Here is a 144,179-nt window from a genome sequence, read left to right on the forward strand (position 1 = left end):
ATGCCAGTCTTTCTCGTTGTTGGTTTCCTTCGAAGCACTGGCACGATGCGGCTTGGATCACTCATCACCAGAATCCTCATCGACCATAAAATTGACCTCGAAGGTGAGGAGATGACTCGAGGAACTGAGATCACAGCTGCCTCGCTGAGAGCTTTAAAGTTTGGACAGCCTTTGAAGAAAGGTAAAGCTGCTGCTGCTGCTGGCCAAGCTGAGGGAACTACTGAGCCAAAGAAAGGGCGAAGGACTAAGGCCCCAGCTTCCCGCAAAAGGAAAACTGCTGAGACTCCTTCCAAAAATGTTGAGTCTCCATCAAAAAGGCAGAAGTCAGCTGAGAAACGAAGCAGGCAAGGTGAGCCTGGAACTGAGGAAATTGATGAGCAACCTCAGAAGAAGCAGAAACCTTCTACACTGACTCCCCTCAACGCTATACCTACTGACTTCGTTGTACCGGGTGACTCTCACTTCACTCAGTGTCAAGGTACAATCGCTGAGTCCGAAGAACATGAGGTTCAACTAGATGATCACTTCATCTCTCAAGTTGAGGAAGAACTTGATGGTGACAGTACCGAGGAAGAAGAAGAAGAAGCCAGCGGTCAGGATGACGCTGAGGACTCTGAGGAAACGGCCAGTGAGAATGAGGTTGAGCATGCCGATACTGAGTTGGCTGCTGGAGTTGAGCAAGTACTCGACCAACACACTGTTGATCCAGTTGAAGAGCAAGCTGACCAGCCTCATACTGAGCAACAAGAATCTTCCCTTTCTCACTCAAGAGAACCTGATCATACTGTCACTCCACCTCGTGGAAGGCGAAAGTTGGTTAAGGCCAGTGAGAAGCCTGTAAGTGAAGATTTTGTGCCACCACCAACTCTTCCTGACTTTGTCCTCTCAAAGACAACTAAGGACCCTTCTACCGTCAAACTCAAGTTTTTCAAACGCCAATCCACTTCCACTACATCGGCGCCATTAGAAAAGTAAGCCTCTGTTTCTTCTCAACAGGAACATGCCGACCCCAATGCTTCTGCAACATCAACCAGTCAGGTTGAGCCGACTACTGTTCATGCTATTTCCTCTAGCATGGTGCTGACTCCACACACTTCTGCCATCAGCACAAACAGTATTCGCATTACAACTTCTCCAACTTAACTCTCTACCGATCAATCAACTATCCCACAAACACAAGTGCAGATTGGTTCATCACTTCCAGTCACTGACCTGGTAACTCCTTTCACTCCTCTTCCTTCCGGTCACACTGATGTCCCTGAAGGATCACAAAGCTATCTGAATGCCACTGAGTCCGGTAAAAAGATCATTGACTCGGTGCAAGCATTAATCAGAGACCTTCAACACTCCACTCCTCCTGCTGCCGGCTCTTCAATTCTTGAGACCACCCAGCTTTCCCAAGTCACTCAGCTTCTCAATGAAGTTAAGGGACTCAAGGATCTGCTGAACGTCGTCATATCCTTCCAAGCACAGCAAGCTAAGCAGGATTCAATTGCCAAGCTGGCTGAGATCCAGCTGACAACCGTGCAACACTTGAACTCTCTCCACCAACAAGTCCAGAACTTGTCAGCTGCGCATCCTGACTATGCCACTTCATCTGAAATCACGATGCTCTTTGCTCAGCTTCATACTGAGCAACTTAAGACCAATGAGCAAATGGTTTCGTACAGTCAGTGCTCGGTAGAGCAAATAGGTGAGGCTATACGGTTGTTTAATCTGAATAAGCAAGAGATGGATACTGACGCAATGAAGCAGAATGAGATGCTGACTCTTGCACAACAAACTTTCAACCACATTCGTCATAACAACATTCAACGTCAGTATTACGACACAGCTCTTTTAAAGACTTTTCACCAAATCTTTGTTGGCCTTACTGAAGCTCTCATCTGACAAGGCAAAGCTCAAGCGTTTAGCGTCAATATGCTCAGTGCAACTGACCTCAACATACCCGCAGAGGTATCAACTGATGGAGTTGCCATCTTTGACGGCGTCAATGAAAGCGCTGACAAACTTAAGGAGCTGTCTAAAGAACTGACTCGAGCTGTCTTAACTGATGCCTTCAAACTTCCTCCTCCTGATGCTGACAAAACGGGGGAGAAAGATAAAACAGCTAGAGCTCAGCATGAGCGAAGTCAGTCTCAACACAAGAAAAAGAAATAAATAGGCTAGCTCAGTATAGACTAAGTCAGATGTAATCTTTATGCCTTATCTATAAGTTTTTGCTATGTAAACACTGACTTCCATCTATATATCATATCTGCATTCTTTATTCCTATTCCCGAGTTATGATATATGTTACTGTGTACTGAGTCATTACGTATCTTCAAATTAAATCAGCTTTTATACTTATAAACTTTATTGACTAAATCAAATGCTGATAACATGTTTGACATTGTCCTATGTGCTTATAAAACATTGTCTGTTAAGAATCCATTGAACAATAAATTACTCAGCGCACTCTATATGATCAAACCTTCTGCTTAATACTGAGTAAATAGAATATGTTGAATTAGCTGACCTATCTGAAAACTGACCTTAGACTTACTCGATTAAACCTTAAATGTTTAGAGTAAAACTAAGTCAGTAGCTCAACCCTTACGGGGGAGTTTGCCAAGTTATAAAAGGTCAACTATCATGGGGGAGCTCATACTGAGTTCCTCGCTGAATAGTTTTGCCAACATCAAAATGGGGGAGTTTGTTGAAACACCTTTCCACATAAATTTTGATTTGACAAAATTGTTTAAGTATAATTAAAATACATATTCTAAACACACTAAGTTTAAATGCTTTGATTTATTCTACTAATGTGTTTGTTCAATGTTGAGTTAAATTGTTTATAAGACACAAGAATTAGAAGGCCCAAGCCCAATACGGAAGTCAAGGCCCAAGTCAAACAACTCAGTACAACTCGGCCCGCGTTTGTTGAAACGCTGTCGCTTTGGACAAAACGCAACTCAGCAAAGAGAAGGATCTAGAAGACCTTCGGGAACAACTTCAAGATGAAGCTGCTGAGTAGTCTCGATAAAGCGTACAAGACAGCAGCTGGCATATGAAAACTTCCAGACAAAGTATTTCTACTTTGGGTAAAGTTCAGACGACACAGTATGCTGTCCAGTTGACTTTACCATAAAAGGAGAGACAGTCTGCTGAGCTGACCGAGGACAGAAGATACACAATTCTGATTGGCCGAGAGCTCTGAGCAAGTCAGGATGACAACGACATGTAGCCGTTTCCCTCCAACGGTTATTTCAAAATTCGAAATGACCGATGCCCAGACGTCTCTATAAATAGTGCCATCACAAGCTTCATTCTACACAGAACTTGATCAAGCCATTATGCTGACCAAATTTCTACACAAGTTCTGCAAGCAAAGAAGCAAAGCAAATCTTACACTACAATTCTCATATCTGTGTAAAAGTGTAGAGTGATTGTTTCAATCGTCTAAAGTGTCTTAGCAAATCTTTGTATAGGACAAAACACTTATCATTTCTAGAGATAGAAAGGAGAGACTGAGTACTCGGTTTTAGTACTCAGCGAGAGATTAGGATTGAGTAGAGGTATAGAGGAAGGTACTCTTGTCATACTCAGTTGCTAATATTGTAAAAGGTTTGAGGCTCTACCTTTAAAGAGCTCAGTAGAGGATTCGAAATCTCGGAACGTGTTCCGGGGACAAGACGTAGGCTTAGAAGAAGCCGAACTTGGATAAATCTGCTGAGTGAAGTATTTCTTACCTTTAACTCCTTATATATATTGCTTGCTTAAAATAACCAAAAACTGACCAAGTTAAGAGGTCAAGTTGAGTTGTGCGCGTTGAACGTTTGAGCTCAAGAATAGACTCTAAGTGCTATCTCCTGACTCAAGCTAAGAAACTGACCTAGTCACCAGTTGACTAAGCCAGTATCTTACTGTTTACTCAGCGCCGCTGTTAAAACCTTTTTCCTTAGAAAAAGAAGTCTGCCCTAATTGCAAAAAGTTTAAATAGTTCCTAACCCCCTCCCCCCCCCCCTTGGAACTATACTTGCAACCTTACAAGGGACCAACAGTCTTAACAAAATTATATATATATATATATATATACTAGTATTATTCACGCGCGTTGTACAGATCGATTAAATTTTTGAACAAAAATTCAACATTTTAAACTTTTTTACTTATATATTATTTGCATATATTGATAATAATTTTTTATTTTAAAATAATTTAAATTTATTAAAAATGATTATTTTAAAAAATGATAATAATAAATTTAATGTATGTGTAGTAATTGTATTGAAAATGATATTCTTTATTAATTAGATTATAAAATAAAGTAATGTAGTTAATATTTTATTTTATTAGAAACAGAGCATAATAATTCGAACAACATTTCACTTCATAGGTGATAAACTTTATAAATCCTTGCATTAAAAAATAATAGTGTGGGTGAGTTTTTATTATAAATAATATAATTGTTTACTTACTTTTTTATAAAGTAGTTTACAATAGTTTAAATGAACCTATATTGTATAAATTTTTTTCCTTTTTGGTATGACAACTCATTTAATTGAAAATTAAAATCTGTTTTCAAATTGATGTGATTAATATCCCAAAAGATAGTTGTATTTGTTTTATAGTTTTTTTTTCATTTAGATCTCCCTATAGAATTCACCAATACTCTTTATATATATAAGTTAATCACATTTTTGTCAAACTATCTAAAATATTTACTGTATTATTAATGTAGTTGCAAAAAAACCAACAAAAATGTACACAACTACTTCAATTTATCGACAAACTGGTTTGGAATGTACGATGTGACAATTAAATAATAATCAAACCAATATTTTCAAGTTTTTGATAGAGCAGGTCTAAAATTGATCTTATTCGGAAACGTTAAAGTTAAATTTACATCATTTTATATATTAAAGTTAAATATGCACTTCACTTGAAACGTTAGGTTAAATTTGATTCTTATCCCTATTTAAAAAAAACACCAATAAAATGATTAGAGAGTTATTCAATATGTCAGAAGAAAGAGTTAAGATTGGCAAGAAAGAGTGTGAAGATATTAATCATCCCTAAATCTTAAAGTGTAATTTTATTGCAGATACAAAATTTTAATTCTGTAAAAATAATATCTGAGTCTTCATCTTGTGACTTTCCCAACATAGTTACTTTCCAAGAAATCTTCCTTTTAGCTGGGGAGACGATAGGGTCGATTGGAGACGAAAGTTTCAAGTTTCCGTCTACTCCATTTGCTTTCTTCTTGCTCCTATTCAATTGGTCGGACGTTGACTCATTTGGTGCCAGTAGTTGATCGAATTCAGGGGTATCTGATATGAGACTGGATAGCTTTATCTTTTTCTTCTACTAATGTCATGTTGCTTTAAGCTTTCTCCTTTGTATTTCACAATTTCCATTTAATTCTTTACAAAAACATCAACTTCCATTTAATTTTAGGTAAGTTACATATTAGTTATGATTAGACTAATTATTTACAACTAAGTATTTAAAAACTAAATGTGGTTTTAGCATCTTTCAAAAAAAAAAAAAGTGATTTTAACATCCGATCAAATTGTGAAACTAAACCTAAAAAGATAACTGTAATAAATTTGATAATTTTTTGTTCAAATTTGTAAAATATTTGGCAAATTTACATATAACTTCACTTTTAAGAATTTATTTACAATTATATCAAGTAATGATTTTAAATTATGTCAAACTAGTAAAATCAGTACTTTTAATATATTTTAAAGATTAGAATTTATAAATCTGAAGTCTAAAATATATTTTCCAACGTTTATGATTTATGAATTAGGGTCTATAATTTTTAAATTATGGTATAAAATCATAATATATTGAAAATAATGACATATTAATAATTAAAGTCACATTCTACCAACGTTCCTTGCTCCGTCCATCAAGACTGGTTGAAATGTCTACAACAGTGTTCGCAGATGTCCGTCATGATTACCCACATATACAGAGAAGGTAATCGGATTGCTGATGCTTTAGCCCGCTTCGGCGTCTCCTCCTCCGGCATTACTTGGTGGCAATCGGCTCCGCACTTCTGCCACTCACTGCTTTTTGATGATATTTGTAATGTTTGTCACTTTAGATTTCGCTGATTTATTTGTTTTTTCCTTTTTATTGTTATTTTATTTTGTTACTTTGTTTTTCCGTTTCCCCCCTGTGTTACATTATTTTATTTTTAATAATATTGGTTTTCAGTGCGTGCTCTTAGGATGCCAACCTAGTTGGGATTTCAGAATCATTACTACTGTATTGTTCCAGCTTCTATAAAAAAAAAGTTTAGTGATAATTTAGTTGTAATTTTGTACTTGATTATGATATGGGCTTATGATATTCATGTGTTTGACCCATTCAAATAAGGGAAAATTACGCAGAAATTCATCTTTCAAAAACTATTTACAATTATATCAAATCATAATTTTAGATTATATCAAACTAGGAAAATTAACACTTTTAATATATTTTAAAAGGATTATAATTTATAAATTAGAAACCTAGAATATATTTTCTAGGGTCTGTAATTTATAAATTGAAGTAGAATTTTTAAATTATAGTGTAAAATCATAATATATAAAAAATAATGATATATTAAGAATTAAGTTTGCTAACTTAATGTATTTGAGATGGCCCAAATAAAGCAAGCGTCGCTGATCAATGTCTAAAATGGGCTTTCTTCGAGATGGCCCAATCTGTCTCTCAGTTCAACTCTTTACTTCAACCACCAATGCCGCGGTTTGATCGATGCCTCGCTCTGACCATCGAAATGATTTCCAGGTACGATTGATTTTACTTTCTGGAGCTTTTTCTTTTCTGTTCGATTGTCTATTCTGATTTCTGTTGGATTTTTAGCTTCAAATCTCATTAAATTCCCCCAAACGAAGATGTCTCCCTGGATATGCAGAATACCCTTTTTAAAGAGCTCTCATTTTCTCCATAAATTTCCAATCTTTGCACATATATCTCTCGTTTCCTTCTCCACTTCAACACCCAAAATCTTAATATTCGATTACCTAGTTAATCAGCACAACTTCTCCCCAGAATGCGCTTCAAATGTTTCGTCGTCATCATCTACTAAATACATCACCAAACCCCAAAATACTGATTCCGTTCTAAATTTCCTTAAGGAAACTGGCTTTTCTGAGAATCGCATAGAGGCCATTGTCCAAAAAGTACCCTGGATTCTTTCTGCTAACCTTGAGAGAACTATTAAGCCTAAAATCAAGGTTTTTCAGGACTTGAGATTTCACTCCACTGAGTTTACTGATATTATATCTGCTTCTCCATCGTTATTGCGCTTGAGTGCTGATAGGCTTCGGCTGTCTATTTTAGGGTTAAAGAATGTGTTGGGACCTAAAGCTGATATTCGTAGGCTGTTTAAGAAACCTGGGGGTAGGTGGCTTCTCCATCATGATTTAGATAGGACACTTGTTCCTAACATAGAGTACTTGAAGAGTTGTGAGATTTGCACCTTGCAGATTGCTACCTATCTTGGACGGGTTCCATCGCTTTTTCTCGCCCTTCAAGACAAGTTAAAAGGTTTTGTTCAAAGAGTTGATGAGATGGGCGTTGAAAGGGAATCAAAGATGTTTATTGAAGCTGTTAGGGTAATGAGTTCTATGACTAGAGAGAATTGGGAGCTGAAGTTGAAACTCTTTAGGGATTTGGGGTTTTCAGAGCAGAATATTTTGGTTGCTTTCAGGACAGCACCTCGAGCATTTGGTGTATCAGAAAGGAAGATTAAGGAGGTAGCAGAGCTGTTGCTTAGTTTTGAGGACTTAGGCATCCTTGAAATTGTTAGAAACCCACTGTTGCTTACTTACTGTGTTGAGAAGAGGTTGAAGCCCCGATTACAAGTGATTAAGGCTCTTCAGAGTAAAGATTTGCTTAAGAAAAAACCTATTTTGATTTCAGTTTGTGTGATGACTGATGCAAATTTTACAAACAAGTATGTGATTCCTTATTCGGATGAACTAGGAGATTTGTGTGTGGCTGGTCAGCAGAAACACGGAAAATGTAACGGAAGCAGATATATTTCTAAGAAAAAATAGCTAAGGAATGGTAATGGAAACGGAAACAGAAATGGACACGAAACGTGGAATCACTAATGAAAAAGAGTTTCCGTGCAGCATAAGGGCACAGTCAACAGATTCTGATGAAAAATTCTTGAAGTAAGCATGAACTGGAATTGGGCATTTATTGCTAGTACTTAAGTAGATTGTTTTTAATGAATTGTAGTAATTTGAAATTATTAAATTTTAGTTTCCATTTCTGAGGAGAACTTGTTTTTGTGAGGATATCATAACACAAACACCCAAAAGAAAAAAGGGAATTGTAATCACAATTAAGCACAATAGTACGTTAGTAATTGCTAATATGGGTAGAAGACAAGTAAGGATTGTCTCCAAAATATATTAAGCAAAGATGCCTAGAAAAGCAAAGCTCTACCCAATGTCAAAAAGTGTCTATGAGGAGTGTAAGGACAATTTCATTGACTAATAATCCCGAACTCCAGGAGAGGCTTGACATTGCTTGTAACAATCCGATCTGGAGTTAGAAAGTCTTAGCAAGGAATGATCCTAAGAGATGACGATGGAACAAGATTAAAATGAATCTTACATCGGAAATGGAGAGAGAGTGATTAGAATTTATTAGTAATGTGGATTTCTAACACATGTAGATACAAAGTGTTGGATTTAGACTAAGTCGGACAATATTTGCTTTATTTGAAAGCCAAAACCAGTCTTAACCATTTTAATAGTAGTTATAAAGCTCCAATGGTTCGGAACTTATGTGCAAGTTTTAGTAATTTGAAAAACTTATTTGCAATTTCCAGTTCCGATTGTTATTTCAGAAATTTCCAAATATAATGTTATTTTCCACTTAGGAGGTCATATTATCATTGAGCACAAAACAAATCTATCTATAGCAAACACACCATCAACTACCGATTACAAGAGAGGTGTTGAATAAGAGCAGTGATAGTCAGGAGGAGGATGTGTTTTCTGTTAGAGTGATGAATTCTATGAGTTTAGAGAATTGGGAGCTGAATTTAAACCTCTTTCGGGATTCTGGCTTTCCAGAGCAGAATATTTTGAATGCTTTTAGGAAATCAGCTCAAGCATTTGATATGTCAGAAAGTAAGATTAAGGAGGTAACACAGCTGTTGCTTAGTGTTGAGGACTTGGACATCTGTGAAATCGTTAGCAACCCAGTGTTGCTTACTTGCAGTGTGAAGAGGAGGTTATAGCCACGACTACAAGTGTTAAAGGTCCTTGCGAGTAAAAGTTTGCTCAAGAAAAGACCTGGTTTGGCTGCATTTTGTCTGATGAGTGATGCAAAGTTCATGAACAAGTATATGATTCCTTATTCAGATGAAGGAGATGTCAGGGTTCATAGCCATTGGATTCTGTATTACAAATAGAAATTCTTGATGTTTGAATGAATTTGGTTTTTCATACTTGATATATGAATTCTTGGCAGGAAGTGCTTTGTTTTTTTGTTTTTTTGAGGAAACAAAACTTATATTAAGAAGAATGAACAAGATCAGAACATCGACAGATCTCACAAGGTGAAGTGCTGAATCCCAAATAGTCGGACTAGGCCAATTAAATGCAGCCTTACCTAAAACATCTGCTACACTATTGGCTTGCCTCTTTACATGGGTGACTCGACTAATCTCACACTTCCTAGCTAAACGACGGCAGCAAGCAAGGATGGAACCAAATTCCGAGATATCATCCCTGTAGAATAAAACTCATCAACTATTGTCTTTGCGTCCAACTCAAGCCAGGCACCCCTCTAACCACAGGGATTGACCCATTCCAGCGCGTTTTTTAAGCCAACTGTCTCAGCAAGGCACGCCGACCAACACCCTACCACCGTTTTGGAAACACACTGCTCAACTCTACCTTCATGGTTCAGTAAGAAATGCATTGTTCATGACATAGACACAATTATAAATGATTTACGCAAGTTAAAAGATCGACATCTCTGTTTTGATACATTATGAATAATATAGTGCATTTTGATCTCTTCAAATTGGGTCCAACTTCTACTTCGTTTGTCAGCATTTTTACATTTAAAACAACACATAAAATTCCTTCATAAGCCAAAGATATAGGGTCCAACTTCAAGTGTCTTAAACACACACACACATGCATATGTCCAGGCTTCATAAGAAAGCTTCCACAAATAATTTAGTAGTTGGTTGTAATCCATTCAATCTTGTGGTTCACAAACTACATGTCTAGCTTTCATTTCATTTATTGATTATCAAACATAACCAAACATACCCACCTCTATCACATGCTTTTGTTTCCCACAAATGATTCAGCAGCTTCTTATATAAACTGAGCCTAATGCCTTCGCCTTCAACACCATTACAAGTTTCCAACATTAGCATTCAGCACTCCAAAACTCTACAATCTCCTTCACTTGTCCTCTTAAAAACAATTCCATCCCATTCAGCTGTAGAAAAGCAAGATGATCATGATCAGTGCCAAGAAGCTCCTCAAATTAGCAAGGAAATGGCAGAAGCTTGCTGCACACAACAGAAAAAGAATTACATTACCACGAACTGCTGGAATAGCAGAAACTACCAGCTGTAGCACGTCAACAAAAGTAGACAAGGGTCATTTTGTTGTGTATTCTGCAGATCAAAAACGTTTTGTGCTTCCTTTACAATATCTTAACAATGAAATTATGAGAGAGTTATTTAACATGGCAGAAGATGAGTTCGGATTGTGTAGCGATGGACCTCTCACATTACCATGTGAAGCAGAGCTTATGGAATATGCAATTACATTTATAAAACAAAAGGTTAATAGAGATGTACAAAAAGCACTGTTGACTTCCATAGCTAGCAGTTGCTCCTCTTTACATCTGCAACATCAATCAACACTGCAGCAATTACCAATTTGTAGCTTCTGATAATTACAATTAGATCTGTAATACAAAAATATACAATTGTACATTAATATACTTCATCAAGAATCTTAAAAACTTTTTGCCAATATCTACTTATAATCTCTCTATCATACTCACCATATTTGTCAAATTTAGTATCTCTAATCACACAAATATTCTCTATGTTACTTCAGTTTATATCATTAACCTCTCCTCCCATGATATTGAGTCTTCCAAAGGCAATAGATAATATTGGGTCGTCTGCAAAAGCTGAAAAAGGTTGCTTTGTTGTGTACTCTTTAGATCAGAAACGTTTTATGCTTCCTTTGAAATATCTTAACAATGAAATAATCATATCCTCTTCTCACATGGGCTGCTTTCACTATAGGTTACCCGAATTCTCGCATTGTTTTTGCCTTTTCATCTTCAACATTAAATGGCAAGCCATCAATTACCAATTTGTAGCATTTAGACAATTATAATTAAATTTAAGAACATTCAATTGTACATGTAAATTCAGTTGCCGGTCTCTCTAACTTTGTTTATTCTCTTTTGTTCTAGTTCTGTTTATATTTGGTCTCTGTAAGTCCATACTAGCAAAACTGAATATATACCCGACATGAAAATTATACCTAAGATAGTTTCAACTTTCATTTTATAAAAAATCATAGCACTTAACCATGTGTTTTGTCTTCTATAATTTCTGGAAATTCAAAGGTAACTTTGGGGCAAAACATTCATAAATGTCTTGTTATCCATACTTTGATACATGTAGGATCCAGCTTTAACTAATTAATGTCTCTCTCATCTTAAACAAAAGTTGAACAACTCTGCCAGCTTTGAGTGGTATAGAATGCCTCTTCACCAAATCGTACATAACAAAGCATCTACATATCACATGGTTTTGCTTTCAAACATAACACCTCCCTTATCTACATATCACATGGTTTTGCTTCCCATTTAGCCCTACCTGGTTGCAGCTCCACTGTCAATATATACCAACCATCGCAACATTATAACTCACTTCAACAATCTCAATCTTCCTATTCTCTCAGCTTTTCTCTTCAAACAATTTCACTTTAGACTCCAAAATAACAAGATGATCAGTACCAAGAAACTCATCAAATTTGCAAGAAAATGGCACAAGTTGGTTGTAATCAAGAGGAAAAGAATCGAATCGCCACATACAATTGGAACAACAGATACAAGCAGCTGCAGCACATCTGAGAAAGCTGAGAAGGGTTGTTTTGTAGTGTACTCTGCAGATCAAAAGCGGTTTCTTCTTCCTTTAGAATATCTTAACAGTGAAATCATCAAAGAGCTATTCAATATGGCAGAAGACGAGTTCGGGTTGCCTGCCAATGGCCCTCTCACGTTACCATGTCATTCTCAACTTATGGAATATGCAATTGATTTGATCAAACGGCGAGTCACAGGAGATGTAGAAAAATCATTACTAACTTGTATAGCTAGTTGCAGTAACAATTACCATCTCCAGCATCAAATAACCAGACACCAATCACCAATTTGTAGCTTCTGAACAGTTAAATAATAGAAAAGTGTACATTTATACATGTTATGAGAGAGTCTCAGAAAAGTTTTATTCTATCCTGCTTACTTATCTTTCAAATGGAGTATTTTTCTAATTATGAAGATTTCCATCTCCAAGCACATAAGATTGAACTTTATGATTTCTCTTCATTTATCAACTTAGCTTCTTTTTACCTCCAACTATAATAATAACATAGACCTATAAAATTAAATCAAAATGAAAAACAATGTATCTAATTACAGGCACATGATTAAAAGTATCTAATTCCAGGCACTGTTACATATACTAGAATGAGAAAGCAATATATATATAGAGATCAACTACTTTGCCTTGAAATCAACTACTTTTAATCCGTTTTACAATTTCTCTTCTTAAGGTTACCTAATAATATATAGGGTAAAGTTGAAATAAAACCCATGTGGTTTCACTAATTTTCAGATAAAGGACTGTGATTTACTTTTTGTCAAAACGAGGATTGAGGTTTTTAACTTTAACAAAATAAGGACTTTTTCGATTGATACTATTAAAATCACCTTTGACGACTTCAAAAATGACATATTTTAAGAACGAAGCAACTTTAATTCTTCAACTTTTTTATTTTGAGATTGTTTAGATGATGTTTGGTAAAGAGAGAGAAAGTTAGTGTTTAGAGAGAGAAAGTTACAAGAAAGATAATTTTCGAAAATCGAAAATGTATTTCCATAGAAAATATGGCATTGAACAACTTTAATTCTTGAAAATTTTCATTTTAAGGTCGTTAAAGATGGTTTTAATAGCATTAATCCAAGTTTGAAACCTCAATCCTTGTTTTGACAAAAAGTAAACCACAGTCCTTTATCTGAAAATTAGTGAAACCACAGGGGTTTTATTTAAACTTTACCCTAATATATATATAAAAAATTTGATCATCTCTTCTGATCATTTGACCTCATTTGACATCTTTCACAGTTCATAATTTTGTTTGGCATTCAATTGATTTATTGCATGCTCTAAGATTGAACAATTTAGAGATTAGCATGAGGTCTTACTCACTAAAAGTATTTTCCGCCAAAAATAATCTGCAATTAATTAAAAATGCACAAGTTTGATTCTTAAAATTAAAGATTTGGATTCAGAAAACATTTTTCTGGATTGTTTTTTCCTTTTTATCTTCTTCTCAGTTGTATCATGTGTTGAAGATTATGATTACTCAATAGTGTAAAGAAGTAGATGTTGGATCTATCCTTGTGATTACTGAATATTCCAATAAACAAGAAATCATTTTCAGAGACATGTGATGTGCATAAATATGTTTGGCAGTTCTTGGACATTATTAAGTCCAATATGCTATTTGTTTAGATATGTTGGTTTCAAATAAATTCATCCACAGATTTGTGTCTCATTGTACTAAATTATATGCATTTATTTAGTGGTCCACAAATATACTATTTGTTCTGAAACTAACTGGCAAAGACAAGCCAACTTACCGAATTTGATCTCAAATCCATTTCTCATGATAAGGACTTTTTTCTGCAGACTTTGTGTATATATAACCGAGTCTCTTCCTTTGCCTTCCACTCATCAAATCCACTTTCGATAACCAAAAAAAGAGTTTTATCTTTTCTCTACCAAGAATATGAATATCAGTGCCAAGAAGCTCATCAAATTGGCAAGAAAATGGCAGAAACTGGCTGCTCTCAAGCGGAGAAGAATCACGTTGCCACATTTAATTGGCACTACGGATAATAGGAGTTGCAGTACATCTGCAAAAGCTGAGAAGGGCTACTTTGCAGTATACTCTGCTGATCAAAAACGTTTTCTACTTCCTTTGGAGTATCTTAACAATGAAATTATCATAGAGCTCTTCAACATGGCTGAAGATGAGTTCGGATTGCCTGGCAATGGACCTCTTACTCTACCATGTGAGGCCGAGATTATGGAATATGCAATTTCTTTGATCAAACAGAAAGTTAATAGAAATGTAGAAAGAGCATTGTTAACTTCCATACCAAATAGTAGTTGTTCTTTGCCTTTTCATCAACAACATCAGTTACCGATTTGTAGCTTTTAAAAATATTTATAGTTAGATTAAAGAAGAATACATAGAAATGTAAATCCAATTGATTTATTTATTTAATTCATCACAACTTTGGCTTCTTTCCTAATTCTGCGTGTATTTGGTTTATACTGGAAGCACAAATTTGTATGCAATAACTTTAATGAAGACAACATGGAAATTACGCCTAAGATAGTTTCAACTTTCATTTTATAAAAAATCATAGCACTTAACATGGCCTGTTTGGGAATTAGCTGTTAGCTGTTAACGATTACATTAGCTGTTAGCTGATTAGACTAGCTGCAGACCTGTTTGGTAAAAATTAGCTGATTGATAATAGTGATTTGTGCAAAAAGACGAATAAGGGCGTTAATTTTGGCGCAGGAGAAGAGGGAGTCTATCTATTAGGGTTAAAGAAGTCCATTAATTTTAATATTCCAAAACGCTAATTGAAAAAGCTCATTTTAAGAGCTTTTTCTAAATTAGCGTTTTCATCCCAAACCTCTCTCCACCAAACACTCCAATCAGCGGTTTCAGTGGTCAAACCTCTAAAATTGGTCAAAACCGCTCTTTTTATTCCAAAACGCTCTTTACCAAACAGGGCCCATGTGTTTTTGTCTTCTATAATTTGCTGGAAATTCAAAGATAACTTGGCACAAAAAGTTCATAGATGTCTTGTTATCCAAACTTTGATACATTTAGGATCCAATTGGACTAAAAGCTCAAGTTGGTAGTTAAAGATACACTTCATATTAATATCTAAAAATAATAATAAAGTAGAGGTCCAAGCAACGAATTGCATTATCAGGTTCAAGCAACGAATTTATGTGGAAGCCACTACTGACCTGAGATAGAGGTTGCTAGTATCTACTTGTCATAACTATTTCATTGGAGGGCACTCTAGGGTCAAAAGCACTATAATTGGACTGCATCAAAGCTTCTATTGGCCAAAAATGCATGCAGATGTCACCAAGTGGGTCTCAACTTGTGATGCTTGCCTCAGATGCAAGGCAGATATTTCAGTCTATCCTGGGTTACTACAACCTTTTTTCATACCTAAGGGAGCTTGACAAGAAATTGCAATGGACTTTATTGAGAAGTTGCCTAAATCAAAAGGGTTTGACACAATTTTGATCGTGGTTGATAGATTCACTAAAACTGACCATTCCATTCCCCTCTCACACCCTTTTAATGAAAATTATGTAGCTAAGGTTTTCTTGGATCATGCGTTTAACTTGAATGGTATGCCTAACTCTATTGTTTCTGACAGAGACGGAAAAAAAAAAAAAATTGAGGAACTTTCTGGAAAGTGTTGATGAAATTATTGGGAGTTCGTTGAAGCTTAGTAGTGCTTACCATCCACAAACAGATAGTCAGAAAGGCTTAATCAATGCCTTGAAAATTACTTAAAGAGAGTGTGTTTTATCACTCCTAAGAAGTGGGCAGAATGGGTAAGTCTAGTGGAATATTGGTACAACATTAGTTACCATATCTCCATCAAAATGAGCCTTTTTTAGGCATTGTATGGGAGCATTCCTTCCCTGCCTATGGTGCCTCCTATTTCAACCACAGTAGCAGCTGTTGAATAATTCCTACAGGAGAGGGAACAATTGAGCTATATCCTAAGGAATGTTTGGCCTCATCTCAAAATAGAATTATGCAGGTGGCCGACAAACGCACTGAACGAGAGTTCAAGGTAGATATTATGGCCCATTCTTTGTCTTGGAAAGGATAAGTAAGGTGGCTTATAACTCAAATTACCCATGAATGCAAGATAAGTCCAGTTTTCCATATCTTGCTCCTTAAGAAATAGTTGAATCCTTCCATTTCTATTTTTACCACACTTACTCCTATTACGGATGATGAATGCGTAGTCCTACCTACAAATTCATTAAACTCGAACTGAAATGATTGGTGGAGTTCCAACCAAGCAACTCTTAATCTTATGGAATGGATTCATCGTAGTAGACGCCACTTAGGAGGATGAGGCTACTGTCAGCAAACAGTTTCCTTTCTTTATCATTCTTAGGAACAATAATGTGCTAAAGGAAGGGCTATTGTTTCGTATAGCAGAAGGCAGAAAGTAAAAAGTAACTAAGTTCCAATTGCTTTTATGAATTGTTTTTAGGGTAAATTTCAAATAAAACCCTTGTGGTTTTACTAATTTTCAGATAAAGGATTGTAGTTTATTTTTTATCAAAACGATGATTGAGGTTTTCAACTTTAGCAAAATAAGGACTTTTTCGATTGATGCTATTAAAATCACCATTGACGACTTCAAAAAATGACATATTTTAATAATTACTAATATTCTAAGCAGCTTTAATTCTTCAACTTTTTTTATTTTGAGATTATTTATATGATGTTTGGTAAAGAGAGATAAAGTTAATGTTTAGAGAGAGAAAGTTCCAAAAAAGATGATTTTCGAAAATAAAAAATGTAGTTCTATAGAAAATATGACATTGAACGACTTTAATTCTTGAAAATTTTCATTTTCAGGTGGTTAAAGATGGTTTTAATAACATTAATCCAAGTGTGAAACCTCAATCCTCGTTTTGACAAAAAAAAGTAAACCACAGTCCTTTATCTGAAAATTAGTAAAACCACAAGAGTTTTATTTGAAATTTACCCTTATTTTTATGCTTCATTAATTATTTAATATTGCTTACCTACTGTTGTTAATTTTGTTAGTAGTTATTTCTCTCAGAATTACCCGGTAGCCTATTTTGGACTGTTAGATTAAGTTACACCAGCTATAATATGACAGCTGGCTTTTGTGTAACCGTTTCACTTGACCTCAGCTGTATCAAATGCTATTTAAGGTTATGTAGCTAGTAATCTATCGATGAAGAATATTATCAATTTTAAGAATAGATAACAGGATTCAGATAGCCTCATTAGGATCGGGTAGTGTCTAGTACTCACAAAATACATACCGTTTCCATCCCAAAAAAAAAATTGGGTTGCGTTTAGGTTTATGTTTTTTATCCTTCAAAAAAATTTGTTTACTAACTTAATGACCGGGTTACAAGTCTTGATTATCACTAAATTTTGAGAATAGCTGTATGAGGATCAGAAATTTGGATGCACAACCATAATAGAAAATTTAACCCAAGACAAGAAAACATAAGTGGGTCACTTGTTATAGTCTGGTATGCATTGAATGTTCTAACTTTGTTGAGGATAACATGGTTTTGTTCTGCTATATACAAATACAAAATATATAGATATTGAAATATCACAATCCATATTCAAAATATGCACCCACCTTCATCAAACACAAATCCCCACTTCTTTTTCAACCACACATCTCCTCACATGCCTTTGCTTCCATCTCCATCCTTAATATATATATAGTCATTTGCTATTCCCTTTTCATTCCACACTCATCTTCACTACTACTACTACTTCTCCAATCTTTCTCTCTTAATTTGATTCTTCTACTCCTAATCTTTCACAAGATGATGAGTGCTAAAAAGCTTCTCAAATTAGCAAAAAAATGGCAGAAGTTGGCTGCTATTAGGCGAAAAAGACTTACTACGCCACCAACTGTTGAAACTACACATACAAGCAACTGCAGCACATCTACAAAAGCTGAAAAAGGTTGCTTCGTTGTGTACTCAGCGGATCAGAAGCGTTTTCTGCTTCCTTTGGAATATCTTAACAATGAAATCATCATACACCTATTCCATTTGGCAGAGGAAGAGTTTGGATTGCCAAGCAATGCCCCTCTCACATTACCATGCCATTCGGAGCTTCTGGAATTTGCAATTGCATTGATCAAACAACGAGTCACAACAGATGTAGAAAGATCTCTATTGACTTGTATAGATAGTTGCAGTAGCAGTTCATTTTCTTACCATCTCCATCATACTGTAACTAGCAATCAATTACCAATTTACAGCTTCTAAAGCTTATAAACATGACTAGATTTGTAGATAACACTTGAATATTATATGATATACAAAAATTTACATTGTGACTCAAATAATTTTCATGATCTTGCAATTGAAATATTACTTCCATGATTTTTCACGAAGAAAGATGTGTTGTTCTGATAAAATTATATAAAGAAGTAGATACTGGATCTACCCTTATGGTTACTCAATATTCCAATACTCATTTTCAGAGGCATGTGATGATCTGAATAAAGAAGTTTGTCAGTTTTTGGACATATTAGGTCCATTATGATGCTATTTCTTTGCAACAAATTTGAAACCTGCACCAATAAATGCATCGATAGGTAAATAATACTATATATTATATGCATTTATTTTGTGGTCCACAACCACAAATATATATTTCGGTTGGCTTCATCCATATATTTATTATGATATCTAATTATATAATTGGAAAAGATAAGCCAACTTACCCACAACATTGAATTGATCTCATATCCACTACTCACATGGGCTGCTTGATATTCTCTTTTGTTCTAGTTCTGTTTGTATTTGGTCCATAAGTCCAAACTAGCTAAAGGACAACAGGTGCAACCTGAACATACATGAAAAAGTAATTATGCCTAAGATACTTTCAACTTTCATTGAATTTCATATCTGCAACTAAATTGAATTTCAGCATCATAGCATTGAACTGTTGTCTTCTATAATTTTTTCCAAATTCATAGATAGCTTGGGACAAATTCCAAATATTTTTAAATAAAATCTGACCTGATACATCTTTTTTTAAGAAATTTTGGTACAAAACATTTCTAAGAATACACAAATGTCTTGTAGGATCCTGCTTTAGGTACTGTCTCTTTCATCTTAAACAAAACTTGAACAACTTTGCCAGCTTTCACCCATAATTCTGCTACATAACTAGTTGGCATGAAGATATAGATGTATCCCAATTAACCTTTGCCCCACATTTATAAGTATTTAAAAGGGATAAGGTACAAAAATACCCCCTAATCACCATCAAAAAAAGCTTGCTCTACAGTTTCCATCTCAGATTTTACCCCTGATTATTGATAATACATATGATTAACATCTTTCACAGTTCATAATTTTGTTTGGCATTCAATGAAGCCCACATCTTGATCCTAATTGATTTATTGTAGGCCCTACGATTGAACATACTCATATGATGATGTCTAAAGAACAATTTAGAGACTAACAAGTGAAGGGACCCTATCAAAATAAATTATGGGATCGATAACGTCTTACTAAAAGGATTTGCTGTCAAAAATAGACATAAAGCAATTATCACTTCTTTTACTGTTGTTTTTGGAACAGCATAATTTGCAATTATTTCCCAATGCACAAGTTTTATTCTTTATTTTAAAGATTTGGATATTCAGATAACATTTTTCTGTATTCTTTTTATTTTCTTCTATATTAGTGCAGTTGTTTAAAGAAGGAGATATTGGATCTATCCTTGTGATTACTGTAGATGTCAAACAAGATATTATTTTCAGAGGCATGTGATCTGCATAAATATGTTTGGACACTATTAGATATGTTGGTTTCAAATAAATGCATTCACAGATTTGTGTACTAAATTATATGCATTTTATTAGTGGTCCACAACAAGTAAGCCACAAATATACTATTATTTCTCACCAATTATATAATTGGCAAAGACAAAGCCAACTTACCCAATTGTCCAACAGCCTTGATTTCATATCCGCTTCTCACATGGCCTGCTTCCCATTTATCCCTGCATTTTGGGATCTCCGTGATAAGGACTTTTCCTGCAGAAATTGTGGATGTATATATATATAACCAAGTCTCTTCCTTTGCCTTCCACTCATCACAAATCCGCTGAAAAAAAAGTTAATCTTTTCTCTACCAAGAATATGAATATCAGTGCCAAGAAGCTCATCAAATTGGCAAGAAAATGGCAGAAACTGGCTGCTCTCAAACGGAGAAGAATCACGTTGCCACATATCATTGACACTACAGATACTAGGAGTTGCAGTACATCTGCAAAAGCTGAGAAGGGCTACTTTGCAGTATACTCTGCTGATCAAAAACGTTTTCTACTTCCTTTGGAGTATCTTAACAATGAAATTATCAGAGAGCTCTTCAACATGGCTGAAGACGAGTTCGGATTGCCAGGCAGTGGCCCTCTTACACTACCATGTGAGGCCGAGATTATGGAATATGCAATTGGTTTGATCAAAAAGCAAGTTAATAGAGATGTAGAGAGAGCATTATTAACTTCCATAGCAAATAGTTGCTGTTCTTTTCCTTTTCATCTACAACATAAGTTACCCATCTGTAGCTTTTAAAGAGTATTTATAGTTAGATTTAAGAAAAACACATACAAATGTAAATTCAATTGAATTATTTATTAATTCATTACAATTTTGAAACTTGGTCTTGCTTCTCTTTTTGAAATTTGGTATTCCTTTCCTGAGAAATTCTATAATGACAAACAATTGGTTCATGAACATTTTCATGAATATCTCTCCGAGCGGTTGGCATAAAAAATAAAAAGAAATAAAAAAAAAACATGTCCCTGTCCCTAATAAGGATTAATCTAAATTGTTCCTAGATAACAGTGTAGTGGCAAATTATGCTTATATTGAACATCACTGGCAAATTATAGATATATACATTTTTCTGCTGCTATTAGCACAATGGTTTATCTAGTCAGAAACAAAAGCACAGGTTTGTTTTGGATATTTTTGTAGCTTCTGTAAATACAGTGGTCTAGAATGAACGCATTTGATAAAATGTTGAAGAATTTATCATAAAGTTAGTGTAAATCAAAGCTTATACCAATTCCCCATGTATTTCGTATTGCTGATCTACCAAGGAATCTATTCAGAAATTATCATTCTCTATACTAAAAAGAATTTGAAATTTAAAAGGCAAAAAGCATCTAGAGACATCATTCTCATTTTAGTGGATTGAATCTGGATCTGATCTTTTATTTTGTTATCACAATAAGCTCTGATTTTAGTGGATTGAATCTCTGATCTGATCTTTTATTTTGTTATCATACTAACCTATAATTTTAGTGGATTGAATCTATGATCTTTTATTTTCTTATCACACTAAGCTCATGCTTCCCAAATTAGTTAGCTGGAAATATTTTCCATAGCCATGTTATATATACAAAGGTTTTCACACTATTAAACACGCAAATTGCAAATGCAGTTGAAATGAATAATGTTCTGTTTACTGAATTTTATATTTAAAGATGACTTTCCCGTCATCAGGGGCTTAATATGACTAAAGGTAAAAGATCAAGGGTTTAGGGGCTTGATGCTGAAATGAACAATCAGATTCTCAAACCACCAAGATCAGAATGATCAAAGCCTCAGTAATGTTTTTTACCAATATAATACAGTTTTATCTGCTTCTATTTTCAACCCATTTAGAATTATTTTTAATTACTATATGAATCAAATCTACTAGACTACTATTATTTGGGGACATTTTTCATTCATTTATATGCATCTGTGTGAGTTGCGTCCATTTATGTGATTTACATTATCACATAAATGGCTAGTCATCCAAACTTGCACAACTCTACAACCTTTCACTGAAATATCCAATTTAGATAAGTTTCAAAACAAAAAATCAAAATTATGACAGCTTATCCATGCATATTTTCGTCTTGTCTGGGTCAATATGGCTTGTTTCCTTATGATTTCATCAGGTCATGAGCAAACACTTTTTTTCAATTTGCTGCTCTATCACTTCACACTTGGATAAAATATATGACATAACATGACTTGATTTTCAAACATACACCAACATCCATACCTCATAAACAGGCCCTTGTATCTACCAATCACATGCTTTTGCTTCTTAATAAAACCTGCTTTCTCACTATAAAATCAACTCATTTCCTTTGCTTTCTACCCATCACAAAGATTTGCATTCCTCCAATCTTGAAGTCCTTCAATTTTTCTTTCAGAACCTTTCCCTGTGATTTGTAAGAGTAGCAAGATGATCAGTCTTCTCAAATTGGCAAGAAAACGACACAAGTTTGCTGCGATCAGGAGAAAACAGATCACACCAGAGCAAGTTATTGAAAGGGTAGAACAAGAAGCAGTTTTTGGAGAATCGGCAACGGCTGCAAAGGGCCACTTTGTTGTGTATTCCACAGACCAAAAACGATTTTCGCTTCCTCTGGAATATCTTAACAATGAAATAATCAGAGAACTATTTAACATGGCAGAGGAAGAGTTCGGATTACCAAGCAATGGACCTCTCATGTTGCCCTGTGATGCAGAACTTTTGGAGTACGTAATTTCTTTGATCAAAGAGAAGGTTTATGGAGATATACAAAAAGCACAAGCTATGTCGATAGTAAGTTGTTTGCCGTCTTTGTATCTCGGACATCAAGAAAGAAGCCATCAACTACCAATTTGCAGCTTCTAAAGAGTCATAATAGGAATTGTAATGAATGCATGCAAGTGTACATACTACATAGGTACAATTTATCAGAAAGTCTCAAATTTATTTCATTATTTGTCAACATGAAATATAATATCCATAATCGATACATATGCACTAAACACATTTCCCAACAAGCTCAATGGGCTATAGAAGTGTGGGATCAACACTATAATCATTAAAAATATCAAACTCAAATCATAATTAAAAAATGATACGCACTTGATAGTAATATATTTGAATAACAAATGTAAACTATACAACTTTGCAAAAAAAATAAAAAAAATAGAAAGATCCTGCCTCAAGAAGATCAAACAGAAAAATTAACCAGACAACAAATCAAGCATACAAACATGAGATTCACACAGTTGACGAAGTTCACTTGCCATGATCTGAGCAACAGTTCTTACACAAATGGCATCAAGCTCTTTCTGCCAAAAGCAACTGCTCAAGTTCCTCCCTTCTCCGTTCCAATTCCTGCAATTTCAAAATCCAATGTTACTGGGTAGATGAAAATTGAGTAAACAATACACATTTATCAAAATGATTATTACGAAAATTCTGAGGAACGATCAAGGCATGGATAAGTATTTGAAAGAGAAATTTTTTATTTACAAGCTGTTAGTCTATGACAAAGCAAAACATGTGGTCCCCATTTAAGGTATCACATACAACAAAAGTATCTTCGACCAACAATTTGGATTCTGAAGAAGCTTAGTCCTTCTACACTTAAACAGGATCAAGTTAAATCATATGATTCATCTTCATCGTTGTCATATGTTGGCATAACTTCCAATCTACAAGGTTAGTATACAAGGACCAGCTCTCCATGAACAGACAACATGCATAACAAGTGGAAGTTTCAAAGATATCTAAGAATTCATACTAGTTATCTGATTCTCAAAGAAAAGTCCATATAATGCTTGAACTAAATATATGGTGTCTGGAATTTAGCACATAACTACATAAACTGGAGTAACAATGATCATATACAAGCTTAGGAGTGCAATTCAGGAAGAAAAAAAAAAAAAAAAACAACAACAACAAATAGAATTCATCAACTTCCCTAAATCAAACTACTTATCTTACCTCCAGATCATTGACTGCTTGCTCCCTTGTAATAGCTGACTTCTGACGAGCTCGTTTAAGAAAGCCAATACATAGAACTCCCTAGAAATTGAAATTTTCATACAGTTTTTAGTTTACGGATTCCTCAAAGGAAATAAAGATCAAATTCTAGAAAAAGGAAGCTTAACAAACATTGAAACGTAAACTTCGATTGGCAATTTCTTCAAACTCAATCAAAATCAAGTGAAAGTTAAATGTAAAGGAAACAAATTCTTTATGTCGTCTTACCAAAACAACATAGAGAAAACCACAAGCAAGGAGCAAATAACTTGCTATGTTTTGTAGAAGAATAAGAACCTTCTGGCTTGCTGAATAGTCAGGGAAAGCTCTCGTCATGACAGCAACACTGAACAGAGCAACCGTTATTTTAAACTCCAAATAAGAATCTGTCTCCATTGTGTCTATGAGTGAGTCTGTTTGAGTGTGTGTAAGTAAACAAAAATAACAGGAAGGTCTTAGTAAAACATAGGACATACAAAATCTGCAGCATACCCCTACCAGCCCAGTACTCCAACACCTGCACAATGCAGAATAATTTTTAAGAATGGATAAAGGGATCAAAGTCTCTAAGCAACTTCAATCTAACATTATATGTCCTAGATCTGAACTTGACTGCGGTTTTGTGCTGATACAACGATTAGGTGAAGACATTTTAAAGTTAAATTTCCAAGTCTTACTCTTTTTTTTTCACTAATTTCACTTGCAATTAGCATCATGAAAAGGTGAGATCCAAGACAGGAAGTCCACAATATAGAATAACAGTGCCTAATATCGCACTAAACCAATTCTACACTATATTTTCTTAAAGGAACACTAGACTTTGTACCATGTGTACAAAATGAAGTACTCAAAAGCACATGTAAAATATCACTATCTTTTTCTAAAATGATCAGATGTTTTGCTAACTGAACACTAATTAAGTATATTTCCAAAGAAAGAAGCCGCTAAACTCATCATCATCCAAAATATTAAAGTTCATTTCCTTAATCTAGTTTAAAGTGGTGGTATTTGGTTTTATGTGTATTATTAGGCAAGCAAGCAGCATTGTCTTTCAGACCCGCATGATGACACTTGGAAAACAAAATTTAAGCTGGTAAGAACTGACTTTATTTTGTTTTATTTGTTACACAAGAACTGACTTTATTGATCTTAAGAATGAAATGTCCCTGTGCAAGAGAACAATTCTCAGTTTAAATTTCCTAACATTTCAACATAATTTCATTGTCTGGTAAAGCAAATGCACTCAACCAGACACAACTGTCCGCAATAAGAACCTTGATAACAAAGTAAAGTCAAGGCTCAACGACAGAAGAAAAAAAAAAGAGCATGATTACTACTAGACTATAAAAGAGCAAGGCTCACAGAGAGAGAAAAAAGGAAGCATGATTACTACTAGACTATAAAAGAGGGTAATGCAGGCTCAAGGATGTTCGCACATCATGTCTATATTATGATCTCAAACATTCAGTTCCAAACAGAAACGCACTGGAAATCAATTTGGATTTTCAGGGAATACAGTTTAATTTTTTGGATTACAGTAAGAAAACTGCTGTGAAATGCAAAATCATCGGCAATCTCCAAATTAAAACCTAAGAAAGGAGCACGAACCTTCCAAAACTTAGTGATAAATCCCCACTCCGTCTCCGCAACAACCACAATACACGCAGCCACCACAGCATAACACCGGAATATCCCATTGAATATCTGACAGGAAACAACCAATTAACCGTGGATAACTCTCCCACCGACATTAAAAATTCATATGCAAATTGCATACAACAATGGAATCAAGAGATGAAAACGTACATCGGATCCGTTTCTGAAGGAACGAACGGCAGACATAACGTTAACAGCAACGCAGAGGATGGCAACAAGAGCCGTCAAAAAGCTGAAGCATCTGCAAGCAATCAAAAAAGGGTCCGTTCTAGTTCTCAATCTGGAACTGGAGGCTAAACGAGGAACGCTGTCTCCTCCTGCTACTCCACCTCCTTCGACTTCCCTGTTTGTGGCCATTTCTTAGAAAGAGAGAAATGAAGGCAAGTAAGACAAAATTCAGCTTCAAAATAATTAAAAAGTAGAGGGAGTCAAGTAGCACAAAGAGAAGAAAGGGATTTCCTTTTTCCTTTTATTGTAGAAAATTTTAGTTTGTGGAGTTCTTGTGGAAAAGGTTTTCGGATTCTTTTCTTTCACCTACTGTTCAATGCAGAAGGCAGTTTGGTAGGGATGAATGACACTTGTCTTTTTTGATTTTATTTGCTTTTTATGAAGTCTTTTTTTATGTATTAATGGAGTCGTTTTTGTTTTTACTAGCTTTAATTTTCTAAATAATTTATCAATGCATGTATATAGATTTTTTTTTTGTTTGTTTTTGTTACTATATAGATTATTTTTTTTAGTAGGGAAAAGAAAGTAAAGACAAAATAAACATCACAATAAATTAACCCGTGATTAACCTAGGAAAGCAAACCCCACAATATCTTCAGAAAGCAAAGATAACAGGAAATCAGGAGGAGAATAGAAAATAGAGACGCCCAAAGCCCTCTCATGGCCCTCAGCAGTAAGTCGATCTGCCACCCGATTCCGCTCTCTGAAAACATGATAAAAGTTGATAGAATCGAAAGAGGAGCAAATCCTTCTAATTGCTTTAACTAAATTTTCCTAAACACATAGCGCTTTTATCAGAAATCATCTTGTTTGCTTCGAGATTGTCTGACTCCACTAGCAACCTCCTAATCCCCAGATCTTCTGCCACCCTAAGCCCAGAAAAGATACCCCAGAGCTCAGCAATAAAAGAGGAATCCAAACCCAGATTCTGAGCAAAACCTTACAACCAAACACCTCTTGCATCTCTCAATACACCGCCGGCAGCAATTCTTCCGTCCTCTTTACGCGACCCATCGGTGTTCAACTTTACCATCCATTCATCTTTATTATAATTATTTATTAGTATACTATAATAATTATAATAATTATCGTAATTTTTATTATTATTATTTTAATAATAATTTCTGAATTATTATAAAAAAATTATTATTTTTTGACACTATTTTTAACATAATATATAAAAATAAAAAATACAATGTAATAAAATAAATAAACTTATAACAATAAAACAATAATAAAATACTCATATTTTAAATAAATAAACAGACATCAGTTTCATCTAAGCGTTGGGAGTAATTTAGGATGGAAAAATCCCTAGGTATGAAAGCACATCGAAGAACATTTCAGGGAGAAATTAAGAGAATTTGTTGAAAATATGGATGAGGAAGATGGAGAAATTTTTTCTCGGGTGGCTATGGGAGCTTTACATTCACTATCCTTAAGGGTAGGATTCATTCAGTTCGTTAATCCTCGCTAGAGTGGTCGAAGAAGAAATTTCTTCTATTCTATGAGTCATATTCTTTGTTTTGGAAGATGAAGGTTTTGATTTGGGAGACATAGGAGTAAAAGAGAAGTATAAAAATAACTTACTTGAATCTCTGGAAACTCAAAAGAGCAGAAAACGCATGTTGTAAAACAAGAACTTGAAAATATGAGAATCGGTGAAATGACATCTCACCAAACCCACACCTTTTATGAGTGGTGTAAAAGAAACATTTTTGTAGTCCCGAACCCCAATTGGTAACATGCCATATTTTCACTGCAGGAAGACATTGAAGTTGTGAAATGTCATGCTACTTTGGGAATAGGAAAATGTGTGCTTTAACCTTAAAATGCTAGATTAGGCTTCTAGGGCCTTTTGATAACATAAGTGAATATTTGAGATTCGATCTTGAGCATACCTAGATCATGTCCTCACGTTGTCCGGATATCTCAATCGTGCTTCTAGAAGCTTCTATCTCCAACAGGTCGGTTTAGAGAGTCCTTCCTTGGATGGGAATCTGAATCGTGCTTCTAGTGCAAAACATATAAGGAAGGTTGAAAATCTTGGTTCAACTTTCTAATCAAACCCAAATTTCTGTTTTCTCCTAATTAGACTAGGAGTACTACTCAATCCAACATATAGGGTCCAACTCTCTTCACAAAAGGCACAAGATATTTTTTCATTGAGGATCCAACCAAGTGTTTTCTTGCCTTGTATGAGTTCACACTAAGCTCAAAACTAAGTCTCGTCAATTGTCCTTACATCAATTTAGTTTATAACTTTTGGATCCTTTCAGACTTACATTTGAATCTCTAAAGGATAAAAATTCATACATTGTCATCAACATTCAACCCTCGTGGCTAAACATGTCCTTATGTCATATGTATTCACATACATGTAGCCATCAATGTGTAGGAACTCATACATGTATTGACATGTCCATGTAGCGCCTACATGCATACACATTCATACATGTCCATACATTTATCTTAAACATATATATATATATATATATATATACACATGTGGCCATCAATGTTGGTTATCCTTAAATGCATGAATCATGCCATTTTAACCCATAAACAAACACAAAATCATACCATATATGCACGTATATGCACAATCATATCTACACAGTCATATAAGTTTTATCTTCCAAAGCATTCAAACCTAATACATCACCAACTCCTTCAAGTTGTTCAAAAACTACAACTAACCCTTGAACTTCAAACGTTACAATTATCCACCTCAACTTGCTTATTTACAACAAATAACTCCTCAAATGCCACATCACATCGTGTGATTAGCAATGTGTGATACGTTTTGAAATTCCAATCACGCGATGCCACACGACATTTAAGGGGTTATATGTTCCAAATAAGCAAGTTGAGTGGGTTAGTTGTAATACTTTGAAGCTCATGGTCAGTTATAACTTTTGAACAACTTAGGGAGGCTAAGGATGTATTAGGCCCATTCATACATATCTTTACATGTCCATACATTTATCTCATATGTTTACATATGTGTGGCTATAAATGTGTATGATTTTCAAGCTTGCTAAATAAAAAATAAGAGATGACTTAAAAGTATCGCCGAAGTAGTACGGACCCTCTATGGTTATCTCGTGGTTTGGTAAAAAAAAATAGTATTGAAAAAAATTTCACAGATTAAAAATATTAATTATATGTCCTATTTTATTATTTTTTAATAAACATCAATAAAATGAATAAATAATATATATATATATATATAATTATTTAATATATTTAAAATTAATTAAAATGTGTAAATTACTACTTAATAATTTAATTTAATTAATTGATATTAAATATTAATTACTTAAAAATTATATTCAATTTATTTGAAAATAAATAGATAATTATTTCTTTTATCTTGAAATAAATATTATTGGATCTCTTAACTAAGTTAAATATTATAAATATAATTATTAATATAAAACACTGTAATCAAAACAACAATAATACAATAATGAAATAAATTACATAATAATAAAACATCCTATAATAATATTTTAACAACAATGTTACACTAAATATATAATTATATGTATTTGAAATCATGTATGCATTTGTAATAAGTCTAATAACTACTATTAGATTTAGTTGAAGAGATTTGATACCATTAAAAGAAAGAAGAAAGAAATGATTAATGTTGTATTTTTAAGACTTTCTCGCTTTTGACGAGTGCAGCCGCCGGCACCGGAGAATGGACGCTGTCATAGACATGAGCGCACAGCTCATACTGGAAGATGAAACCACTACAAGCCTAGTTCTCCAACCAGAAGATACCGCAGTTCAATCCAGGCAAAAATCCTGGAGCTTGATAGGATCATTCCTCACTAACAGACTCGTGAAGATTTCATTCATGAAGACGACCCTGGCCGATATCTAGAGCCCCTCCAAAGGAATCTATATCGAGGACCTTGGACCGAATCTGTTTAGGTTTGAATTTTACCACCCATGGGAACGCGATAGGGTGGCCCAAAGGGGACCCTGGACTTTTGATCAACAACTGTTACTCATCAAACGATTGGAGGATGACCAAGACCCTAAGGAGGCTCGTCTATCTCATGCAGACTTATGGATTCAGGTCTATGATCTCCCTACTGGTTTCATGTCAGAAAGGGTTGCCATTAGCATTGGAAACTTTGTAGGAATTTTTATAGAGGCCGACCCAAATAATTTTACTGGTTCAGCGCGCACCTATATGTGGATTCGTGTGTCCGTCAATGTGTTTCAACCAATCAGAAGGAAGATGCAGATTAGTCTGCCAAGTGGTACGATATTTTGGGTGCATTTTAAATACGAGCGACTCCCCACTTTTTGTTTCGTCTATGGCCACATTGGACATGCAGACAAGTTTTGTTCGGCTCTCCTAGCCGTTGAGGATCCAGCGAATATCGAACGCGCCTATAGCCCGTGGTTGCGTGCCCCTACTCGAAAGAACTCAAGCATGCCCCAGTCGAAGTTTTTGCTGCAACACCCACTTCAGGCTCAACCCCAGCCGGCAGAGAATATCATGCACCAGAATAGCCTAGGAGGATCAGATATAAGAAGAACAGCCAGTAAAATCCCGAAGCTAGCGACTACGATTCCTCCAAGATTCAAGGCTCTGAACCGTGAGGATATAGTGGGAGCAGATAAAGAAAATATTGCCAGAAGTGAGGAGGAGGTGTGTGACCTACTCGACCCAAAATGGAAAAGAACAGCAGCTGCAGCTGCAGGAAACCGGACAGACATCACCAGTTATATGGAATGTGATGCAGGTACCCCGAGTTCACCCCAGGATGGAAGTAACAAATTATCTGAATCGAGCACTAGTCTCCAAGCTCGCGGTAACGGATGAGTATCCTATCTTGGAACTGCCGGGGGACCGGGAATGCTCGGACAGTTCATCAGTTTGCAGAGCTTGTAACTAGCTTTAATCCTGATTTCATTTTTTTTAATGGAAGTTAAATGTAGTAGACTCAAAGTTGAAGCAATAAAAAAGAAACTCTCTTTCTCTGGTTTATTTTTCTTAGACCCTGTTAATCAGGGAGGTGGACTTACTTTACTCTGGAAAATGGCTAATACAGCTCAATTACTTGGTTTCTCTCCTAATTTTATTGATTTCAAAGTCTCTATTCTTGGTTTGCCGGAGTATCGATTAACCGGTTTTTATGGTTGTCCGGAGAGGTCTAGACGGACTGTTTCCTGGCAATTGCTAAAGGGTTTAAGAGAGAGCTATTCTGCTCTATGGGCTCTCATAGGGGATTTTAATGACCTTCTCGTTGATTCAAAAAAAAGAGGAGGCAACAGGCATCCTAGGAATATGATCAATGGTTTTAGGGAAGCAATTACAGTTTGCAGGCTCACTAAGATTAAAATGTTGGGCTATCCTTTCACATGGGAAAGAGGGAGAGGTTCGACGCACAGTATAGAGGAAAAGCTTGACAGAGCTTTAGTGAATGACAGCGGGTAAACTACACCAATGGTATCTAAACTTTACATAGTTTACACTTTGGTACCTAGATTATATTTTGTCCCAAAAATATACTTGAAGTAAAGATGACCGGACAATTTAGTATATTTTTACCGGTTATGACCGGTCAACGCGAGTTTCATGAGTTAATTACATTAATGGTACCCGAACTTTACCATAATTCACACTTCGGTACCTAGATTTTATTTTATCCTAAAAACATAACACAAGTAAAGGTGACTGAAAGGTTTAGTTCATTTGATCGGTTAATGACCGGATAACATGAACTAAACATTGGGACTCACCATACACTCAATTACCATAAAATTATAATATTGTCATTTATAAGCTAAATGACAGTATTATAATTTTATGTTAATCGAGTGTATGATTGGTCTCAATTTTTAATTTAAAATTATCAAACTTGGGTTGATCAATCACTGATGAGTCATCTTTACTTGAAGTGTATTTTTTGGATAAAATAAAATCTAGGTACCAAAGTGTGAATTAGGGTAAAGTTCAGGTACCATCAGTGTAATTTACTCGTCAAAATCACATTGACCGGCCATTAACCGGTAAAATATACTTAATTGTTCGGTCATCGTTACTTCGGGTATATTTTTGAGACAAAATATAATCTAGGTATCAAAGTGTGAATTAGGGTAAAGTTCAGGTACCATTGATGTAATTTACTCAATGACAGCTGGTTGGAGAAGTTCAGTCAGGCTATCATGCGGAACAAAGACACACATAGCAGCGACCATACAGCCCTCTTTCTGGCTCCGTTAACTCTGAACAACACTCACTCCAAACAATTCCGCTTTGAAAACTCATGGCTCACCGAAAGTGACTGTGAGACACAAGTTACGGCTGCCTGGCAGGAATTCAGCGAGGGTGATCTTCTTCAGCAACATAAATAGTGCGAAAAACTCCTGGAAGTCTGGGGCAGCAACGTGTGTGACCGTTATCGAGGACAAATCCGAACGTGCAGGTCCGAGATCAGAAGATTAAAAACACAGACAGACCAGTCATCAGTTGTCCTTGTTCAGTAAGCAAGAGTTCGACTAGATAAGCTATTATTCCAACAAGAAGTTTATTGACAGCAACGTAGCAAAAAGATATGGTTAAAAGCGGGTGACTTAAACTCAAAAATTTTCCATTCAGCAGCTAATAGTAGGAGGAAGAAAAACATCATAAATAGGCTACGAAACGACACGGGATCATGGGTGGATTGGCAATCTAGTTTAGACAAGCTCATTTTTTTATCACTTCATAGGCTTATTTACTTCTGTAGGTTGTGATCTGGGTCCCATTTTACAAAATGTGCATGCTCAAATCACCCTGGAACAGAACGCATAGCTTTTTCTCCCCTACTTTGAGGAAGAAGTCAGAAAGGCAGTTTTTTCCATGCACCCTAATAAAAGCCCAGGACCTGGCGGCTTTAATCCCTGCTTATATCAACACTATTGGGGTCTGGTGGGACCTGATGTTGTCAAATCATATATTCAATGGTTAAATGCAGATGAGTTCCCGGAGCAGATACATGATACGACTATTGTTCTAATTCCAAAGAAAGCGCATCCAGAAAAAGTCACGGAACTTAGACCCATTGCTCTCTGTAACGTGATTTATAAAATCCTTGCTAAAGTTATTGCAAACAGACTGAAGAAGGTGCTCCACTTGATTATATCCCAGACTTAGAGTGCTTTTATCCCTGTCCGCCTAATATCTGACAACATAATGTTAGCTTTCGAAGTAAACCACTATCTGAACAGAAAGACTCAGGGACGGGTTGGTATTGCAGCTCTTAAATTGGGCATGGCCAAAGCCTGTGACATGGTGGAATGGGATTTCCTGCATCACATTATGAGAAAAATGGGCTTTGCAGATCAGTGGGTATCGCTCGTTATGCAGTGCGTTACGAAGGGAAAATACCAAATTATCAATGGCAAGAACTCAATGGGGCCAATTTTACCACAGATGGGCCTCAGACAAGGAGACTCAATTTCGCCATATCTCTTTCTCATCTGCGCTGAAGGTTTATCAGCTTCCCTAACATCACTTGAAAGGCGTGGCCTAATTCATGGTTGCCGTATTGCCAGAACTACACCATCCATCTCTCACCTCTTTTTTGCAGACGATAGCTATCTCTTTTTTAAAGCAACCAGTGAGGAAGCTCAGAAGATTCAGTAGTGCCTGCAACAATATGAGGCGGCTTCGGGCCAACAGGTAAATTACACAAAGTCTTCTCTATCCTTTAGTAAAAATTGCAATTCTGGGGTTAAAGACATGCTAAGCTTGCTCTTTGGGATCTCCCTTGCAACATCTCAGGATAAGTATCTAGGCCTACCTTCCCTGATTGGGAGGTGCAGGACTCATATTTTCCAATATATTGCTGATAGAGTCCGTGGTAGGATTACAAGCTGGAAGGCCAAGTTTCTCTCTAGGGCCGGAAAGGAAGTTCTAATTAAATCCATCATCCAAGCCTTGCCCTCTTATGCCATGAGCTTGTTTCTCCTTCCTAAAAGGCTCTGTACGGACCTTGAATGAATGATGAACTCATTCTGGTGGGGCTCGATAGGTTCTGAGGGTAAAGGGTTGCACTGGAAAGATTGGGAGAAATTGTGTGAACCGAAAGTTAATGGAGGTATGGGTTTCAGGAATTTACACATGTTCAATCTAGCTCTCCTAGCTAAACAAGGCTAGCGACTACTCACAACTCCATCTTCACTAGTAGCCCGTGTGTATAAAGCAAGGTACTATCCTAATTCTTCCTTTCTTGATGCGGGTTTAGGCCCGAACCCGAGCTTCATATGGAGGACCATTCTTGCCTCAAAGCCGACAATTAATTCCAGTATGCGAAAAGTGGTTGGGGCTAGTGAGACCATAAACACTTGGGAAGACCCCTAGCTTCCTGATACAGAAAATCCCTATGTTGAAAGTAGTCGTTTAGCAAGCTTGATGAGTGATATGGTTGATAGCCTCCGTCAACACAATAACGAATGGGATATGAACTTGATATATGGTTTGTTTACTAACAGAGACGGAACACCCCTCTCAGCCGCAAACGGGTACATGACTCGTGGGAGTGGTTTAGAGACCCGGAGGGCCATTTCAGCGTAAAAGGGGCTTATAACTACATTATATCGGTTCAGGGGGGGAAAGGAAAACAGCCAATCCGCTAGTATGTTGGAAGTCGGTCTGGTCCATGAAAGTTCCGCCGAGGGTCAGAAATTTCCTGTGGAGAACCCTTACTTGCTGCCTCCCTACACTAGAAGCCTTACAGAAAAGACACGTACTTGTATCTGTTAGTTTCCCATTGTGCAGCTCCGCAGAAGAAGACGCCTTTCATGCCTTGGTAGCGTGCAGGTCAGCTCGTGTGTTCTGGAATTGTACCCCGCTTTCTGATCTTAGTGCCCGCTGCGCCAATTTTGCCGATTTCTAGAAGCTGGTACACGACAATTTCAGGGAGCAAAGCGAACTTATAGTAGTGTGTTGTTGGTTCCTCTGGTTAAATAGGAACAACAAGGTTTGGAATAATTCAGTGACAGCCTCGGCTATACTATTTACCTCTGCGGCTTCGTATCTGACCCGATGGGTAGAGGCTCAAGAAAAACGGACACCGTCAAGCACAAAGGACAACAAAGAAGATGCTGGTCTCCGCCTCCAGCTGGTATGCAGAAAGTGAATGTGGATGGGGCGATTTTCGTTGCAGAAGATCTTGCAAGTTTTGGCTTCCTGGGTCGGAACAGCTCTGGTGAATTTCTGGTAGCAGGTAATGGGCTTCTGCACTGCCGTTTGGATCCTTTTCTGGTAAAAACATTGTCATTCCGCGAAGCTCTTAACTGGCTAAAAACGTCGGGTTGGAAGGATGTAATTATGGAGTCGGACTCACAGTTACTAGTGTATGCTCTGAAGCGAGAAACTAGTGGTCGTTCGATCCTCGACATAATCATTGACGATTGTAAATCCTTATTACAGGATATGACAAATGTCTCAATTCGTTTTGTTCCTAGGTCAGCTAACTCCGCAGTCCACTCTATTGCTCGGGCGGTGAGTTCTAGTACTGATCGAGGGGTCTGACTGTTTGAGCCTCCTTCTTTTATCTGTAATGTTTTAGCTACCATTTAATGAAGAAGTTAATCCTTTTGTCAAAAAAAAAAAAAAATGTATTTTTGTTTTGTAAATTTTTGAAGGTTATAATATTTTTTCATAATTAGTTTTTATATTGTTTTTTATTGAAACATTAATTAATTTAATATTTTGGATATTTTTTTAAATAAATGATATTTTTATTAAAATAATTATAAAATGAAATGTATTTAGAAGTGAAATTGAAAGTTAGTGATGTGATTAGTTTACATGATGGAGATGCTTTTATAAATAAGAATTCATGCAACAAAAACAAGAATCCAGCTAATTTAAAATTCTAAATTACTGCTTTTATCATACACAAAATATTAAAAAAAATGATTAGATGGAAATGGAAGGGATCCTCCAATTGTAGTCAATCCAAATACAATATTCAATTGAGAAAACCATCTTTTCTCTTTCCATCATCAGAGGACACACCAGCATCAAAATGGAGAGAAATGGAAGTGATGCAACAGATAATCACACTATCGAAGATAACACCACCGCTCAAGACGGTTCCATTTGTGGGTATGACTCCCTTCACCATCTCCTCAGTTCTAATCTCAAGCCCCATCTTTTCACGGTAATTCCTTTTCCTCTCTCTGTCAGATTCAATTTCTCTATCTTTTGGGGTTTACTAGAAACTCTAAGCATATCTATATAGTTCTGCAATTTCTATCTTCTTGTTTCTCTGATCAATTTGAAGCAGTAGAGGGTTATGGGTATTTGATTTTCAATTTCTCGATTTTGGATCATCATATGATATGACTAACAATTTTCCAGGAAGTCAGCCGGTTGCTTCTGGGTCTGAATTGCGGGAAAGCTCTTGAACCTTTACCTTTACCAGATTCTGCAAAATCTCTCTCTTCAGATCATGATTTTGATCTACAGGTAGCAGCCTGTTCTATTTATAAGTTCATTCACCACTACAATCTATTTGAAGAACTGAGTTGGCTGTTTATATATTATGCTATAATTATTCTTCAAAGTTTATGTATTTTTGAAACCTAGATGGTATGTTTATTGGCTCTGAAAGATGGTGTTCAAGCTGATTATGATCATGGTATGAAGGATTTGAGGTTACTTTCTGGAATCTTGCTATGATGTCTATAAAAATGATTCGAGGATAAATGAAAACAAGACCTTGAAAGTTGAAAGAGCTCTAACATGATTGCTTTGAAAATAAATGGGTGATTAGATGTTCACAGTGTGGATAATTTGTTACGAGATATTAAGATCTCCTTACTTTAAAGAACCTTATTCCCGAGTAACGTTGAATTGTTCTATATTCATTCAAATGCTCCGAAATTGGCCTTCTACTGATATTCTTAGAGTGAATAATTTTTTCATTGATTGTGCATCTGCTTTAATGTCGGATGGTCTCAACATAGATTGGTAAATGCCTTGGGAATATTGAATAGTTTGTCGACAGAATCAAGCCCTTGAAAGTTGGGACTTCTTTTAATGTTGAAGCCTTGTGACACGAGACTTCACATTTTTATATTGGTCGTGTCGTGTCTATGAATACTTTTGTAGGTTAATTTGTTAAATATATACAATTAAGCATCTGTTTATAATCTATGATAGGATACTTCAGTTATTTGTGCTATCACACTTATTGTTCTCAAGTATTCATCTTTATATCTTTCAGGCCTTCAGTTTTGGTGCTGATGGAGAGTTAATGAGACAACCTCGAGTAGTTCGAGTGGGTCTTATTCAGAACTCTACAGCTCTTCCAACAACTGCCCCTTTTTCAGACCAAAAGACGGCCATCTATCAGAAATTGAAGCCAATAATTGATGCTGCAGGTTCTTCAGGAGTGAACATATTATGCCTGCAAGTAAGTTGTGGCATGAGAGTTAAGTTTCATTCATTTATTAATATTTTCATTGTCCTCTTAAGAGTCTGGAGTGATGATAAATGTAATTATGTTACAGGAAGCCTGGATGATGCCATTTGCCTTTTGTACTCGGGAGAAGAGGTGGTGTGAATTTGCGGAGCCTATAGATGGAGAATCGACACAGTTTCTTCAGGAATATGCACGCAAATATAACATGGTCATTATAAGTCCAATTCTTGAAAGAGATGTTAATCATGGAGAGACAATCTGGAACACTGCTGTTATAATTGGAAATCATGGGAACATAATTGGTAAACATAGGAAGGTAATTGCAAGTTTGAAACCTCTGTCATATATTTTGCTTGTAAGATAGTTTCTTGAACATGTTACTGACATTCCATTCGGCAGAACCATATACCTAGGGTTGGCGACTTCAATGAAAGTACATACTACATGGAAGGAAATACAGGACATCCAGTTTTCGAAACAGCTTATGGAAAGATTGCTGTAAATATATGCTATGGGAGGCACCACCCATTGAATTGGTTAGCTTTTGGCCTTAATGGTGCAGAGATTGTTTTCAACCCTTCTGCAACTGTCGGTGAACTTAGTGAACCAATGTGGTCTGTAGAGGTTAGTTTACTTCTATGTGATCGATATTTTCTTACACTTTTTATTAGCTTACATGATGGAATGTACTTCCAATAATATCAATGGTTTTCATATAGATGACGTTGATGCTCAAATAGATTGAGTTAACATTATGTATGCTAGTTTTGAGCTGTTTGAATGGTTGCTTTGGATAAGTGGGTGCATAAAATGAATTGTTTTTACAGGCTCGTAATGCTGCAATAGCCAATAGTTACTTTGTTGGATCTATGAATCGTGTTGGCACCGAGACATTCCCAAATCCATTCACTTCGGGTGATGGGAAGCCACAACATACAGATTTTGGGCATTTCTATGGGTCTAGTCATTTTTCAGCACCAGATGCGTCTTGCACGCCCTCTATTTCTCGTCACAGGGATGGATTATTGATCTCAGACATAGACCTGAACCTGTGTAGACAGGTGAAAGACAAATGGGGATTTCGGATGACTGCTCGCTACGAGTTGTATGCTGATCTGCTGGCCAATTACTTGAAGCCAGACTTTGTGCCTCAAGTCATATCTGATCCCTTGTTACACAAGAAGTCCTTGTAAGTCCAAGAATCAAGGTACCATACAAACTTGTAGATTAATAAATGTAATCTGTGTTCATTTCTGTAAATGTTTAAAGTTTGAACACTATTATCTGCAATTGTTTGAATATTATTGTCCTTCAGTTACAAATAAGAAAGGGATGATCCATAAAATCATATGTTGAAATGATCCAGCAAATGCCTTATTAGCAGTGGTTTTGATTTTCATTCTGCGCCACCTGTTTTCTGCTCTTAGTAATTTTCAACAATGGGTCATCTTAATTTTTTTTTTTTTAAGTTACATAAAATATTTATTTTCAAATGTACAAAGAGTTACACAATTTAAGTGATCTTTTAAAATATTGTCAAATGTTACAAAAGGAGGGGATTGTCATGAAAATGGTAATGGGCCTAAGGAGTTGAGGGTGTATACCCGTAGAAAGAAACAGCAGCAAGAAGCAGCAGTAGGTGATACCTAGCACCTAACTGACAAGTTAGTACTCTAGGGGTAGGGGTATCCAGATGAAAGGTTGTTACACCTAGGGGTATGAGCTGTCATGAGAATTCTTCTATATAGAGTAGAGGTTGTTACACTTAGGCGTATGAGCTGTCATGAGAATTCTTCTATATAGAGTAGTTTGTTTGGGATGAAGGGTAGATAATTTTGTATATAAAAATCTGTTTGTTGCAGGGGTTTTTTTGAGAGAGGGAAGGATTCCTTTCTAGTTTGTTCTTTCTACTGTTTCATTCTTGGATCAATAATACCATTCCTCATTTTCTCAATCTCTTAGTTATTCCTAGTTATTTACTTTTCTGAATTCCGTTCCTATCACTCTCCTTCAAAATTTATCTCATTCAAAAAAGAAATAGCCAACAAAGTTAATTAAGTTATTTAGGTTATTTAACTGTAGTTTATTAAGTATTACTGTTTTTAGTTTAAGTTTTACTTTTGGTTAATCTATTCTTAATGTTACCATTATACTCAACCATATTATAAGTCTTTGTTACTTAATGATTTAATACAAATCTTCTTCAACTTCTTTCTTCAATCATTGATTCTAATATGGTATCAGAACAATTCATTTTTCTTTTCCGGATATGGTATCAGAGCAATTCATTTTTCTTTTCCGCACAATTTCCTTTTAATTGAACCTTTCTTCTTAGTTTTCTTTTGTTGTTTTTCAAATCTGCTATTCAAGTAATCTTTGCAATCTTTCTCTTCAATTGGTGACAATGTGTTATATCATAGATGTAATCAGAGAGAATGACAACAATGTGAATCAGAATGTTAATCTGATTGATGCAGATATAAATCAAGGAGTAAATCGTATAAATCAACGCATATGAGGTAAGAGAATGATAATTTATTTGATGTAACTCAGAACCCTTTTAATCCATTCTTTATTCCTCTATGTGAAAATCAAAGTCCACTCTTAGTTACCCCACCACTTAATAGTCAAAATTACTTGTCTTGAAATTCATTCAATTAGTTTTCCTATGTAATATAATATCACTACTTTTTTTTTGGTAGAAATATAATATCACTACTTCTAGTATAGTTGTTGTGATTATTTTATCAGTTATACTGAGAAAAGAAGGAATATATTATACTGATATTTTCTCTCCAGTTGTAAAAGATGAATACAATTAGGATTCTCTTAACAGTTGCAGTTAGTCAACAATGGGATTTGTATCAATTAGACATTAACAATGCAGTCTTGCATGGTCAATTGAATGAAGAAGTCTACATGCCAAAGTTTGCAATTTTTTTTTGATTAAAATTCTTGTAACTTCATTAGATTAAAACACAACAAGTACAACAAGAAAACAACAGTAAGAATAGGATCTACAAAGAGACTAAAACGGCTACAGAGAGCAAAAAAAAGGCCATAAAGGCATAATAAAACACAAAACAATAACAAAACATATATTTATCGTAAATCGAAATCTGCAGAAAAGTAGATGCAACCAGTCTTCAGCATTTAGGCCATTCCGAACATTCGGATCTGAGTCCTTTCTTTTGATGCAACCACGTAGATATATTGATCCACGTATAAGATAAACCGTTTCCGCACTTGCTAAATTCGAAAATGATATAAATGAAAGAATAACAGAGAGCAGATACAATTCAAATGGATGAAGAGATCCAATAAAATATATGGAAACTGACTAAAAAGAAAAAAACAATAAAGTAAAACGTATAAAATCTAACCCGATGTGGTAGGAAGAAGGAAGACAAACTTCCTTCCTTCTTCCTACTCAAAGTAGATCTTCAAAAGAGGACAATTTGAAACTCAACAAAGATGAAATTTGGACAGAAAATGAGAAAAGAATGGTGGACAAAGTTTGCAATTTACTAAGCCTCTTTATGGATTGACACAAGCTAGCATGCAATGGAATGCAAAGCTTACTTCTTCCTTACTGGCATATGGTTATAAACAATCTTATTTTGATCACTTTGTTTATTAAGAAGGAAAATTCAAATATTATATGTCTATTAGTCTATGTGGACGATGTGATTCTCACTGGAAATGACCTATCAGAAATTGAAGAAGTGAAGAAATATTTGGATGATAACATCAAGATAAAAAAAAAACTTAGGTAGTTTAAAAAAAATTCTAGGCATTGTAAATCTACTTCTTAATCAAAGAAGATATGCGTTCAAAGAAAATATGTGTTAGAGTTATTATCTGATGCAAGATTGTCAACATTCATTTTTAGCATTTAAGCCATAAAATATTCTCATGGATGTTTTAATAAGACTCTCCAAAACCAATGGTATTCTATTGAATGATAAAACTGCATACAGAAGGTTAGTTGGAGGGTTAATTTATCTAACCATAATCAGACCATATTATGTATTTAGTCAACCAATTAAGTCGGTTTTAGAGTCTCCCACTCATGTTCATTATCAAGTCGCACTGAAAGTTCTAAAGTATACCAAGAGTAATTTTGGTCAAGAATTATTTTTTAATGCTAATTCCAAACTGCACATTCTATGTTTTAATGATTCAGATTGAACGGGTTGTTTTGATGCAAGAAGTTCATAAGAATTTATTAACTTCCCCTCTCATGACTTTCTCGTAGGGGGAATCTGTCACATGTTAATTATGCTATTTTTTTTTTTGAAGATGCTTTGATTTCTTAGAAAAGTAAAAACAATTTGTAGTTTCTTGTAGTTCAATGGAAGCATAGGATATAGTATTAGCTGTTACAACATGTGAAATACAATGACTGGTATATATATATTTTTTAACTTCAATTGGATATTCGCCTTTTACATCTTCAATTCTATACTGTATTAATAAATATGTCATTGCATAACTCAGCTTTTCATGAACTGTTCAAACATATTGAAATTGATTGTCATTTCTTATGGGAGAAAGTTCAAGCTGGTCTTGTGCATTTAATGGCAGTTAGAATTCGACAACAATTGGCAAGTATCCTGACCAAACCTCTTCCGGCCAAGGTTTTGTATAATGATGAACCATTTTGGCTTATTAAACTTACATCGTCTAACTTGAAGGGATAATAGAGTTAGTTAAGGTTATTTAACCGTGAAATCTTCCTTAATTTCTTTCTTCAATCATTAATTCTGATAATAGTCTCTTTTTATTTTCGAGAAGGAAAGATAAAACTTTTCTTTTTTCTTCCTTTTATGGTGTTTTTTATGGTTACTTTGTTTTTTACAAAGTACCATTACTTGGTGTGTTTTCACCATTGGATAATGGATAGATGTGTTTTCACCATTGGATGATGGAGCATAAAATTAATCCAATGGTGAAAACACACAAAGTAAGACTTACTTTGTAAAAAACAAAGCAAACATAGCATTTTTTTATAATGAAAGATTAGGACGCAATTAAGAGGTTAGACATCCCAACTAGGTTGGCACCCCTAACGCACTTAACCAACCCTGAATATTATTAATAAAAAAGAAAATTACAAAAGGGGGAGAAAATTAAAGGAAACAAATATGAGCAACATTACAAAGGTCATCGAAAACATGAAATTGGCAAAAATAAGGCGCAGAGTGCCACTAGTGGAGCGCTGACGCAAATTTACCAAAACAGGCAAGACGATCCGCAGCTTGATTACCTTCCCTGAAGATATGAGTGATTTTGCAGTTCATAGACGAACAACGTGATAAGCAGCTTAACCATTCTTGCTTAACCCTCCATAGAACCGCACTACATTTTTCACTGAGCAACTTAACCGCATATGCCGAGTCAGATTCAATCCACAAATTGTGCCAGCCTCTTTCCCAGGCAGCTTCAATACCAAAGACGATCGCCATCAGCTCAACCGTATGAGCATAAGAATCGGCCATAGGAAAGGCGAAACAGCCCATTACAAAACCTCTTCCGTTTCTGAAAATCTCCCCAGCGCCAGCGATGCCAGGAGCACCCTCAGCATCCTCGTCGGTGTTAACCTTAATCCAGCCTGTCGGGGGCAGACACCAGCGCACCGCAATGAAGTCTGGTTCCGGAGGTGGCCTGACTCGAGACGTTGAAGAGGAGGTCCATTTAGGCTCATGGAAGAGGAAGAAGAGACGGTTCAGAAGAACTTGGATTGAAGGGAGTTCATTTTCAAACACAGCCAAGTTCCTGATATGCCAAATATACCAAACCGTAGTAACCGTCGCCAAGTTCCACAAGCGGCGTTTCTTCGATCGGAAGCCAACCGCTCTAATAACGCTAAATAAAGCCTCAAAAGTAGTCACAAAGCAGAGAGTAACCGCAAAGTTATTAAAGACCATCGCCCAAAGACGTCTCGCAATCCAACACGTAACAAAAAGATGATCCAAAGTCTCGATATTGCAATTACACAAGGCACATCTCGAAGCAAGAGAGAAGCCGCGTACCTGAAGATTAACCTGTACCGAAATTTTCCCATGAATTACCAGCCAACAGGCAAACGAACGTCGAGGAGGGACAAATGCATTCTAGATAAAGAGATTCCAGGGAACCGCCGGCGAAACAGAGCGGAGCGAGATGTACAGGGATTTTGTCATAAGTTCTCCCGACATGGAATGTTTCCAAATGCAGGTGTCGGTTCCATCCCGATTACCTTGAACCCGAAGAATACGAGTCTGGACTTGTTCGGGAAGCCGATCCAAGTTATTCCACGAGTTATCCAACCTGTAATTTCGCACCGGCTCAAAAAGTGTGCGCTGATTTTTAGGCGGAATGCCGATCTGATCAGCGACAGACGGGGATATCCACGAGTCGGTCCAGAAATTTAGCTGGGAGTTGTCTCCGAACCAACACACAATGTCCTTTCTAACTTGTTTATATACCCTCCTCATGGAAGACCAGACCGACGAGTTTGAGATGTATGGATTTGGTAAGCCCGAATGCGTGTGAAAGCGAGTAATCAGAAGCTTAGGGATGAAGCCGTCGCCCTTTAAAAGTTCCCAACTGAACTTCCCAAGAAGTGCTGAATTAAACATACCCATGTTTTTAATTCCCAGTCCACCACACTCTAAAGGTTGACAACAGATACGCCAGGCAACAGTGCAAAGTTTTCCCTGATCCCTATTTCCCATCCAAAGAAAATTTCAGAGGGCTTTATCAATTTTTGTGATAAGCGAGACAGGCCATCTGTAAACCATGAATGAGTGGATCAAAGCTCCCGTTACAGCAGATTTAATTAGAGTGAGTGTGCCCGCTAGAGAAAGCGATTGCCCTTTCTAGAGATTGAATTTAGCAATAAAGCGATCCATTATAGGTTGCAAAAACCTTGCCTTTGGGGCCCCCTGAAAAAGCGGAACACCAAGGTAATTGAAAGGTAAGCTCGCACGCCGAATTCCCAATATGCGGACAAGTCTGTTTTGGCGCTGAATGTTGATCCGATTCCCAAAAAACACCTCAGATTTTTCCCAACTAACCGTCTGACCCGAAATTGCTGTATAGAAATCAAAAAGATCCTTGATGCACTTCATGTTCTTTAGGGTAGCCCTGGCAAACAACAACATATCATCTACATAGAGGAGGTGCGAAGGAAAAGAAGTTTGCCTGTTATATGTCATAGTCTGAAACTGATTATTCCTGACCAGCTTAGCCAGCCACCGGCTAAAAAAGTCTTCAGCAATGCCAAAAAGAACCGGGGAAAGAGGATCGCCCTGTCGCACACCACAAGAACAGCCAAAAAACCCCTTAATTCGGCCTCCCAGAGCAATAGAGATTCTAGCTGATCGAAGAACTTCCAAAATCCAGTCTCTAAATTGCAATGAGAAACCAAATGCTTCCAGAATAGCCAAGAGGAAGTTCCAATCAAGTGTATCAAAAGCCTTTCTAATATCAATCTTCAAGGCCATGTTACCACCATAACAGTTTTTATTCAACATGTTAATACCTTCAGAAGCCGCAACAATACAATGATGAATACTTCGACCAGAAATGAATCTGAATTGATTGTCAGACACAATACGAGAAGCAATAGGGGCCAGCCTGTCTGCGAGAATTTTCGAGATAATTTTATAATTGAAATTACCCATAGCAATTGGCCTAAACTGTTGAATTTCTATAGCATCAACAGATTTGGGAAGCAGAGTCATAATACTGGAATTCATCCCCGGCAACATGTAGCCCGAAGCAAAAAAACTCTGAACCATCTTACAAAGATCCGTGCTAATTATGTCCCAATACTGTTGATAGAATACTCCCCTGAAGCCGTCAGGTCCCGGAGAGCTATCTCGGTTCAGATCAAAGACTGCAGACCTAATCTCACCAACCGAAGGCTGCCGAGTTAAAAGCTCATTATCCATCGATGTGATGCAAATCGGAATTACCTCAGTGATTGGGGCATGGTCGACTAGAGGCCTGCTGCTTGTGAACAGACTTGAATAATAATCCACGACATGATGTGCGATCACATTCTCATCATTGACCAGGACACCATCAATAAGAAGGGTATCAAGAGAGGAATGAGTTTTCCTACCCTTAGCTGCGCGATGGAAATAGCTCAAGTTACGATCCCCCACTTCAAGCCATTTTTCTCTACTTTTATCCCGAAGGAGAAGCTCTTGTCTAAATAACTGAAGATCTAAATCTTGTTTTGCTTCCACTTCCTGCACACGGTTTACCTCATTGAGACCCTGAGAAGAAATAACTTGTTGTATACTCGAGAGGCGCGAATTTGCAGCTGTTATATTATTCTCAACTCTGCCAAAGATTTCTCTGTTCAGACCCGGAGCTTAGCCCTTAAAGATTTCAGTTTGTAGCAGAAAAGTTGTGCTGGTGGTAAAGAGACATGAGTACCTTGCCAGTGCGCAAAAACCAAATCCCTCAGCGAGATATGGGTAGTCCACATGGAAAAGAACTGAAACCGGGAATGCCTTACTATACCATTTTTGCAAACTAATAACAAAGGACTATGATCTGATTGGTAGCGGGAGAGAGCCGTACAGCTGATAGTACTCCAGGAATCAACAAAATTCTCAGACACAAGAGCCCTATCAAGTCTACTTTCAACATGTTCAGTTCCAAACCGACCGTTTGACCAAGTGTACTGCAAGCCTGCATTAGCCACTTCGATAAACTCATTGTTGTTAATAAAATCACGGAACTCTCTGTAGCTAATATCAGACGGAATGCGTCCGGTTTTTTCGTGAGCCCCTGTAATCGCATTGAAATCTCCAATAACCATTTTTTTCTGCTATCATCAATAGCACTGACATAATCCCAAAGCAGACGTCGTCGACTAAAATAATTGCTGCCATATACAAAAGTAAATTGGGAAAAACCCATTGCAGTACCATATCTAATCGTAATGTGCTGATCATGATTCAAAATGATGTTGCAAAGATTGATATTACCGATTTTGCAGAAAAGCCAAATAGAATTACAAGGATTGCTTTCAACAAACTGTAAGCCAATCGAATTCCAGAAAAACGTAGGAATTTTATCCAAAGTAACCATGGGTTCAAAAATACATACCAAATCCGGATGATTTACTTGACAAATGAGCTTCAATGCCCGTTGAGTCCCAGGGTTATTAATTCCCCTACAATTCCAATACAACACAATCATGTGTAATTGATAATCGGCATGTTCCGCCCCTTAGAGCGAGAATATGTATTAGTACCCGACATCTTGGCCTTATCCTTCTTTCTAGTTCTTATCCAGTCAGTATCTACATCTGGAATGTAAATATCATTATTCTGAGGTTGTTCTGAAGAACTCGTCAAGTTACCTTCAGCAACTCGCTCAGTTGTATGAGGGGTATCGATCTCTACTGCTGGGAGGTCTTCCTCATCACTGCAGTCTCCCCAACGTTTGGAACCCTCCTCACTTCCCTGAATTTCCAGATTGGCGGCGGGATGAAGAATTATTTGTAAAGTGTCTTCTGCTACTTTGTTTTTTTTCGCATCATCCACGGTAGAAGAAGCGTGAGCTTCATTTGGTTCCGAATGAACATCCAGATTTTCATGTGTAGTAGGTGCCGCTCCACTCTTACTTGACTTCATATGCCTCTGCATTTGAGGTTTTACTTCTCTGTTGTTGCGCCTACATTGAGCCGTGGTATGCCCAATGGACGAGCAAGTGCCACAAAGAGCCGGGAGCTTTTCATACTCTAAATAAACCCACAACTTCTGATTATCCGTATCCACTCTAAGCTTCGACTGAATATCCCTTGACAAATCAACATCTATCAACACCCTGGCGTAATGGCCAAACTCTCCATTAACAGTATTATGATCGAAACGAATAGGCACCCCTACCACACGTGCAATACTCGCAATGATCCTAGTGTCCCAAAATTCCCAAGGCAAGTTGAAGAAACGTACCCAAACTTGCGCAGAGGTGGACTTGTGTGAGTCCGGATTGAATCCCGGTGTCCAAGGTGAAAACCGAATGATTCCAGGCTTGAGTGAAATGGGACCGAGCCCCCAAATAGTCTGTAGGGCATCCCTATCTGGCATAATAATCTGGTAGAAACCCTTACCCAACGATATAAGCTTCCAATCCATATTTCTCTTCCAAAGCCGATTCAGACGCTGCTTCAATTCGGCATGTTTCTAGGGGCGATCTCCCTTATTCAGAGATATCCTCCCATTGACTGAGTGCTGAAACGCTTTAACTCGTTCCTCATAAATGGCTTGTGGGACTTTAATGGCCTTGAAACCCCCTTCCTCTGAAACTAAAGGCTGCGACGGCGCTGGAATCGCCGTTGTGGTGACTGATTTCTCTACAATTGACGCAAAGGAAGGTGCGGGAGTTGAGGGATCCTTACTGATTGTAGTTTTTAGTTTGCTGTAAGACCTACGATCAAATAAATGGGCGATTGCGAAGGCATTTGATTCGGTTGCAGCGGTGGAAGCAGAAACCATGGTGAATCTGATGAGAACGGCGACAAAAAAAGACGACAGAGCTAGGTCGTCGGCGGTCGGCGGCGCGCGGTATTACAGATTTTTTGAATGATATATAAAAAAAGTGGAGTGGGTTAAATAACAACTAAAAAAAAAGTAGAAAATAATTGGGTTAACCGATTTTTCTCTACCATATTTTAATTTCACTTTTTATTTCTTACTAACTAAATATATAACAAAATTCTACAACTTTCCCTAAAAAGAAAAAGAAAAAGAAAGGAAACATATTCTAGTTAAGAATCTATTTTATTTTGATATATTTTAATTTCTCTTTTTCTTGTCCTGTATCATTGGGTTTTGTAAGGCACAACTTTCGAGAGAGAGAATTGAATATTTTAATTTTCTTTTATTTATTTTCAGCTAATTTTAATGATGTATATAATTTTTTTTTTGTTTGGTAAAATACTATCACGATTTTTTTATGAAATAAATACCAGTTATATGATAATCATGTTATCCAATAATCTCCTTGGAAAGGGTGTTAAAAAGAAAAATAAGTACTAAATTAGTAATATGATTAAGAACAATTTCGATCGGTATTACAGAAAGATTTAAGAATAAACTTTTCTTCATCCAATTTTAAGAACAATTCTACATATGCAAATTTAATTGGTGACAATGAGAGTTGTATATTTTAGCCAAAAGGTTCTTCTTATAGCAATTTGAGACCTAATTAATTATATATAAAAAATAATTTAGCCAAAAGCATCATGAGTTTTTTTTTATCATTTAGAAATTACTTATATTTTTAAAATTAAATAATGTATTTATAATTTTTTTTATAATCACATCATACAAAAATTATTTAATTTTCTTTAATAACGTTTAGGGCTCGTTTGGTTCGCGGAATAGAGGAGGAATAGAATAGCCTATTCCTAAAGAATAGCTATTTCCACCTTTGGTTGATTTTTTTTATGGAATAGCTATTCCATGGAATCCATATTCCTTGATTTCATGGAATAGCTATTCTTCAATTTAGGTCAGGAATGGCCTATTCCTAATATTATATTTTTATAATTTAAAAAATTATCCTCCATTAAATCCACAATCTTCTCTCTAATCATTTTCCCAAATCTTATAAATTTTGGTCAATCCATAATTTATATCATATAAAACGTGAAAAATGGAAAATGACGAAAACGTTAAAAAATGTAAAAATACAAAAAATATGAAACACGAAAAATGTGAAAATGTTACAAACACGAGAATATGCAAAAAAATAAAAAACGCGAAAAACATGAAAACGTGAACAAATGCGAAAAACACGAAGACGCAAAAAAAAAAAGCAAACACACGAAAAACACAAAATAGGAATAGCGCGAAAAAGTGACAAAACACGAAATATTAAAAAACGTGAAAAATAAAAACAAGAAAATGCGAAAAAATAAAAAAAAAATGCTAAAATACAAAAACGTGACAATATGTGAAAAACATGAAAATGCGAAAAACACAAACAAAACACGAAAACATTAAAAACACAAAAATATGAAAAATACGAAAAACATGGAAAAACGTGAATAACACGAAAAAGTACCAAAATACGAAAAATACAAAAACGCGAAAAAAAACAAAAAGGAGAAAAACCGAAAAACTAAAACGTGAAAAATCGAAAAAATGCAAAATAAAACACAATAACATGACAAAACGTGAAAAATACGAAAACGTGAACAAACGGAAAAAACAAGAAAACTTGGGAAACACGAAAAAACATAAAAAAAAAAAGTTATAAACGCATTTTTCGTGTTTTTAACACTTTTTCATATTTTCGTGTTTTTCGATTTTTTCACGTTTTTTTCACATTTTCGTGTTTTCCACTTTTTTCATGTTTTGTGTTTTTTACGGTTTGCACATTTTTTGTGTTTTTTCATATTTTGCGTGTGTGTTTTTTTTTTTTGTTAACACGTTTATATGTTTTCGCGTTTTCACCCTTTTCCACTTTTATCTCATTTTTTTCTTTTGTTTTTGTGTTTTTAATGTTTTTTTTACGCTTTTATATTTTATTTTTTTACCTCTCTTTTTTCGTGTTTTTACAATTTTTCCGTTTTCATGTTCTTATTGTTTTTTCGTTTTTAATGTATTTTTCGTGTTTTTTTCGTCTTTCGTGTTTCCCATTTTTCTATTTTTTATATATTTTTAAAAATAATATATATTAAATATTTGAACAATTTATAGTAAAAAATTAAAATTTTAAAAGAAATAAGAAATTATATTTGAGGATAATATTGTCTTTTTAATAAAAAAATTATCTATTCCATTCTACATTATTCCACCAACCAAACATAGGAATAGTAATTCCTAAGAATTTATATTCCATTCTTTGCTATTCTATTCCTTTGGAATAACCATTCTATTCCATTCCATTCTATTCCGCGAACCAAACGGCACCTTAATTGATTGAGTATTATATTAAAATTGACTTTTTTTTTTCTTTTTTGTAGTTATCAATGACTTAATGGCCATGTTTAACGCTTAGCTATTAACGGATTAACCCTTAGCTTATTATTTTTTTTAGTTAGCGGATTTAATAATCTAGTTGTGTTAACTTTTTTAGTAAAATTTAATTAATTGTTAATAGTTGTCTGTATAAAATAACAAATAAAGACATGATAAAATCTTTATTTGAAGTTAAATATTAGTAATTAGGAGTAAAACTGTCATTCAAAAGAGACGGTGCAATAAATTAATTAAAAAAACTCTTAATTTTTTAAAATTAGTTTTTTGACCTAATAAACTCTTGGTGTGGATTTTCTTCTTTTTGCTTCACTATCTACTGCCCCTCTCTCATTTCAGTGGGTATTTTTTTCTATCTTTTTCTCCTACCCCGATCTACTCTTCCCCCCGATTTTTTCTTAGTTTCATCGACAACGACCCTTTGGATCTTCTTCTTCTCGATCTAATGGGAAGGTTCAGGATGACAGGGGGTTGCTGCAACACGAGCTACAAGCAACTCGAGGCCTCTTCAATTTCGGGAGGAGCATCACCGTCTCTAGCTGCATCCGGCGAATTCTTGGAAGGTAGTAGATCGTGGGAAGGGAAAACATAAAAGTACTCTCTTCAATGGTTTTATCGTCTTTATCACCATGTTTGCTGTTATTGTTTAGGTTTCAGTACCTCCATGCAACCATACGTGGTTCGTACGAGATTTTCGGGTCTGTTCCTGGATCTTCTTTTTTCAGCCGACTAATGAAGGTCATGAGGTTCAGAAAGCTTCCTACCAGCTCAAGGATCGGGTTTCAAATGTGATTTGTCTCCTCACAGATTTTATAATGGGTGTTCTTGACCTTAGTGTTAAATCTGTTGTTGGAATTTTGTTTGTGGTATTTAGATCCTTGTTAGCTTTGATTCAATACTTTATTGTATCTGATTTACTTCTATTAGCGAACCGGGTTGTCCTTTCTGTTGTTCGGACATCAGCTTTCAGTCTAACGGTTTATTGTTTGTTGATGATTTGATTACTTAATGAATTGCTTTTTTGTGTAAAAAAAGGGCCTATATGAAGGGTCTTGGTTCAGCTATTTTTGTTTGCTGTTTTTGATATGTAATATATGTTACTTGATTTTTTTAGCTAAAATGTTTGGTTTGGAATTTTATCAAACGTTTTTTTTTTATCATATGTTTAGAATTAAAAGGCAAAAACATAATTTTGGAAAATAGAAAAAACCAAAACTTTAACAAAATTAAATGAAAGATATAAAACTTAATTCATTAAAATAAAAAATGACAAGGTTTTAAGATTTTTTTACTTTTATTATTTGGAATAAGATGTAAAAATAGCTTCAAAGATAACGGTTAAACTAATTTTACTCTCTAACACCATAAATATGGAAATGATATCCATAATGTTTGCAAATTGTCCAATTGTACTCATAACTACCATTATATTCTACACAATCATTCATCTTATCATTAATAACATCATCAACAACATATTAAAAACACATTCATTCATCTTATCATTAATAACATCATCAACAACATATTAAAAACACATGTATACACGTAAAAAGAATTTATATCACGTGTGCAAACATGCCATTGATTTGGTGTGAATCATGAAATAATTTCTTCTTGAACTTTTGAATTTCTTATTTCACTTGTGCATATATATTTTTAATATGCTATTGATGAGTGATAACAATATCATACACGTGGATTAGATAACAAGATTCATGATTATATAAAGTGTTCCATTAATAATAACTAAAAATCCTAAATAGTGTCCTGTGAGTCTTGAAACGAAATATCACCAGAAACTATACAAAAACAACTATCAAATTTTAAGGTTGACAATTTCTATTCTTCAAAAATAAAATACTTTTCTTAATACCAAATTATTTTATTTTTATTTTGAAATACTTTTTTTTTTTTTTTTGATAAACATTTTGAAATACTTTATCCTAAAAGCTGCCGATTATTTTAAAACCAAACAGTTGTTTTGTCATAAAACCTCTGGTCGAGTCCCACAGGCCACAGCCACAGCCACAATCTATACACTTACAGATCCTCTCCTCTTCTTCTTCTCTTTCATTTCCCTTCGTATTTATATCCATATCCATTAATCAATCTCTGAGCTTTCTCTCTTTTTATGGCTTCAATTTCACCGCCAACTCCTCCCTACAAGCTTTCCTTCACCTCCCACCACAGGTTTCTTCCAAAACTACCATCTTTCCCTTCTTCTTCCTCTCCTATACTTCCCTCTCAATCCTTTTCCTGTAACCCTCTTGATTATACCTCTTCTGCTTTTTCTTCTACCGCTACCACTTCTCCATGCCGCTGCAGTAGTTCCTCCTCCTCGTCTCCTTCTTCTTCATCTGATAATTCTCCTGCTCAGTGGCGATGGGATTCTGCTCTCCAAGGTATTATTGATACCGCGATTAAACGGATTGAGTCGTATATCAGTCCGCGCAAGAACGAGGTGGAAGATGGAGGTGCTGTTATTGCGGAGAGGGAGGAGATGGGAGCTAGGGCTGAAGAAGAGTGGGATTGGGACCGATGGAGAATGCATTTTGAAGAAGTTGAAGAGCAGGAGCGAATCGTCTCCGTTTTGAAGGTATTTCTTTACAATCATCTTTCAATCGTACATAAGCTGTTTAAAGTATCAAATATTTAGATTTAGGCTTGGGGAAAAAAGTGTCAAAATCACAAATTGTTGGAAATTGGTGAACCTATAGGGATTTTGTGGGAGAGGGCAAACTTTGATCTCACCGTATTGTTTTGAGCATTATACTTACAGATGCCTTTAGTGAGTTTATAATTGATTTTCATCTCAATTGCAAAAATACATCCTAATATCTTCTTATTTTTTGTTTCATAGCTCAAAATCATTTGATTATTTACTTCCAACTCATCAATTGCACTGTCATTTTGAGGTCACAATCATATTGCAGTATATTATGAAGCTGAAAGAATTGTCCACCTAAGACACTTCACATATTTTGTTGTTTCCCATCTAAACTTTTGAATTGTGTACAAAACGAGTTACTTAGCCTGCCCACTTAGATTGAAATATGGGAGACTTGAATCCTGGCGAATTAAAAGTTAGTATATTTCTCAACTCTTCAACGTTTAGAAGCTGTCACTGACTCACTGCTTTTATTCATCACATCACAAGCAACTTAAGGGACAAGAAGGAAAACTTATAGGGGCCTTGTAATTTATAGAATTTCGTACCAGTAAATTGTTACTTGCATGCTGACTTTTCTATTTCTGCAGTCACAAATAGGCCATGCTGTAAATAGAGAGGATTATGATGATGCAGCTAGGCTCAAGGTGGCAATGGCAGCAGCAGCTACAAATGATGCTGTGGGTAGAGTCATGTCTCAGCTGAATGTATGTAATTTGACCTATTGCTCTGGTTTCCTCTGCTTGGGAGAGTGGAGGGATTTTGATGTCTCATCGTCTTCTAACTCTTTAATTTTTGGTGCTTCAGAGAGCAATAGCAGAAGAGCGCTACAGGGATGCAGCTTTCTTGCGAGATAATGCTGGTGCTGGATTGGTGGGTAAAGGCTGAACTTTGCTCTGTTCACCAATGAATATGCACATTCCAACTTGTGTTTACGGCACATACTTAGATATACACACATACACACACATGCATTCTACTGATTGGTCAGAGATCCCAGAAGCAACTTTGAGGTGCTTGCTTACACCTAGAATGGATGTTTATTGTCTACAACTGAGTGCTTTTATCATCTTTCGTAAAATTTCTACATAAGACTTTTTTTTTTTTTTTTTTTTGTGTGTGGATGATACTATTGAGGATGCTATAAACTCTTATTATGATGTGTCCAATTTATTTATTCTTTGCATATGGTGCCAACTGCAATCTGTTAGATTTTTTGGATGCATCTATATGTGATGATTTATCTAGATTTTATTGAAGAAACAGAAGATTATCGCATTGCTTTTTTAGTCTCCTGCTTTTAGATGCACTGCAGCTGTAAGTTTAGTATAATAAGGTTAACTTCTGTATTCTTTGTTGTTGTAGTAGTAATGTTCTTTTACGGCTGGTACTAAATAACTTTTTTGAGTCTTATTAATCGAGGATCATTGTTGTGTATTTCAAGCTATATCAGAATTTTGTTGTCTGCATAAGCTAACTTTGTGATTCCCTGGTATCCAGGTGGGATGGTGGTCTGGAATATCAGAAGATATTCATGACACTTATGGTCTGATTATACGTATTACTGCTGAGCATGGAAGATATGTTGCAAGGAGTTATAGCCCTCGGTAAGTGTTCACACACCATTAAAGATTTTCAATTTCATTTCTCATTCATAGGCACTATACACAAGGCTTAGCAATCATTTATTCATTCTTTTTATTGCTTTTCTAGCTTCCTCTTTTGTTCAAGGGTTTTCTGTTTGCCATAAACTTACTAGTTAATGTGTAATCTTTGTTGGTCTTTGCATCTTGTAAGTTTTAGTCTTGCCATTATAAGGGATATACAACTGCAGAGAAACGGTTAATAAAGATCGATGTACAGGTTTCTTTTTATTTATTTATTTATTTGTTATTACAATATATATTTGGAGTTGTCTACTGATCAACCTTTGTTATCTTATAGACATGTACTTATCTTAATAATTAGTTTTGAGGGAGTGTTACCTTGTCAACCTCTAGCTGGTAACTACATGGATTCAGGTTTAGACCGTTCAGCAAACAATGATTGGCATGTACCAACGTAGGCATGGTGGAGCGGTTTTTTGTTTCCTCTCTTACCTCTTGTTCTACACATTTCCTCACACAACATTATGTAGGCATTTCCAATTATTTTATGGTCAAGTGATTGTCTAATTGTTACAAGTAACGTAATAATGATAGATGAACTAGTATTTGTGGTGAAGCTCTTAGCCTAGTGGTTGAGAGATTACCTATGCCTTGGGAGGTCATGGGTTCGAATCACATCCGGGTCTGGTGGGGATTTTTCTTTCTTCTTTAATGTAAGCGCATTGCGCAATTTTTTAAGATAGATGAACTAGTATTTATAGTTGTGTACAATCCTTAGAAACTTAAAGTTTCAGTGTCGACAATTGCAAGTCTTATTTCCACCTTGCAGTCGAAACAGCTATATGCCATGGATGAATTTCTTCAGCTTTTTTATGTGCATAATTTATGGCTGTCCAAGTAGTCTGGCCTAGATTACTGTCTTCATTAATTCACAACATTTTTCTTGGTACAGCTGTACAGTTTTAATTCAAATATATGGATATTCAACTGCGGAATAAATCGTTTGATGCATGCATTTGTTTGAAATGTTGCTTGTGAAGCCATTTTGCAATTGCTTGCTATTTCATGTGCTGGCTGCCTGCTGCAAATTTCCCTTTCTGTAATATATTAAGGCAGAATACTCAATTAGCATTTCTTTTCAGACAGCTTGCTACAGCAGCAGTTGGTGCCCCTTTGTTCGAGATATTCCTGATGAAGAATGAAAGTGGTGAATACAAGCAGCAGGTGCCATTTTCAAACTCTCTTTCATTTGTTGCCCAGTTCGTTAAATAAATTAGAACTTGTGAATGTGAGGCGCCAAACAGGTACTTAGTGCTAGCTTGCATACAAGATGGAACTCTTCAAGACTAGGCAATAGGCATCATTATTAATCATAAGTTACTCTCTTGAATAACTCAAGTGCATTTTCCAATGAGTCTTTTGATAGGTCTTAGTAAGGATACCACAAAATGTTTTTGTCACTTAAGAGATTGTTGTTTTAGCTAAATCTAGCATTCACATCTTTTTCATGTGACCTTATATGCCTTTCTGCCAAGAAATCTGATCTGCTTATGTGTCAATTGTATTTTGTCCCTTCTGAGTACCAATTGTTGATTTGAAATAGCCAGTTCTTACTTCTTTCATGAAACTGTCTGCTACCATGCTTTGCACTTCTCATTCAATTTTTATTAGTAGCTTAGTTCTCTGAATTCATGGAATTGTAGGCTGTGTACTTGAAAAGAAAAGGACTTCACCAAGATCCTTCAGCAGTGTCTGTTAAAGCACCAGGTGCCACCAGCCGTTTGACTCCACCAGGCCCAACTGAAGAAAAAGGTGATCTATTTGTTGTGAGCACTGAGGACACTGAGGATGGTGATGATACAGATGATGGTTCTGATCTCACAGAGGGGTTACCCGGTTTCAAGAATATCTTACGTGATATGATTCCCGGTTTGAAGGTCAAGGTTTTGAAAGTGACAGCACCTGCAAAAGCAGACAGGGATTTTATATCTAAGGTGATAGAACAGATAATGGATGAAGAAGATGAAGAGAAAGATATTGAATTAGAAAGTATAGAAGTAGAAGATGAATTTAGGGGTGAAAGTGATCAAGCAAGAGATGAGATTGAAATGGATGCTTCTAATGGAATCATGGAGAGTGAAGAGCCAAGTGAAATTTCAGTTAAACTGGTTGTAGGAGGTCTTGCTCAGAAATTCTCTGGTGTGCCTACAAAAGAGTTACTCAGAGTGCCTGCTAAGCTAGAAAAAAAGGGACGCAGATCATTTTCATTTTCTATTCAGAAAGATGTCAACCAACAAACTTCTAGTGCCAAGGATGCAGCCTCAGTCAACAGAAAGGCTAAGTTTCGAGGTCAACGTAGTGCAGACAGCATTATGTTGGATCTTGCTAAAGTCATTGGAAAGGAGAAGATACCTTTGAAGGTTTGTTCAAACTTTTACTGGTTACATGTTTGTGCATACTTAGGTAGAGAATTTTCTTTTCTGTTTCTTGCACTGATGAATACTTCTGTCATTTTCTTTCTTTTCTTTCTATTTAAAAAAAAACCTGTGCAGGTGCTGAAAGATGTTGGTGATTTGATAAATTTTACCCTTAGTCAAGCTCAAAACCAGCAACCAATATCTGGATCAACAACTTTCCATCGGATAGAATTATCAGCTTCCCCAGACCCTTTGAATGGTGATTTTTATTAATGAAGCTCCCAAATGTTTAAATATATGAGCATAAGTGCAAACATCATGGTAACTTTTTCAATGTGATTCTGAAACAATAACCTCACGTATGTAAATCATAAGAAATGTGACATCTATACCCTCATTATGTCTAATGTCTGTTGAAAAATCTAATTGGAGCTACAACTACTATAAATACTTTATACTTGCATGCTTAAGTATAGAAAAAGTAATTGATCAAGGTTGAAATCAAGTAGGCTCACCACTACTGATGTTTTAATAAAAGAACTTTTGAACTTTTGTCATTACTGTGAGATGCTATTTATTCATGCTTGTGGTACTCTGTTATTGACATGTTTCAGAACCTTTTACATTTATATTTGATTCCCTAATATCCTTTTATGAGTTCAACATATGTTGAAAGTGTTAGTACTGTATGATTCAGGACTATATATTGGAGCACATGGGTTGTACACATCTGAAGTCATACAATTACGACGTAAATTTGGTGAGTGGCAAGATGATCGTGGAACCAATGAAGCTTCTAATCTGGAGTTCTATGAATATGTGGAAGCTGTAAAATTAACCGGTGATCCATACGTACCTGCCGGACAGGTAATTTCATGTATTTAACATTCTGCTTTGTGAAAGCTAGATAACATTCTTCCTTCTGTTAACTTTTTCAGCTGTGTTTGCTTCGTAATTTTAGCTTATGTTTTCACGTGTGAAGTTTACAAGGTGCCAGTATATGCAAAATTGGACAGTCCACTCTGGTGCTCGAATTTTTTATTTATTTTTAATTATAGTCCGAATTGCTTGATAATCACACAAGTAGCTGTTATTCTTGTTATGTTTTAGCACATGTTGTTTCTACATAGCCCTGAGCAAACATAGTTTACATAATCCAGAATCTGCTCATGGTTCTGAGTTCATATATATGCCTTTTTTTTTGGTATATATATATATATATAGGGAGAGTTTTTTATTTGCTGCTTTCTACAGGTTGCATTTCGTGCAAAGGTTGGGAAGAGATATCAGCTTCCTCATAAAGGCATCATTCCTGAAGAATTTGGAGTGGTATGTCGTTAGCTTTTGATATGAAATTCAGAGTTGGCTGGCCCTTTTCTCTCTTTCTCGTTTGTTTTTCCTTTACTGAAGGGCTTCTTATGATCGGATATTTCTGACTAGATTGCTCGGTATAAAGGACAAGGGAGGCTTGCGGAGCCTGGTTATAAAAATCCTCGATGGGTTGATGGTGAACTTGTTGTTCTTGATGGAAAGGTTTTGAGCTGATTCTTTATTCTGCTTAGTTGTTTCCTTCATATATGTTGTGCAGTTCTTTTTGAAACTATTCCTCCATTTGTATCTTTACATGGAAGGGTAGTGATAGCATGGCATTGTTTTTTGTGCAGTACATCAAAGGCGGCCCTGTTGTCGGGTTTGTATATTGGGCTCCGGAATATCACTTCTTGGTGTTCTTCAATCGTCTGAGGCTTCAGTAGTGGATACCGTGTACATAACGTTCAAGCTTGTTTGTTCTCTCTTGCTTTGATGAGGTGTGCATTTTCTTAGACGATTTAGGTCAAGTACTTGAAGTTGTAAATTGTAGTGAACTTAATAATCAGTTGTGGCCTATTATTTTTAGACAAGAGGATAATCTTTTCAAATTGCTTTTACCTTTTCCCACATTCATGCTATTGCCAGTATCGCTATATGCTTTGATCTAGAAAGGAGTTCATTGTTATGTTTGGATGCCTGCTGATTCTTGGACTATTTGTGTGCACGTTAGGTTTAATTTGAAACCAATTGACCATATATTTCACATTTTGACGCATCTGAATACTGCAAGTATAAACAAGACTTCAAATGTAATTTAGTTAGTACTCCTTAAGATAACATCATTTGGAGAACATCTATGCTGGAATTTTCTAATGTCTATTTGTTGGGACAGTGCTAATTTCGTTTTTTTTTTTAAATCTTGGAGAGCGAGAGCATGATTCTGACCAGACAATAAAATATTGTGTAATTGAATTCATGTTTTTTTTTGGTGAGAGATGGAAAATGTGTTGACGACCCATAAGATCGCACTTAAAAGTTTCAAGGTAAATTAAATTCATTGGCTTCCCCTTCTTCTTTTGTAGGTCGTGGTGTGAAATGTGTTTGATAATTAAAGTTCTTTCTTGTCGTATCTTCCTATTCATTATGCATTTCTCATCTTAAGTTAAATTGCCATTTGATTAAACAGAAGGGTGCACTTTTTTTTGGATACCTGCGCATGTATGGTGGCATGTGAAACATTCCTGAATAAAATCAAAATTTAATTTTTTAAGTGACGGGTAAGATCCGGTTACTAGATAACAACGCTTCATTGATAAATTTCCTAATAAGGTTTTCTGTGGTTTTTCTGTTGCAGTATTGGATGGAAATGGTACTCCTTCTCAGTAGAGAAGGTGTTGGTTTCTAGTCGCAATGTCCAATCTACACCCAACTAACTGTCGCATGTGTAAGCATACTAATGTAATGGAACTAACCCAGAAGCTTGGTGATGCTGTAGATGTTCAATCTTCTGCTGCATGATTTTTGAGCAAACTCTTTAGTAGTTTACCCCCCGCCCTTTCCCCCCCCCCCCCCCCCCCCCCCCCCCCTATTTTCTTACTGTTATATTCATTTATCAATACAACAAAAGACTATTAGCTTCAAGTAGAATTGTTTTCTAGAATTCTGAACTGTTTGACAATGTATGTGGCTGGGTACCTGCAATCTGTATGTAGAAACTAGTTTAGGCAAGACTTCCGGAAGGGCTTATCGTTGAGGTTACAATAGTCTTTGATGAGCTTGCTTACCATCAAATTATGTATGAATCATCTTTATTTATTCATTCTGATAAATGAATAATGATACTTTGATGAGCTTGCTTACCATCAAATTATGTATGAATCATCTTTATTTATGATAAATGAATAATGCTACTTTTATCGAAACAATTTTTTAGGTTTATTTTATTTGTTTGGATAAGTCATTCCTGATTGCTTTACTCATTCCGTTTGTGCATTCTAGAGCCACAGAGTATATTGTGATTGCTAGTATTTGCAAATTTGCTAATTGAATTATGGCTTGTCTTTAGAACGGGATGCAAGTTCTGAGTATATCTAAAAAATGTGCACCGTGCATACGAGTCGTTGGTCAGCATATTATTGGGTAGTATAGTGTGGTTTAGCATGGGATGAAGGTAAAACTATATATCAGGAGGTTTTATTGCTTTTGGCTCAAGAAATATTTCTTGTTTGATTCAGAATCCTACATCATTGAATTAAATATGTAAGGGAGGTTTGAAAGCAACATATGGCGATTCAAAGGAAAGAAAAGATACAGATTTTAAACATACGCTGCCAATTTGAAACATTATTGCCATTTTTTATAATCTGATGCAGAGAAAAGCACACATGGTATGTTATGATATTACAGCAAGGACTTGAAAGTCTAAACTATTGGTAAACAAAACTGGAGTATTCATGGCTTCTTTAATCCGCCCACCGACACGTGGTTTGCTATTATAGCTCCTCTTCCTTTTGCCATATAAAGGCCAACATGATGCATAAACTCCTGCAAACAAAATGATGCATAGGTTGGTAAGTCTACACCAGAACTAAAGCTAAATATTTGAGAGACTGCAAGTGGAATCATAAAGAGGAATATTGAATTACCTGAGGATGAGCTAAAGCAACTTTGGTGTTTCTAGCAACCTGAAGAGGCACATCAAAGGTGGCGCAGCCACCTGAGTACACCACTACATCCTTCAGAGGGGTTAGAAACCCGCGGTTTCTGGCTGATAATGTTGAACAAACAAAATCCAGCACACAAATGTCTGTGCATACCCCTACGACCAGTATCTGCACCATAACAGATAATATTCACAAAATAATCAGTTGTTTTTCTGATTTGTTTTATCATCATGCTCTGACTAGTGTTTGAACCACTGAAGTTTTTAGATGATTTGGCTCCATAGACGACTTTTCAGATGTTAGCAACATGTACTTACAGCTTTGATTTGATTGTTCTTCACCCAGTCTACAAAAACATTGGAGCCATCATCCTCAATTGAACCTATGTATCCGTCAAAGCAGTCTTTGCGTCTGATTGTTACATTTGGTTCGTTCTCTAACCACTGTAAAGCTACAATCCATGGAATAAGCAACTGATTAAGCAATGAACAAAGAGAGAGAGAGAGAGAGAGAGAGAGAGATGAGTACCAGGAACTAAGTTGGATTCATCAGTTCCAGAAATACAGTGAGGTGGGTAAGGGTCCTCAGGCTTGTTAGGGTGATGGGAATCAAGAAATGCAATAACTGGCCATTTCTTTTCACAGAAAACCCTGCCCAGTCTTGCTGCTTCATTGATCATTCCTGATATCTGTCTGTTGGGCTCTCTTGGTGCCTGAAAACCAACCATACAAATGAAATTACTTTAGACGACTAAGCTTGCGGAGCCAGTCCTAAGAGGTTGGGGGGCAAATTTACCAGTTGGGCAAACTATTTTTGGTCCTGCATATCAAAACAGTGTCGTTTTGGCTAAAAAACTGAAGGTACCCAGCCCTTTTGGGTCGGACACCTTCAATATTTTTTTTTATCGACAACACCGCCCTTATCAAATCTCTCTACTATTGCTCTATATAAACCCAATGATAGAACTTATATTAATCACTAACATCTTTTCACACGCAAAAATTAATAGAAATCGAACCTTCAACCGTTTGGTCCTAGAGACTTTGATACCATGATATAAAACCGATTTAACCATCATCTCAAGCTGATAATTAAGGTCCAGTAAAAATCTTATATTAATCACAGATTCAACTATACCCTTGATATTTTCAAGGCCGTGTTTTTTCTTATTGTTTTTCCCTAGCTTAATCTTGTACTTTTCAAGAGAATACCAATGAAATTTATCCAATTTGAACAGTAATTCCTGAGAAATTCATTAGCCTTGGTTCAATGATTATGAAGAATTTGGCTTAAGTTAATAGGAAATCTTGGAAATATTTGGAGCACATATCTTTATTAGGAAGGAAGAAAGAAAGAGTAATCAAAGCATGAAAAAAGAATACCAGATTTCCAGAACCAACAGTACAAAAACCATTGATGATGTCCACAAGAACAAGTCCAGTTACACCATCTTCAGCCAAAACCACAGCCTCCTGCTCAAGAGGAACTTCATTTTTCAAAAGATCAATAGTTGGAGACACCATCTTTGTTACCCAATTCAAGTCTCTCAAAGATGAAGCTGAATTTGGAAAAAGATTTATACTTTGTGGAAGGGTAAAAGTTTCTGAATATTAATTAATGGAGGGATCTGCATTTGTCCAGATAAAGTTAACCAGTCTCTATCAGCTACACTAGAACTTTCTTTTGTTGTATGTGGGGTAGTCAAAAAGATGAAATAACAAGATAATACATAAATATTCATACAAAGACTTATTACATCCTGCCAAATATTATATTAATTTTATGATACGTAATACTTAATCTGTTTTCAACTTTGACAGCAACATATGTATGTATGTATATTGTGCTACCTGCAGTCCTGCAGTGACATGTACAATTCAGTCATTTTTCAATAGGATATATATAGGGAGATGAATATTATTTTTCAAATATATATTCTAGAAGCTACTTATTAACAAATATTATTAGATTTTCCAAGAAATACTTGAATGTTATAATGTAACAAAGCGGTCCTAAGGAGGTGTCGCTCGGGATGGAAGATGTGAATAAGGAGCGATTTTAAAAAGTGACGGGAGCAGAATGAACTAAATCACACAATAAAAATAAAAGAAAAACTAAACTATATCAATGAAGTATGTTTTAATGTATATTTATCCGTTTTAAAGCCTTGAAATCCAATAAATAAAATATGAACCAAAACAAATAATATCTTTAGGATATCAAGTGCCGGTTTGTTTTCAATTTTGAAAATTGCTTTTTTGCCTTTTAAGTCTAAACAGAAGACGACATTTGGTAAAAATTTAAAACAGCTGTTTTTTACAGAAAAATCAATTAATATCTGCTATTTAACAGTACTAGTAAACAGCAAACAGAAGCAGATGAAACAAACGAATCCTAAGTCTTTTGAAACCACTAAATGAGTTTTGAATTGGGGGTGGTGGTTCCTTAACCCTCACCAAATGAGGGTTGGAAATACAAAATGGTAGTGGTGTGCTTCTCCAACCACCACCAAATTTCTATGCCAAAATGGCATAGAAATGAAAAATCAATCAAGTTTGGTTGATTTTAATTTCCACCAAAATTTAATGTGGTGGAAATCAATACTTTAATATATATATATATATATATATATATATATATATATTATTTCAATTTAATTATATATATTTATTATTTTAATTTAAATTATATTTCATAAATAAATATTTTTTCTTTTTATATTTTATAGTTAAATATATTATTAATTATTTAAAATTAAATAACATTGTTTTCTTATTTTTTAATTAATTTTTGAATTAATTTTTTTATTATAGATTATTAATGATAATAATAATATATGTAAAAAATAATAAAATATTTAGTGTTATGTAAAATAGAATAAAATGGAGAATATTATTTTTAGTATAATAAATTGTGTAATGGGTTAGAGAAAAAATAAGATTTGATGTTTAGAAAATAAAAAATGGAAATTGAGATATCGATAATAGATTGGAGATGGCCTTAAAGGCTTGAATCTGGCTTAAACTGATTCTAAAATAATAATAAAAAAGTTGCAAGCTTTAAAAGAATCCGAAACTTATTTATAGAACTTATAGATTAAGAAAAAGATTCTCCCAAGACATAAATAAGGACAACAGGGCCGGCCTGGGCATAGGTCCGGGGTGCGGCCCTATGCCCAGGGCCCAAGACTAAAAGGGTCCAAAAATTTTAATTTTTATTGAATATATACTATTCTTTTAGTTATAAATTTAGTTATAATACCCATTAGGTTTAAAAATTGACCAAATAATATGATATTTTAGATTTAAAATAGTTCCAAATTTCTATTTTTAGATTTTTAAGTACAATTTTTATTTATTAAGGGCCTGTTATCTCTTATTTTGCCTGGGGCCTCTAAAATGTCAGAACCGGACCTGAAGGACAAGGTTCCATTTAGATAAAATAAAACCTTTCAAGAGAAAAAAAATCCATCTAGATTAAAAGATGAATCTTGCCATATATCGTTAAAGTGGGTGGATTTGAGATCAATTATACACAGGCTTTCACAAATTAAAGACGTTAAATCCAAGTTAAATTTATGATGTAGTTTTAAAAAATGTTCTTATAAAAGTGTGGTTAAAACCAATATTTTTATAGTGATACTATGATAATTAGTAAATTTTAACCGTCACCAAGTATGTGATTATAATAATCGACTTGACTATTTAATCAAAATTTAAAATATATTTAGCATCGTAATTAGATCTTAAGAGATGGTTATCCAACTCAAATATAGATTAAACTTACTATGCAATAGATACAAAATATTTTGTTTCATGATTGATTTTTTTTCTTCGTAATTAGATCCCGAGATTACTCAAACATTTGTTTTTCATCATTATTTTAATGAAAATTTTCTAATTAATTCTATTAATCATTTTGACATTCATTAAATATTCTTTGAATGAATTTTAGGGATGGAATGAGTGCAATAGACTTAGGGTCCGTTTGTTTTACCTACCGTTTGCTGTTGCTGTTTACTGTTACGGATTGCTGTTGGAAAAAACTGCTTTTTCAAAAAGCAGAGATTCTCTGTTTTTGTAAAAAGCTGCTTTTCGGATGTAAAAGGCAAACAGGAGATCACTAACCAAACACCTAATGCTGCTTTTCAATTGTAAAAGGCAAACAGGAGGTCACTAACCAAACACCTAAAACTCTCCCTTATTCATTACGAAATGGTTGCTGTAAACAAAAATAAAAATGAATTGTAGAATTATCATATTTTTTCATTATAAGATTTTTCTTTTTATTGAAAATTGTAGAACACTCTGAACATCTCAATCAGCTTTAAATTTTTTTTTTGGGTTACTCAATCAGGCTTAAATTACATCCCCAGAAAAAGAGAAATTATAAGATCCAAAACTCTGAAATCATAACAAAAATTTGGGTAAATTTCAATAAAAATTCCATGTGGTTTTACTTTTTTATTTTTTTTTATTTTTTTTTTTTTTGCAGAAAAAAGACTGATTTTTTTCTTTTCGAATACAGAACTGTGGTTTATTTTGTTACACTATTTACAGATTTGGTGAAGATGCCGTTTATTTGCTGACGTGGCTGAAGGGCAAATATGGATTTTTAAAAAATTTGGGGTAAATTAAAAAAAAAAACCGTTGTTTCACTTTTTTTTTCAGAAAAAGGATTGTGGTTTTTTTCTTTTCAAATACAGGACTGTGGTTTATTCCGTTATAATATTTAAATATTTGGTGAAGATGTCGTTTATTTGCTGACGTGGATGAAGGGCAAATATAAGTTTTTAAAAAAATTGACCAATATATTTTTTATAACTATTTTGGGTCTATAATATTGACCAATTGATTTTTTATAACTATTTTGTGACTACAATATTGATTATAAAATCTCACATGAGCGCAAATCCCACATGGTTGTTCAAAGCCTTTTATAGTCAATTTTTAAAAAAAGCAATATTTGCCCTTCAGTCACGTCAGCAAATAAATGACATCTTCACCAAATCCGTAAATAGTGTAATGGAATAAACCACCGTCCTGTATTTGAAAAGAAAAAAAACCAGTCATTTTTATGTAAAACTAGCATGAAACCCCGTGCATTGCACGGGATGCTTTGTAATATTATGGTGAAAAAAAATGCAAATATAGTTTCAATTAATATATCGTATGATCCAAATTGAAACAAATTTCTTGTTACACAAGTTGCACCAGATTAGAATATGAAAATAATACTCCAGCCCTGACTGAAACCTTTAAGAAAAGTAAAAGGAAATAGGAATGTGAAATAAAAACCTATAATTTCAACATTTTAACCATCAATCCTTTTTGGATGGACATGCACCTTCACTATCCAAAACCAAACAATGAAATGACACCAACATTTTTGCTTTCAAATATTTGTCTTTGCCTTACTTTGACCAAAGCTAATCTCCCTTACTTTCATCCACGTGGGAACCTTTATCTTCGTTACATTTATATGGAACTTTCTCAATATGCTTTCTGTTACAAAAAGAATTTAGGAGCCGAAAGAAATACATATGATAACATCAACATAGAAATTGCAAAAATAACAGATGGGAATATGTTTCACCATTAAAAGAATCTAAGAATAAAATGTCCACAACTAAATCAAAGATTATTTTCATCTTGTAAGTGAATCAGTTAGTTTTGACTCAAAATGATATAGATGAGTGAATAAGGCAGAAAGTTAATTATGTACTTCTAAAGTGGAAAGCTAGGTAGAAATCATGATTTGTGACTCAAAAATATGAAGTGTTGGATATGCAAACACACTACAAATTTATGTAGAAAGAACCACTAAATGAACATAATCAATTCAGAATTGCAAATTTATGTAGAAAGAACCACTAAATGAACAGAATCAAATCAGAATATATTCGCTTAAAATGGAATGAGGGAAAACCTCCTTAGTGATGCTTAATGATTATAATTGAACAGAATAGATAATTCTTCAATCATCATAATGAACTAAAATCATTAGATACTAAGCAAAATGTATGAAAAGAATAAAGTTTCCTTCCCTTGTGAATCTAGTTGCATGCCTACTCCCGATGTATTTACGGCAGTAACAATATAACAACGAAAATTGAAAAGAGTAAATTAAAAACTGAAAATAGACTGGAGCACTTACAGAGTAAAAACATAATGTTTGAAAAAAAATAAAGGAATGTAAATAAGTATAAATTTGAAAAAACAACACTATCAGCATCTATGTTAACACGTTAAGAATTAAAGAAAAATTATTTAAAAAATTTAAAATGCTCTAAAAATTACTAAGTCATCACGTGCTTTAAGTATATTGAGAAGAGCTTGTTTGCAGGCCCTCAAGTATGTCAGTTTCCAGTTCAGACACTTGCAAAGTGTGCTAAAATGATTCCAGTCATGGTAAGTTCAATTTTATTTGATTATGTAACCTATCCGCTATGTCAGTTATTTCAAATAATTCTACGCAAATTGTGTTATTTTTCTCTATGATTATAGAGAGAAGCATTTCCTGTTTTCCATTCTTTGTTTGAGTTTGATCCAACTTATCTAGATCAAGAGATGCAGAGTGAGGTTTTTGGGGGTGCAGGAGAAAGGGATCCTTGGCATCCCTAAACCATCAAACATTCTACAGATAAAATATTAATTAGGAAGGAAGATTTTTTTTCCTTAGTTCATTGAGCCTCTGTACTGCAAAAAGCAGAAAATCACTCGAAACTTTGATGAAAATCTCACATTGCTTAATGAGGGAGCTCGTGTTGATTAGAAATCAATTTTTATATCTTAGTTCAACAGTAAATCTGACAGAACCATTTGAACTTAATAACCAAGGGTATCAAATGAAACAGAAACATGCTAGTTTCACTAAACCATTTAAATTTATCCAAGACCAATGGTAGACTATCACATTTGTAATAATTCCTTTATTTTCATTTGTGTTTGAAATTGAAGATACCTCGGTATTGAAGAGGATGAGAGTATTGAAGAGGATGAGAGCAGGTCAGGATGAAAATTGGATTTGGAAACAATCTAGCATCAAATAATAGTGTAAAAGATGAAAGTCATGCTTAATACTCAAAATTAAAACACACCGAAAGAGGTGAAAAAACCTCATAAGTGCCCATGGAAAGCTGAGATTGAGGTCAGACAATGAGAGCCGCATCAAAACTCCAATTGATATAAATCAAAACTCAACAATGAAAAAAGAAGGTTTGGATTGAGAATAACTTACTGATTAATAGAAAAACCAAAATAAAAACCACAAGAGTTGAGAAAGAAGCCGAAGTCGAGGTCGAGTCGCAGTCAGATAATCGCAAAAGTAGAGTCGATAATCGCAGAAGTCGAATCATCAATTAAAGTCTCTCGCTGAATTAATCGAACTTCCCTACAAAAACTAAATAGCATCATCACCTAACACTTTCCACTATTTCAATTCAACATCATCCTAAAATGCATCTGCTCACAATACTGTAATCAGATTTTCCAGTAACACGAATCATTGGAACTTGAGAATCCGAGAGAAACATATTATATCCTTAACTACAATCCTAACTATGATTCACAATATAACAACTAACCTCAATTAGATTGGTGAATTATACCTATCAAACAACAATACTGCATCAACCTTCGAGGCTACTCTACAATAATAAAAGAAAAATTGTTTCATTTTCAGGAAGAAATAGAGGCAAAGAGACTGATACCTTCATTCAAGAAATGACAGTCGCTTCCAAAACCTAAGCCAGGGAGAAAATTGAAGAACGGTTTTAGGTTTTCCTTCAGTTTTATGCTAACAGTTTTAGGTATCCAATGATAAATGGAGCAGTTGAGATAATCGTGAGGGTGGGAGTTGAACAAAACGTGTAGATGTAAATACGTAAATGAAAATTAATATATTCTTTTGAAAAAAAAATACAACAAGACACATCAGCAGCTCTAAAATCCAGCCAACTAAGCAACCATAGTATCTAGCTTTTAATATATATATAAATAACTAGCTTTACACCCGTGCTTTGCACGGTTTTTTATTTGGTTTTGTTATATATTGCATGGATTTTTATTTTTCAATCAATTGCATTATGTATTAAATTTATTTATATATGAATTTTCTGAATTTATAAATTAAACAATAATTTAAAACTATTTGTCCACTGAATAGAAGTTAGGTATTAACAATAATTTAAAACTTTTATTTGGTTGTAAACAAACAAATAAAATGTAATTCAGACTTGTAGAAAGAAATACAATGCAACCCTTGCCTCTGCTCGTCTTTCTTCTTATAAAGCTTTTTCCTTTCTTTTAACTTCTTCATAAGAAGCATCACTCTAATCGGTCAACAACAAAAACATAGAGAGAAATTGAAACTAAAAGAAACATGGAGGAATATCAACGTTTATAGTATAACAACATTTACAATATAAAAGCAGTTATTTCAATTGTCAACTGCATAACTGAACTTTTATCAGGAGCTAAGAAACTTGTGAATTGATATTGCATTTGCACGCAATCATCTCTACACCAATAATGAGTAGCAGATTAGCAATAATCGGACATAATTCTCTATTAAAATAATCGAAAATTTCTAATCTAATGAATGCGACCTTTCATCATCAGACACATTAAACAAATAATCAAATATGCCCTATATATATATAGCATTATCATCAACATTCTAAAAAATGTCTTTACCTAGCATTTGCAGCTCTTCCTTGATAGCTTTAATTTCCACAAAAGCAGCCATACTTTCCTCATAACAACAATCACTGCTTTCATTTCATATGAACTTATTAATGTAATTATTTAGTCTTCCCCAGAGACTTCACCAATTTCATTCTCAATTTTCATCTCTATGACATGGCCCTGCATGTTTTCTGCTCTTAATTAATCCAATACTTTCCTGTGAAATTTTGTTGTCAAGCTTTTCCTATTTGTCTGCATTTTAATCATAATGCTCCAATAATATAATATAAACATAGGGAAAAAAATCAAAACATAATAATTGGATATAAACAAACATAATTTATAGTGGCTTAATTATCCATCAGCACCATTCGAGTGTTCAATCTTCTTATACAAAAAGAACACCATTCTATTGAAATAAATATTTAGTTATCATCTCCATCAGCACCTAATCATTTAGCAGTACTTCTTGTGTTTCAGTGCTTAATTATCCAATAAAGTTCTTATGTCAAGTGAAGTTTCATTGAAAATATTGGCACAGATATAGATATATATGTGCATATATATAAACAACACTTACTTAAGAGAATCCATAGTGCTTTTCCCAATATATGCAACAACAACAAAGTGCATTACAGCATCAAAAGCATTTTCAGAAAATACTTTGTTGACCTGCAGTTTCAGTTAAAGAAGCAAGTTGCAGCATCCAAGTTCTTCCGCAAATATTTAGTTATGAACATCAGCAGTATGGAGTTTTTTTCCTGAAAAACATATCTATGAAAAAAATATTACAAAATTGAAAAAGAATCTTGAATAAAGATATAGGATCTCTTCTAATGAACCTATCTTGAAAGAGGGGAAAAAATCAAAACTTGTATAAAACCGAATAGATCATTGATGACCCGCGAAGCCAAACCGGGCCGAATTCATTACACGGGCCCAGCCCATACTTAGATCCATGGTCTAAGATGGGATGGGACCCGAATGGAGGAAGCGGGTGAAGTGAGTAACCGCCCCGAATTCCTAAATGGAGCATTAAAACTCCCACTCAGGACAAACGATACCACGTTTGTTGCCACGAAAGCCACGAGAGGGGGCATGACCTAAAAAGGAGTAACTGCCCTCGGAACATGGCCTGGAAAGGGTAACCGCCCTCGGCGGTTACTTAAGAACACTTATAAAAAGCCCTAAGGCCAAAGGGGGAAAGGTACATTCACATTTTTCCCACAATACTATTGTCAATTTACCAACCCTCCTACAAAAACTGACTTGATCGTCGGAGAGTTTTCTCGGAGATCCTGTCTCCGGTTCTGTTTTGCAGGTAACTACGGCGGAGATCATCAAATCGGATCCAGCAAGTTATCATTGGTGCGGTGATCGTGGACCTTTTTTACCAACATTTGGTTAAAGGTACACAAAGAACATGTCAGAACCATCACGAACGATCGGCGTTACAACCAGATCCATTAGTATGAACTCAAGGGGTCCACGGATTGCGAATTCGCAACCTGCAAGTACGCAGCCTGTGGTGCCTAGCTCGTCAGGCCCTTCGGGGCAATTGAGTCCCTTATTGGAGGTTCAAGTGCAAAATGAAATGGAGATGTCCAATAGCGATTTCGTACAAATGGCAGGACAAGTCTTGGCTTCAAATATGAGCCAAGCGGCGGGGGATCGAATGATTAGTTTGTTAACCGCAATGGCCGATCATAATACCGCCGTGGCGGCTGCTCCTCAACAACCTGTTGTTGTCTCCACACAACCATCGACTACTGCCGCCATATCTGCGCTTCCGCAGCCATCTCGAGAGCTAACCCAGATAGGTCAGAGTAGTCGCATGAACCCACGCAGCCATCCAAGCAACTACTCGTACCACGATCCTAGTATGACGATCCATCCGACCTGGCAAGCATCCCAACCGACATCGGGAATACCAGGAATCCTTCCACTACAACACACGGAACCCTTGGTTAACGGGCATTCAGAATTAATGGCGTCTGGGGCGAATACGTTTGGGCAGGAGCACACCTGGAACTTTGATCCTATAACCGGACGACGGCTAGAACCACGGCGAGAACAAATCTCAACATCAATTGGCGGGTGGATGCCACCTAGAGTTCACCAGCAGCGGATGGAAGAGGTTCGGCGAATACCCAATCTCGAGTTGGAAGATCAACTACGGAACATGATGGAGCGAATGGGGTACACGCCTAGGGCGAGAGCAGAGGTGCAGAGTGATTCGCCTTTTGCTCCGTCGTTGCGAGAATTTATACCAGATCACAGGATAAAGGCCCCGGCGATACCTAAATACTATGGGGATCCTAATTCTGATCCTGAGGCTCATGTCAGGAACTACAGAGAATTAATGGATGTTGCGGGAGCGAGTGAAAGTATAATTTGCAGATTATTCTCGACCACTTTGGGCGGAGCGGCATCTGATTGGTTTCGGTCTTTACCTGCTGAATCTATTCACAACTGGAATCAATACAGTCGTGATTTCTGTGCCAAGTTCGTGGGCTGTAAAGCGGCAGATGTGACGGATAGGCAGCTGAAGGAGATCAAACGGAGGAACTATAATTCCCTAAGGGAATTTGTTGTCGCATTCAACGATATTCTGGTGCGGTTGCAGAACCCGGATATCGTGAGCATCCGCAACATCATGGCAGATGGAACCACGGATTGGAGCATGCGGGAGGAAATCATCCGCAACAAGCCGCGCACAGTGGCCGAACTCATGAAGATAGCAAAGGAATTCATGGAAGTGGATGATGTCAACAGAGAACATAGAGCTCAAACCCGGAGAGAGAGAGAGATGCTGCTAGATCCACTTCGGACAATCGACGCTAGACCCAGTCCAAGGGTAATTTTGTTCGCAGAGGCGACCGCTCCTTTCAAGGGGGAGGATATCAAACACCATTGAATACGACTCGCCAGGAGGTGTTACTTTGGATCGAAAAGAACCCCCTGAAGAAGGATGTGCGGTTCCCCGAGGCGAAAGGCCGAACTAGTTTGGGGCGATATCCTAACAAATATTGCAGGTTCCACAGATTGAACGGCCATGACACGAACGATTGCTATGAATTGAAGAAGGAAATAGAAAAGCTGATTGAGAGGGGCAAGCTAGGCCAATTCGTAAGAAAAGAAACGATTGATGAGAAAACAACGCTCCCGTATGAGGGAGAAGCAAGGCCCGAAAAGAAACAGAAGAAAGGGGTGATAAACATGATAGCTGGCGGGATCTATGAGCTGCCAACAAAAAGGGCTCACCGTGAACAGCGAAAAAGCAACACGCATAGGGGGGATGCCCTCAATTACTCATTCGCGCGAATCACGGAGCCGCATGCGGATGCTTTGGTGATTACGATGGCTGTAGAAGGATGGGACGTCAAGCGGGTCCTTATTGATACTGGAAGTTCTTGTAATGTTATTACTCGGACTGCATTCAACAAGTTGGGAATTAATGACGAGCGAGTGGAACATACATTCATGGATGTAACTGGTTTTGGAGGTCAATCGTCTCAAACAAGTGGACAAGTGGTGTTGGAAGCAGAAATGGGCGATAAGAATCTAAAATGGCGAGGTGATCTAGAATTCGCAATTGTTGATCTCCCGTTGGCCTACAACATAATTCTGGGGCGTCCGTTCCTATCGGAAACGGAATCGCTCATCTCAATGAAGCACTTGACATTACATTTGCCAACACACCAAGGGCGAGTCATAGTTGAAGGTGATCAACTTGTATCTCAACAAGCCTATACATTGTCACTTGAACCAAAGCCAGGTGAAGTGGATAAAGTTGATGAGAAGTTGCCGGCAGAAGCTGTAACCCCCTCATTTGGATCACATGATATCTCACACAATATCAGTCATAGACATGTTTTCAATTCTCAATCATATAAACTTCAATCTCATATAATATATATGAATGTGGGAAGACTCATATGTTAGGGTTTTGGGGATGTTACAGAAGCATTAGGAGAAACAGAACTATTCGCCATCTCAAATGATAAGAATGTACGAATAGCGGCAGGACTCCCCGAGGAAACGAAGAAAGCCATTACCGAGGTGTTGATCCAATGCGAGTCGGCATTCGCCGCTCCGAATGAAGTGCTGAAAGGAATAAGTCCAGATATAGCAACCCATCGTTTGAATGTGGACAAAGGTGCAACCCCAGTGCGACAGAAAAAGAGAGGACACGCTCCAGAGTGGCAGAAGGCGATTGAAAAAGTTGTGGCGGATTTGCTAAAATCAGATGCAATTCGAGAAGTCACCTATCCGGAGTGGCTAGCCAATGTGGTGCTAGTCAAAAAGCCAAATGGAACGTACAGAATGTGTGTCGACTTCAAGGATCTGAATAAAGCTTGTCCGAAGGATATGTATCCACTACCTAACATTGATATATTAGTAGATGGAACTGCAGGATTTGAAGCTTTATCATTCACCGACGTGAAATCCAGTTACCACCAGATACCCATGGAGAAGGCGGATGAAATCAAAACATCATTCATAACTCATCAGGCGACTTATTGCTTCAAGGTGATGCCCTTCGGATTGAAAAACGCAGGAGCAACATACCAGAGGATGATGAACAAGATATTTTCAGACAAGTCAGGCGAGAACTTCTCAATCTACGTAGATGACATGATCATCAAAAGCAAAAAGATGCGAGACCACCCGCAGGATATCAAAGAAATCCTGGAAGTGCTAATCAAATATGGCCTCAAGTTGAACCCAGAAAAATGCACGTTCGGAGCAAGGGCAGGAAAATTCCTGGGTTTCATTGTTAGTGGCAAGGGAGTTGAGGCGAATCCTGAGAAGGTTAAAGCAGTAATGGAGATGAAAACTCCGAGGAACGTAAGAGAAGTACAAAGACTAAATGGGCGGTTGGTGGCATTAGGGCGATTCATATCATGCTCGGCTAGAAGATGTCTACCTTTCTACAATGCCATCAAAAAATCTAAGTCCTTTGAATGGACGCCGGATTGTCAAGAGGCATTTGAGGGTATAAAGCGACTGCTATGCTATCCGCCCTTAATGAGCAGGCCGGAGGACGGAGAAGATTTATTTCTTTACGTATCCATCACCAGTATGGCGATATGCACTGTAATGGTGCGAGAAGAAGAGGGCCAACAATATCCAGTGTACTATGTGAGCAAGGTCTTGAAGGATGCAGAACTTCGGTATTCGAAGTTGGACAAAATGGCTCTCGCGGTGATAACCACGGCGGCTAGACTAAAACCATACTTTCAGGCGCATACTATCATTGTGAGAACCGGAATTCCAATGCGGAAGGTACTGCAGAAACCTGACGCATCCGGCCGATTAATGGAATGGTCAATTCGCCTGGGGGAATTCGATATTCGCTACGAAGGAAGACCAGCACTAAAGGGTTAAGTACTTGCCGATTTCGTGAATGAATTCACGTGGGATGAAGATGAACGTCCAAAGGCACAAAAAGAAGAGTGGAGCATGTTCACAGATGGGGCATTATCCACAGATGGGGCTGGACTGGGAGTCGTCATCAAAGGCCCGAAGGTTATTCACCTGTACTATGTGGCAAAGTTAACTTTCAAAACTACCAATAATGCCGCAGAGTACGAAGCAATGATATGCGGATTGAAGCTGCTTAATGAACTTACGCCAGAAAGAGTGGTGATCTACAGCGATTCTAAACTCATGATAAATCAGATCACAAAAAACTATCTGGTGAAACAAGAAGATCTGGTCAAATACCATCAGATAGTCGGCAGATTGACGCAGGAGTTAACACACAAGGGAGTCGTCTGGGAAATGGTGCATGTTCCAAGAGGCCAAAACACAAAGGCTGATGAACTGGCAAAAGCAGCGGCGAGTAGAGAACCATGGAATCAAAAAGCATGCAATTTGGAGATAAGATCCGCACCGGCATTTGAAGTCGATCAGATTATGGTCATTGAAGAGCTGGAAGATGATGAAGATTGGCGGATACCTATCCGCCAATATCTGGAGCAGGGAGATTTGCCAGATGACAAAAGCCTAGCCAGAAAGCTAATTGGACAATCAGCGAGATACTCAATTCGAGATGGAACTTTGTATCGAAAATCATATACATGTCCATGGTTGAAATATGTTAGCCACAATGAAGGAGACTACGTACTGCGAGAACTCCATGAAGGAATGTGCGGCGCACATGAAGCATCCGCGGCGTTGGCAAGAAAGGTCAAGTTAATGGGATACTATTGGCCAAAGGTGATGGAGGATTCCCAGAAGATGGTAGCGGAATGTCACAGCTGTCAAATCCATGCGAATGAAAAGCACGTTCCCGGAGCCGAACAAATCTCTATAATGACGGCATGGCCATTCGCAACATGGGGAATCGATATAGTGGGTCCATTCCCAGAAACGACAAAGAAAAGGAAGTACTTGGTAGTCGCAGTTGACCACTTCAGCAAATGGGTAGAAGCGGAGGCAGTAACCGCTCAAACACCTGAACGAATGATCGAGTTCTTACGAGAGAACATTATCATGCGATTTGGAATCCCGTAAAAGCTTATAATTGACAACGGCACCCAGTTCAACTGTGTCAAGTTCAAAGCATACTGCGAAAGCATGGGGATCAAGAATCATTTTTCTTCCGTAAACCATCCCCAATCGAATGGTATGACAGAGGTTACCAACAGGGCCATGATTCAAGGTATCAAGAAGCGGCTAGGTGATAAAAAAACAGGTTGGGCGGATGAGATACCCCATATGTTATGGGCATACAGAACTTCTGTAAAAGTAGCAACTGGCGAAACACCTTTCTCGCTGGTTTATGGAGCCGAAGCAGTCCTACCTGTTGAAATCAAGTCGCCTACAGATCGAATAATTTATTATTGCGACACATAAAATCCTATCAACATTAGAGATGCATTGGATTCTGTTGAAGAACGAAGAGAAAAAGCTTACATGCGAATGGCAGTGTACCGCAATAGAATCAAGAAATATCATGACAGAAGGGTGCGAAAAGTGATAATCAACGAGAACGACTTGGTCTTGAAAAAAGCGGACAAAATACAATCCAGAGATGGCAAAGGCAAATTAGGCGTCAACTGGATCGGACCATACAGAGTATCCAAGAAGCTGGGACCATCAACTTTTGAAATAGAAGAAATGAGCGGAAAAAAGCTCCCGCGCACCTGGAATCTAGAAAATCTGCGCCTATATAAACGGGCCGGGTAGTTCAGGGAAATGACGAGTACTCTTTTTCCTTTTATGAGTTTTTTCCCACTGGGTTTTCTGATAAAAGGTTTTAATGAGGCTTTGATCCCGCACATTTCATATACCAATGTAACAAAAAGTCTTTTCTTTTATCAATAAAGATATTCAATTGTTGCATACGGCGTTTGAGTGCGGATCCTTTTTAGGACAACCACTTCAGTGTGTTATCTACAAACAAAAGGCGGGTAAATTGCGCAAAAACCTTATGGTTAAACTTAAAAACACATAAATGTGTTGCCTATTAAGAAAGGCGGATGCATGATTACGCATCACTCGCAAAAACCTTATGGTTAAACTTAAAAACACATAAATGTGTTGCCTATTAAGAAAGGCGGATGCATGATTACGCATCGTCGCAAAAACCTTATGGTTAAACTTAAAAGCACATAAATGTGTTGCCTATTAAAGAAAGGCGGATGCATGATTACGCATCACTCGCAAAACCTTATGATTAACCTTATGATTATATTATTTTCGAAAGAAAAATTATAAGATAAGGCATAAAATTAAGCGAATTAACGAGTACTCAAAAAATTGCAAAAAGGGTCTGGCCACCCTAGCGGAAATGAAACTAAACTACGAGCAAATACAAATATGGAGTCGGCAAAAGGGCAAGGGTCACGTATGAAAACAAAGGGCAATAAGGAATAAAGCAACAATCGCACGTATAGGTAAAGCGGCAAGCAAAAGAAAATATATATATACGGGCAGTTTGTTACATACAACAGTCCAGATATAAATCAAACTATGCTACAGCTTCCTCTCCTTCACCCCTATGGCCCTCCCCGCCTTCAGCGGCTCCCTCATCTCCTCTAGTGGGCGGATCTGCTTCAAGCGAATCCTCAACCCTCGAATCAGTAATCGCTTCAGAGGGCGGTACCTCTTGCTCAGGCTAAGAAAGGTCTTGTGGTGCCTCTTTTTCCGCGTTCTAAGTAGGGATCTCGCAGCTAATTGGAGGGTTCTGAAAACTCTGCCAATCTAAGAAGAGTACCTCATCTATATCAGCATCCTCGGCTTCCAGCTTGTCCCACTTCTCAGTTAGATCTTTTTCGGGGATGGGAACCTTAGGGCGGCTAAGTACTCGATCTGGATGCCCATGCTCATAAGCAGCATGAATTCGCTCCCCATACCAATAGATGCGAGCACCATCTTCGGCTAGAATCTCCTCAACTTCTTTTGCATCTCTAGAGCCTCCTTGGATGAATTTAGATCATCAAGGACCTTTTGCAGCTCGTCGGACTTAGCCTGGAGGGATCTGAGAGCTTCCTCCTTCTCGCTCATAACCTTCTGACAAGCGCCTTCAAAAGCCTTTACCTTCCCTTGGACATCATCATAAAGCGACTTCTGAGTCGCCAATTCAGTACCAAGGTTCTCCAACTCTTTAGCGCGTTCAGCGTCCCTTAGGAGAGCACCCTCCGCGAAGTTAATAATCTGCATAAAAGATGATTCGCAGATAATAAGAGCGGATAGAAATGTGCGGTTACTACAAATGCAAGATCCTTGAAAGAGAATATCACAAGTAACAATATACCTCTATGGCCCGCTTCTCAATCCCCTCCATAGCAGTAGGAAGCGGCACTTGCTCACGCACGTGGGAAGCAGAGGGGAGTCGTCCAAGGACATTGCATATGGAAGAAACAATGTCCCTACACGAGAAGCTCACAGCCATGCCAAAGGTCCTAGTCCACCACCCGCTGATATCGGGAATTGGCTGCGAATGCATAAGGAGAAATTTCAGGAGAACATCAGATAACTCATAAGGAAAAATTAACAACATAAAAAAGGGGAATAGATCAATATACCTCATGGATTGGTATACTGCTTTTTCCTTTGGACGAGGCGGATACAGGTGTACCGCTAACAGTGAGGGACACAGAAGCGTTTTTCTTTCTGGGACGAGAAGACTCTGTATCCGCAGTATTCTTCCGCTTCCTAGTTAAGGGAAGGTCCTCGGAAGCAGAAGATGGACCTTGTGAAACGGAGGCCCTTGCGGGAGAAGCCGCCTCGATAGAAGTAATCGCCCCTCCAGGAGAATTCGCCCCTGCGACTGAAGTGTTTCCCTCCATTCGCCTCTTCCTTCTCGCTAGGGCTTTAGCCTCCCGATCTGCAGCGAGTTGAGATAAAGGATCACCCCTGCAAAGGGTTAAAAGAAATCATCAACTTGGAAATAAAAAGTACCTTGTACAAAAACGCGATAAGGGATATAGACAACGTGATCCCCCTCGCGATAGGCAATCGCCACTCGGCTCCTTAGCATGTGGAAAGCGTGATCATATGTCCATACAAAGGGAGGAGTACCCTTCAAAAACTTGATCACAGCGGATTCTTCCTCGCTGGGGTAACCGAAGTTCAAACTCTTTACATTTGGTCGGCCCCAACGGCGAAGGAAGTTCGGATTCCCTTCGTGAAACTTGATGAAGAAATAAGATCGGTCCCACTCGCGGATTTTGTTCAGCTTCTCGTCAAAACCATAGTAACCGCTCTGACGGATGAAAGTAAAATACCCCGCCGAACTTTTGAAATGATGAAGCTTGGAGAAAATTTTGAGCGAGAAGGGAACCTCCAGACAATCCGCCAGAAATTTGTCCAGAGTTAAATCGGCCCATCCATTGGGATGCAACTGACCGGGTGCGATTCCGTAACCGCCAAGGACAGAGGCAACCTCATCCGCCAGCGGATACGTGAAGCCGCAGATGATCTGGGCGACGAAAATGGTGAAGTACCCCTTTGGGTAGTCGCCCGGTCCTTTATCCTCCCCGGGAATAAGGGTTTCGAGGCCTTGGAGCCAAGGATACTGCTCCCGCAAATCGTCAATTGTCTCTTGACAAACTAGACTTCTCGACCTGTCCTTCTTCGGTAATAAACGGGGGGTTGGGACAGGTGGTGGAATCAACTTTTTAGGGTCAAAACCTAGGCCCTCATCGGTTGTATTCGCCAGGTGGAGGAAGTCGGCGGGATGAGAATCAGACCCAGGAGAGCTGGTTGAAGCTTCATCAACCATCTCCTCGACCTCATGGGTGCGAAGTCGAGGTCAGGGTTCGACATATTGATGAAGGAAAATGAACAGAAGTAAAGAATCGAGCGAGGTACAAATTCTGGAAAGGAACACTTACATATGAAAGACGACACGGAGAAGAACGGACGCAAAAAGGTTGATGCCGGAAGAGAAACGACGCAAAAGGTGGGTGCCGGAAAAGAAACGACGGGAAAGGGAAAGTCACAATTTTCGAATTTTGAAAATCCAGACAAAAACGAAGAGTCTCCTATAAAAAAGACCCTAAAGGGCTCTTGCCAAACTAAGGGGGAGGCATGTGATGACCCGCGAAGCCAAACCGGGTCGAATTCATTACACGGGCCCAGCCCATACTTAGATCCATGGTCTAAGATGGGATGGGACCCGAATGGAGGAAGCGGGTGAAGTGAGTAACCGCTCCGAATTCCTAAATGGAGCATTAAAACTCCCACTCAGGACAAACGATACCACGTTTGTTGCCACGAAAGCCACGAGAGGGGGCATGACCTAAAAAGGAGTAACCGCCCTCGGAACATGTCCTGGAAGGGGTAACCGCCCTCGGCGGTTACTTAAGAACACTTATAAAAAGCCCTAAGGCCAAAGGGGGAAAGGTACATTCACATTTTTCCCACAATACTATTGTCAATTTACCAACCCTCCTACAAAAACTGACTTGATCATCGGAGAGTTTTCCCGGAGATCCTGTCTCCGGTTCTGTTTTGCAGGTAACTACGGCGGAGATCATCAAATCGGATCCAGCAAGTTATCAATCATACATGTAGAAACACTATGACTAACCTACAGCAGAATTGAAGAAGTAAACTCCAGAAATAAAAATGACACCATAATGGAAAACTAATTGTGAATAAATATTACAAAAAAGAAGTAAATACTTGTTTCCTGTAATTGTGCCTCGTTCAAAATCTGATTGAAAATGTAATGGTTTCAATTGTTTCCTTTAATTGATTACCAAGAACTCAGTCTCTATCCCATTCTCGAATCCCGTCTATAAAACAAAAATGCAATTAGAGAAAGAATAAGAAATGCAAATAAGAGAATGTAGAAAAAAAATACCTAAATGATGTCAACGATGATGAGTAGAAAATGGCTTAAAGGAAAAAAGGTTGGCCTTACTATGGTAGTGGGAGATGAATTCCATAGTTTATATTTGCAGTTTGTGGGAGATGGATTCGGGGTAGTGGAAATAACAGTAAAAAAAAACAGTTTCAGGATAGTGGAAATAACCGTAAAAAAAACAGCAGTTTTATGAAAGAAAGGAGGTTGAAGAGAGAGTAAAAGAAAATTAAATAAAAGAGAAATTAAATATTCTTCAAAAAAAAAACATGTAAACTTAGAAACTCTAAATTCCTGCCACATCAGCGTTTAGTCTACAGATTTAGTATATTTTATAGATGAAACCACAGGATTTTTTTTTTTAAATTTACCCCAATTTATTTAAAAACTCATATTTACCATTCAACCACGTCAGCAAATAAACGACATTTTCATCAAATCGTATAACGAAATAAGCTACAGTCCTGTATTTAAAAAAAAAAAAAACCAAAATCATTTTTCTGAAAAAAGAAAAAGAAAAACCACATAGGTTTTTCCTTTGAAATTTACCCTAAAAATTTTCATCCTCATCAGAATTAGGCCTTCTTCATGTTTACAAAGTCTAGATAGAGTATCTGGCCCACATCCACATATGTAAACTACCTCGGCTCCATTTGTTCTTATTCAAAAGAATCAAAACCGACCTCCAAAATATTTCCATCATTATCTGTTTCATTTCTGTATCCTCTTCTTAAACTGATAAAGGGAAAGTCTATTGCTTTTCTCTTGAAAGCTGGAGAACTTCCTGATAATTATCGATTCTACCATTTACTAATTTCTACAAATGTTTCCTTACTGAATACTGATCAATTTCTTGCAAGTTAAGTACTGACTATGCTATCTTCTACCACAGTGATATCCCCAGCTCCAAAGTGTCGAACTTTCCTCCCAAGGTTTAACCTTTTCCCGCCTAAAGCTCCAATTTTAGTGGGGAGGTGTTACCATTTCAGGTCTAGAATGGCTTCTGTTAGTAGTTTTGTTGTAAAATCGCAAATGGGTACTTCTGGAAGTGGTGATAATGGTTTTAGTACATTGGTGGAATACATGGGTAAGGGAGGAATTAATGTAGGAGATGATTTGGTGTTGCTGTTTAGTCATATTCAGTATGCTTGCAAGAGAATTGCTGCTCTTGTGGCTTCTCCTTTCAATTCCAGTCTTTCCAAACAAAGTATTGTTGCTGGTGATGGGAGTGGCTCTGACAGGGATGCCCCGAAGCCGCTCGATATTGTCTCGGTTTGTTCACTGCTTACTATTGATTGAACTTCACATTTGTAAATTTTAGATTTTTTCCTTTGCTCTGATGAAGTTCATGATTTTCGAATGCCTAAGAAAAAGATCAAAATGTTTATGCCATGTATTGAAATTTACTAACTTTGAGGCTTTTAGGATTCATTTTGAGTTGTTGGAGTTCATGCTTATCAATTTATAACCTTCCTTGGATGATTAGTGAGGGCTTTATGGCCGGATTAGGTATCCTAGCTTCAATAGCTCATAGCAGTATAATGGACTAGTTGAGAGCTCTATGTAGTGATGTTTGATTATTCAAAACTTTTATAATGGATCCGATTAATTGGGTTCGAGTTTGATCAATCACGAAAGGCGATCTTTCTCTCAATTAAGATATGCTACCTTCACACCTAGCTTAAGAATTAAAGTTTGATGCATAGGCTAGTGATTGAACTTGACACACCTTTCTTGAGAGACTAGATTCCCTTCACTAAAACCAACCTTAATTGGCAGTTTTGAGCTTTAGTGTTCAGTAATCCATAACAACATCTGAGGGAAGATAATAAATTCAATATCTTATTGGCTTTTCCCGGAAATTAGTAAAATCTTGGCGGGTCGCTCATAATTCAGTTGTTTTGCTAAGTGCAGAATGAAATAATCTTGGCTTCTCTTAAAAATTCTGGGAAAGTGGCTGTGATGGCTTCAGAAGAAGATGATGCTCCAATTTGGATAAATGATGATGGTCCTTTTGCGGTGGTAACAGATCCCCTTGATGGTTCTCGAAATATCGATGCATCCATACCTACAGGTACAATTTTTGGCATTTACAGACGCCTTGAAGAACTGGATCATCTACCACAGAACGAGAAGGCTATGCTGAATTCATTGCAGAGTGGAACTAGACTTGTAGCAGCTGGTTATGTCCTCTATTCATCAGCAACAATACTTTGTGCCACTTTTGGTTCTGGAACGCACGCATTTACACTGGATCATTCAACAGGAGACTTCATTCTTACTCACCCAGGCATTAAGATTCCTCCTCGAGGTAAAATATCTTGGTTAAATCAATCGTACTAATTTGTGATCTCTGCCTGAAAATATAAAATAATTTTTTTTTAAAGAGACAATGGAATTCTAAACGTTGGTAAGAAAGTCTTGAGAACCAATTTTGACTTCTGTTTGCTTTGTCAGGGCAAATCTATTCTGTAAATGATGCTCGATATTTTGACTGGCCTGAAGGATTAAGGCAATATATTGACACTGTTAGACAAGGAAAAGGCAGATACCCAAAGAAGTACTCTGCTCGTTATATATGTTCTCTTGTAGCTGATTTTCATCGGACTTTGATGTACGGTGGAGTAGCAATGAATCCAAGGGACCATCTTCGGCTGGTTTATGAAGCAAATCCTCTTAGTTTTTTGGCGGAGCAAGCAGGGGGCAGAGGTTCTGATGGTAAACATAGGATACTTTCAATCCAACCTGTCAAATTGCATCAGAGACTTCCTCTATTTCTAGGAAGCCCTGAGGACATTGAAGAACTTGAGAGTTACGGAAATGTACAACAAAAAGTAAATCCTGGATATGAAGTTTGATGGTATTAGCGATCACTTAAGATGGTGTGTTGTATATTGATCTTGTGCCGGGAGCTATTTTCAGGTCTGCATTTATTGCCACCATTCCAACCACTGATAGATGTAATTAGTAATATTGCATAAGAATTTTGGCATGAAACACTAAAGATGACTTGGAATATTGTATTCATTTTTCCTGTTATCTTCTCATTTTCCTTATAAATAGTGATTGTTATAGTGTTAACATGTAAATACCTTTGTATGTCACTATAGGTTTACTAATTAAATCCTTGTAAAATACACCTTTTCAGTTTGATAATGATTTTCTACTTCACCAGTTATGAACTACTATGCTTTCGCATTCCAGTATGTAAAAGTGCCTTGAGTAGATACTTCTAGTAATGTTCCTAAGCATAAATAGATTCATTATTTTTGTTGTCACTGTTTTAATTTTATAGGTTTATGTTATTACTATAGTTGGAGTGAAAAAGCTAAGATAAACGAACAGAAATCATAAAGTTCAATCTTATGTGCTTGCTTGGTGATAAAAATCTTCAAAATTAGAAAAATTCTCCATTTGCAAGATAAGTAACCAGGTGGGAACAAAACTTTTGTTGAGACTCTCATATCATGTATAAATGTACACTTTTGTATTATTAACTTTTCAGAAGCTACAAATTGGTGATTGATTACTAGTTACTTGTTGATGATGGAGATGATAAGACAATGAACTGCTACTGCAACTAGCTATACAAGTCAATAGAGATCTTTCTACATCTGTTGTGACTCTCTTTTTTATCAATGAAATTGCATATTCTAGAAGCTCTGAATGACATGGTAATGTGAGAGGACCATTGCTTGGCAATCCGAACTCTTCCTCAGCCAAATTGAATAGGTGTATGATCATTTCATTGTTAAGATATTCTAAAGGAAGCAGAAAGCGCTTCTGATCTGCAGAGTACACAACAAAGAAACCTTTTTTAGCTTTTGCAGACGTGCTGCAGCTGCTTGTATGTGTAGTTTCAATTGTCGTCGGTGGAAAATAGATTCTTTTTCACCTAATAGCAGCCAACTTCTGCCACTTCCTTGCTAATTTGAGAAGCTTTTTAGTGTTCATCATCTTGTGAGAGATTTGGAATAGGAAAATTGAAGAGAGAAAGATTGGAATAGTAGTAGTAGTGAATGGTAATGTTGTGAGGAGTGTGGAATGAAAAGGCAATAGCAAATGACTATATATATATGTTAAGATAAGAATGGAGATAGAAGCATAATAGCAAAGCCATGTGATGAGATGAGTGGTTGAAAGAGAGATGGGGGTTTGTGTTTGATGAATTTAGGGCAATAGCTTCTGATATGAGAGCAGACATTTACCAAATCATTGATACACATACCAAACCAAACCATGTTATCCTCAAAAAAGTTAGTTGGCCATTCAATGCATACCAGACTATAAATCTATAATGGGTGACCCAATTATGTTTTCTTGTCTTGGAGTTTATGTTAGATTTTCTATTGTCTTTCCACAAAACTTACCAGGAAATCAACTTATTCTTCTTTTGAAATAAATAAGGTGCATAGTTTTTTTTTACTAAAAGAAAGTCTATCATTTAACTAGCACGAGAAACAATTATAGCTCTAATAGAAGATGGACACGAGTACATTCATGTTCCTTTACTTGTTGCAGAATCAACAGCTCTCTCTAACAGATGAGCAACTTGATTCACAGACCTACGACAAAAAAAAAAAAAAAACAAAACGAATAGACCCAACAACGACGATCGCCCATATCTTGCCTATAGTATGATCTAATTGTAGCTCCTTCAATCAACTCAAAGCTTCTCTACAACTCAGTGCCTCCTCTAAAGATGAACCACCTGTTGGGAATTTTTCTTGATCGCGACAATTTAGCGGAAGCGATAAAACAATTTTATTGAATTTATGAGGTTTACAAGAGGGTGTTCTCTATAAACTGTCCAGAGTTACAATGAGATAAACAAAATTGTACACCCAGGTGTTTCCCGAAAAGACCCGAAATAATTATCTTTACTATTTTGTCTCTCCCCAAAATAATTAAACTAACCTCTAAAATAAACTCTAAAAAATTCACAAGGCACAATTGTGCCTCCTCTCACTACATCTTCCTCAACTCTCCAATCTCTCTTTTTATTTTTTTCCCACAATTGTTTCATTGGCACTCTAAATCCATGACCTTATATAGCCATATTCTTGAAGACTTTTTTAACTAATTAGTTGAGAAAGTCAAGGTTTCATATGTGCCATGATTTGTGCCCATAAATCATGGCACAACTTGTTTGACCATCTTTTTTTTTAATAATAATATAAATTACATAAACAATCCCCTATTAATACAAATTACAAAAATAGTCTCTCATTAATTGGGACTTCACAACAATTCCATTTTTTTATTTAATTGTTTTAAATTAATAGTTAATTTTCTCAACACCACCACCCCCATCTTATAATGGATCGGATGTCAAGCAGCTAAATCTAATTGAAAATTGAATTTTTTGTGAGAGATTTTAAATCTCTGATCATCATATTCTCAAAATTTAGTGACAATCAATACCTTTAACCCCTCATTAAGTTATTGCAGACAATTGTTTCAAGCGTTAAACGTGTATATATTCACCATCTGAGTCAAATGTATATATGTAACTCTTAACTTCTTTAACAGTTGAAACTTGTGCTTCGAGTACAAACCAAATACAGGCAGAGTTCGAAAAATAAGAAGAGAAGCATGAAAAAGTTTCACAAAGCTGTGATGAATTAATAAATAAATCAATTGGATTTACATTTGTATGTATTGTTCTTAAGTCTAACTATAAATATTCTTTAAAAGCTACAAATAGGTAACTGGTGTTGTAGATGAAAAGGCAAAGAACAACAACTAATTGCTATGGAAGTTAATAATGCTCTTTTTACATCTCTATTTACTTGCTGTTTGATCAAACCGATTGCATATTCCATAATCTTGGCCTCACATGGTAGTGTAAGAGGGCCACTGCCTGGCAATCCGAACTCGTCTTCAGCCATGTTGAAGAGCTCTATGATAATTTCATTGTTAAGATATTCCAAAGGAAGCAGAAAACGTTTTTGATCGGCAGAGTATACTGCAAAGTATCCCTTCTCAGCTTTTGCAGATGTACTGCAACTCCTAGTATCAGTAGTGCCAATGGTATGTGGCAACGTGATTCTTCTCCGCTTGAGAGCAGCCAGTTTCTGCCATTTTCTTGCCAATTTGATGAGCTTCTTGGCACTGATATTCATATTCTTGGTAGAGAAAAGATTAGCTTTTTTTAGCGGATTTGTGATGAGTGGAAGGCAAAGGAAGAGACTTGGCTATATATATACAGTGTGTGCAGGAGAAGTCCTTATGATGGAGATCCCAAAGTGCAGGGATAAATGGGAAGCAGGCCATGTGAGAAGTGGATATGAGATCAAGGCTGTTGGACAATTGGGTAAGTTGGCTTTGTCTTTGGCAATTATATAATTAGTTTTGAGAATAAATAGTACATTTGTGGCTCTAAAGAAATGAATATAATTTAGTACACAAATCTGTGAATGCATTTATTTGAAACCAACATATCCAAACATATTTATGCAGATCACATGCCTCTGAAAATGATATCTTGTTTGACATCTACAGTAATCACAAGGATAGATCCAATATCTATCTGAATATCCAAATCTTTAAACTAAAGAAACAAACTTGTGCATTTTGAAATAATTGCAGATTATGCTGTTCCAAAAAGAAAAGTAAAAGAAATTAATTGCTTGATGCCTATTTTTCACAGCAAATCCTTTGAAATTTTTGATAGGGCCCCTTCACTTGTTAGTCTCTAAATTGTTCTTTAGACATGATCATATGGCTATGTTCAATCTTAGGGCATACAATAAATCAATTAGGATCAAGATGTGGACTTCATTGCATGCCAAACAAAATTATGAACTGTGAAAGATGTTAATCATATGTATTATCAATAATTAGGGGTAAAATCTGAGATGGAAACTATAGACCAAGCTTTTTTCCTTGGTGATTAGGGGGAAAAATGGCACTTTACCACCAACGCTGGAAGTTATTTTTGCACCTTATTCTTTTAAATACTTATAAATGTGGAGCAAAGGTTAACGGGGATACATCTAAATCTTCATTCCAACTAGTTATGTAGCAGAATTATGGGTGAAAGCTGACAGAGTTGTTCAAGTTTTGTTTAAGATGAAATAGATAGTACTTGAAGCTGGATCCTACAAGACATTTGCGTATTCTTAGAAATGTTTTTACCAAAATTTCTTAAAAAAGATGTATCAGGACATGTTTTATTTGGGGACTCGGTCCATTTCACTCAAGCCTGGAATCATTCGGTTTTCACCTTGGACATCGGGATTTAATCCGGACTCACACAAGTCCACCTCTGCGCAAGTTTGGGTACATTTTTATAACTTGCCTTGGGAATTTTGAGATACACGGATCATTGCGAGTATTGCACGTGTGGTAGGGGTGCCTATTCGTTTCGATCATAATACTGTTAATGGAGAGTTTGGCCATTACGCCAGGGTGTTGATAGATGTTGATTTGTCAAGGGATATTCAGTCGAAGCTTAGAGTGGATACGGATAATCAGAAGTTGTGGGTTTATTTAGAGTATGAGAAGCTCCCGACTCTTTGTGGCACTTGTTCGTCCATTGGGCATACCACGGCGCAGTGTAGGCGCAACAACAGAGAAGTAAAACCTCAAATGCAGAGGCATATGAAGTCAAGTAAGAGTGGAGCGGCACCTAATGCACATGAAAATCTGGATGTTCATTCGGAACCAAATGAAGCTCACGCTTCTTCTGCCGCGGATGATGCGGGAAAAAGCAAAGTAGCAGAAGACACTTTACAATTAATTCTTCATCCCGCCGTTCAGGGAATTGAGGAGGGTTCCAAACGTTGGGGAGACTGCAGTGATGAGGAAGACCTCCCAGCAGCAGAGACCAGTACTCCTCGTACAGCTGAGCGAGTTGCTGAAGGTAACTTGACGGGTTCTTCAGAACGACCTCAGGATAATGATATTTACATTCCTGGTGTGGATACTGACTGGATAACAACTAGAAAGAAGGATAAGGCCAAGATGACGGGTACTAATACATATTCTCGCTCTAAGGGGCGGAACAGGCCGATTATCAATTACACATGATTGTGCTGTATTGGAATTGCAGGGGAATTAATAACCCTGGAACTCAACGGGCGTTGAAGCTCATTTGTCAAGTAAATCACCCGGATTTGGTATGTATTTCTGAACCCATGGTTACTTTGGATAAAATTCCTACGTTTTTCTGGAATTCGATTGGCTTACAGTTTGTTGAAAGCAATCCTTGTAATTCTATTTGGCTTTTCTGCAAAATCGGTAATATCAATCTTTGCAACATCATTTTGAATCATGATCAGCACATTACTATTAGATATGGTACTGCAGTGGGTTTTTCCCAATTTACTTTTGTATATGGCAGCAATTATTTTGGTCGACGGCGTCTGCTTTGGGATTCTGTCAGTACTATTGATGATAGCAGAAAAAAATGGTTATTGGAGATTTCAATGCGATTACAGGGGCTCACGAAAAAACAGGACGCATTCCGTCTGATATTAGCTGTAGGGAGTTCCGTGATTTTATTAACAACAATGAGCTTATCGAAGTGGCTAATGCAGGCTTGCAGTACACTTGGTCAAACGGTCGGTTTGGCACTGAACATGTTGAAAGTAGACTTGATAGGGCTCTTGTGTCTGAGGATTTTGTGGATTCCTGGAGTACTATCAGCTGTACGGCTCTCTCCCGCTACCAATCAGATCATAGTCCTTTGTTATTATTTTGCCAAAACGGTACAGTAAGGCATTCCCGGTTTCGGTTCTTTTCCATGTGGACTACCCATGTCTCGCTGCGGGATATGGTTTTTGCGCACTGGTAAGGTACTCATGTCTCTTTACCACCAGCACAACTTTTCTGCTACAAACTGAAATCATTAAGGGCTAAGCTCCGGGTCTGGAACAGAGAGATCTTTGGCAGAGTTGAGAATAATATTGCAGCTGCAAATTCGCGCCTCTCGAGTATACAACAAGTTATTTCTTCTCAAGGTCTGAATGAGGTAAACCGTGTGCAGGAAGTGGAAGGAAAACAAGATTTAGATCTTCAGTTATTCAGACAGGAGCTTCTCCTTCAGGATAAAAGTAGAGAAAAATGGCTTGAAGCGGGGGATCGTAACTCGAGCTATTTCCATCGCGCAGCTAAGGGTAGGAAAACTCGTTCATCTCTTGATACCCTTCTTATTGACGGTGTTCTGGTCAACGATGAGAATGTGATCGCACAACATGTCGTGGATTATTACTCAAATCTGTTCACAAGCAGCAGGCCTCTAGTCGACCATGCCTCAATCACTGAGGTAATTCCGGCTTGCGTCACATCGATGGATAATGAGCTTTTAACTCGGCAACCTTCGGTTGATGAGATTAGGTCAACAGTATTGGGACATAATTAGCACGGATCTTTGTAAGATGGTTCAGAGTTTTTTTTGCTTCGGACTACATGTTGTCGGGGATGAATTCCAGTATTATGACTCTGCTTCCCAAATCTGCTGATGCTATAGAAATTCATCAGTTTAGGCCAATTGCTATGGGTAATTTCAATTATAAAATTATATCGAAAATTCTCGCAGACAGGCTGGCCCCTATTGCTTCTCGTATTGTGTCAGACAATCAATTCGGATTCATTTCTGGTCGAAGTATTCATCATTGTATTGCTGCGGCTTCTGAAGGTATTAACATGTTGAATAAAAACTGTTATGGTGGTAACATGGCCTTGAAGATTGATATTAGAAAGGCTTTTGATACACTTGATTGGAACTTCCTCTTGGCTGTTCTTGAAGCATTTGGTTTCTCATTGCAATTTAGAGACTGGATTTTGGAAGTTCTTCGATCAGCTAGAATCTCTATTGCTCTGGAAGGCGGAATTAAGGGGTTTTTTGGCTGTTCTTGTGGTGTGCGACAGGGCGATCCTCTTTCCCCTATTCTTTTTGGCATTGCTGAAGACTTTTTTAGCCAGTGGCTGGCTAAGCTGGTCAGGAACAATCAGTTTCAGACTATGACTTATAACAGGCAAGCTTCTTTTCCTTCGCACCTCCTCTATGCAGATGATATGTTGTTGTTTGCAAGGGCTACCCTAAAGAACATAAAGTGCATCAAGGATCTTTTTGATTTCTATGCAGCAATCTCTGGTCAGACGGTTAATTGGGAAAAATCTGAGGTGTTTTTTGGGAATCGGATCAGCATTCAGCGCCAAAACAGACTTGTCAGCATATTGGGAATTCGGCGTGTGAGCTTACCTTTCAATTACCTTGGAGTTCTGCTCTTTCAGGGAGCCCCGAAGGCAAGGTTTTTGCAACCTTTAATGGATCGATTTATTGCTAAATTCAATCGCTGGAAAGGGCAAACGCTTTCTCTGGCGGGCAGACTCACTCTAATTAAATCTGCTTTAACGGGAGCTTTGATCCACTCATTCATGGTTTACAAATGTCCTGTCTCGCTAATCACAAAAATTGATAAAGCCCTCCGGAATTTTCTTTAGACGGGAAATAGGGATCAGCGGAAACTTTGCACTGTTGCCTGGCGTATCTGTTGTCAACCTTTAGAGTGTGGTGGACTGGGAATTAAAAACATGGGTATGTTTAATTCAGGACTTCTTGGGAAGTTCAGTTGGGAACTTTTAAAAGGCAACGGCTTCATTCCTAAGCTTCTGATTACTCGCTTTCACACGTATTCGGGCTTACCAAATCCATACATCTCAAACTCGTCGGTCTGGTCTTCCATGAGGAGGGTATATGAACAAATTAGAGAGGACATTGTGTGGTGGTTCGGAGACAACTCCCGGCTAAATTTCTGGACCGACTCGTGGATATCCCCGTCTGTCGCTGATCAGCTCGGCATTCCGCCTAAAAATCAGCGCACACTTTTTGAGCCGGTGCGAAATTACAGGTTGGATAACTCGTGGAATAACTTGGACCGGCTTCCCGAACAAGTCCAGACTCGTATTCTTCGGGTTCAGGGTAATCGGGATGGAACCGACACCTGCATTTGGAAACATTCCATGTCGGGAGAGCTTACGACTAAATCCTTGTACAGCTCGCTCCGCTCTGTTTCGCCGGCGGTTCCCTGGAATCGCTTCATCTGGAATGCATTTGTCCCTCCTCGACGTTCGTTTGCCTGCTGGCTGGTAATTCATGGGAAAATCTCGGTTCAGGTTAATCTTCAGGTACGCGGCTTCTCTCTTGCTTCGAGATGTGCCTTGTGTAATTGCAATATCGAGACTTTGGATCACCTTTTTGTTACGTGTTGGATTGTGAGACGTCTTTGGGCGATGGTCTTTAATTACTTTGCGGTTACTCTCTGCTTTATGACTACTTTTGAGGCTTTATTTAGTGTTATTAGAGCGGTTAGCTTCCGATCGAAGAAACGCAACTTGTGGAACTTGGCGACGGTTACTACGGTTTGGTATATTTGGCATATTAGGAACCTGGCTGTGTTTGAAAACAAACTCCCTTCAATCCAAGTTCTTCTGAACCGTCTCTTCTTCCTCTTCCACGAGCCTAAATGGACCTCCTCTTCAACGTCTCGGGTCAGGCCACCTCCGGAACCGGACTTCATTACGGTGCGCTGGGTTCTGCCCCCGACTGGCTGGATTAAGGTTAACACCGACGGGGCTGCAGAGGGTGCTCCTGGCATCGCTGGCGCTGGGGGGATTTTCATAAACGGAAGAGGTTTTGTAACGGGCTGTTTCGCCTTTCCCATTGCCGATTCTTATGCTCATACGGCCGAGCTGATGGCGATCGTCTTTGCTATTGAAGCTGCCTGGGAAAGAGGCTGGCACAATTTGTGGATTGAATCTGACTCGGCATATGCGGTTAAGTTGCTAAATGACAAATCTACTGCGGTTCCATGGAGGATTAAGCAAGAATGGTTAAGCTGCTTATCACGTTATTCGTCTATGAACTGCAGAATCACTTATATCTTCAGGGAAGGTAATCAAGCTGCGGATCGTCTCGCCTGTTTTGGCAAATCTGCGTCAGCACTCCACTGGTGGCACTCTGTGCCTTATTTTTGCCAATCTCATGTTTTCGATGACCTTTGTAATGTTGCTCATATTCGTTTTCTTTAATTCCCCCTTTGTAATTTTCTATTTTTTATTAATAATATTCAAGGTTGCTTAAGTGCGTTAGGGGTGCCAACCTAGTTGGGATGTCTAACCTCTTAATCGCGTCCCAATCTTTCATTAAAAAAAGGGTCAGGTTTTATTTAAAAATATTTGGAATTTGTCCCAAGCTATCTATGAATTTGCAAACGTTTATAGAAGACAACCGTTCAATGCTATGATGCTGAAATTCAATTTAGTTGCAGATTTTTAATTCAATGAAAGTTGAAACTATCTTAGGCATAATTATCTTTTCATGTATGTTCAGGTTGAACCTGTTGTCCTTTAGCTAGTATATGGAGTTATTGACCAAATACAAACAGTAGAACAAAAGAGAATATCAAGCAGCCCATGTGAGTGGTGGATATGAGATCAATCCAATGGGTAAATTGTCTTGTCTTTGCCAATTATATAATTAGATATCAAAATAAATATATATTTTTTGTTGTGGACCACAAAATAAATGCATATATTGGAAGCTGTTACAATGGTGCAGGTTTCAAATTTGTTGCAAAGAAATAGCATAACATAATGGACCTAATATGCAAAAACTGACAAACTTATTTATGCAGATCATCACATCTTGATTGGAATATTGAGTAATCATAAGGCTAGATCCAGGTTCTACTTCTTTATATAATTTTATCAGGAGTCACATCTTTCTTCATGAAGAATCATGGAAGTAATATTTCAATTGCAAGATCATGAAAATTATTTGAGTCACAATGTGAATTTTTGTATATCATAAAAAATTCAAGTGTTATCTACAAATCTAGTCATGTTTAAAAGCTTTAGAAGCTGTAAATTGGTAATTGAATGCTAGTTACAGTATGATGGAGATGGTAAGATAATGAACTGCTACTGCAACTATCTATACAAGTCAATAGAGATCTTTCTACATCTTTTGTGACTCGCTGCTTGATCAATGCAATTGCAAATTCCAGAAGCTCTGATTGACATGGTAATGTGAGAGGACCATTGCTTGGCAATCCGAACTCTTCCTCTGCCAAATGGAATAGGTGTATGATGATTTCATTGTTAAGATATTCCAAAGGAAGCAGAAAACGCTTCTGATCCGCGGAGTACACAACAAAGCAACCTTTTTCAGCTTTTGTAGATGTGCTGCAGCTGCTTGTATGTGTAGTTTCAACAGTTGGTGGCATAGTAAGTCTTTTTCGCCTAATAGCAGCCAACTTCTGCCACTTTTTTGCTAGTTTTAGAAGCTTTTTAACGCTCATCATCTTGTGAAAGATTAGGAGTAGAAGAATCAAATTAAGAGAGAAAGGTTGAAGTAGTAGTAGTAGTGAGTGGTAATGTTATGAGGAGTGTGGAATGAAATGGAAATAGCAAATGACTAAATATATAAGGATTGTGAAGCAAAGGCATGTGAGGAGATGAGTGGTTGAAAAAGAAGTGGGGACTTGTGTTTGATGAAGGTGGATGCATATATTGAATATGGATTGTGATATTTCAGTATCTATATATTCTATTTGTACGTAGCAGAACAAAACCATGTTATCCTCAAGAAAGATAAATAAAATGGTTCCAAATTCAATGCATACCAGACTATTACAAGTGACCCACTTCTGTTTTCTTGTCTGGGGTTAAATTTTCTATTATCTATTGTGGTTGTGCATCCACATTTCTTTAGTGATAGTCAATACTTCTAACCCATTCATTAAGTTATTCCAAACAAATTGTTTGAAGCGTTAAACACATAAATCCAAACACGACCCACAAACTTTTGGGATGGCATAGGCACAGGTTTCGTGGATACTAGATACTACCCAACTCTAATGAGACTATCCAACTCTAATGAGACTACGTATAAAATTTTTTTGGGATGACAATGAAATTTAAAAAACTACCCGTGACAGCTATTGGCAGAAAAGGTTCCCATTACTAGTCATTTATTTGCTAATTTATATTTGTTCGTGTTTGGTTTGTATTAGGTTTCCAGGTCATGTGTACTATTACCATCTCTATACATACGTACTGATAGTATTGGTTAATTCAATTATTCTCAAAGTTAAATATAACTTGGGAGGAAAAGGATCCTTGTATCATCTGCATTTACAAATTGAGTGTCACACCTTGGTGTCCTGCAGGGCGCGAGGCGAGTTCGAGGGGAGCTTGCTTTTTAGCCGTTTTCCAACTCAAGCTGTAATCATCATACATTCATACACGAGATTTTTCTTTATCATAAATTTGCTTCCTTTTGTCATCTCAGGCAGTATCATAGAGCAGGACGCTTACGATCATCATACCTGACGAATTCTTGACCCATTTCAAGGTGGATCTGTATAACATCTTTTCCTTAGGTCTCCCAAGTGGCTCCTCTTGCTTAACCTTTAGATCTAAAGTTTTAACAAAGAGGTCTTGTACTTCGCTGACAGATACCATGGAGATCAATGCTTATTTTCCGAGCTTTTATTGCTCCCACGAATCGGGATACAAATAGATCCTTTAAATGTGTAAATGAATCTATTTATCTTGCGGCCAATTCTCTTTACCATTCCTATGGTACCCCAAGTAGAGCAATAGGAAACCTTTCACATCATGACATCATTCTCGGTGTACAAGTTGATCATGCGCATGAATGCCGCACAATGCTCATTTGGATCCTCTCCACCAGAATAATCAGAAAAGCAAGGTTATTTTCCTTTGTGGTGGAAAAACACTGTATATAATTCATTGCGAAAGAGGAGTGTGGGATGGTATTTGATTGCTTACCATTCCATGGAGCACTCTATTTCATTCTCGAGCTAAAGCTTTCTCATAATTGTCCCTGGACTAGCGTTGTCTAAGACTTCTTTGTCTTTTTCTTTTTGTCGAGTGCTTTCCTTCCCATGTGTAGTCTACTCACACTTTGGGCAGGGCTTTAAAGCTTATGTTTTGTCCCCATTTTCATGTGTTCGGAGAAAGATGTTTTATTTTTTGCATAAATAAGCCCATGACTGTTGATTCTCCTTTTGTAACTGCAACTGTGTTCAAGCCATTTGGGCTTGAGTTTCCTGCATTTTTTTTTTGTAATGTAGTGAGTAATATTGCACTGGAATCTGTTGCATCTGGCTTCTTTGTTGTGTTACCCTCGAAGTTACAAACTTCGAGGTTTTGCCCGTGATTAGCTGAGATCCTCTCTTCCCCTCATGTCGAGTAGTTAAAGACATCTCTTGAGTCCTCCAACCGAGATGTGAGCCCTTTTCGACTATTGTCTTTGGGCAACATCTCTTCCATGTCTTGGAGAAATGTTTTGAGTTGTGAAGGCTGAAGATCTGGAGATCACGGAGTAAGACCCACACTCACTTTGTTGGGTCTTGTCCAACTTTGACTCCTATAACTGTCCATTGACCTGCAACAGAGTGGGAAGAGGAGGAAGCTCTCATCTTATAATAAAGTTCTCCGTCCTGAATATAATTTAAATGAACACGCTTCTTAACTATCCAGTTACTGATCAATATAATGGCAATTGAATAATTCCTAATTATAAACCGAAAATAATCTAATTTTTTCCTAAAGAGAAAAGGAGGTTCTCTTTTTTGATTTCCAATTCTTTGTTAAACAAGGAGTAATTCTACCATTCTATATAAATAAACAACAATACAATTCAGCAATACAATTCAAATTATTAATCAAAGTATTTGTGTAACTACCAGTTGATTCATTTGACTTTCGTTTCAGATGATGAGCACTCCAGTGATTCCAGTAGTATTGATGGCTGCTGTGTATGAAGTGGGTGGGTGATATGGCCGGCTGAACTAGTATGGGCTGCGTTGATTATGAACATTGGGCGGCTGATAAGAAATTTGAAGTGGGAGATGTTACTGGTTTTCAATTACAACTATCAATTTATTAGCATCTATTAGTGTTGTTAAATTTTGTATTGTGTTTCCACAAAATTTACCAGGAAATAAACTTGTTCATAATCATAACAACAACAACAACAACAAAGCCTTAGTCCCGAAATGATTCGGGGTCGGCTAACATGAACCATCATATAAAACCGTGAAAATCAAGTCGTGTCAGCGACACAGATTCGCTCCCTCCACTCCGTCCTATCCACTACCATATTTTCCTCAATTCCCAATAAACTCATATCACTCTCGATCACCCTCCTCCAAGTTTGCTTAGGTCTTCCCCTACCCCTCACCACTACATCCCTTTGCCACTCTTCGGTTCTCCTAACCGGCGCATCAAGCGCTCTACGTCTCACATGGCCAAACCACCTTAGTCGGTTTTCTCTCATTTTATTCTCAATAGATGTGACCCCTACTTTTGTCCTAATTATTTCATTACGCACCCGGTCCTTTCTCGTGTGACCACACATCCATCTCAACATACGCATCTCCGCCACCGACATCTTATGGATGTGGCAGTGTTTCACTGCCCAACACTCCGTACCATATAACAATGCTGGTCTAATTGCCGTCCGGTAGAATTTTCCCTTCAATCTATTAGGCATGCCGGGATCACAAAGGAAACCCGTAGCACTCTTCCACTTCGACCAACCAGCTTTAATCCTATGGGCAACATCTCCATCTACTTCTCCATCCGTTTGGATAATAGATCCTAAATACCGGAAGCAATCCGAGGCCTGAACAACTCTCCCATCTAGGGTGATTGTCCCTGCCTCCCTACTCCTACGGCCGCTAAACTTACACTCCAAATATTCTGTCTTACTTCGACTCAACTTAAAGCCTCTAGATTCTAGAGTTTGCCTCCATAGTTCCAACTTCATCTCCACTCCTTCTTTCGTCTCATCAACCAACACAATATCATCTGCAAACAGCATGCACCATGGTATACCATCTTGAAGTGAACTTGTTAGTTCATCCATAACGATGGCAAAAAGAAATGGGCTTAGTGCGGAACCTTGATGCACTCCAATCGTAATAGGAAACTCTTCAGTTTTCCCAACACTAGTACGTACACTCGTGCATACTCCCTCATACATGTCCTTTATGATGTCAATATATTTCCGCGAAATGCCTTTCCTTATCAAGGCCCACCAAAGTACTTCCCTTGGTACCTTATCATATGCTTTCTCCAAGTCAATGAAAACCATATGCAAGTCTTTCTTCTTATTTCGATAGTGCTCCATTAATTGTCTCATTAGATGGATGGCTTCCATAGTTGATCTTCCCGGCATAAAGCCAAACTGGTTTTCCGAGATCTTCACCGTCCTCCTTAGCCTTTGTTCAATCACTCGCTCCCAAAGTTTCATAGTGTGACTCATTAATTTGATTCCCCGATAGTTGGCACAATCTTGGACATCGCCTTTGTTCTTATACAAAGGGATTAAGGTACTTTTCCTCCATTCTGATGGCATCTTATTGTTTCTCCAAATTTTGTTGAAGAACGTCGTCAACCATTCGATTCCTCTTTCTCCCAAACATCTCCAAATCTCAATAGGGATGCCATCAGGTCCTACTGCTTTCTTCAACTTCATCTTACTTAATGCCATTTTGACTTCACCCTTTTGAATTCTCCGCAGGCATTCATGATTTATCATATCGTGATGGATACTTATATCTCCAACATCTTGTTGGCGATCTCCATTAAATAAGTCATCAAAATAGGACCTCCATCGTTCCTTGATATCCTTATCTCCAACTAGGACTTTCTGGTCCACATCCTTCACACATTTAACTTTTCCGAGATCTCGCGTCTTCCTATCTCTCATCCGAGCAATTCTATATATGTCTCTTTCCCCTTCTTTCGTATCCAATCTTGTATACAGATCCCGATTCACCTTTGCTCTAGCATCTCGTATGACCTTCTTTACTTCCCTTTTAGTCTCTTTGTATTTTTCGTAGTTCTCGTCACTCCTACATTTCCCCAATAGTTTATAGGATTCTCTCTTACTCTTTACTGCTTGTCGTACTTCTTCTGTCCACCAAGATGTGTCCTTACCCGGTGGCATGCTACCTTTAGATTCCCCTAGAACTTCCTTCGCTACTTCCCTTATACTATGCTCCATCTTATTCCATATCGAATCTATATCTGAATCCATATTGCAAGTCCAAATATCTTTTTTGGTCATCTCATCCACAAATTTTTGTTGATTCTCCCCTTGCAATTTCCACCACTTAATCTTAGTCTCTACTTGAGGTGTTTGTTTTCTTATACATTTCCTACTTCGAAAATCTAGCACCACTACTCTATGTTGGGTTGTCGTACTCTCACCAGGGATCACCTTACAATCAATATAACTCTTTCTCCAAGCACTCCTTACTAAGAAGAAGTCAATTTGGCTCGCATTACCGCCACTCCGATAAGTTACTAAGTGGGATGTTCTCTTCATAAACCATGTGTTCATGATACTCAAGTCATAGGCTGATGCGAATTCCAAAATATCATTTCCTGCTTCATTCTTATCTCCAAAACCATACCCTCCATGAACACTCTCAAACCCATCTCGCCTAGAACCCACGTGTCCATTGAGATCACCCCCTAGTACCATTTTTTCATCCCTAGGAACCTGTTGCACCACTTCCTCTAAGTCATCCCAAAAAGCTTGTCTTATAGACACATCTAATCCTATTTGTGGCGCATATGCACTAATGACATTCACAACCTCATCCCCTATCACTAGCTTAACACTCATAATTCTATCGCTCTTCCTAGACACCGCTACTACCTCATCAATAAACTCCCTATCAATAAGAATACCTACTCCATTTCTACCCTTATCCTTTCCTGAGTACCAAAGCTTATAACCCCAAGGAGCTATCTCTCTAGCCTTGGCTCCAACCCACTTGGTTTCTTGTAGGCATAATATATTTATTCTCCTCCTCTTCATAACATCTACAATTTCAGCTAATCTTCCTGTCAAAGAACCTATGTTCCATGTCCCAAAGCGTAACCTACTACCCTTACCCCTACCATTACCGTGGACTAGCTTATTTACCCGCAACCCTTGCATATTTGACACCACCCCCGGGTCCTGGGGTGGCGCGCCGCTTCGGGGCGACGACCTAGCAACCCTTGCACATTTATCACTACACCCGGGTCTAAGAAGTGCAGCGCGTCGCTGAGTAGGGAACGCCCCAACGGTATTTATATTATGGTTCATGTCATAAGATGTGGCTAAGTTTTACGCTGGCCGCCACAAACCTACCGCAACCCTCCTCCTTTGTCCGGGCTTGGGACCGGCTGTAAAGGCCACCAAGTGACCCTCACAGGCGGAGTTTGTTCATAATCATAACATTATATAAAATTTAAACATGTATTAAACTTGTTCAAAATTTTGTACTGACTCGTAATATATATATATATATATATTCTTGTAAAGACTCTCTCATAACGTATAAATCTACACTTTTATATTATTTAACTTTTCAGAAGCTACAAATTGCTGATTGATGACTAGTTACTTGATGATGGAGATGATAAGACAATGAACTCCTACTACAACTAGCTATACAAGTCAACAGAGATCTTTCTACATCTATTGTGACTCGTTTTTTTATCAATGAAATTGCATATTCCAAAAGCCCCGAATGGCATGGTAATGTGAGAGGGGCATTGCTTGGCAATCCAAACTCTTCCTCTGCCATATTGAATAGATGTATGATGATTTCATTGTTAAGATATTCCAAAGGAAGGAGAAAGCGCTTCTGATCTGCAGAGTACACAACAAAACAACCTTTTTCAGCTTTTGCAGATGTGCTGCAGGCGCTTGTATGTGTAGTTTCAACAGTTGTTGGTGGAAAGGTGATTCTTTTTCGCCTAATAGAAGCCAACTTCTGCCACTTTCTTGCTAATTTGAGAAGTTTCTTAGCGCTCATCATCTTGTGAGAGATTTGCAATAGGAGAATTGAAGAGAGAAAGATTGGAGTAGTAAATGGTAAGGTTGTAAGGAGTGTGGAATGGAAAGGCAATAGCAAATGACTATATATAATGTTGTAGGGCTACATTAATTGGGAAGCAAAGCCATGTGCAAGATGAGTGGTTGGAAGAGAGGTGGGCATTTGTGTTTGATGAAGGTGGCTACATATATTGAATATAGCTGGTGATATATCAATATCTATTGACCAAATATTTTAAATAGCAGAACAGATAAAACCATGTTAAAATGCACAAGAAAATAGATAAAATGGTTGCACATTCAATGCATACCATACTACAAGTGACCCCATTATGTTTTCTTGTCTTTCCACAAAACTTACCAGGAAATCAACTTACATAAGTTCTTCTTTTCAAATAAGTAAGGTGCATGATTCAAAAGAAAGTCTACCATTTAACTAGCATGAGAAACAATTATAGCTCTAATAAAAGATGGACACAAGTACATTCATGTTCCTTATCTCTAACAGATGAGCAGCTTCTACGACCAAAAACAAAACGAATAGACCCCAACGACGACAATCACTCAGTACAATATCTTGCCTAAAATTAAGAAGACCAACCAAATTAAGAGCATCTAATTCGACTCTAATATGATCCAATTGTAGCTCCTTCAATCAACTCAAAGCTTCTCTACAACTCTGTGCCTCCTCTAAAGCTGAATCACCATTCCCATCCTATAATGGATTTCAAGCAGCTAAATCTATTTGAAATTTGGATTTTTTGTGAGAGATTTAATTCATATTCTCAACATTTAGTGACAATCAATACCTTAAGCCCTTCATTAAGTTATTGCAGACAAATTGTTTCAAGCGTTAAACATATATATGTATTCACTGTTTGAGTTAAATGTTTATATGCAGTTCTTCGCACTGATATTCATATTCTGTGGTAGAGAAAAGGTAAAACTCATTTTTTGGTTATCGAAAGTGAATTTGTGATGAGTGGAAGGCAAAGGAAGAGACTTGGCTATATATACACAAGGTCTGCAGAAAAAAGAAGTCCTTGTCATGGGAAGCAGGCCATGTGAGAAATGGATTTGAGATCAAATTGGGTAAGTTGGCTTGTCTTTGCCAGTTATATAATTAGTTTTCAGAATAAATACATATAATTTAGTACACAAATTTGAAACCAACATATCTAAACAAATAGCATATTGGACTTAATAATGTCGAAAAACTGCCAAACATATTTATGCACATCACATGTCTCTGAAAATCATATCTTGTTTATTGAAATATTAGTTATCACAAGGATAGATAGATCTAATATCTACTTCTTTACACTATTGAGTAATCATCTTCAACACACGATACAACTGACAAGAAGATAAAATAGAATCCAGATAAAAGTTTTCTGAAAATTTCTTGTTAATCTCTAACTTATTATTTGGACATCATCATACAACCATGTTCAATCTTACCGCGTGTAATAAATCACATAGGATCAACATGTGGACTTCATTGAATGAGAAACAAAATTATGAACTGTGAACGAAGATGCTGATTTAGATACTTACAATAATGTTCCTAATTAAGCATAACCAGGTTCAATTTGTTTTACATCTATAGGCTAATGTTATTATTATAGTTGGAGGTAAAAAGAAGTTAAGTTGAAATGAACAGAAATCATAAAGTTCAATTTTATGCGCTTGGAGATGGAAATCTTCAAAATTAGAAAAATTCTCCATTTGAAAGATAAGTAACTAGGTGGGAACAAAAATTCTCCATTTGAGTTTTCTCATAAAAATAAGCTAAGTTAAAATGAACAAAAATCACAAAGTTCAATTTTATTGTATATTATTTAACATTTCAGAAGCTACGAATTGTCGATTGATGACTGGTGATTTGATACAAGTTAGTAATGCGTTTTATATGTCTCCTGGGAGAAATTTTACGGTATGCCGGGCATACCAACTCAACAATATGAGCTGGTATGCCTGGCCAATAAACATAACCCACGTATTAATAGTAACCTAAATTTTTTTTTTGTAATAACCTAAAATTAATATCATTGCTTCCCTTCCCTTTCCTTCTTTTTACTGGTTTGCCCTTTTTCTGCCGCTGGCCTTTTTCAATTTTTCTTTCTTCTCTCCTTCGTCTTTCTGCCGCTGGCCTTTTCTCGTCGGCCGCCGTCGTTCTCCTCCAATAACTTCCCTTACTGATTTGTTTGATTAAAATAAAATGAAGATTTTTTCTGAGTTCCATTAATGGACTGTTTGGCCAAAGAGGTTCATGAACCATGAACCATGAACCATGATTACTTTCTGAAATTAAAATTTATTCCAAAAAATTTCTTTCAATTAAACCACTTGAGCTTTTCATAGATTGCAAAATAATTTGGCTGTGCATATAATCCTGATTAGTATGTTTGTGGGGCATATGAATATGATAATTTAAGAGCAATTATTACTGCAATATTTTCATCTCCTTCTTGGATAGACCCGCCGTTGATAAGGTCGTTGTTTCTCAACAAAGATCTTCTTTCAATTTATTATTATAAACAGTTTCTGGCAGTGAAGATTCTGAAAAACGGTGGTGGTGGTGGTCGCCGGCGGATAAAAATGAGCGGACGTGAAGGTGGTTGCGGATGAGAAGAACATAATAGGAAGGAAGAATCTGTTTATAGGACTGCTAAAAAAACAAAAAAAAAATCTGTTTACAGGGAGTGGAAGAAACAATAAAATGAGTACTTTTTTAAAGGGACGGATGGTTTGATTTTACTGGCCAGGCATACCACCTCGTATTGTTGAGTTGGTATGCCTGGCGTACTGTAAAATTTCTCGTCTCCTGGTAAATAGGCTCATCATTCTAGTACGTATTATAAATGCCTTGATTGGATACTTATAATAATGTTCCTACTTAAGCGTAAATAGGCTCATCATTTTATCAATTCTTTTTTTAATTTATACATTTATGTTATTATTATAGTCGCGTAAAAACAGCTAAGATAAATGAAGAAAAATCATAAAGTTCAATCTTATGATCTTGGAGATGGAAATCTTCTAAATTACAAAAATTCTCCATTTGAAAGACAAGTAGGATGGAACAAGGGCTTTTTTGAGACTCTCTCATAACATGTATAAATGTACAATATTGTATTATTTAACTTTTCAGAAGCTACAAATTGGTGATTGATGTCTGGTTATTTGATGCTGGAGATGGTAAGACAATGAATTGTTACCGCAACTAGCTATACAAGTTAGTAATGTTTTTTCTACATCTCCTGTGACTCGCCGTTTGATCAGATCAATTGCATATTCCATAAGTTGAGAATCACATGGTAATGTGAGAGGGCCATTGGCAGGCAACCCGAACTCGTCTTCTGCCATATTGAATAGCTCTTTGATGATTTCACTGTTAAGATATTCCAAAGGAAGAAGAAACCGCTTTTGATCTGCAGAATACACTACAAAACAACCCTTCTCAGCTTTCCCAGATGTGCTGCAGCTGCTTGTATCTGTAGTTCCATTTGTATGTGGCAATTCGATTCTTTTCCTCTTGATTACAACCAACTTGTGCCATTTTCTTGCAAATTTGATGAGCTTCTTGGTACTGATCATCTTGTTAATTTGGAGTCTAAAGTGAAACTGTTTGGAGAGAATAGGAAGATTGAGATTGGTGAAGTGAGTTATAATGTTGCGATGGGTGGTATATATTGACAGTGGAGCTGCCAGCAGGTAGGGCTAAATGGGAAGCAAACGCATGTGAAATGTAGATAAGGGAGGTGGTTATGCTTTGAAAGAAGAATAAATAGGACTTAGTGAAGAAGCATTCTATACCAATCAAAGCTGGCAGAGTTGTTCAACTTTTGTTTAAGATGAAAGAGACATTAATTAGTTAAAGCTGGATCCCACATGTATCAAAGTTTTGATAACAAGACATCTATGAATTCAATGAAAGTTGAAACTATCTTAGGCATAATTGTTTTTTCATGTATGTTGAGGTTGCATCTGTTATCCTTTAGCTAGTTTGGACTTATGGACTAAATACAAATAGAAGCAGACAAAAGAAAATATCAAGCAGCCCATGTGAGTAGTGCATATGAGATCAGTTTAATGCTTGTATTCACCAATTATATAATTAGATATCAAAATAAATATATGGATGAAGCCAACACATGCATGTAATATATATTGGTGCAGGTTTCAAATTTATCTATATTGGTGCAGGTTTCAAATTTGTTGCAAAGAAATAGCATCATAGTGGACCTAATATGTCCAAAAACTGACAAACTTAAGGGTATATCCAGTATCTACTTTATGCAGATCATCGCATCTTGATTGGAATATTGAGTAATCTTAAGGGTATATCCAGTATCTACTTCTTTATGTGATTTTATGAGGACAACACATCTTTCTTTGATCAGAGGATGAAGTTTTATCAGTTATCCCAATTCCACACATTAAAATCTTTTTCCTCAAAATTCTTCAACGCATTCTAATTCATCTCTTCAATGTCTTCTGTGTTTGATTTGAGAATAAGAGGAAAACCAAATCCATGTATACTTTCAAATTCAATTCTCGGCGAGTTCGATTATCCACAAAATCGCTAAAGGTTTGAACTTTGAAGTTGGTAAAGATTAAAGATTTCAAAGTCAGATTGTTCAGTCCATCTAAGAAAAGGGCGGTTGTCGGTCATGGTGGAGGTATTATCTTTCCACAAAATTTACCAACGTGTTCTTCTTTTGAAAAAATTAAAAGAAAGTCTATGATATCATTTAATTAGCATCAGAAACAATTATAGTCCTAATAAAAGATGGACAAGAATACATCCTAATAAAATGTAATGCATACCTGTTTGCTGGCTTGCGTCGAAGAAAGAAGATGGACAGAATTGGGGGTTGAAATGAGAGGAAAGAGAAGCCCAGAATTTTGTAGGCCATTTCAGATAGTGAATTTTGTGATTCCTACAGATTCCAACAACTACAGAAAGCAAACAAACAAGTTGTGTGTTTTCTATTGGGGTTCTTTCGCGCGACGAAAAGAATTGACATTCATTTAAGACCCTTTCTATTTCTCCCGCCAAGTTTCAGCGTTTTAATTTATTTTACTTTTTGAAATTATTCCGTTGAACCTTGTACTTGCCTATTAAATCCATTTAGTAATTTTTTTTTTTTGGTGTTATACTTTGGGTATTTATATTTCTGAATTTCCAAATTGCTGGTTGAATAAGGTAATATTATCCACTCTGATTTGAAATCTTCTTTTAGTGTTACGTTTTGGGTTTGTATGTTTCTGAATTTCCAAATTTCTGGTTGAATTATCCACTTTGTTTGTGGGATATTCATTTGTAATGGAAATCTCATTAGCCCAGAATTATCCTCAAGACAATGTAGATGGACATAACATAACAAAGTTCAAGCAGAGGTAGGGGTTGACGCCCACTAACATGCCACAGAATGATACCAGTAAAATCTGACAGAAGGAATTAGAAGAAGAAGAAATAGAAAAGGGGAATCACACTAAGTTTAAATGCTTTGATTTATTATACTAATGTGTTTGTTCAATGTTGAGTTAAAATTATTTATAAGACATAAAGAGTAAAAGGCCAAAGCCCAATACGGAAGTCAAAGCCCAAGTCAAACTGATCAAGACAACTCGGCCCGCGTGTGTGAAACGATGTCGTTATGATCAAAACGCAACTCAGCAAGAGAAGGATCTAGAAAACCTTCGTTGAACAACTTCGGAGTGAAGCCGCTGAGTTGAATCGACAAAGAGTACGAGACAGCAGCTGAGCAAGAACAACTTCCAGACAAAGTAATTCCACTTTGGGTAAAGTTCAGAAGACACAGAACGCTATCTAGTTGACCTTACCATAAATGGAGGGACATTCTGCTGAGCTGACTAAAAGCTGCTCAACACTGACCGAGGACAGAAGATACTTAAATCTGATTGGCCGAGAGCTCTGAGCAAGACTGAGTGACAATGACAGGAAGCCGTTTCCCTCCAACGGTTATTTCGAAATTCGAAATGACCGATGCCTCAGACGTCTCTATAAATAGAGCCCTTCAGTTGCTTCATTCGACACAGAACTTGATCAAGCCATTACGCTGACCAAAATTCTACTCAAAGTTCTGCAAGAAAAAGCAAAGCAAATTCTTACACCAAATTCTATATCTTTTGTGTAAAAGTCTAGAGTGATTATTCAATCATCTAAAGTGTCTTAGCAATTGTTGTTTAGGACAAATCTTTATCATTTCTAGAGATTAGAAAGGAGAGGCTGAGTACTTGGTTATAGTACTCAGCGTGAGATTAGGAGTGAGTAGAGGTATAGAGGAAGGTACTCTTGTTATACTCAGCTTCTAAGTTGTAAAAGGTTTGATGCTCTACCGTTAAAGAGCTCAGTAGAGAATTCGAAATCTCGGAACGTGTTCCGGGGACAGGACGTAGGCTTGGAGGCCGAACCTGGATAAATCTGCTGAGTAATATCTTTCTAACCTTAAACTCCTTAATATATATATTACTTGCTTAATCAAAACTGACCAAGTAAAGAGGTCAAGCTGAGTTGTGTGTATTGAGTGTCTGAGTTCAGGAATAGACTCAAAGTGATATCTCCTGACTCAACGAAAGAAGCTGACTTAGTCACCAGTTAACTAAGCTAGTGTCTTATTTACTCAGCGCGCTGTGTAATCCTTTTTCAAAGAAAAAGAAGTCAGCCTTAACGTATTAAAATTTTAAATAGTTCCTATCCCCCTCCATTGGAACTAACTTGTTACGTTATAAGGGACCAACAAGTGGTATCAGAGCCTAAAAGCTCACTGTTAAAGGTTTAACTACCTTGAGCTGATCCCCACTATGGCTGAAAACAGCACTCGGTTTCTCCCAGGAAACCAAACAACTCAGATCTTACCTGAGGGGCTGTCCATTACTCGGCCTCCCCTATTATTCGGGTCTAACTATACCTTCTGGAAGAATAGGATGAGAAACTTTATTCAGGCAACAAACATGAGTGCATGGCTTTCAATAGTCCAAGGCCTGTTTGTTCCTATTGAAGTTGTGGCTGGCCAAACAGTTGTCAAAGCTGAGGCCAAATGGACAGAGGATGATCTCAAGAAGCTACAAAATCATGCTTCGGCTATAAATATGCTTCACTGTGCGCTTGATGCTGCAGAATATAATAAGATATCAGGTTGTGAGTCGGTGCAAGAGATCTGGAAGAAGCTGGAAGTCACCTACGAAGGAACCAACAAAGTGAAGGAGTCCAAGGTGAACCAGCAGATGAGATTATACGAGTTGTTCGAAATGAACGATGATGAAGGAATATCTGACATGAATGCAAGGTTTACAAACATCATCAACGAGCTCAAGAGACTTGGGAAGATCTTCACCGAGGAAGAACAAGTCAAGAAGATTCTTAGGAGTCTTCCTAAAAACTGGCAAGCAAAGAAGACAGCTGTTGAGGAAGCTCAAGACTTAACCACCTATAAATATGATGAACTCATCGGCTCACTGCTGACCCATGAGATCTCGATGAAGAATTTTGAGGTGAAGGAAAAGTCTGAAGACAAGAAGCAAAAGTCTCTTGTCATGAAAGCTGACTCCACTGATGGGAGCTCAACAGATGATGAGGAGATGGCTATGTTCACCAGGAAGATGAAAAGGCTGTTCAAAAAGAATGACAAATATTCTAAGAAGCCTTACAGAAAGTTTGATAAGCATAAAGCTGAGTCCAGCGACAACAAATACAAGAAGGACAACTCAAAGCCCATTACATGCTTTGAATGTCATCAAACTGGCCATATTAAGTCAAGCTGCCCCACGCTGAGGAAAGAAAGGAAGAACGGCAAAAAGGCAATGGTGGCAACATGGAGCGACAGTGATGAGTCTTCATCATCAGAAGCTGATGCCACTGAGTCAGCAAAGATCTGTTTTATGGCTGACGAACTTGCTGAGCCGTGCATCTTTGAGCATGCTGACCCCTCCATTGCATCTGACGATGAGGAGCAATCAAATGAGGTAATATCACTTCCCCAGCTCAGAAATGAAATGGTTAATGCCCTGAGTGACCTCTACACACTTGTCAAAAAGTGTAATAAGAAAATTAGAGCACTCAGCAGGCGATGTGACGAGGTTGAGGAGGTCAAACTGAGTGACCTTCGATATCTTCTTCAGGACAACTCAGATTTGCATAGTAACATCGGAATTATGCAAAAGTTTGTCTCTGAGGTCCAATCAGATTCCAAGAAACTGAGAAAGGACGTCACATCCATTCAGAACCAACTAAAGGTTCAAAACAAAAGAAATATTCCTCTGAATGCTCAGTACCGAAGTACTGGTCTGCAGAGATGGAATCCCCAGCGGAATGTCCAGTGTGACTTCTGTGGGAAGAAAGGACACACCACAAAGGTGTGCTGGCACGCTCAGCACTGGGGTGCTGACCAGTCAGTGAAAAATCCTAAACGGAAGGTCAGTTGTGACTTCTGTGGAAGGAATGGCCATACTGTCCAAGTATGCCGCCATAAAATAAAATATGATGCTTTACCTGTTGAACCTAACAAGCAAGGACCCAAAAAGAATTGGGTACCTAAAAGTAACTAGTTACATTGCAGGTAAGCCTGAGATGTGCCGAGAAGTCAAAGATGTGGTATATTGACAGCGCATGCTCAAGGCATATGACTGGTGATGAAACTCAGTTCATCACATTCGAGCGTAAATGAGGAGGAAGTGTAAGTTTTGGAGACAACAAAAAGGGTAAGATAGTAGGGTCAGGAACCATTGGAGGTAATCCTACTATTGAGTCAGTCTCCCTAGTCAGCGGACTCAAATATAACTTACTCACCGTAGCTCAGCTATGTGATAATGGGAGAAAAGTTATATTTGATGACACTGGATGTAAAATATTCGAGGGTAAAACTAATGAGTTAATTTTAACTGCCCCTCGCATTGATAATGTCTTCATGCTGAGCTTGGAGAAAAAGTTTTCAAAAACTGTATGCTTAGTTTCAAAGGAAGAAAATTCCTGGCTATGGCATAGGAGACTTGGTCATGTAAGCATGGACCTCCTGGCCAAATTAGCAAGAAAGCAATTGGTTGAGGGACTGCCAGAACTTAAATTTGAAAAAGATCAACTATGCCACGCTTGCCAAGCTGGAAAACAAACCAAACAATCTTTTCATAGTAAAAATGTTGTCTCAACTAAGTGTCCGTTAGAGCTACTACACTTGGATCTCTTCGGTCCAGTCCAGCCGCTGAGTCTGGGTGGAAGAAGATTTTCCTTGGTCATTGTAGATGACTTTTCTCGGTACACTTGGGTCATCTTGCTGAGTAGTAAGGATGAGACCTTTGAGACATTTTCAAATTTGGTTAGAAAACTTGAAAATGACAAAGACCTAAAATTGGCTCACATCCGAAGTGATAATGGTGGAGAATTCAAAAACCAACAGTTTGTTGAATTTTGTGAAGCCAACGGCATTGACCATAATTTTTCTGCTCCTAGGACGCCTCAACAAAATGGGGTTGTTGAAAGGAAGAACAGAACCTTGGTTGAAATAGCCAGAACAATGCTGAGTGAGCATAGGCTTCCAAAGTACTTTTTGGGAGAAGCTGTTAACACAACATGCTATATTCTTAATAGGGCTCTTGTTAGACCTATACTAAAGAAAACCCCCTACGAGCTTTGGAAAGGACGAAAGACCAACATTGGATACTTTCGTGCCTTTGGCTGTAAATGTTTTATTTTTAAACACTAAAGATAGCCTAGCTAAATTTGACTCAAAAGTTGATGAAGCTATCTTTTTAGGCTACTCAACAAACAGCAAAGCATACAGAGTTTTCAATAAACGAACTCAAGTTTTAGAAGAGTCAGTACATGTTGAGTTCGACGAAACTAATCCTGCAGGAAGATATCTGCCGCTGACCGAGGATGATCCACACTCAGTACCCGCTGATCAAGATACAGCCGCTGAGTCATTCCCTCAAGGGCTGACCAAAGGTAAAAGTGAACCAAATATTCTTTTCACTGACCAGTCTTCACCTGCAGAGATTGTTGAAACACAGACAGCACAAGCCATAAATCTACCAAAGGAGATAAGGATACCAAGAGGACACTCAGAGAGTGCTATTCTTGATGCCGCTGAGAATACCCTGATGACAAGAAACCAACTCAGGAGATACCTCAGCAATGTAGCCTTCGTCTCAGTTCAGGAACCTAAGAACTTCGCTGATGCTAAGGAAGATGAATTCTGGATGAGCGCAATACAAGAGGAACTTGACCAATTCAGAAGAAACGATGTATGGGAGTTAGTGCCACATCCAAGGAGTCAGAAGACCATTGGAACAAGATGGGTCTTCCGCAACAAGCTGGATGAGCAAGGAAATGTAGTCAGGAACAAAGCAAGGCTTGTAGCTCAGGGCTACAGTCAGCAAGAAGGTATTGACTACGGTGAGACCTTTGCCCCAGTGGCAAGGCTAGAGGCTATTAGAATTTTATGCGCTTATGCAAGCTATATGAACTTTAAACTGTTTCAAATGGATGTTAAAAGTGCATTTCTTAATGGAGTTATAAACGAGGAAGTTTATGTTAATCAACCTCCAGGGTTTGAGGATCCTAAATTCCCAAACCACGTTTATAAACTAAAAAAGGCTCTGTACGGCCTTAAACAAGCACCACGTGCTTGGTATGAGAGGCTGACCAGTTTCCTGCTGACCAGAAACTATGTCAGGGGCAAAGCTGATACAACCTTATTCATTAAGAGAAAGGGTAAAGATACCCTGATGGCTCAAATATACGTTGATGATATTATTTTCGGTGCTACTAATGAGTCAATGTGCAAGGAATTTAGCAAGCAAATGCAGACTGAGTTTGAAATGTCGATGATGGGAGAACTCAACTTCTTCCTTGGACTTCAAATCAAACAAGGGAAAAATGCCATCTTCATCAGTCAAGCTAAATATGCCAAGGAGATATTGAAGAAATATGATCTTGAAAATTGCAAGCCAATATCCACTCCTATGGGCACTGACACTGTCTTTTGCGCTGACGAGAATGGTAAGTCGGTAGACAGCAAATTATATCGAGGTATGATAGGCTCTCTACTTTACTTAATAGTAAGTAGACCGGACATTCAGTTCTCAGTATGCTACTGTGCTAGATATCAATCTAACCCTAAGGAATCTCATTACATAGCTGTAAAAAGAATCCTTAGATATTTGCAAAGCTCAGTGAACACAGGTTTATGGTATCCCAACATTCATGGCTTTACACTCGTTGGATACACTGACGCTGACTATGGATGAGACAAGCTAGAACGGAAAAGCACCTCTGGAGGATGTCATTTCTTAGGAAGATGTCTTGTATCCTGGTTCAGCAAGAAGCAGGCGTCAGTAGCCTTGTCTACCACTAAAGCTGAGTACATTGCTGCTGGACACTGTGTTGCTCAAGTCCTATGGATTAAGCAACAGCTTGAAGACTATGGTGTTCAAACAAAGACAATTGAGGTCAAATGCGACAACAAAAGTGCAATTGATCTATTAAAGAACCCAATTCAACACAGCAGGATGAAGCATGTCAGCATAAGACATCACTTCATTAGAGACCATGTACTCAAGGGTGAGATAAAGCTGACTTACGTCCCAACGGATGAGCAGCTTGCGGATATCTTCACAAAGCCACTGGCTCGTGAACAGCTCAACATACTGAGAGAAGCCATTGGTATGTTTAATCCTCTTCAGTAAATTCCAGCTCTTAATATAGACTCATGCTGAGTGAATTAACATGCTGAATGATCTATTGTTTGCTGAATGAATGAATGTATGATGTGTCAAATGCTAAATTAATCACATACTGAGGAAACATTGGCACCGAGTAGTTATCTCAAACTGAGAAATCATCCGTATGTATAAAATTGACCACTCAGGATATAAAACGCTTAGTATTCTAAACGCTGAGTATAAGACCCGTTGCATTTAATGCTAGAGCACGCGAATAGCCACCTAGGATGACGTATGCGCCGAATGTGTCATAAAAGCCAGGATTATTGTTGGTTCACAATCCCAAGGCAAAACTGACACATGGATTCGATAAGATCCACTTTTCACCGCTATAAATAATGGGCAAATCCCCATTGTTATCTCTTTACACTTACCGAATTCTCTGGCAAAGCATTCTCTCTCTAAAACTCTCAAAGCTTCCCAATCTTTTTCTGAAACTATGACTAAGGTTTCCGTTAACATCTCCGGTGCCGGTCACCCTAAGACCAGTTCCGATGAACCCTCCAGGAAAACTACTTCGCCTGAAACCACAAAGGTCACTACGCCGAGCAAAGGCAAAGCTGGGCAAGCCACCTCCTCTAAGGGAAAGCCGACCAAGGTTAGAACCTACACCAAAGTCTTCGCAGACGTTAGGGAATGCAAAGTAGACTTCTCACGATGGTTCTCTGAGGCCTTCGTAACAACCGAGCAACCATTCTGTGAATGGATATCGAAGAATGGCTGGACCGAGCTGTTTTCAATTAGAGATCCCACTTACCCTGACCTAGTAAGGGAATTTTATCACAATCTACGGGTTGCCAACGACAACCAGGACTATCTGGTAACCGTGGTAAAGGAGAAGACAATCTTTATTAACCCTACCTATCTTGCCAATTTGCTGAAATTGATGAATGAGGGAACAAAGCTGAGAAGGACGGGTGATCATGAAGGAACTGGGTATGTTGCCACCTTCTGCAAACCCGCTGGCCATTCTAGAGAAATCTCAAGTTCATCAATGGGCCAGCACCAAAAGATGGCACACTATCTGCTGACCAATTACATCTACCCCAAGATTAATTGCACCAGCTCAGCGACAAATTTCGAGCAATGCTTCATATGGCATATGCTGACCTACAAACCCATCAACATGCCAGTTTTCCTAATAGCCGGCTTCCAGAGGAGCACTGAAACTTTAAGGCTGGGCTCACTCATAACCAGAATCCTCAAAGACCATCAAATTGATCTCTTCGAGGAAACTGAGGCCCAAGGCTCTGAGATCACAGCGGCTTCGCTGCGTGCCTTGAAGTATAACCAACCGATTAAGAAAGGCATAAATGCTGATGAGGCTGATGAGGAGACAACTGTCTCAAAGAAAGGAAAAAGGAAAAAGGCTCCAGCTGCCCGAAAGAGGAAAGCTGTTGGGACTCCTTCAAAGAAGGCTGAGCCTCAAACCAAGAAGCTTAAGTCAGCTTCTCAAAAAAGTCAAGAGAGACCTAAGTCAGCCGAAAAGAGAAGCAGGCAAGATGAGCCTGAAATAGAGGAAAGAACAGATGCTGATGAGCAACCTCAAAAGAAGCAGAAGTCTTCTACGCTGACCCCTATTAATGCTATCCCCACTAACATCATTGTTCCTGGTGATTCTCACTACACACAGTGTCAAGGAACTGAAGCTGAGCATCAAAAAGATGATGTGGAACTGGATGATCACTTCATCACTCAGGTGGAAGAAGAATTAGATAACACAGATCAGGATGAATCAGAAGAAGAAGAAGAAGATGAAGAAGAAGAAAGCGGTCAGGATGACGCTGAGGAGACAGCTAGTGAAGAAGAAGCTGCTGACCCAACTAATACTGAGTTGGGTACAGATAAAGAACAAGAACAAGCTGACCAGCTTAATGCTGATCAAGAAGAAACTTCTCCCTCTCACTCAGGAGAGTCTATCCAAGCTGACACTCCTCCTCGCAGAAGAAGATTAATCAAGGCAAGTCAGAAAATTGTCATTGACTTACCTGTCCAAAAGCCGACTAAAGATCCTTCCTCTCTTAAGCTGAGATTTTTCAGTAAGAAAGCCCCTTCTTCTCAACAAGCTTCTCTTGAAAAGCAAGCCTCTGTTTCTTCACCAAAGGAACAAGCCGACTTGAATGCTTCCGCAAACTCAACGAGTCAGATCGAGCAAGTTCTCGTTAATGTTGTTGCTCCAAGCACTGTGCTGACTCAGAATATTCCTGCACCAATCATCACTGACAGCATTAGGATTACTACTTCACCGACCATCACTACTGCCGATCAATCCTCTCTCCCAAAAAATCAAGTACAGCTTGAAAACACACTTCCAGTCACTGACCCTATCATAACTCTGACTCCTCCACAAACTGGTCAAACTGAGGAAACTAGGCAACATGATGATGAATCCCTCAACTATCTACATGCCACCGAGACTGGTAGAAAACTCATCAACTTGGTGCAGTCACTAATTAAGGACATTCATCAATCTGCTAAACCTACTACTGGGTCGAGTAACAATGCATCAACTCAGCTGTTCCAAGTCACTCAACTCCTAAATGAGGTTAAAGGACTGAAGGATCTATTGAGTGATATGATTTCAATTCAATCACATCAGCCCAAGCAGGACTCAATAACGAAGCTGGCTGAGCTCCAACTGACAACGGTTCAACATCTTAACACTCTTCAAGGCCAATTCCAAACCTTGTCAGCTGCGAACACTCATTATGCAACTTCTGATGAAGTTAAGATGCTCTTCTCCCATCTTCACACTGAGCAAATCAAGACCAACCACCAGCTGGCCTCCTACTCTCAATGCTCGGTGGAGCAAATAAATGAAGCAGTTCGTCTGCTGAACTTAAATAAACAGGAGATGGACACTGACCAAATGAAGCAAAATGAGATATTGGTCAACTCTCAAAGGATCTTCACCCATGTCTATCATAACAATCTCCAGCGTCAATATTATGACACAGCCTTGCTGAAGACCTTTCATCAAGTTTTTGCTGCATTGACAGATTCAATTACTTGGGTAGGTAAGTCACAAGCCTACATACTGGAACTACTCAGCGCCGCTGAAATCGGCATACCAAAAGAGGTCTTGAATGAAGGCGTTATTGTCTTTGACGACATTAATGAAAGCGCCGATAAACTTAAGGAGCTGTCCGCCGTGCTAACCGGCGCTGTCTTAACCGACTCTTTTAGAATTCCTGCTCCTCCCGATGCTGACAAAACGGGGGAGAAAGAACAGGCTAGAACTCAGCAGGAGGCTCCTAGAAGCAGTCAGTCCAAGCAAAAGAAAAAGAAGTAGAAATAGGCTAGGCTTAGTTTTTAACTTAGTCTGTAGTCCTATGTTCTTTTATGCTCATCTTTTTGCTATGTATGCTGACTACTTTACTTTAATACAATACTTGCATCTTTTATCTTAACTTGAGTTATTTCACATGATGCTGAGTATTATGTTGTTATGTATCTTCAATTACATCAACTGTGTTTACTGTCTATAATACTTGTTGAATGTATCCCATGTTGATCATATGTTTGACATTGTCTTGTATGTTTATAAAACACGGTCTCATAAAATCCATTGAACAAAATGTTTACTCAGTGCTCTCTGAATGTTAAACCTTCCGCTTAATATTGAGTAACATAGAATATGTTCCATGAGCTGACCTATATCTGAAAACTAACCTTAGGCCTACTTGATTAAACCTTAGAGTGTTTAAGAGTTAAAACTAAGTCAGTAGCTCAACCCTGACGGGGGAGTTTGCTAAGTAATAATAGGTCAACTATCATGGGGGAGCTCAACACTGAGTTCCTCGCTGAATAGTTTTGCCAACATCAAAATGGGGGAGTTTGTTGAAACACCTTTCCACATGATTTTGATTTGACAAAATTATTTAAGTAAAATTAAATATATTCTAAACACACTAAGTTTAAATGCTTTGATTTATTATACTAATGTGTTTGTTCAATGTTGAGTTAAAATTATTTATAAGACATAAAGAGTAAAAGGCCAAAGCCCAATACGGAAGTCAAAGCCCAAGTCAAACTGATCAAGACAACTCGACCCATGTGTGTGAAACGCTGTCGTTATGATCAAAACGCAACTCAGCAAGAGAAGGATCTAGAAGACCTTCGTTGAACAACTTCGGAGTGAAGTCGTTGAGTTGAATCGACAAAGAGTATGAGACAGCAGCTGAGCAAGAACAACTTCCAGACAAAGTAATTCCACTTTAGGTAAAGTTCAGAAGACACTGAACGCTGTCTAGTTGACCTTACCATAAATGGAGGGACATTCTGCTGAGCTGACTAAAAGCTGCTCAACACTGACCGAGGACAGAAGATACTCAAATCTGATTGGCCGAGAGCTCTGAGCAAGACTGAGTGACAATGACAGGAAGCCGTTTCCCTCCAACGGTTATTTCGAAATTCGAAATGACCGATGCCTCAGACGTCTCTATAAATAGAGTCATTCAGTTGCTTCATTCGACACAGAACTTGATCAAGCCATTACACTAACCAAAATTCTACTCAAAGTTCTGCAAGAAAAAGCAAAGCAAATTCTTACACCAAATTCTTTATCTTTTGTGTAAAAGTCTAGAGTGATTATTCAATCATCTAAAGTGTCTTAGCAATTGTTGTTTAGGACAAATCTTTATCATTTCTAGAGATTAGAAAGGAGAGGCTGAGTACTTGGTTATAGTACTCAGCGTGAGATTAGGAGTGAGTAGAGGTATAGAGGAAGGTACTCTTGTTATACTCAGCTTCTAAGTTGTAAAAGGTTTGATGCTCTACCGTTAAAGAGCTCAGTAGAGAATTCGAAATCTCGGAACGTGTTCCGGGGACAGGACGTAGGCTTGGAGGCCGAACCTGGATAAATCTGCTGAGTAATATCTTTCTAACCTTAAACTCCTTAATATATATATTGCTTGCTTAATCAAAACTGACCAAGTAAAGAGGTCAAGCTGAGTTGTGTGTATTGAGTGTCTGAGTTCAGGAATAGACTCAAAGTGCTATCTCCTGACTCAACGAAAGAAGCTGACTTAGTCACCAGTTGACTAAGCTAGTGTCTTATTTACTCAGCGCGCTGTGTAATCCTTTTTCAAAGAAAAAGAAGTCAGCCTTAACGTATTAAAATTTTAAATAGTTCCTATCCCCCCCTTGGAACTAACTTGTTACGTTATAAGGGACCAACATATAAGACCATAGATTTAGGATGCCAATGAAATATGGAAGCTAAGTGTGAGCAAGGGAACAAATGGAGGTGATGAGGAGAGTGAGTTGAGAGTATTGGGAGGGCAAATTACATAATACATCCTGTATTGTGTATTTGCTTTCTAATTGAAAGAGGGTAGTCCAATTGTTTTGGGGAGAGACAAAATAGTAAAGATCATTATTTTGGGTATTTTTGGGAAACACCCGAGTGCTACTATTTTTGTTTTTATCTCATTCTAACTCTAGAAAGTTTCTAGAGAACACCATCTTGTACACCTCCACCTCATAAATTTAATAAAATTGAGATTTATTGCTTCCGCTAAATTGTCGTAATCAAGAAAAATTCCCAACAACTGGTATCAGAGCTATGGTTCAATGTTGGGGCTCCTGCTGATGTTAGGGTCACACACCAAATGAATTGGGCGTGAGAAAATAGAGAAAATGAGCAAGCAGTTGAAGGAGTTTTCTTTGCCTAAGGTTAAAAAAAAGGAATTTCCTCAATTTGGTCATTACAAAAGGCATGGTCATGATGAGAAGAACTGCTGGCAAGGGGAAGCCCCAAATGTTTCGTGTAAGAAGTTTGGGAACGTGCAATCAATGTGGAAAATCATGTTGACTAAGAAGAATTTGCTTAATTTGGAGAGAAGTGCTCCAACAGTTGAAGGTTGATGAGAAGTGCATCAACAAATCGATTCGGTGAGAAGTGCTCCGAGAAGTTGTATGCGAAGAGAAGTGCTCCGGTATGAAAAAAAAATAAATGTTTTAAATTAATAGTTAAGGGGAAGATTGTTGAAAAATTAACGATTAATCTAAAATAGATAAATAAATAAAGAGATAATAAAAAAAAGTCAAAGAAGTTGAAAAAGTCTTCATGAATATGGCTATATACGGCCATAGATTTAGGGTGTCAATGAAATATCGAAGCTAAGTGTGAGCAAGGGAACAAAGGGAGGTGATGAGGAGAGTGAGTTGAGAGTATTGAGAGGGTAAATTACATAATACATCCTGTATTGTGTATTTTCTTTCTAATTGAAAGAGGGTAGTCCAATTGTTTTAGGAAGAGACAAAATAGTAAAGATTATTATTTTGGGTATTTTTGGGAAACACCCGAGTGCTACTATTTTTGTTTTTATCTCATTGTAACTTTAGAAAGCTTGTAGAGAACACCCTCTTGTACACATCCACCTCATAAATTTAATAAAATTGAGATTTATTCCTTCCGCTAAATTGAGAAAAATTCCCAACAACTGGTATCAGAGCTATGGTTCAATGTTGGGGCTCCTGCTGATGTTAGGGTCATGCACCAAATGAATTGGGCGTGAGAAAATAGAGAAAATGAGCCAGCAGATGAAGGAGTTTTCTTTGCCTAAGGTTAAAAAAAAGGAATTTTCTCAATTTGGTCATTACAAAAGGCATGGTCATGATGAGAAGAACTGCTGGCAAGGGGAAGCCCCAAATATTTCGTGTAAGAAGTTTGGGAACGTGCAATGGAATTGCATGAATAAGAGAAAAGAAAGTGTCAATGTGGAAAATCATGTTGACGAAGAAGAATTTGCTTAATTTGGAGAGAAGTGCTCCAATAGTTGAAGGTTGATGAGAAGTGCTCTGAGAAGTTGTATGCGGAGAGAAGTGCTCCGGTATGAAAAAAAATAAAAGTTTTAAATTAGTAGTTAAGGGAAAGATTATTGAAAAATTAACTATTAATTTAAAATAGATAAATAAATAAAGAGATAATAAAAAAAAAGTCAAAGAAGTTGTGCCATGATTTATGGGCCAAAATTATGGCACATATGAAACCTTGATTTTCTCAACTAATTAGTTGAAAAAGTCTTCAAGAATATGGCTATATAAGGCCATAAATTTAGGGTGCCAATGAAATATGGAAGCTAAGTGTGAGCAAGGGAACAAAGGGAGGTGATGAGGAGAGTGAGTTGAGAGTATTGAGAGGGTAAATTACATAATATATATTGTGTATTTGCTTTCTAATTAAAAGAGGGTAGTCCAATTGTTTTAGGGAGAGACAAAATAGTAAAGATTATTATTTTGGATATTTTTAGGAAACACCCGAGTGATACTATTTTTGTTTTTATCTCATTGTAACTTTAGAAAGTTTCTAGAGAACACCCTCTTGTACTCCTCCACCTCATAAATTTAATAAAATTGAGATTTATTGCTTCCGCTAAATTGTCGTAATCAAGAAAAATTCCCAACAACTGGTATCAGAGCTATGGTTCGATGTTGGAGCTCCTTCTGATGTTAGGGTCACGCACCAAATGAGTTGGGCGTGAGAAAATAGAGAAAATGAGCAAGCAGTTGAAGGAGTTTTCTTTGCCTAAGGTTAAAAAAAAGGAATTTCCTCAATGTGGTCATTACAAAAGGAATGGTCATGATGAGAAGAACTGCTGGCAAGGGGAAGCCTCAAATGTTTCGTGTAAGAAGTTTGGGCACGTGCAATGGAATTGCATGAACAAGAGAAAAGAAAGTGTCAATGTGGAAAATCATGTTTTTTGCATCAAAGTTGGGACGCGAAGGAAGGCCGGACATCCCAGCTAGGCTGGCACCTCCACCACAACCAACAACCCGAAATTTATTAATGAAAAAAGAAGATTACAAAGGGAGGGAGGAAAGGAAAGAAAAAATGAGAAAATGAAAGAACAAAATTACAGAACACGAATATGAGCTACATTGCAAATGTCATCAAACACGAAGCTTTGACAGAAGTGAGGTGCAGAATGCCACCAGTAAATAGTCGAGAGAGATTTCCCATGATTGGCCAGTCGATCCGCTGCTTGATTTCCTTCTCTATAGATGTGAGTGGCACGCCAATTCATATTCGAAAGCTTAGCTAAGCAGGATTGCCAGTCTCTCCTGATTAACCAAGGAACATCAGGCCTTCCATTATTTATCAGCTGCACTGCATAAGCCGAATCAGATTCTATCCAGATGCATCACCAGTTCCTTTCCCAGGCAGAGTTAATGGCAAACATAATTGCTTTGAGCTCAACGATGTGTGCAGGCCAACAACGTAAGGGGAGGGCAAAGCAACCAACCATAAACCCTCTAGAATTTCTGAAGATGCCTCCTGCTCCGGCGATGCCCGAAGAATTCGCGGCTCCGTCTGTATTAACCTTGAGCCATCCAGTCGGAGGCGTAATCCATCGAATAGTAATGCACTCAGGCTCATTTAACGTTCGAACGTCAGCCTCAGGATTAGCGTTCCTTTCCCTGATATAGGTCAGAAGTTTGTACTTGAGTGTTTGGATTGAAGGGAGCTCTGAATCAAAAATAGCTCTGTTTCGTGTCATCCAGATAAACCAGATGCAGGTGATCACTGCGGAAATCCACTTTTTCCTTCTACTTCTCCTAACTCTCAGCAGTCTTAGCACGGTGAAGAAATCAGAGAAAGAATCAGTAAAGCCGCAGCCCATAATGAACTCGTTAAAAACCAGAGACCACAACTCTCTTGTAATTGCACAGCTGATAAAAAGATGAGCAAATGATTCCTCTCCATTCTTGCAGAGCACACACCTTTGAGCCAGATGAAAACCATACTTCTGTAGCAGCTGCTGAGTCGCTAGCTTACCATGAATCAGTTTCCAACAAGTTGCGGATCTACGAGGCGGAGTGAACGAATTCCATAGGAAATTACTCCAACCGACCTGGTCTCTCATAGAGTGACTTTCATAGAACGCTTTTGCTGTGAGCTTACCAGTTTCAGATGGCTTCCAGATGCAAGAGTCAGGCTCAGTCATAACTTCAATCCGATGAACAGCTGCCTGAACGTCCTCATGCAGAGATTGCAAGTTAACCCACGAGCTATTTTGTCTAAAGTTGTGAATTGGCTCAAACAGATTGACTCGTGAAAGAGCAGGGATATTCATTTGCTCTGCAATGATGGGCTCTACCCACCTATCAACCCAAAAATTCCGAGTCGATCCCTCTGCAATCCACCAGACAGTGTCAAGCTTAACTTCTTCAAAAACAGATTGCAGAGAGGACCAAATTGAGGAGTTAGAGATGTACTTTTTGGCAATCCCAGAAACCTCTAGGAAGCGCAAACGAAGCAAATCAATGATGAAGCCCTGGCCTTGGATCAAATCCCAACACAGCTTAGCAAGAAGAGCTGAATTAAAAAGCTTATAATCCTTGATTCCCAAACCTTCGTTCCTTATTGGCTGACAGCAGGTTTGCCAAGAGACCGTTATCATTTTCTTACAATCTATGTCACCAGTCCAGAGGAAGTTGCGGACAGCTCTGTTAATTTTTGAAAGAAGAGCCACAGGCCAACGATATATGAGGAAAGAGTGAACGAGGGCTCCGGTCAATGCCGATTTGATAAGAGTGAGTCTCCCAGCAAAAGATAGCGTATGCCCACGCCAAAGGCTGAACCTGCTAAGGAATTTATCCACCATTGGATTCAGAAAGCGAGCTCTAGGTGTCCCCTGGAACAGCGGAACACCCAAATAGATGAGAGGGAGAGCAGCCTGAGCAATATTCAATATCCTAGCTAGCCGATTCCTGCGCAAACTATTAATAGAATTACCAAAGAGAGCCTATGACTTGGTCCAATTGACAGCCTGACCAGAATACTCTTCATACATGCCAAAGATATCCCGAATGCATTTTATATTTTTCGATGAAGCCCGAGCAAAAATCATCAAATCATCAGCGTACAGAAGGTGCGAAGGAAACACAGATCTGCTCGTGTATCTCATGGGGTCTAGTCTGCCTTCATTAACCATTTTCGATATCCATCTTCCCAGAAAGTCTTTAGCAAGCCCAAACAGCGTGGAGGATAGCGGATCCCTTGTCTAACACCACAGGAGCAGCCGAAGAAACCTTTAATTTCACCTCCAATAGCAATTGAAATCCTAGCAGACCTTAAGATCTCCAGGATCCAGCTTCTAAACTTTAGAGAAAACCCAAAGGCTTTAAGAACTGCCAGTAGGAAGTTCCAATCAAGGGTGTCAAAAGCCTTTTTGATATCAATTTTTAGAGCCATGTTGCCTCCGAAGCATTTCTTTTTGAGCATGTTGACCCCCTCAGAGGCCGCTGCAATGCAGTGGTGAATGCTCCTGCCTGCTATAAAACCAAATTGATTGTCAGAAATTATTCTTGAAGCAATAGGGGCAAGTCTATCAGAGATAATTTTTGAGATAATCTTATAGTTAAAGTTTCCCATCGCCACAGGCCTGAATTGCTGAATCTCATTAGCTCCATCAATCTTGGGAATGAGGGCAATGATGCTTGAGTTCATTCCGGGGAGCATGTAACCAGAATCAAAGAAGCTGAAGACCATCCGACAAACATCATGTTTCATAATGCCCCAAAAATGCTGGTAAAACGTACCCCCAAAACCATCCGGACCTGGCGAACTGTCCCTGCTCATGCCAAAAACAGCTTTCCGAATCTCATCCTCAGATGGGCATTGGGTTAGAAGGCCATTATCAAATTCTGACACGCTATTAGGGATGACAGAGCTGATACTTTTATAATCGGCATGACGAATGCTGCCTGTGAACAGCGATTCATAGTAATTGACCACATGTTGAGCAATGGCCTGATCATCTCTGACAAGCGTATTGTCAATCATAAGGTGATCAATCGAGGACTGCACCTTTCTAATTTTGACGGATTTGTGAAAGAAATTTGAGTTACGATCTCCAGCTTCAAGCCATTTTTCTTTGCTTTTATCTCTTAGGAGAATCTCCTGTCTATACAATTGCAGGTCCAGGTCCTGCTGGGCTTCAAGCTCCTGAGCATATCTGTCATCATTGAGACCCTCTCTAGAAATTAGGCCTTGGATATCCTCGAGTTTGGTCAAGGCAGCGTTAATGTTATTATCCACCAAGCCAAACACTTCCTTGTTCCAAGTTCTAAGCTTAGGCCTGAGAGTCTTAAGCTTATGGCAAAGTAACTGGGCAGGCGGGAGCGATATGTTGCAGGAGTCCCAATGCTCAGATACAAGTTTGTGCAGTGTGGTATGAGTAGTCCACATCAAAAGAAATCAGAATCTACTCTTTCTGGTTATGCCCGAAGCACAAGAGAGGAAGATCAGACTGTGGTCTGATTTGCTGCGAGGAAGAACTGAACATCTTAATCGATCCCAACTGTCAATGAAGCAATCATTCACCAAAGCCCTGTCCAATTTGCACTCAACATGTTCTGCCCCTCTTCTCCCATTCGACCACGTAAATTGAAGGCCAGTGCTTTCAATTTCAGATAGCGCCCCATTATTAATGAACTCCCTGAAGTCCCGACAACTGCCCTCTGGAGGCCCTCTGCCATTTTTCTCATGTGCTCCTGTGATAGCATTAAAGTCACCCATAACTAATTTTTTGTCACAGTCATTCAATGAGAGGAGAGAATCCCAGAGGTATCTTCTTCTGCCAACATTATTATGACCATAAACAAATGAGATTTGAAATTCAGAGTGGTTGAGACTGTACCTCATAGAAATATGCTGATTATGATTGATAAGGATGGAGCAGCAACTCCTGCTTCCGATTTTACAGAAAAGCCATATGGAATTGATATCATTGTGTGCAACCAACTGCAGACCAATTGACTCCCAAAATATGACATGGATTTGATCAATATCTACCATAGGCTCGGCTAAGCACAGAAGATCAGGGTGATTAGTTCTGCATATTGATTTGAGGGTTCTCTGAGTTCCCAGGTTTACAACCCCTCTACAATTCCAATACAGAATGTTCATGTGTGTTTGATTGGAGATTCAACCCGCCCTTTAAGACGCGAGTCAATGGATTTGCCTTTTGATTTCTTGCGAGCTGTTATCCACTCGCTGCTTTCAGTAGCAAATTCATTCAGAGTACCTAAGTCCCTGCTGTGTGTTCTGAGCATATGTTTTTCCCATTCAGAGGATTCAGAAAGAGAAAATACCTCCTTTGGGAGTCCTGCTAGAAGACGAGCAGCCATTTCATCTGTGTCCGACTCAATCCTTCCATCATCATCCCTATGATCTCCCCAAGAGTCTCCATTCGCAGCTTCGTATACCTCCGAGTGGTGAAGCACAAGCTATAAGCTGTTATCAGCCCCTACGGTTTCTATACTCGGCTCAAGTGAACCTTCCGCTTGTTTCAAAATTTGCACCTGCTTTTCCTGTTTCTCAACATTCAAATCTGCCTGCCTCTGAACTCTTTGCCAGTTCATGCTTTTCTCTTGTTTATATTGCTTGCTCATCTGGGCTTGAGGCTTAGAAACATGGGGATTTCTGCGGCAATTGGCAGAGGAATGTCCAATGGCATAGCATGTGCCGCAAAGCGAGGGTAGGTTCTCATACTCTACGAAAATCCACTGTTTCTGACTATCAGTGTCAATTCTTAGCCTGTCCTGAAGTTCTCCATTTAATTCAACATCAATAAGCACCCTGGCGTAGTGTCTGAATTCCCCATTAACCGTGTTATTATCAAATCTAAGCGGAACACTAATCGCTCTAGCAATGCTGGCAAGGATTCTGGAATCCCAGAATTCCCAAGGTAGGTTATAAAATCTTACCCAAACTTGAGCAGACGTGGATTTGTGAAGGTCCGGATTGAAGCCTGGAGACCAAGGCGAGAGTCAGATGATGCCAGGTTTGAGAGAAATAGTGCCCTGACCCCAAATGGACTGCAGCGCCTTCTTGTCAGGCATGACAATCTGATAAAAGCCCTTTTCAAGAGAGATTAATTTCCAGTCGAATGACCTCTTCCATATCTGATTCAGCTTATATTTAAGCTCAGTATGCTTCCATGGTTTCTCGCCTTTGCTGAGAGACACCCGACCAATGACTGAATGTTGAACAACGTTGATTCTCTCCTCATAGATCAATTGAGGAATTCTGACCGCCCTAAAGCCTCCTTCTTCGGAGATCAGCGGTGTAGCAGGGTTGGGTAGTGCCGAAGCGGACAGTGGCGCAGGGATCGCGGTTGAGGGAGAAGATTGCTTCAAGATATCGGTAAAAGAGGATTTAGGAGGTGCCCGTGAAGAGCTTGAAGCAGAGAATTTACTGAAAGAGGCTTTATCAAACAGATGTGCAATGGCAAACGGTGCAGGGTCGCCGGAGGCCGACAGGAGGGAAGCCATATCGAGGGCTAGGTTAGTCGCCCATCAATCGCCCCCATTCTAAATTAATTTCAAATTCGTGGAAAATCATGTTGACGAAGAAGAATTTGCTTAATTTGGAGAGAAGTGCTCCAATAGTTGAAGGTTGATGAGAAGTGCATCAACAAATCGATTCGGTGAGAAGTGCTCCGAGAAGTTGTATGCGGAAAGAAGTGCTCCGGTATGAAAAAAATAAAAGTTTTAAATTAATAATTAAGGGAAGATTGTTGAAAAATTAACTATTAATTTAAAATAGATAAATAAATAAAAAGATAATAAAAAAAAAGTAAAAGAAGTTGTGCCATTATTTATGGGCCAAAATTATGGCACATATGAAACATTGACTTTCTCAACTAATTAGTTGAAAAAGTCTTCAAGAATATGGCTATATAAGGCCATAGATTTAGGGTGCCAATGAAATATGGAAGCTAAGTGTGAGCAAGGGAACAAAGGGAGGTGATGGGGAGAGTTAGTTGAGAGTATTGAGAGGGTAAATTACATAATATATCCTGTATTGTGTATTTCCTTTCTAATTGAAAGAGGGTAGTCCAATTGTTTTTGGGAGAGACAAAATAGTAAAGATCATTATTTTGGATATTTTTGGGAAACACCCGAGTGCTACTATTTTTGTTTTTATCTCATTGTAACTCTAGAAAGTTTCTAGAGAACACCCTCTTATACACCTCCACCTCATAAATTTAATAAAATTGAGATTTATTGCTTCTGCTAAATTGTCGTAATCAAGAAAAATTTCCAACAACTGGTATCAGAGCTAGGGTTCAATGTTGGGGCTCCTGCTGATGTTAGGGTCACGCACCAAATGAATTGGGCGTGAGAAAATAGAGAAAATGAGCAAGTAGTTGAAGGAGTTTTCTTTGCCTAAGGTTAAAAAAAAGAATTTCCTCAATGTGGTCATTACGAAAGACATGGTCATGATGAGAAGAACTGCTGGCAAGGGGAAGCCTCAAATGTTTCTTGTACGAAGTTTGGACACGTACAATGGAATTGCATGAACAAGAGAAAAGAAAGTGTCAATGTAGAAAATCATGTTGACGAAGAAGAATTTCCTTAATTTGGAGAGAAGTGCTCCAATAGTTGAAGGTTGATGAGAAGTGCATCAACAAATCGATTCGGTGAGAAGTGCTCCGAGAAGTTGTATGCGAAGAGAAGTGCTCCGGTATGAAAAAAAATAAAAGTTTTAAATTAATAGTTAAAGGGAAGATTGTTGAAAAATTAACTATTAATTTAAAATAGATAAATAAATAAAGAGATAATAAAAAAAGTCAAAGAAGTTGAAAAAGTCTTCAAAAATATGGCTACATAACGCCATATATTTAGGGTGCCAATGAAATATGGAAGCTAAGTGTGAGCAAGGGAACAAAGGGAGGTGGTGAGGAGAGTTGAGAGTATTGAGAGGGTAAATTACATAATACATCATGTATTGTGTATTTGCTTTCTAATTGAAAGAGGGTAGTCCAATTGTTTTGGGGAGAGACAAAATAGTAAAGCTCATTATTTTGGGTATTTTTAGGAAACACTCGAGTACTACTATTTTTGTTTTTATCTCAATGTAACTCTAGAAAGTTTTTAAAGAACACCCTCTTGTACACCTCCACCTCATAAATTTAATAAAATTGAGATTTATTGCTTCCGCTAAATTGTCGTAATCAAGAAGAATTCCCAACAACTTGTATCAAATCTATGGTTCAATGTTGGGGCTCTTGCTGATGTTAGGGTCACGCACCAAATGAATTGGGCGTGAGAAAATAGAGAAAATGAACAAGCAGTTAAGGACTTTTCTTTGCCTAAGGTTAAAAAAAAGGAATTTCCTCAATGTGGTCATTACAAAAGGCATGGTCATGATGAGAAGAACTACTGGCAAGGGGAAGCCTCAAATGTTTCGTGTAAGAAGTTTGGGCACGTGTAATGGAATTGCATGAACAGGAGAAAAGAAAGTGTCAATGTGGAAAATCATGTTGACGAAGAAGAATTTGCTTAATTTGGAGAGAAGTGCTCCAATAGTTGAAGGTTGATGAGAAGTGCATCAACAAATCGATTCGGTGAGAAGTGCTCCGAGAAGTTGTATGCAGAGAGAAGTTCTCCGGAATGAAAAAAAAATAAAAGTTTTAAATTAATAGTTAAGGGGAAGATTGTTGAAAAATTAACTATTAATTCAAAATTGATAAATAAATAAATAGATAATAAAAAAAAGTAAAAGAAGTTGTGCCATTATTTATGGGCCAAAATTATGGCACATATGAAACATTGACTTTCTCAACTAATTAGTTGAAAAAGTCTTCAAGAATATGGCTATATAAGGCCATAGATTTAGGGTGCCAATGAAATATGGAAGCTAAGTGTTAGTAAGGGAACAAAGGGAGGTGATGGGGAGAGTTAGTTGAGAGTATTGAGAGGGTAAATTACATAATATATCCTGTATTGTGTATTTCCTTTCTAATTGAAAGAGGGTAGTCCAATTGTTTTTGGGAGAGACAAAATAGTAAAGATCATTATTTTGGATATTTTTGGGAAACACCCGAGTGCTACTATTTTTGTTTTTATCTCATTGTAACTCTAGAAAGTTTCTAGAGAACACCCTCTTATACACCTCCACCTCATAAATTTAATAAAATTGAGATTTATTGCTTCCGCTAAATTGTCGTAATCAAGAAAAATTTCCAACAACTGGTATCAGAGCTAAGGTTCAATGTTGGGGCTCCTGCTGATGTTAGGGTCACGCACCAAATGAATTGGGCGTGAGAAAATAGAGAAAATGAGCAAGTAGTTGAAGGAGTTTTCTTTGCCTAAGGTTAAAAAAAAAAAGAATTTCCTCAATGTGGTCATTACGAAAGACATGGTCATGATGAGAAGAACTGCTGGCAAGGGGAAGCCTCAAATGTTTCGTGTAAGAAGTTTGGGCACGTACAATGGAATTGCATGAACAAGAGAAAAGAAAGTGTCAATGTAGAAAATCATGTTGACGAAGAAGAATTTCCTTAATTTGGAGAGAAGTGCTCCAATAGTTGAAGGTTGATGAGAAGTGCATCAACAAATCGATTCGGTGAGAAGCGCTCCGAGAAGTTGTATGCGAAGAGAAGTGCTCCGGTATGAAAAAAAATAAAAGTTTTAAATTAATAGTTAAAGGGAAGATTGTTGAAAAATTAACTATTAATTTAAAATAGATAAATAAATAAAGAGATAATAAAAAAAGTCAAAGAAGTTGAAAAAGTCTTCAAAAATATGGCTATATAAGGCCATATATTTAGGGTGCCAATGAAATATGGAAGCTAAGTGTGAGCAAGGGAACAAAGGGAGGTGATGAGGAGAGTTGAGAGTATTGAGAGGGTAAATTACATAATACATCCTGTATTGTGTATTTGCTTTCTAATTGAAAGAGGGTAGTCCAATTGTTTTGGGGAGAGACAAAATAGTAAAACTCATTATTTTGGGTATTTTTAGGAAACACCCGAGTACTACTATTTTTGTTATCTCAATGTAACTCTAGAAAGTTTCTAAAGAACACCCTCTTGTACACCTCCACCTCATAAATTTAATAAAATTGAGATTTATTGCTTCCGCTAAATTGTCGTTATCAAGAAAAATTCCCAACAACTGGTATCAGAGCTATGGTTCAATGTTGGGCTCCTGCTGATGTTAGGGTCACGCAGCAAATGAATTGGGCGTGAGAAAATAGAGAAAATGAGCAAGCAGTTGAAGGAGTTTTCTTTGCCTAAGGTTAAAAAAAAAGGAATTTCCTCAATGTGGTTATAACAAAAGGCATGGTCATGATGAGAAGAACTGCTGGCAAGGGGAAGCCTCAAATGTTTCGTGTAAGAAGTTTGGGCACGTGCAATGGAATTGCATAAACAAGAGAAAAGAAAGTGTCAATGTGGAAAATCATGTTGAAGAAGAAGAATTTGCTTAATTTGGAGAGAAGTGCTCCAATAGTTTAAGGTTGATGAGAAGTTTATCAACAAATCGATCCGGTGAGAAGTGCTCCGAGAAGTTGTATGCGGAGAGAAGTGCTCCGGTATGGAAAAAAAATAAAAGTTTTAAATTAATAGTTAAGGGGAAGATTGTTGAAAAATTAATTGTTAATTTAAAATAGATAAATAAATAAAGAAATAATAAAAAAAAAGTCAAAGAAGTTGTGCCATGATTTATGGGCCAAAATTATGGCACATATGAAACCTTGAATTTCTCAACTAATTAGTTGAAAAAGTCCTCAAGAATATGGCTATATAAGGCCATAGATTTAAGGTGCCAATGAAATATGGAAGCTAAGTGTGAGCAAGGGAACAAAGGGAGGTGATGAGGAGAGTGAGTTGAGAGTATTGAGAGGATAAATTACATAATACATCCTGTATTGTGTATTTGCTTTCTAATTGAAAGAGGGTAGTCCAATTGTTTTGGGGAGAGACAAAATAGTAAAGATCATTATTTTGGGTATTTTTGGGAAACACCCGAGTGCTACTATTTTTGTTTTTATCTCATTGTAACTCTAGAAAGTTTCTAGAGAACACCCTCTTGTACACCTCCACCTCATAAATTTAATAAAATTGAGATTTATTGCTTTCATTAAATTGGCGTAACCAAGAAAAATTCCCAACAACTGGTATCAGAGCTATGGTTCAATGTTGGGGCTCCTGCTGATGTTAGGGTCACGCACCAAATGAATTGGGCGTGAGAAAATAGAGAAAATGAGCAAGGTGTTGAAGGAGTTTTCTTTGCCTAAGGTTAAAAAAAAAGGAATTTCCTCAATGTGGTCATTACAAAAGGCATGATCATAAAGAGAAGAACTGCTGACAAGGGGAAGTCTCAAATGTTTCGTGTAAGAAGTTTGGGCACGTGCAATGGAATTGCATGAACAAGAGAAAAGAAAGTGTTAATGTGGAAAATCATGTTGACGAAGAAGAATTTACTTAATTTGGAGAGAAGTGCTCCAATAGTTGAAGGTTGATGAGAAGTGCATCAACAAATCGATTCGGTGAGAAGTGCTCCGAGAAGTTGTATGTGAAGAGAAGTGGTCCGGTATGGAAAAAAATAAAAGTTTTAAATTAATAGTTAAGTGGAAGATTGTTGAAAAATTAACTATTAATTTAAAATAGATAAATAAATAAAGAGATAATAAAAAAAGTCAAAGAAGTTGAAAAAGTCTTCAAGAATATGGCTATATAAGGCCATAGATTTAGAGTGCCAATGAAATATGGAAGCTAAGTTTGAGCAAGGGAACAAATGGAGGTGATGAGGAGAGTGAGTTGAGAGTATTGAGATGGTAAATTACATAATACATCTTGTATTGTGTATTTTCTTTCTAATTGAAAGAGGGTAGTCCAATTGTTTTGGGGAGAGACAAAATAGTAAAGATCATTATTTTGGGTATTTTTGGAAAACACCCGAGTGCTACTATTATTGTTTTTATCTCATTGTAACTCTTGAAAGTTTCTAGAGAACACCCTCTTGTACTCCTCCACCTCATAAATTTAATAAAATTGAGAGTTATTGCTTCCGCTAAATTGTCGTAATCAAGAAGAATTCCCAACAACTGGTATCAAATCTATGGTTCAATGTTGGGGCTCTTGCTGATGTTAGGGTCACGCACCAAATGAATTGGGCGTGAGAAAATAGAGAAAATGAACAAGCAGTTAAGGACTTTTCTTTGCCTAAGGTTAAAAAAAAGGAATTTCCTCAATGTGGTCATTACAAAAGGCATGGTCATGATGAGAAGAACTGCTGGCAAGGGGAAGCCTCAAATGTTTCGTGTAAGAAGTTTGGGCACGTGTAATGGAATTGCATGAATAGGAGAAAAGAAAGTGTCAATGTGGAAAATCATGTTGACGAAGAAGAATTTGCTTAATTTGGAGAGAAGTGCTCCAATAGTTGAAGGTTGATGAGAAGTGCATCAACAAATCGATTCGGTGAGAAGTGCTCCGAGAAGTTGTATGCAGAGAGAAGTTCTCCGGTATGAAAAAAAATAAAAGTTTTAAATTAATAGTTAAGGGGAAGATTGTTGAAAAATTAACTATTAATTCAAAATAGATAAATAAATAAATAGATAATAAAAAAAGTCAAAAAAGTTGTGCCATGATTTATGGGCCAAAATTATGGCACATATGAAACCTTGACTTTCTCAACTAATTAGTTGAAAAAGTCTTCAAGAATATGGCTATATAAGGCCAAAGATTGAGGGTGCTAATGAAATATGGAAACTAAGTGTGAGCAAGGGAAGGGAACAAAGGGAGGTGGTGAGGACAGTGAGTTGAGAGTATTCAGAGGGTAAATTACATAATAAATCTTGTATTATGTATTTGCTTTCTAATTGAAAGAGGGTAATCCAATTGTTTTGGAGAGAGACAAAATAGTAAAGATCATTATTTTGGGTATTTTTGAGAAACACCCGAGTGCTACTATTTTTGTTTTTATCTCATTGTAACTCTAGAAAGTTTCTAGAGAACACCCTCTTGTACACCTCCACCTCATAAATTTAATAAAATTGAGATTTATTGCTTCCGCTAAATTGTCATAATCAAGAAAAATTCCCAACAACTGGTATCAGAGCTATGGTTCAATGTTGGGGCTCCTGCTGATGTTAGGGTCACGCACCAAATGAATTGGGCGTGAGAAAATAGAGAAAATGAGCAAGCAGTTGAAGGAGTTTTCTTTGCCTAAGGTTAAAAAAAGGAATTTCCTCAATGTGGTCATTACAAAAAGCATGGTCATGATGAGAAGAATTGCTGGCAAGGGGAAGCCTCAAATGTTTCGTGTAAGATGTTTGGGCACGTGCAATGGAATTGCATGAATAAGCGAAAAGAAAGTGTCAATGTGGAAAATCATGTTGACGAAGAAGAATTTGCTTAATTTGAAGAGAAGTGCTCCAATAGTTGAAGGTTGATGAGAAGTGCATCAAAAAATCGATTCGGTGAGAAGTGCTCCGAGAAGTTATATGCGGAGAGAAGTGCTCCGGTATGAAAAAAAATAAAAGTTTTAAATTAATAGTTAAGGGGTAGATTGTTGAAAAATTAACTATTAATTCAAAATAGATAAATAAATAAATAGATAATAAAAAAAAGTCAAAGAAGTTGTGCCATGATTTATGGGCCAAAATTATGACACATATGAAACATTGACTTTCTCAACTAATTAGTTGAAAAAATCTTCAAGAATATGGCTATATAAGGCCATAGATTTAGGGTGCCAATGAAATATGGAAGCTAAGTGTGAGCAAGGGAACAAAGGGAGGTGGTGAGGAGAATGAGTTGAGAGTATTGAGAGGGTAAATTATATAATACATCCTGTATTGTGTATTTTCTTTCTAATTGAAAGAGGATAGTCCAATTGTTTTGGGGAGAGACAAAATAGTAAAAATCATTATTTTGGGTATTTTTGGAAAACACCCGAGTGCTACTATTTTTGTTTTTATCTCATTGTAACTCTATAAAGTTTCTAGAGAATACCCTCTTGTACACCTTCACCTCATAAATTTAATAAAATTGAGATTTATTGCTTCCGCTAAATTGTCGTAATCAAGAAAAATTCCCAACAACTGGTATCAGAGCTATGGTTCAATATTGGGGCTCCTGCTGATGTTAGGGTCACGCACCAAATGAATTGGGCGTGAGAAAACAGAGAAAATGAGCAAGCAGTTGAAGGAGTTTTCTTTGCCTAAGGTTAAAAAAAAAGGAATTTCCTTAATGTGGTCATTACAAAAGGCATGGTAATGATGAGAAGAACTGCTGGCAAGGGGGAAGCCTCAAATGTTTCGTGTAAGAAGTTTGGGCACGTGCAATGGAATTGCATGAACAAGAGAAAAGAAAGTGTCAATGTGGAAAATCATGTTGATGAAGAAGAATTTGCTTAATTTGAAGAGAAGTGCTCCAATAGTTGAATGTTGATGAGAAGTGTATCAACAAATCGATTCGGTGAGAAGTGCTCCGAGAAGTTGTATGCAGAGAGAAGTGCTCCGGTATGAAAAAAAATAAAAGTTTTAAATTAATAATTAAGGGAAAGATTGTTGAAAAATTAACTATTAATTCAAAATAGATAAATAAATAAAGAGATAATAAAAAAATAGTCAAAGAAGTTGTGCCATGATTTATGGGCCAAAATTATGGCACATACGAAACCTTGACTTTCTCAACTAATTAGTTGAAAAAGTCTTCAAGAATATGGCTATATAAGACCATAGATTTAGGATGCCAATGAAATATGGAAGCTAAGTATGAGCAAGGGAACAAAGGGAGGTGGTGAGGAGAGTGAGTTGAGAGTATTGAGAGGGTAAATTACATAATACATCCTGTATTATGTATTTGCTTTCTAATTGAAAGAGGTAGTCCAATTGTTTTGGAGAGAGACAAAATAGTAAAGATCATTATTTTGGGTATTTTTGGAAAACACCCGAGTGCTACTATTTTTGTTTTTATCTCATTGTAACTCTAGAAAGTTTCTAGAGAACACCCTCTTGTACACCCCCACCTCATAAATTTAATAAAATTGAGATTTATTGTTTTCGCTAAATTGTGGTAATCAAGAAAAATTCCCAATAACGATTCGGTGCGAAGTGCTCCGAAAAGTTGTTTGCGGAGAGAAGTGCTCCGTTTATAATGTGATGATGGGAAAGTACATCATATATATATATAAAAATGAAAGTTTTAAATTAATAGTTAAGGGGAAGATTGTTGAGAAAATTAACTATTAATTTAAAACAATTAAATAAAAGAACAAATTATTGTGAAGTCCCAATTAACAATGGACTGTTTTTATAATTTGTAGTAATAATGTATTGTTTTGGTAATTTTGTAATAAAGAAAAAAAAATAAATTTGTTAAAATTCACCACCGAAATTCGATGGTCAATGAGAAAGCATTAATTGTGCCAGCAATTGCTGGCACAATTAATGAGCAAGCTCCTTGGCTTATTATATAAGCCAAGGAATGCTCAATTTTTGAGCAGGTGGTGAGGAGAAGAAAAGAAAAAATTGAGAGGTGTGATGATTGAGTGAGTAAATTAATTTTGAGGGTACTTTAAATATTTGTGGGGAGAGATAAAAATAGTAAAGATAATTATTTTGGGTATTTTTGGAAAACACCCGAGTGCTACTATTTTTGTTTTATCTCATTGTAACACTAGAAAGTTTCTAGAGAACGCCCTTTTTGTACACCTACTATTTTTAGTGGAAGAATTTACTCTCGAGCTTGTTCGTGGACGTAGTCTGTAAGGGCGAACCACGTTAAATTATCGGTGTCATTTTTATTGATTATTTTGCTCATCAATATTTTACGGAATAATTTTCGCCGTTATTCCTAACAACTGGAGCAAAAGAAATGTAGTGAGAGAGCTTTTGTGAGAATTAATTCTCTGGTTAGGAGATCTTAATTTGGAGAGGGTAGTTTAATTATTTTGGGGAGAGACAAAAATAGTAAGATAATTATTTTGGGGTATTTTCGGGAAACACCTGAGTCCTACTATTTTTGTTTTATCTCATTGTAACCCTAGAAAGTTTCTAGAGAACACCTTTTTGTACACCTCCACCTCATAAATTTAATAAAATTGAGATTTATTGCTTCCGCTAAATTATCGTAATCAAGAAAAATTCCCAACAACTGGTATCAGTGCTTCAACGATCTTAAGGGATCAGTGAGTCTTGAAAATGGCAGCCAACCAATCATCATTGGTTCTCTCTCCTCCAAGTTTCAATGGCGAAAATTATCAAATTTGGGCAATTAAGATGAAAACTCATTTAAAAGGGTTGGGCTTATGGCAGTGGGTTGAATCTAAGAAGGAGGTAACACCTCTTGGAGACAATCCAACTCTAAATCAAATAAGGGCTCATGAAGAGGAATCATTGAAAGCTCCAAGAGCTTTATCTATCATTCATGGTGCTGTCTCACAGTTAATTTTCACGAGAATTATGACTTGTGAAACAGGAAATGAAGCTTGGGAAAAGTTGAAAGAACTTTATGAAGGGAATGAACGAACAAAGAGGATGCAAGTCTTGAATTTCAAAAGAGATTTTGAGACTCTAAGAATAAAAGAAAATGAGTCGATACATGAGTATTATGACAGGTTGATGGCGGTCGTGAACAAAGTCCGGCTAATGGGAGAAGATCTGCATGATAGCAGAGTTGTTGAAAAATTGTTCGTGAGCTTACCTGAAAGGTTTGAAGCAAAACTTTCGTCTCTTGAAGATTCAAGAGATATAAGTCAATTATCCTTATCCGAATTAATTAATTCTTTGCAAGCTCAAGAACAAAGAAGAGTAATGAGAAATGGAAAAAATGAGGAAGCAGTTGAGGGAGTTTTCCTTGCCCAAGGTTCAAAAGGAAAAAGGAAATTCCTCAATGTGGTCATTGTAAAAACCATGGTCATGATGAGAAGGACTGCTGGCACAAGTGGAAGCCTAAATGTTTCAAGTGTAAGAAGTTTGGGCACATGCAACGGAATTGCAGAAACAAGAAAGAAGAACGTGTCAATGTGGCAAATCATGTTGACGAAGAAGAATTTGCTTAATTTGGAGAGAAGTGCTCCAATAGTTGAAGGGTCATGAGAAGTGCATCAACAAATCGATTCGGTGAGAAGTGCTCCGAGAAGTTGTCTGCGGAGAGAAGTGCTCCAGTATGAACAAAAAAAAAAGTTTTAAATTAATAGTTAAGGAGAAGATTGTTAAGAAAATTAACTATTAATTTAAAACAATTAAATAAAAAAAGGAAATTATTGTGAAGTCCCAATTAATGAGAGACTATTTTTATAGTTTGTAGTAATGAGAGATTGTTTTTGTAATTTGTAATTTAAAAAAAAATAAATAAAAGTCAAGTGAATGCATTAATTTGAGTGGCACAATTTCGGTGCCACCCATCATCTCTGCCAACAAGAAGTTGGCTTCATCCCTTGGCATTATAAAATGCCAAGGTGGATGCTTATTATTTTTGAGTAGAAGAAAAGAAAAAATTGAGAGGTGTGATGATTGAGAGAGTAAATTAATTTTGAGGGTAGTTTAATTATTTTTTGGGGAGAGATAAAAATAGTAAAGATAATTATTTTGGACATTTTTGGGAAATACCTGAGTGTTACTATTTTTGTTTTATCTCATTGTAACTTTAGAAAGTTTCTAGAAAACACCATCTTTGTACACCTACTATTTTTAGTGTAAGAATTTACTCTCGAACTTGTTTGTGGACGTAGTCTTTAAGGGCGAGCCACGTTAAATTATCGGTGTCATTTTTATTGATTATTTTGCTCATCAATATTTTCGAGAATAATTTTCGCCGTTATTCCTAACAACAATTTTTCTTGATTACGACAATTTAGCAGAAGCAATAAATCTCAATTTTATTAAATTTATGAGGTTGAGGTGTATAAGAGTGCGTTCTCTAAAAACTTTCTAGAGTTACAATGAAATAAAAACAAAAATAGTAGCACTCGGGTGTTTTCCAAAAATACCCAAAATAATTATCTTTACTATTTTGTCTCTCCCCAAAACAATTAAACTACCCTCTTATAATTAGAAAGCAAATACACAATATACGATGTATTATGTAATTTACCATCTCAATACTCTCAACTCACTCTCCTCACCACCTGCTCAAAAATTGAGCATTTCTTAGCTTATATATTTTTTTTTGGTACAATCATTCCTTGGCTTATTATATAAGCCAAGGAGCTTGCTCATTAATTGTGCCAGCAATTGCTGGCACAATTAATGAGCAAGCTCCAATTGCTGGCACAATTAATGCTTTCTCATTGACCACCGAATTTCGGTGGTCAATTTTAATAAATTTATTTTTTTTTCTTTGTTACAAAATTACAAAAACAATACATTATTACTACAAATTATAAAAATAGTCCCTTATTAATTGGGACTTCACAATAATTTCTTCTTTTATTTAATTGTTTTAAATTAATAGTTAATTTTCTCAACAATCTTCCCCTTAACTATTAATTTAAAACTTTCATTTTTTTAATATATATTTATGATGTACTTTCCCATCATCACCTTATAAACGGATCACTTCTATCCACAAACAACTTCTCGGAGCACTTCTCACCGAATCAATTTGTTGATGCACTTCTCATCAACCTTCAACTATTAGAGCACTTCTCTCCAAATTAAGCAAATTCTTCTTCGTCGACATGTTGTGTCAAATTGACACTTTCTTCTCTCTTGTTTCTGCAATCCCGTTGCACGTGCCCAAACTTCTTGCACTTGAAATATTTAGGCTTCCTCTTATGCCAACAATCATTCTCATCATGACCATGCTTTTTGCAATGACCACATTGAAGAATTTCCCTTTTTCCTTTTGAACCTTGGGCAAGGAAAACTCCCTCAACTGCTTCCTCATTTTTTTCATTTCTGATTGCTCTTCTTTATTCTTGAGCTTGCAAAGAATTAATTAATTCGGATAAGGGTAATTGACTTATATCTCTTGAATCTTCAAGAGATGAAAGTTTTGCCTCAAAACTTTTAGGCAAGCTCACAAACAATTTGTCAACAGCTCTGCTGTCAGGCATATCTTCTTCCATTAGCCGGATTTTGTTCACGACCGCCATCAATCTGTCATAATACTCATGTATCGACTCATTTTCTTTCATTCTTAGAGTCTCAAAATCTCTTTTGAAATTCAAGACTTGCATCCTCTTTGTTCGTTCATTGCCTTCATAAAGTTCTTTCAACTTTTCCCAAGCTTCATTTTCTGTTTCACAAGTCATAATTCTCGTGAAAATTGACTCTGAGACCGCACCATGAATGATAGATAAAGCTCTTGGAGCTTTCAATGATTCCTCTTCATGAGCCCTTATTTGATTTAGAGTTGGATTGTTTCCAAGAGGTGTTACCTCCTTCTTAGATTCAACCCACTGCTACAAGCCCAACCCTTTTAAATGGGTTTTCATTTTAATAGCCCAAATTTGATAATTTTCACCATTGAAACTTGGAGGAGGAAAAACCGATGATGATAGGTTGGCTGCCATTCTCCAAAACTCATTGATCCCTTAAGATCGTTGAAGCTCTGATACCAGTTGTTAGGAATAACGGCGAAAATTATTCCGTAAAATATTGATGAGCAAAATAATCAATAAAAATGACACCGATAATTTAATGTGGCTCGCCCTTACAGACTACGTCCACGAACAAGCTCGAGAGTAAATTCTTCCACTAAAAATAGTTGGTGTACAAAGAGGGCGTTCTCTAGAAATTTTCTAGAGTTACAATGAGATAAAACAAAAATAGTAGCACTCGGGTGTTTCCCAAAAAATACCCAAAATAATTATCTTTACTATTTTTATCTCTCCCCAAAAATAATTAAACTACCCTCAAAATTAATTTACTCTCTCAATCATCACACCTCTCAATTTTTTCTTTTCTTCTCCTGTATTACCTCCCTTTCTCACATTTTCTTCTTGTTCTATATTTCATTGGCACCCTAAATGCATGGTCTTATATAGCCATATTCTTGAAGACTTTTTCAAATAATTAGTTGAGAATGTCAAGGTTTCATATGTGCCATAATTTGTGCCCATAAATCATGGCTCCACTACTAGAAAATACCCGATTTCTGACGGAAAATTCCGTCGGAAATCATACTATTTCCGTCACAAAATGTCTTTACCCACGGAATTTCTGACGGATCGAAAACAACTGTGAATCAATCGATGCAAATGTTTCTAACGTTTTCCATGACGGGTCCTCTTGACGGATGGCTGACGGAATTCCGTCAGAGCTACTGACGGAAATGTAGACGGAATTTATACGTCAACATTTTGTGATGGAATTACAGACGTGTTTCCGTCAATTATTCTGACGGAATAAACGTCTGAATTAAACCATCAGCATGCTCTAAATCCGTTAGGAACATATTTTACTGACGTTATTCCGTCATGATATGCTTTTTATTTAAAAAAAATATTTTAATTTGTTATACCAATTGAAATATCATATGATACAAATTTGTACATACAAGAATATATACCTCCAAAATAACAATAATTATAAAACATTAATTTTAATTAATTATATAATACAAATTTATATACACATTCTAAACTAAAAGTTATTACAACACCAATCTAAGTACCAACATGAATTAACATGACCATATCTCAATACCTTCCATCTGATAACCTCTTGCAATCATTAATGTAATAAATCAAAGAACTGTTTCAATTCTTCTTTGTTTTACAAGTATTGATTACACTCAAAATGACAAGAACAAAATTAGGGGTGTGGGGTGAGTCAGGTATGCATTTACTGTCTTCTCTCAAGCCCCATAAATACTCCCGTCTGTTGTATGCTACTGATCTTTCCTATGGCACCTAATTCATTTTAACCAAAAAAACAAAAACAAAATTATTAGCCTACATAAGTGTTGAAACACCTTTCCACGTGATTTTGATTTGACAAAATCATTTAAGTTAATCCATGATTAATGGACAATTAAATTTAAGTGCTTTGATTTAATTGTACTAATATGTTTGTTCAATGTTGAGTATAAATATAAATGCAAACAGAAATAAAAAGTAAGACATGACGAAGTCAGCATAAGATCACAACACAAGCTGAGTAGAGTGGAACTCAGCATGACAGAAGATAAGTCATCTTCAGAACAAAAGCTTAAAGATCAAGAAGCTGAGTAAAACGGAACTCAGTATCAAAAGTAGAAAAGTCTTCTTGAGAACTATGTCTTGCAGAACGAAGCTGACCATGGAAGCTGAGTAAAAGAGAACTCAATATCTGAATTGGCAACAATCAAAGACAACGATCATCAAAGTCATGCTGAGTAATCTTCAGGACAACATGAATGATCCGTTAGATAAAAGACAAGTCCGACAACTGTCTGCACCAATAATAGAAACCTTGGAATTACGCAAAAGCCAATTTCGAGATGCATGGGTCAACTGTTCCGTTGCTAAAAGACAAACTGGCACAAAAAGACGAAACCTGGTAGAAGAAGACAAACCTGACGACTGTAGAATTCAGACGACAGGATTGGCCTGCATATCTGAAACTGACCAGAACATTGTCCCCAAAAGAGCCATTTTGGATTCAACGGGCAAATCAAATTCAAATGATTTGATCTTCAGATTGCAACTATAAAGGGACAAGTATATCTCTTGGATCATTGCCGAATTACAAAATATACAAGAGAGAAAAATAAAGTAAAAAACGCATCAAAACAAAAGAGATCTTACACCAAACTTTCTATTCTTGTGTAAAAGCTAGAGTGATTTTTGTAATCATCTAAAGTGTTATTTGTCTGAAAAAGAACAAGTCTGTATCAATTGTATTATTGAGAGAATTGTGCTGAGTACTTGGTTTGGTACTCATTGGTAGAGAAATCTAAGTGCTGGGTTGTAGCGCTTACTGGAGTTGAGTAGACGAATAGAGGACGGTACTCTTGCATATTCAACTGCCTTGTAAACTGTTTGTGCTCTACCTTTAAAGAGCTCAGTATTGGATTTAAAAAGCCCGGAGGGACTCTGGGGACTGGACGTAGGCGGAGAGGCCGAACCAAGATAAGTCGTACTTAGTAATCTCTAACTCTCTCTCAATATATATATATATATATATATATATATATATATATCTGTATGTGTTTCTTGTCATATTTACTCAGCATATAAATTGTTTAAACTGACACTGAGTAAATAAGAGTGCTGAGTTGGAAGCTGACCACAATAGTGTCAATTCCCAACTCATACGTAAAATAGCTCTAGTCAACATCTGACTAAAGCTGTCTTACACTATAATCGGCCATGCTGACTAAAGCTGAGTTAACAAACTCAAGAAAATATATTAAGTCAGCTTAATTAAATACGAAAAAATTAGATTAGTTCCTAACCCCCCCCCCCCCCTTGGAACTAATCACACGGGACCAACAAGTGGTATCAGAGCTATATAGCTCACTATTCAAAGATTTAACAATCTTGAGCTGATCCCGATAAATGGCTGAGAACAACACTCGTTTCCTTCTAGGGAACCAAACAACACAGATACTCCCAGAGGGACTATCAATTAGTCGGCCTCCCTTATTCTTTGGATCTAATTATATGTTCTGGAAGAATAGGATGAAGAACTTTATTCAAGCCACAAACATGAGTGCATGGCTTGCAATAGTTCAAGGCCCATATGTGCCTTATAAAACTGTTAACAATGAGAAAATTGTTAAGAGTGAAACTGAGTGGTCAGAAGATGACCTTAAAAAATTACAAAACAATGCTTCGGCTATCAATATGTTTCACTGTGCGTTAGATGCTGCAGAATACAATAAGATTTCAGGTTGCGAGTCAGCACAGGAGATTTGGAAAAAGGTTGAAGTAACCTACGAAGGAACAAGCAAGGTCAAGGAATCAAAGGTGAACCAACATATGAGATTATACGAGCTGTTCGAGATGAACGACAATGAGGACATCTCCGAAATGAACGCTAGATTCACCAACATCATCAATGAGCTAAAGAGGCTCGGCAAGAACTTCACTGAAGAAGAGCAGGTGAAGAAAATCCTGAGAAGCTTACCAAAAAGTTGGCAAGCTAAGAAAACTGTCGTGGAGGAGGCTCAAGACTTTACCACATATAAATATGACGAGATGATCGGATCTCTGCTGACTCATGAGATCTCTATGAAAATTTTTGAAGCAAAAGAAAAGTCAGAAGATAAGAAACAAAAATCACTTGTTATGAAAGCTGACTCAACCGAAGCTGACTCATCGAACGACGAGGAAATGGCCATGTTCACAAGGAAGATGAAAAAGCTGTTCAGAAAGAATGAAAAGAACAGCAAGAGGCCATTCAGAAGAGGCGACAGGTACAAAGCTGAGTCCAGTGACAAATACAAAAAGGACAGCTCCAAATCTGTCACATGCTTTGAGTGCCATCAAACTGGTCACATTAAGTCAAGCTGCCCTAATCTAAAGAAAGACAAGAAGGGAAGCAAAAAGGCAATGGTGGCCACATGGAGTGACAACAATGACTCAACATCGTCAGAAGCTGAAGCCACTGAGTCGGCAAACATATGCTTCACGGCCGATGACGCTGCTGACCACACTCAATCTGAGCATGCTGACCTCTCTGAAGAATCTGAATAGGAGGAATACTAAAATGAGGTAACATCCTTACATTTGCTTAGAAAAGAAATGATTAACGCCCTGAGTGATTTATATACACTAACTAAAAAGTGTAACAAGAAAATAAAGGCACTCAGTAGGCGGTGTGATGAGATTGAAGAGGTCAAACTTAGTGACCTCCGATATCTTCTCCAAGACAACTCAACTTTGCATAGCAACATGGAAATTATGCATAAGTTTGTCTCGGAGGTCCAATCAGATTCAAAGAAACTGAGAAAGGATGTCACAAATCTTCAGAGCCAAACTAAAGGCTCAAACAAAAATAAATCCCATGCTGAGTACTCAGGTACTAGTCAGCATAGACAGTTCACTCAATGTGACTGTTGTGGGAAAAGGGGACACACAACAGATGTGTGTTGGTACAACAAGCGGATTGTCCAATGTGACTTCTGCGGAAAGAAAGGGCATACCACTAAGGTATATTGGCATGCTCAGCACAATGGTGCTGATAAAAAACAAAGTCACCCCAAGAGGGTAACATTCTGTGATTTTGTGGTAAATAAGGCCACACTATAAAAGTATGCCGTCACAAATTAAAACATGACTTTGCACCTGTTTATGCTAACAAACGAGGACCCAAAAAGAATTGGGTACCTAAAGATGAATGATTCAAAATGCAGGTGAGCCTGAGGTGTGTGGAGAAGTCAAAACTGTGGTACATTGACAGCGCATGCTCGAGGCATATGACTGGTGATGAAACTCAATTCATCACACTTGAGCTTAAACGAGGTGGAAACGTAAGCTTTGGAGACAATAAGAAGGGTAAGATAGTAGGATCAAGTACTATCGGAGGTAACCCCACTATTGAGTCAGTCTCCTTAGTTAAGGATCTCAAATATAACCTATTGAGCGTAGCTCAACTTTGTGACAGCGGTAGACAGGTTATATTTGATGCTACCCAGTGTCGGATACTTGAGGGAAAAACAAATAACTTGATTTTAACTGCCCCTCGTGTTGACAATGTATATATGTTGAGTTTAGAAAAACAGTTTTCCAAAAATATATGCTTGGTGTCTAAAGAGGATAACTCCTGGCTATGGCATAGGAGACTTGGTCATGTAAGCATGGACCTCCTTGCCAAATTAGCTAGAAAGCAATTAGTTGAGGGATTGCCCAAATTGAAATTTGAAAAAGATCAATT

General features: G+C 37.2%; 7 protein-coding genes, 2 long non-coding RNA genes and 1 pseudogene across 13 annotated transcripts; 3 read left to right on the plus strand and 7 right to left on the minus strand.

Annotated features, from left to right (window-relative positions):
• Positions 1-18,187: 18,187 nt before the first annotated feature.
• Positions 18,188-19,340, minus strand: LOC136226357 (uncharacterized). Its single transcript, XR_010687700.1, has 3 exons — positions 19,175-19,340; positions 18,877-18,998; positions 18,188-18,723 (listed from the first exon to the last, which is right to left on the minus strand). It is a non-coding gene; the product is annotated as an uncharacterized lncRNA (long non-coding RNA).
• A 3,722-nt stretch (positions 19,341-23,062) lies between these two features.
• On the minus strand, positions 23,063-26,244 carry LOC136226356 (uncharacterized). The gene is made up of 6 exons (XM_066014807.1): positions 25,796-26,244; positions 25,598-25,693; positions 24,466-24,506; positions 24,218-24,335; positions 23,951-24,031; positions 23,063-23,338 (listed from the first exon to the last, which is right to left on the minus strand). The coding sequence occupies exons 1-6, from the start codon at positions 26,000-26,002 to the stop codon at positions 23,282-23,284; spliced, it is 600 nt and encodes a 199-aa protein (XP_065870879.1). The 5' UTR covers positions 26,003-26,244; the 3' UTR covers positions 23,063-23,281.
• A 9,520-nt stretch (positions 26,245-35,764) lies between these two features.
• Positions 35,765-40,047, plus strand: LOC136227518 (beta-ureidopropionase). Of its 3 annotated transcripts, none has more exons than XM_066016208.1 (7): positions 35,765-36,054; positions 36,255-36,362; positions 37,123-37,311; positions 37,409-37,636; positions 37,720-37,944; positions 38,148-38,527; positions 39,741-40,047. In XM_066016208.1, the coding sequence occupies exons 1-6, from the start codon at positions 35,920-35,922 to the stop codon at positions 38,511-38,513; spliced, it is 1,251 nt and encodes a 416-aa protein (XP_065872280.1). In that variant the 5' UTR covers positions 35,765-35,919; the 3' UTR covers positions 38,514-38,527; positions 39,741-40,047. The 3 variants fall into 3 exon arrangements, with proteins under 3 accessions (XP_065872280.1, XP_065872279.1, XP_065872278.1); XM_066016207.1 differs by having other exon boundaries at positions 39,798-40,047; XM_066016206.1 differs by lacking the exon at positions 39,741-40,047 and having other exon boundaries at positions 38,148-38,668.
• Positions 40,048-52,303: 12,256 nt separating this feature from the next.
• LOC136227810 (protein EXECUTER 1, chloroplastic) lies at positions 52,304-60,195 on the plus strand. Of its 2 annotated transcripts, XM_066016563.1 has the most exons (13): positions 52,304-52,914; positions 53,577-53,693; positions 53,794-53,859; positions 54,487-54,593; positions 55,736-55,817; positions 56,297-57,013; positions 57,146-57,269; positions 57,708-57,877; positions 58,265-58,339; positions 58,451-58,543; positions 58,675-58,818; positions 59,508-59,598; positions 59,676-60,195. In XM_066016563.1, the coding sequence occupies exons 1-11, from the start codon at positions 52,450-52,452 to the stop codon at positions 58,762-58,764; spliced, it is 2,106 nt and encodes a 701-aa protein (XP_065872635.1). In that variant the 5' UTR covers positions 52,304-52,449; the 3' UTR covers positions 58,765-58,818; positions 59,508-59,598; positions 59,676-60,195. The 2 variants fall into 2 exon arrangements, with proteins under 2 accessions (XP_065872635.1, XP_065872634.1); XM_066016562.1 differs by lacking the exon at positions 59,508-59,598 and having other exon boundaries at positions 52,305-52,914.
• A 460-nt stretch (positions 60,196-60,655) lies between these two features.
• Positions 60,656-62,655, minus strand: LOC136227811 (nicotinamidase 1-like). The gene is made up of 5 exons (XM_066016565.1): positions 62,367-62,655; positions 61,513-61,696; positions 61,302-61,435; positions 60,967-61,152; positions 60,656-60,865 (listed from the first exon to the last, which is right to left on the minus strand). Exons 1-5 carry the CDS (start codon positions 62,505-62,507, stop codon positions 60,773-60,775), a joined length of 738 nt encoding a protein of 245 aa, XP_065872637.1. The 5' UTR covers positions 62,508-62,655; the 3' UTR covers positions 60,656-60,772.
• A 3,101-nt stretch (positions 62,656-65,756) lies between these two features.
• Positions 65,757-68,835, minus strand: LOC136227680 (uncharacterized). 2 transcript variants are annotated; one of them, XR_010688179.1, is made up of 3 exons: positions 68,696-68,835; positions 68,570-68,593; positions 65,757-68,376 (listed from the first exon to the last, which is right to left on the minus strand). It is a non-coding gene; the product is annotated as an uncharacterized lncRNA (long non-coding RNA). The 2 variants fall into 2 exon arrangements; XR_010688180.1 differs by having other exon boundaries at positions 65,757-68,385.
• A 12,824-nt stretch (positions 68,836-81,659) lies between these two features.
• On the plus strand, positions 81,660-84,219 carry LOC136227574 (uncharacterized). Its single transcript, XM_066016271.1, has 3 exons — positions 81,660-82,266; positions 82,909-83,305; positions 83,452-84,219. Exons 1-3 carry the CDS (start codon positions 81,868-81,870, stop codon positions 83,850-83,852), a joined length of 1,197 nt encoding a protein of 398 aa, XP_065872343.1. The 5' UTR covers positions 81,660-81,867; the 3' UTR covers positions 83,853-84,219.
• A 276-nt stretch (positions 84,220-84,495) lies between these two features.
• On the minus strand, positions 84,496-85,019 carry LOC136227575 (auxin-responsive protein SAUR68-like; annotated as a pseudogene).
• Positions 85,020-93,761: 8,742 nt separating this feature from the next.
• LOC136227542 (auxin-responsive protein SAUR68-like) lies at positions 93,762-94,376 on the minus strand. Its single transcript, XM_066016237.1, has one exon. The coding sequence runs from the start codon at positions 94,305-94,307 to the stop codon at positions 93,858-93,860; it is 450 nt and encodes a 149-aa protein (XP_065872309.1). The 5' UTR covers positions 94,308-94,376; the 3' UTR covers positions 93,762-93,857.
• A 9,488-nt stretch (positions 94,377-103,864) lies between these two features.
• Positions 103,865-104,840, minus strand: LOC136227360 (auxin-responsive protein SAUR68-like). The gene has a single exon (XM_066016001.1). It carries the CDS (start codon positions 104,474-104,476, stop codon positions 104,027-104,029), a length of 450 nt encoding a protein of 149 aa, XP_065872073.1. The 5' UTR covers positions 104,477-104,840; the 3' UTR covers positions 103,865-104,026.
• Positions 104,841-144,179: the final 39,339 nt, after the last annotated feature.

Source organism: Euphorbia lathyris, chromosome 4 (genome assembly GCF_963576675.1).
Source record: "Euphorbia lathyris chromosome 4, ddEupLath1.1, whole genome shotgun sequence".
NCBI lineage: Eukaryota > Viridiplantae > Streptophyta > Magnoliopsida > Malpighiales > Euphorbiaceae > Euphorbia > Euphorbia lathyris.

Coding starts and splice junctions, on each gene's coding strand:
- LOC136227542 (XM_066016237.1), bottom strand. CDS start 94,307: ATGATGAGCGTTAAAAAGCTTCTAAAACTAGCAAAAAAGTGGCAGAAG.
- LOC136227574 (XM_066016271.1), top strand. CDS start 81,868: ATGCTATCTTCTACCACAGTGATATCCCCAGCTCCAAAGTGTCGAACT. Junction 82,267..82,908: donor AGCCGCTCGATATTGTCTCG/GTTTGTTCACTG, acceptor TGCTAAGTGCAG/AATGAAATAATCTTGGCTTC. Junction 83,306..83,451: donor CATTAAGATTCCTCCTCGAG/GTAAAATATCTT, acceptor TTGCTTTGTCAG/GGCAAATCTATTCTGTAAAT.
- LOC136227810 (XM_066016563.1), top strand. CDS start 52,450: ATGGCTTCAATTTCACCGCCAACTCCTCCCTACAAGCTTTCCTTCACC. Junction 57,270..57,707: donor TTCCCCAGACCCTTTGAATG/GTGATTTTTATT, acceptor TGTATGATTCAG/GACTATATATTGGAGCACAT. Junction 58,544..58,674: donor TTGTTGTTCTTGATGGAAAG/GTTTTGAGCTGA, acceptor TTTTTTGTGCAG/TACATCAAAGGCGGCCCTGT.
- LOC136226356 (XM_066014807.1), bottom strand. CDS start 26,002: ATGGCCACAAACAGGGAAGTCGAAGGAGGTGGAGTAGCAGGAGGAGAC. Junction 24,507..25,597: donor TTATCACTAAGTTTTGGAAG/GTTCGTGCTCCT, acceptor TGCATTGTGCAG/GTGTTGGAGTACTGGGCTGG. Junction 24,336..24,465: donor AGGGGTATGCTGCAGATTTT/GTATGTCCTATG, acceptor TGCTCTGTTCAG/TGTTGCTGTCATGACGAGAG.
- LOC136227360 (XM_066016001.1), bottom strand. CDS start 104,476: ATGATCAGTACCAAGAAGCTCATCAAATTTGCAAGAAAATGGCACAAG.
- LOC136227811 (XM_066016565.1), bottom strand. CDS start 62,507: ATGGTGTCTCCAACTATTGATCTTTTGAAAAATGAAGTTCCTCTTGAG. Junction 61,697..62,366: donor CTGTTGGTTCTGGAAATCTG/GTATTCTTTTTT, acceptor GTTGGTTTTCAG/GCACCAAGAGAGCCCAACAG. Junction 61,436..61,512: donor TGAATCCAACTTAGTTCCTG/GTACTCATCTCT, acceptor CATGGATTGTAG/CTTTACAGTGGTTAGAGAAC.
- LOC136227518 (XM_066016208.1), top strand. CDS start 35,920: ATGGAGAGAAATGGAAGTGATGCAACAGATAATCACACTATCGAAGAT. Junction 36,363..37,122: donor ATCATGATTTTGATCTACAG/GTAGCAGCCTGT, acceptor TATATCTTTCAG/GCCTTCAGTTTTGGTGCTGA. Junction 37,637..37,719: donor TAATTGGTAAACATAGGAAG/GTAATTGCAAGT, acceptor TCCATTCGGCAG/AACCATATACCTAGGGTTGG.